The 129060-nt window shown below is 41.5% G+C and overlaps 3 protein-coding genes across 5 annotated transcripts; all 3 read left to right on the top strand.

Moving 5' to 3' along the window:
• The first annotated feature begins 14531 nt into the window (after window positions 1–14531).
• Window positions 14532–31249, top strand: RP2 (RP2 activator of ARL3 GTPase). Its single transcript, XM_066571573.1, has 6 exons — window positions 14532–14613; window positions 14836–14947; window positions 23733–24398; window positions 26026–26140; window positions 27306–27391; window positions 28669–31249. Exons 1-6 carry the CDS (start codon window positions 14564–14566, stop codon window positions 28750–28752), a joined length of 1113 nt encoding a protein of 370 aa, XP_066427670.1. The 5' UTR covers window positions 14532–14563; the 3' UTR covers window positions 28753–31249.
• Window positions 31250–38609: 7360 nt separating this feature from the next.
• On the top strand, window positions 38610–104561 carry JADE3 (jade family PHD finger 3). 2 transcript variants are annotated; one of them, XM_066545180.1, is made up of 12 exons: window positions 38624–38662; window positions 56270–56322; window positions 70359–70418; window positions 71546–71628; window positions 84171–84328; window positions 85753–85943; window positions 88106–88317; window positions 90875–91042; window positions 96797–96913; window positions 97377–97850; window positions 99465–99582; window positions 101092–104561. In XM_066545180.1, exons 3-12 carry the CDS (start codon window positions 70370–70372, stop codon window positions 101982–101984), a joined length of 2463 nt encoding a protein of 820 aa, XP_066401277.1. In that variant the 5' UTR covers window positions 38624–38662; window positions 56270–56322; window positions 70359–70369; the 3' UTR covers window positions 101985–104561. The 2 variants fall into 2 exon arrangements, with proteins under 2 accessions (XP_066401279.1, XP_066401277.1); XM_066545182.1 differs by lacking the exon at window positions 56270–56322 and having other exon boundaries at window positions 38610–38662.
• A 7763-nt stretch (window positions 104562–112324) lies between these two features.
• On the top strand, window positions 112325–124007 carry LOC136571233 (regucalcin). 2 transcript variants are annotated; one of them, XM_066571571.1, is made up of 7 exons: window positions 112325–112401; window positions 112819–112984; window positions 115814–115996; window positions 117279–117494; window positions 118939–119070; window positions 122778–122932; window positions 123666–124007. In XM_066571571.1, exons 2-7 carry the CDS (start codon window positions 112822–112824, stop codon window positions 123714–123716), a joined length of 900 nt encoding a protein of 299 aa, XP_066427668.1. In that variant the 5' UTR covers window positions 112325–112401; window positions 112819–112821; the 3' UTR covers window positions 123717–124007. The 2 variants fall into 2 exon arrangements, with proteins under 2 accessions (XP_066427668.1, XP_066427669.1); XM_066571572.1 differs by lacking the exon at window positions 112325–112401 and adding an exon at window positions 112598–112701.
• Window positions 124008–129060: the final 5053 nt, after the last annotated feature.

The raw sequence follows: 129060 nt of genomic DNA, 5'->3' as shown, positions 1-129060 counted from the left end.
CAGTGTTCCATCTAATAAGTTGTTACCGGGGAACTTGATATGCAGAGCATATTTGATTTGTACAGGCCAGAGCTTGCTGTCTCTTTACACTCATGGATTGGTATCATGGTGCATAAATACTTAAACTGATTCAAACAGCATCATCTAGAGTGTATGCTATCAACTAAGGAAAAAAGGTATCAGGTTGAGCTTCTTTATCCACCTCTGTAAACCAGGCTGCATCCTTGTCAGAGGGTTGTGTTGACACAGCCCAGCTCCTCACAGTGCTGTAACTCCCAGGTCTCCATGCTCTTTTCAGTCCATTAGGAACATCAGTAATCTCACCTCAAGGGGTAGCTCCACCACTGTAATAGCCCTGCAGTTACACTTTTGGTTTCAGACTGTTTTTGGCTGGTCTCCACCAGCCTTGCTAGTCTGTTTTGCACTAAAACTTCATGTACTCTACAGGTGGGACCTCTGCCTGACAGCCACCACATATGTTGCAGAAGTCAGCCTGCCTGCTTAGCAAAACTGTCATTTGATTCTATTCCTGCTTTCTATCCATTTGTTAATTTTGATCTGGAGTCAGGCAGAGATCTTTGATCTGCTTGCTGTTTGAGAGGCCCATCTTGAGGCAGAAACAATGTGGTATGTTTTAGGAGATGGAAGGACAAGTGGACAACAACAGAGGTATAAAAAGATTCAAACTGAACTATAAGATGGCAATGAAATAGGTCAGAGGACAACATATAGCCATTCAACAGAGTTCAGCCATACTTGGATGGATGCAGGAGGATTTTTGTGTTAAATGCTAATAAATATTTACATTTGTACATAGTTGGCAATTGACTGGCAGGATTGAGTCACAGGAGTCTGGCCAGAACACCACAGAGACCAATATGGTTCAGCCTACCCTTCACCTACCAGTTTTGTCTAATTAAAATGTTCATTCTGCCAGAAGCCCCATCAAAGAGTCCATTGAGCATTTTTATAGCTTTGTTTGTCAAGAAAGTCATTGTTATCACATGAACTGATACACACTTTGGGTTTATTCTTATTCCCAGAGCTGAATAATGTCACGTAAGGCAAGTGCAAGATCCTTTTTTCAATCGCTCTCTTTCCAGCTGTTGGTGGCAACATCGTCCACTCCTTGTCAATCACACTGCAGAACTGGGGCTCTATTGAGACCTTTTCTGTATTATGCAAGTGTGTTGAGACTGGCCCTTTGTGCTGCTGGAAGCAGGAGTTTTGAGATTTTCACTGACCTAACATGCTGTTGTAGGACTGATCCTGGTAGAGAAAGGTCTTGCTGTTGCTTGGGCTTATGAAAAATGGAAAATCAAACAAATCCTTATCTTAATTCCTAGCATGTTTATGCAACTGCCTTTGCACACTCACATTTTCTAGCACATTAATCCAGAATGCAGTAGCAAGTTGATTAGCTGTCAGGTCAGCCTTGTAGAGCAGCTGCCATGTCAGCCACACTCCTTTCTCCCCCTTTTTTCTCCTTTCTTCCCTTTTTAGCCAAACCGTCCCATCAGTGTGCTTTAAAATGCCAACCCATTTTGAACCTATAGCTGACTTCTGACACCAGTGGGATCATCTTGTGGGCAACTCCCCTGTGTCTGTGTAAGATATCCACATACCCTAGGAGCTCATAAAACATGCCTTATTGAGATGTGAGGTTAAAGACAACTAAGTGTTCTGCAATTGAATTCTGTCATGTTTTTACTGAAAACCATTTCTTTTCAAATATCCAGCTTGTTGGAAGTGCTAAGAATTGTGACACATCTTTCTGCTTGTACCAGTTCTGTAGAGGTGTCATATAGCTGAGAAAATGTCAGAACTGCCATTTTCCATCAATGCAAGTGCAGAAATCATAATTAGCCTTTCCAGTAGACAAAGTCTAGCTAGAGTAAAAACTGTTTTGTGCTATTTGCAAGACACAGTAGTCACTCATCATGCAGCCACAACTCACAGCTTTTGAGTCATGATAAATTTTCAAGGTGTCTGAGAGGGATATGACTAGAAAATTTATCTATGTAAGAGTGCTCTGTCATCTCCCTTGTACCCAAACAGATTTATTTCCCCTTCTAGCTGTATGTGATATCAGCAAGTGTCATTCTACAAGGAGCAAAGCAAGTTGTCTCTTTTTTCTCAGAAGAAGGCAGTTCATTACCCTTTGCAGGTGCACATCAGGGTTATGACTTTCAAAGTTGTAATCACTCAAAGACTAAGCTAAACAATCATTCTTCTCATCACTCATCACTTCCCACCATGCTCCCCATAAATATTAAAACAAGTGAATATCACAGCTCAAAAAGTCCCACAACACAACCTGTGCCAGAAGAGTCTGAAAAAACATTCTGGAAAAGAGTAAGTGAGCCTCAGTTGAGGCTTGTGATTTATGATATGACCTTGTGCACAAAAGAAGGGTCTATGTAAACATCATTTGAAACTGCAAACATGCACATAGGTGCTCCATTAGTGACAGCTGTCAGTTGACCACTACCAGAAACAGTGTCTGCAAAAGGTTTTCCTGAATGCAGTTCAGAAACAGACAGCAGGAGAGATTGGGAAAAAATGTGGGTACAGTGTGGGCATTCAAATTTGTTGTAAAATATTTCTATTCCATATTTACACAATTATTCAAAACCTTAAGACAAAAACAAAAGCAACACAAAACCAAACCAAAACAACAACAACAACAACAACAACAAAAGCACGAAACGCCCCCCCCCCCCCAAAGCCCCCTGTTCTCTTCTTGATAGAGAAATAGAAAGTCAAAATTATGCTTCATTAAATCTTGACTATGTTCAATATGTATGCCTGTAGGCATTGCACAGGCTAGAAAGTGAATCTTAGTAAAGTATCCTGGCTTCAGCTGAATTAGGCAGCCCAGAGGCATGGTGAGACATTGGACAGAAAAAGGTTCAGTTTGTCCCAAGAAGTTATGTCTGAAGGTGCTTATTTTTGCTCTTGTTATGGAAAGAAGTGATCAAACAGGAAACTTGTAGTCTCTCCTACAGGAAAACAAGTTTTCCTAGAAATATGAGATCCTAAAACACCCATGGATAAATGACTCCCATAATGCTGGACGACAGCTGCTCTGCAGTTTAGAAAGAAGCCTAGAGGTCTGAGGACTAACTAGAGATAAGGAGATATAAATGGCTGGCATAGGCTCTAATTCTGCTGAAAGAGCTGAATTATTAACAGTGTACTAATACAGTCAATTCATATAATCCAAGCAATTTTCTGCACAGATTAAAAATGACTAAGGGAGAGAAAGAATGTCAGATAACTGGCCAGAAAGCATAGGATGGCTGAGGTTGGAAGATATCCCTGTAGTCCATTTTGCCCACCCCCCTGCTTAAGTAGAGACACTTAGAGCTAGTTGGCCAGGACCATGTCCAAACAGCCTCTAAACAATTCCAAGGATGGAGATTCCACAACCTCTCTGGGCAATGTGTCCCAATGGTCAGTCACCTTCAGAGCAAAAACTGTTCTGATGGTCACAGGGAACCTTCTGTGTTTCAGTTTTTGTCCATTTCCTCTGGTCCTGCTACTGAGCACAGCCTGGCTCCAGCTTCTTTACAATTTCCCTTCAGATATTTATAGACATTGATGAAATTATCAATAGATGATAAAATGAGATTAGATTATCAATTATGAGATTGTGAATGTAATATCTATTTTAGCAACAATATTCATCTCCAGAGCTTTCCATACTGGCAAAAGTCTGAGAATGGTGTTTCAAAACCAAACTTAAATTGTATATTTGTATTACTGTGGAAACTAAAAACTTTATTTATGATTGACTGATACTGGCTCATTTTGAGTTCCACACAATTTGGTAGAACTTGAGTCAGGGAAGCAGAAGTGGCTGCCTAGCTGGAAGATGAGGATTAGACATAAGTCCAAAACACGGCCAGATGATGCCAGTACTGAGAGCTGGTTGTTCCTTTCCAAGAATTACCAAATTTGGACTGGTCAGGCAGTGCTGTTGGGTAAGTTTTAGCTTCTGGTGGACTTTGACTAATAGCAATGGGAAGCTGCTAAGGGGAAACATGCAGGCTCCAACAGTAGAAACCTTCCACCACAGATCTGTACCTATTGGAAAAATTATGATAATGGCTCTGGGCCAAGTTGTGACAGAATGAGACATCTAACAGCTCCCATGGACATGGACCTTTCATATGGATGATGCAGATAGGGGTGTTTTTTGTTTGCTTGATTGCTAGGCTCCTGGCCAAAGTCAAAGAGGAGAAAGATACAAAAGACTGAAATCAAAAGACAGAGAGTAGTTGTCAGCTGCTCTGAGGTGCAATCAATACAATTGCAGGCTGTAACCCCAAGATAGGAAATATCCAAGACAGATGTGTTGGTGGAATCAGCATCACAGTAGTCAGGTCAGACATAATTGGTGTTGTAGGAACAGATGCCACCTACAGTGCTGTAAGGAAGTATTTGATGTTATACTGCACTGTCTTTACCTGTTCATTCCTTATTTTAATAAATAGAGTAGTTCATTCTATAAAGAAGGTTTTTCATGTTAATATTATTTACATATTCCCAGTTCCTCGTGCTTCCCCTGTTGTGTGCCAGTTGAGATAAAGTCCAGGTTTGGGCATTAGAGTAGGTGGGGTGATCTGTTGTGGTGCAGTTACTACATGCATACAAAGCTGGGACATCTAGAGGCCACAGCAGTGTCTGCAGATACTGTGAGTACAAATACATCTACGAGATGTGGGTATTAGAGCATTTTCCAAAAGCAGCTTAGATAATAAGTACATCGCATGACCTCTAGTGGCATTAAGCCCAAGGCACTGTCAAAGTCACACGTAGCAGTTCCATGCTGCTGGGAAAAAGCCAAGGTCACAGAGGAACTATCACATACATGACAGTTCTGTGCTGCTGTGCCCCACCTTACTGCCAGGCTTATGCCAGCCCCAGTTTTGGCCCATTGCTAGGGTAAGAATGAGAGAAGTTTTTAATTCAGCAAAAATTCCAAACACTCAGCAGAGTGAATGTTTTGCAGCAATGTTTTCACTGTCAACTAATAACACATTAATTAATCTTAGTCATTAATCTTTCCTGGTGTCATGGTTTAACCCCAGCCAGCAGCTCAGCCTGACCCAGCCACTTGCTCATTCTTTCCACAGAGGAGTGGAGGAGAGAATCAAAAGGGTAAAAGTGAAAAAACTCTTGGGTTGAAACAAAGATAGTTTAATAGGGAAAGGAAAAGCTATGCAAAACAGAACAAGGAGTTAAATCACTGCTTCCCATCGAGAGACAGATGTTCAGTCATTTCCAGGGAAGCTGGTCTTCATCACACATAACAGTGACTTGGGAGAACAAATGCCACCACTCTGAGTGTCCCCCCACCCCCTTTTTTTAGTTCTGCCCAGGTTTACAGCGCAAGCATGAAACCTTATGGTGTGGCACATCCCTGTGGCCAGCTGGGGTCAGCTGTCCCAGCTGTCACCCCTCCCAACACCCTGTGCACCGCAGCCTCCTCCCTGGTGGGGCAAGGAGCAGAAAAGGCCCTGACTGTGCAACCACTGCAGAGCAATAATCCCTGTGCTATCAACACTGTTTCCAGCACAAATGCAAAACACAGCCCCACACGAGCTACCATAAAGAAAATTAACTCTTTCCTGGCCAAAACCAGCCCACCTGCTATTATCTTCATGTAGAGAAATAAGGAACATGGAAGCACCAGTGCAAGAAGGAATGACAATGAGAACCAGAAGGTAAAATTGGCAGTGCTTTCTCTGCAGTGACTCAGAAAGTCAAAGAGGAATAAGGATTCCTGTTAACATCAGCAGAAAAATAATGTTCTGGTACCTGTGGGTTCTATTTCATTGAAGAGGTGCAGCTGTCATTGCTGACATCCTCTCCGAGGGCCTGGAATCCCCACATCTTGAAAAAGAAGGTAAAAATGATCTGCTGCTGCTGCCTGGGAATTTTGGCAGCAGGGAAAGGCAGGACCAGGTCTGCCAGAAAGAAGCTATTGACATGAAGATGAGGTGGAAATGGCAACAAGTGTGGCAACAGAAGACACTGAACACTGAATACCTAATCAGCTGTGTGATTTGGAAGCCAGGCTTTCCCACAGGACTGGTTGGAGAAGACTTCTCTCATGAGTTGCTGATGCAGCCTCTGGGTGCAACAAACAGGAGGTTACTGGACACCTTGGGACAGGCAAGTTAGGTTCTTTAATGCTATAGAGCCTGTTCCTGTGGTTTCCCTTTTCAAACATCATATTCTGTGGCCCCTGAGACATGCAGAGTGTGCAGTGAGTCAGTCCCCAACAAAATTATTTCAGTGCTCTGCTACAACTGAGAGAGATGCACTCACATTTTGATAAAGTGCTCATTATGGAAGGCATATTTTGTTTCATTTGCTCTAACATTTGGTTTCACTCCCATTCTGGTGTTTGGGGTTTTCTCTAGTGCGCTTCTTTTACATTCATGGCACTAGGCTATTTTGATGTTTTCTATTGGAATGTTGGAGGACACAAGACAGATGATGGACTTTGGACCTGGTTAACATAAGAGATTTGATAACAGCATGCCTTGGCAAAAGCAAACAGAACGTTGAAAATTAGACCTAGATTACAAGAAGATTAAATCAAACAGGTTTACCGGAAAAAGAAAATCCCATTAAACTCTGCAAGCAAGAGATGTTGTTATATGCATAGGTTTGTGTATGTGATTTTAACCCAATCATTGTAGTACACATCACTAGTCTCCCTGAAATAGTATATAAGCATTTGTATCCCACAATAAAATCAGATTCTGATCACCAAGTCAGTCTCCCTGTCTCTCCCCATCACCGACAGTTTTCTAATTATATTCCTGTTGCTTTCTATTATTTACTCTTTAGTCCTTTGATGTTTAAATAGAGGGACTTCAAAGTAAATTATTTTTAAAAGAAATAATTATAAATAGGCAATGCAATATTGACCTCAAGCAAGTTTAATCCAGAAAATTAATATTGAGTTTACCATAAGTTATTTAAACTCTAACATCTTTTTGTATGCCTGAATAAGATCTTAAACGGATTTGTTTCAGGGTATGATCCAGCGTTATTTACTTACTATATTTATCTCAATAGATATGTCACCTTTATAAATAACAAGTAAGTAGAATCTAACCAGTTGTTTGAAGCTGAGTTGTTATAGCAGGCACCCCTTTAATGTGTGAATTGATTTGACCTTTTATTGTGTGTGTGTGAGCTGATTTGACTTAACTGCTTTCCAGATGTAAGCCATTTCTGGCATGGACTGTGGTTTCATTTATGTATAGCACCTCTAACTTAGAGAGAACTACTGGAAATAATCAATGACAAACAATTGAACATAAGAAATGTGATTAACATAAAACAGCCTTGCCTAAAGTTTTGGTGTCTATGTCTATGTTCATCACTCTTTGTTTGCTTTACTAAGAAAAAAAAATTGGAAGTTGAGGCAGGTCTGGTAAGCTACCATCCAAATTGTTTATCAGAGATTAATTGCCTCCCCCACATTCTTTTCCACAGCCTACAAAAAGATTGCTTTGGGTGACAAACTCAGAGCCCCATATCTAACTAGTAGACCTACCAAACTATGGCTGAGGAAGTCTACCCAGGACTCTAGTTTGTTTGGCAGCAATGGATTCCAGTGAGCTGTGAACTGAAAAAGAAAAAAAAGCACTTTTTGATCACTTGCCTGTGCTGAAGATGTTCAGCCACTAACAGAAGTACAGGAGAGACAGATTTTTCCTTATATAATTAAAACCAGAGACAACTATTAGATTGTTTTTCTGGGTACATAGGTCCTGCTCAATAGGTCTGAAACAGAGTAAAGTGTGAGTCCCAAACTCAGCTGTCATTATTGGATTTTGGTTCTTTTCTTTTTTTTTTTTATTTGGCTTTGTCTTGATGCCTCTCTGGATAAAAGTTTTTAGAGAGGTTACTGCAGTTTTAATAACCCTGGAGCTCCTAAAAAGAGAAGGATTGAGAATCATCAAAACAGCAGAAGGTTGAATGAGAAATTACTTAATTTTCCTTAAATCAAAGATATTCACCATTTTCACATTGCTCAGTAGCCAGCTCTGCATCAGTTTCTCATGACTTGGCTGTGTTTCCCCTCTTTTGACTTTTAACTCTGGACCAATTTGCCTAACTACATGCAGGTCATGTGTAGGGTACTTAACCCTGTTTATGATCACAGGACTCCTCCGGGATTTCACCGTACAATATTAGAATTTATAGTTTCTAGTGAATTTTGCAAGAGAACTTATCTTTCATTCCACTCCTGTTCCTCTGTGTCTGTACATTTTATTTACTGATTTCTATACTGAACATTTTCACTCCTTCAGTGCAAAACACATTATTTGAAAACCAGTCCTAGTGTGAGTCTTCCTAACAGCCAAGCAAGCTCTAGAGTTTAATCTCTTCCCAATAATAATTACTTCAGTATTTTCTTTCTATCTGCTGTCTCTGCAGTATCCCTTGCTATTTTGTATTATCAACAGTTTAACTAATTTATTCCTCAGAGTCTTACAGTGACATAGCACTATTTCCAAAAACAGCATCTAGAATGTTAATTACACATTCTGCTGAAAGACAGAAAGGGAAGAAAAGGCAAATATAATAGAAAACAAATAGAATCCTGTGTTTCCTTACTTTAACAGCAGGATTTTTTCACAGTTAACACTGAATATTTAAATGTGCAGTTTAGATATGATTCACCGGCTCATTACTATGCTGATGAAATTTTATAAAGTCTCAACCTGTGTGTGAGCTGCTCAGGCTTATAGATTCCTGTGTAATTCCCTAAAGTTAATGTAGGCAGACTACTGCCTTACTGCAGCCCTTCAGTATATTTTGGCAGGATTACAAGGTTCAGATCAGTGATTATTGTCTACATTTTTGTGGAGGATCCCACTTTTTTCCAGTCTCACTGGGAGCATCAGGCAGCCACTGTTCACACCCACAAGAACAATACACATGGCAGGTTGGTGCCATAGATAAAGACATCCCACAAAACTAATGTTAAGAGCTTCAGACTGGAAGAGCATCAATAAACTGCAACAATGTAAAATGGAACTTCAGATAGACAAATTATGATGAATTGTGCAATAGCAAATTAACACATTGACACTTCCAATTACCCATTTTTCTTGGTCTGCTGCACTAGAACTAGGAGGACAGCCTCTACCCCAGGTCTCAGCAATCCTTTTTCCACAGCAGCAGCTGAAACCAACAGTGAAAGAGGATTGGTATTATGTCAGACACTAAGCCAGAAACCCCCTCCAAAGCAACACAATGTACAGTCAAAAAGGTTCTAAAATGCCAAGTGATAAGAGCAAGCCACTTTTACCCAAGTGTTTTATGGACTTTTCTGCATTAGGACTATGACAGAGGGAAACTTTCTATGAGCCTACCTTTGCAACAATGCTCCACTGAGCACCCCGATGTCAGATGCTAGAGACCTGGACAAAGTAGCTGGAGACAGATGCTGCCAGATAATTTTGTCAATTTTAACTCAGATATATGGGGAATCAGAGCACCTCTCACTTTTATGACAAAAAGAAAAATTTAAGGGCTGCTGGGCTATGATGCAGCAAGCTGTTAAAACACATCTTAATTTTAACTACGAGCCCAACTCTTCACACTCCCTCAAATCCCACTGAAATCTGTAGGCTTTAGCACGTGCACACATGCCTTGCTGAATCAGCACTGCAACTTGTTTTCTGAATTGTTGCCCTATTAAGCATGAATTAAAGACTTATAATTCGTAAACTTGGATGCAACTACATTCCATTTTCATTTAACAGTAAACTGAAAGTCTGTCTGCTTCAGCTAGAGTCTCAGATGGAACACAAGGTTTTCTGGCAACCTGAATGTTGGACAATACCCTCATTAAGGCAGCTCTCTTCATATCACAAAACTGGATCTCGGATACAGACTCTTGTGTGAGATCTATCAACCTGTAAGTGTTACATAAGAGTATGCTTTATAGCTGAAAACTTAATTGTGCTCTGTTGGGTAACTGCACCCACTACATTAGCAGCCCTTAAGCCAATTGTGACCTTTCCAGCTGCAGAATTTCTGTCTCAGAGATGGCTTGAAGCAAAATTCAGAATTACTGTGGGGTTTGTATTGTGCATTACGCTATCCTTTATGCTAATATTAGGATATAGTCCTTCATTCCTTTGGACAATGATATTTAATTTTTGTCTTTTAAAAATTATTGACTATTTAGATCTTCAGTAAAAAACACTTCTAAAATTACTTGTAGTTCTATGTGGTGCCTTTTAATAATGATTTCAAATACTATGCTGTCTGTCTGCATCTCATGTGTTGCATAGAACACTGCTCACTTGGGTTTTGAACACCAGCAACAGGAAAACATCTGTAGACAAGCTGTTATTTCTTACAGAGAAGGTAATTTTTGTTGGAAGTATGTGGAAGGTAATTTTTGAACAAGCAGCTTAGCAAACATTAACTATTCAGTTTGGCTGTTTGTGCTTTTCCTTGTCCTATCAGGTTAAGTTCACAGTAACCTGGGGCACAGGCACACCTATCCATTGTTCCCACTTAAAGAACCCCGGCATTAAAGCTCCGTATCACAGATTTTATGCTAGGGACAGCTACCCTAAACAAAGAGTGCATTTCCTTGTTGACCAGCAGTAATGTGATTTAATACAGTAACTGGTGACCAGGGCTAATTTCTGTATGCAAGGAGATGCTGAAAAGCCATATATTGCTCAAAAATGGGGAGGACATTAGTCCAAAAATCACCATTAGCAATGCAAGAATGATTCTAGTACATCTTGTCACAAAATTAGTAATTTTATTTGTTCTACCCTACTTGTTCTCAAGTTGCAGAGTAGCTTCTCTTGGTGTTCAGTCTGGCAAGAATCTCCAGCAGTAGAGAATCTGCTAAAGAGAACAAAGAAGGGTAATATGGTATGTAATGACTCTATGTGAAAATCCTAGTCTGTATATTCATCATCTGCTTCTGAAAAAGGAAAAAAAAGAAAAGAAAGAAAAGGAAAAAAGTATATGAGACTGAAATGCACAGATGTCTGATTGAAATGGTTGTTTTACACTTTCGTCTGTTTCCTAACATAATTTACCAAGTCTGTGCAAATATTTGTGCTGGGCAAGGGATGTTTTCTGTGACAGTTCTGTCTTGAATGTGTATGAAAACATAGCCTCAGACAGTGAACCCAGCAGTAAAATATCCTTCCCTTCCTTTCTGTTGAATACTATGTAATGAATTCAACACTGTGGAATGATTCATCTGTAATTCACAATTTTGTATAAGTATAGGTTAATCTAATCTTAACTAGGAATTCTTTCCAAAGCTTTATATCAATTTTAGATACGTTGCTAGGATCACAAACACAGGATTTATAATCTTTCCTGATAGAAAACACAAAAAGAGCTTTTAGAAAGTATTTAAGCTCTTTTGTTTTCTTCATTTTCATGTCTTAGAAATTATATTTTCAAGGTGTTCTCTATAACCAACATGATTAAAAACCCGCTTTAAACAAAACACATTTCAATTTTGTCATAAAGGTATGATTACAAGAGCTTTAAGAGACACACAAAGAATACAATGAATCTCATGAAGGAGAAGGCAGTGAGAGTTGGCTTTGTGCATTTTGTCAGGCTTCCAACACCACCAAGACAAACAGATTCTAACCCATGACAGGAGAAGTGCAGATGTGCACACTGAGCTCTTGCTTCCCTAAGATACCTGCTCAGGACCTGGGCAGGTTTCCAGGTCCTGATGTTTACTGAGAACTCCCTCTCTGTGCTCTTGGGGCAATGCAGAAGACTGTCAAATGAAAGGAGGAAAGGGAGTTGTTAGAATCTTATCTGTGGGCATGCAAGCACTTCCAGGCAGTGTGGGGATGAGAGCCAGTCCATACAGAGACACAGCCCGTGCAGGTGCTTTGCCCATCTGCCTGAGAATGGCATCACTGCCCACCTGGGAAAGAGAGCAGAGATCTGAAAGGCTCTTTGTGAGCTGTGTGTGCCCAGAAGTTACCAATCCAGCAAGTCTCTTTCACCAAACACCTTAGAATATAACCTTTATAAAGAAAATGTTTCACTTTTCAGTTACCTAGATACCGCTTCTGGAGATCACAAAACTCTGTATTAGACTCTAATTAGATATATTTCACAACACCCCCATGAGGAAAATCACTAATTACAGCAGTTTATTGAAATTAAGGTGAGCATAGTCATGGTTGGTAGTGACTATGATACTATTGCAATCTTGTATTACTACACTTCAGGCTATGATTGTATCAGATCTCAGAAGCCAAGAGGGTTGGGTCTGGCTGGCAGATGTATAGAGAATGAAGAACTGAGCTACGCACTTGGGATTTCTTAAGAAGTTACAAGCTTATAAATCACAAGTCATATTAATTTGATCAGGAATAAGTACTCTGGAGCTTTGGTGTCAGGAAACACCCTAGAGCTTGAGAGGTTGTGCTATGCCAGAGAAATAAAACCTACAGCCTTTCCTGATCAGCTGCTGCCATAAAAAAATCCTGTATTTTTATGGGACAGATAATTTTGCAGGACAAGTATATTGATCATAGCAGCATGGGAAAATCTCAACTCCGAAACTTGCATTTGCCTTGCATCATCTCCTTAGTGATGTAAAAGTAACTTTTTCTTGCTTTTGAATACCTTTTAGAAATGTTACTACAGCAGTGGTGAGATATTTCCATTCGAGAGCACAGTGCATCTCAGCAGGGAAAGAAGTCTCTCTACATACACAGACTATAAAGTTTTCTGTTACAACAGGTAATCCAATAATTGATGTGAGATAACCATGTTCTGGTAACATAATTTTAGGTTTTGTTGGTTTTAGCCTAATTAAATGGTATTTTAGTTTTTAACAAAAAGGTATCAAATGTTGCTTTTTATTCCTTCTAATTTTTTTTAATGGATGCACAGAAAGAGGAGCCTGGTTGCCTAAAGGCTGCAGAACTTTGTTAATCTATATGAAATACAGGTGTCTGGGAGGGCTGTTAGACTTTCAGAGAGTGAGCTAGAAGAGGTGAAGGTGTATCAGACTCCTGCATTAGCAAACACTCTCAAACTGTCTTAGCTGTACACACTGCGTGTCCTGGTTTGAGACAAAATTTGGGAGGAAAGAGCTGGTGCACAGAGAATTAGATGAAGATCAGCAAACCAGTGCCCAAGAAAATGGCACAGAGCAAATCCACTTTTCAGCTGAGATGTAAAGCTGTGCTTAGTGGTGTTGAGGGTAGCTATTGACCTGAACTGTAGCTTCAAAAGCTCAGAGCAGGCTTCACGACTTCCCAGGCACACGGTTTTGAGGTAAAGATGACGCCAAAATGAGTGTCAGTCACACCTCCTCCTTAGCAACCATTTATGAGCAACTGGTTTCACTTCCTCCTTCCTGCTGTCCTTGGGGCCCTGAGCTGGACAAGAATTTCAGCCTGCTCAGCTGGCAGAGCACTGCTCTGCCACGTTTCCTGGCTTCTCATCTCTTCTGCTCCTGCAGCAGCAATGTCATCCTTTGTTTAACACAGATTGTCTCAGAAGTTTTGTTGGTGGGTATGGGCTGGGTGTAGGTGGCCAGGTGCTGGCAGCACGGGTGGTCTCTGTGAGGAAACAGGGCTGTCCCATGCCAGACACAGCCACTTCCAGACAGCTCCGACAGACCCACCATGGGGAATGGCTGAGCCCACTGCTAACACCAGTGGCACCCCTGGGAAAACATATTTAAGGAAGGGCAAAACCACTGTGTACCAGTGAGAGAGAGAGAGAGGAGTGAGGAGAAAAAAGTGGGGAATTCCACTGTGAACAGAAAGGTCAAAAAAGAAAGAGGAGATGGAGGTGGAGCAAGAAGTTCCCTGTAGCCCATGTAAAGAATCACAGTGGGTGCAAATATCTGCAGTGTGGCCCCTGAGGGACCCCACAACAGAGCAGGTGGATACTTTCTGAAGGAACTGAACAAAGCATCAGAGACAACTTTGAAGTATTTCACCTCAATCACAGAAAAAAAATCTGTAAAATCTCGGGAAAAATGTTTTTGACTGGTCAGTCTGATAAAAAAAAAAGTGAGTTTTCACTCTGGGGGAAAAAACCAGCCAAAGAAAACCAAGCCAAACAACAAACTTGCAAACCACAACCCATCATAGGAAGCCCGACCATTTTTTTGCAAAGGGAGCAGAGAGCAGAACGCTGGGGGTCTTATGCCGCCGCTTGCCGCTTCTGCTGCTCTGAAACAGTTGCAAGAAGCCGGGTCTGCTGGGGCAGCGCTTCCAGGGCGGCAAGCACGGCGGTGGCACTGTCCCGAGGGGACCGCGCCGGTATATCCATAGGAAAATGATAAAATTATGTGATGCAGGATTAGTCGGTTTGTATTTACACCCCGTACCGGGCGTTTTGCCTCCGACATGCACAACTGAACCCGCACACGTCTCCGGGCGGGACCCAGGTTTCACCTCGGTGGAGCGCTGGGTTCACGGGCAGCCACAGCCTCTTCCGAGCCGCTCCCGCGGGACGGGCGGGAGGGAACCCTCCCCGGGGCGGGGGAGCGATGGCGATCACGGACAAACCGCTCTGTCCCGCTCGCCCCCCGCCCCGCGGGTGAGCTGCCTCCGGCGGCCGGAGGCGATGGCTGGAGCGGGACGGGGCGGGGAAGGGGAAGGGAAAGGCGGGGGGAAATGTCGCGGTCGCTACGGGAGACGGGAGAAAACCGGAAGCCGGCGGGGCGGGGCGGCGCGGTGCTGGCGAGCGCTTCCCCGCCGCCAGCCTCTCCCCGCCGGGCGGCGGCGGCAGCGCCATGGGGTGCTTCTTCTCCCGCCGCAGGAAGCCGGCCCAGGGCGGCCAGCTGCCGCTGCAGCAGCAAGCGGGAGCCGGGCAGGACGCGGCCACCGGCGAGCAGAAGGCGCCGCAGTACAGCTGGGACCTGCGAGCCAAGGTACCGCCCCGCCGGCGGCGGGATGGGGCTGGGGCTGGGGCTGTCGCTGTCGCTATCGCTATCGCCTCTCTCAGTGGGCAGCGTGTCGCTGTCTCCTGCTGTCCGGGGTGTGTGCTCCGGCAGGGAGCACGCCTTCCCCGGTCCCGCTGTTGTGGCTGGGTCCGCGCAGTTCAGTGCGTTTATTTGAACAATTAAAAAGTGTTTAGCCTAAGGATTTTGCCAGGCAGTCTCAAATTGTGCAAGCGGAGAGGGCGGCGCGCTGGATGCCGCGGCTGCCGGCGGGGCGAGCATCGGTGCCGGTGCGGGGCTGCTCCCGAGGGGCTGGCGCTGCCTCCCGGTGGGACAGGGCCCTGGGGGCAGGCAGCTTGGCTGTGACTGTCCCCAAGGTGTCTGCCTGCCCTCGGGATCCTGATGCAGCGCGGAGTCCCCTGGGTGCGTGCTTCACTCCAGAAAACCGGGATTAATGGCTGGGGAGCTGCTTGTGCCCGGGCGAGTCCCCGCACCTGGCATTGGAGCGGAGGCACAAAACTCGTACCGTGTGTCCTGACTGTCGATATTGATTCTTCCTGCTTGGGTGTTTGCGCTGTTGGTTTGGTTGGTTGTTTGGGTTTGTTTTGTTGGTTTTTTTTTCTTTTTTAAGGTTTTGGGGTTGGGTGTTTTTTTTTCCTTTCCTCTTCTTTTCTTTTTGAGGAAGTAGAACTAGCTTATTAGCCCCTAAAAAGACAGATGAAGTCAAATCCTTTCCCGTGCTGTTTCCAGAGCTCCCGGAGGCAGTCATGAAGACCCAAGCGGGAAAGCATTTAAATGCTGGATAAAATGTATTTCTTCCTAGCATCATTTCAAGTTTCACTTCCTAAACATACAATGACATTGTAGCCCTACTAGGCCTCTCTTCCTCTCCTCTCCTCTCCAGCTGCCTTCGGGTGGGGGAAGCAGGAACTGGGCAGGCGAAAAACGTAATGAATGTGGTTTCCACAAATAAAAATCCTCAAACCTTTAGGTCGTATTTTACAAGTATGGAAAAGAAAATGTGTGAACTTATTTGAATGTTTAGCTTGCTTGTGCCAGGTGCTCTAGGGTGTCCCTTAAGTCTTCCAAGTAGATTAAGGGAAGCTTAGATGGAGATGAGCTAGAGAGTGTGCGCGTGGCCTGGAGGAATTGGTTCCTTGGGGATAAAGATGAGCAATCTGTGCTGGGCTTATTGCTTTGACTGGCTAGCAGATATTTAGGGAGCAGACAGAGAAGGAGAGAAGAACAGCCTGTCACTTGTATGGAGACTACTCTCACAGCCAGAGGGGCTGTACTGAAGCCATATTTTAGTGACAGAACAAAACTTGGTCTAAAAGTAAATTACTAAATCAGCCTTTGGAATAATATTGTTTAATTTTAGAGTAAATTCACCAGCTAAAGCTCAACGGGTATGAGATTTTTTACCCCATCTACTTATATACAGCTAACTTTGAAAACAAAAAGAAGGAAAGTCAGGATATAGAAAGACTTGATTCAGAGAATAGCCGGCCTTGTTGCTAAGGAGATGTTTGTTGTTAACTTGCTGGAAGAAGGCTCAAGCTAACATGAAACTGTTACAGCACCAACAATCTATCTCTGTGGAGTAAAAAACCCGTGATCATGTATTGCATGTAAGACTTCCTCTTTTTCTATAAAAGACTCTTACAAACCAGAAGAATCAGTGAGTTTGGGCTGTGCTAGTGAACTGTGTAAAGCATCAAAATAGCTGCTTAATTTTGTAATGTACAGCCTAAGAATGGCTATTTAATGTCTAAGTTAATTTCTCTTGCTCTTTGCAGCCTTATTTTTCATTGGGCTTTTTGGATGTAAGATTAATACATTAAACTAGGAAAGCACCTGGAGTCACCTTATCTTAGGTGAAGGAGTACTGACCACTTGCTGCACTAAACTTGTTGATCCCAGTTTGTATTAAGTGAGACCCTGTCAGTGTTAATGTAGTAGCTTTAAATGTTGTCTGTGATAGTTTGTCCTGTTGTCTATTGCTTTGTCATTTATGATGCTTCACATATACTTATTTATTTCACAAGTTTGTACACAAAGTTAAATTGAAGTCAGTTGGCATCAAGACTCTTTCTATCCATCCAGTGCATTGAGTTGTATTCTAAACCCTGAAAACCTCAACTCTGTCAACAGATGTGCTAAATTGTCTTTTGATATTTATTTCCACCATTTGGGTTGGGGATGTGTTTCTGATTTTAGGCTCTCCTACTCAGTGGTGCAGCTGTGGTTATACAGTTCCGTTTCACAAGCAGGTTTGGCAATTGTCTGTAGGTTTGGTAAACTATGCTCTGTATGTTCTTACAGGTGAGTATGTCTTGCTTCACTCCAGAAAACCGGGATTACAGCTGTCTTCCTGTAAACTAATGCCATCCTGACATGGCAGAAAAATGTAGGCACACTTGTGTGCATATTTGTGTGATTAGGAATGTGTAGAGGGATGACTGAACCTGAGGGGTTCCTCCAACAAAACTATTTCTTCTGCTTCTGAAGGGCATCATTGCTAGTTGAGCCTATTTTAATGATGTTCTGGTGGCAAAGGACGATTAGTATTGATACTGTCTGCTAGTGTAGCCCTAGACAAAGAGAAGTATGATGATATCCCAGTGACTATATAACTCTTGTGTAATAGTCCCAAAAATGGACCATGTGATAGAAAATTCTAAATAGAAAATATTATAAGATGCTGATAGTTGAATTGAAATTAAGGAAAGTATATGAATTTGAGGAGTCTTTTCAGATTTCTTTGTGACTTTATTAAGTGAGGACAGAAGTTTTAAGATAAGCAAAATTTAATCAAATTTAGATTACATTGTGAATCTGCTGAAGTCTCTATAACGCTTTCTGAACCTTGGGTTCAGAGAACTGTGTGAAGATTACTTGTGGTGCAGTAGAAGAACCAGAGGATCAGATTATTTAGAAAACAGAAAGGAGAAGGATGAGCATTCAGTTTCTTGCTGCTCTGGGATTCTCAGTCCTTGAGTGGAAGTAGAGCACAGTTTATTCCAGAGTCTGTTAGTACTGCATTGCATCCTGAGGACTTATTATGTCTCTTGATGTCTTTGGGCTGTCGCGAGAGTCACTTTCTGACCAAGGGTGGGAGAGGAACTTGATGGTGCTCAGCCCTTCCTGAGGGGGTGAAAGCTAGCTCCTTCAGCTAGCTTTCCACCTGGGTTGGTTTTGTTTCCCACTGTATGACTAACAGCAGCAACTGAATGTGGGTATGCACAGACGGGAACTAGGGCTTTTGTGTCTTGTGATGATACAAGATACACTCATGACCTCCACAGGAGAAGAAACACAAACAGCTGCATCATCTTTTTTGCTGTTGTCTCATGTTCACAGAAGTAGGATTAGATTAATTATGATCATAGTGGCATTTAGAGCTTAGAGGAACTTTCCTTCCCAGATTATTTTTTTAACTTTTAGGAGGAACAAGTAAAATTTTGTTTTATGTCAACTGACTTGCAATTTAACTGGTTTAGTTGATAGAAAACCTGCAGCTATCATTGTTATTGTGCTGTGTAGCTGGATTTAAAAAGTTAAAAAACCTCAAGAGGTTTCACTTTTTGCCTAAATCATAGTCTTTTGTTAGTTACCTTACGTTTGAGGATTCTTCATGAATGGTCTGAGCTCAAGTGGGTATCTTGAATTGTCTAGATCTTGTTTAGGTAGCCATTTTGTACTTCATTTTTGAATATTAATAAAATAACTTTTTTTCTCTAAACATTGGATTTAAGGACAAACTACGTCATTGTATCTCCTTTATGCTTCCTGGTGCACCAGAAGAACTATTGCTGTTTTTCTCAAAATGTGGTCAGATCAACTGAGAAACAGTCAGAAAGTTCATATTAAGCAGTATTTCCAGTTAGATCAAATACAGGCCTGTGGTAGCTTCCTTTCTTCTTTCACTTTTTCTATATGCAGTGTTTAGCAGTGGTTTGCTGAATGTGAATGACTGTTTTATGCTGTTATGGGCATTATGGAAAAGCATGAAGATTCCCAAGAATAGAATGAAATGAGCATTCAAACTGTTGTATTGGCCACTTCTAAAGTCAGGGTGTGCAGGAGGTGCTCCAACATGAAAAACTGTTTGCTAGAGACAGGAATCTTCACTATACTTTGCACCTTTTCTTGTTGTGCAAGAATCTTGAAATCTGCCAGTGGGTGAGTAACTTCAACAAGCAATCTCCAGAGGATGTTGCAACTCATTACTTGAGGGCACCAAACCCATGCAAGTATGAATATGCAGAAGTGTCTAGGCCTGGGAATGCACTTTTTTTTCCTATTTCCCTAATGTTAATTCCCCTGCTGACAAAAATAGTGCTTAAAGCTTCTTAAGTTGATGTGCCTACCCTATAGATGCAGCTTTTAATGTCACTGGGTCAGCAGCCAACTTCTGTATATTATCAGCTGTAAGTTCTTTTCTGCGCTGCCATCTGTAGTGACTTAGAGAGATAGGGGATGATTTTTTGAGAATTATATTTAAAAGAGAAGACCTCAGTGTGAGTGGTTTAGAAATACTTTACAAACTGTTTGCTCAGCAGCCAGAACAAGGGTAACTAGAGGAGAACTGTAACCTGTTAAGAACAGCAGTACTTTCTCATATTTGTAGGGTCTATCACTATTGACTGAAACTCCTTCCCTGATGGATCCTGTGAAAAAATCTTGCAAAGACATGAACTCATACCAGAAACACTTCAAGATGTTGGGATCCTTTATGATTCTAGGTACAGTTACCACTAACAGCTGTGAAGGTCTAGTACTTGCAAGTCTTCTTCCAAATGGGAGCTGCCCAGTTTTGGTGCCAGCAAACAGGATAGTGGTGGCTGAAGAGATGTATGGCATGTGCAGCTTTCACATAGCCTCTGACCTTCTTGCAAGACAAGTGTCTGCAGGAAGGAAAGCTGCTTAATTTACCTTGCACTTGTAACAGGATGCCCTGGAGCTGTAAGGAGCTGTGACAAACTCGTTTGCCTTCACTTCTCTCCTTTTGTTTGTTCTTTAAAATCCTTGCTCCTTACAGTTTATCCTCTAGCCCTTTGTAACAGACTTCTCACCATTGTGTAATTGCTAAGAAACCAAGAATAGGCTTCTGTGCCTGTTATGAGAAGGAAAAATATTAGCCCTGTAAGAAGGGCTGGCTTTTTCATCATCACATCTGGTTATTTTAGGTCATTCCATGGAGTAATTCCTGAACCTGTGCATAGCCACTTCAGTTAGAAGGCTTCAACTCCTGGGCTCTGCCAATATCTATTAATGTGCAACTCCTATCTACTCTAAGAACTGTTTCAATTCAGCTGAAAATATTAAAAGCTACTGCTGTGAATACTGGCACCTTTTGAATTTTATATCAGCCTGGGGAAAAAGATGTTTAAAAAACCTGGTAAGGGCTGGAGAGTAAAGCATCTCTCTGGGCAAAATGGGTGGATTTGGACAAAGGTTTTTGAAACTTTATCCAAACACAAAGGACAAGTAAATAAGTTATCAAATAGTTGAATTTTCCTGACCTGACATGTGCTTAAGATTTTATAGCCAGTGGAGCACCAAATGAAGGGGCAGAGAAATGTATATAGCCCTGGTTATGGTTGTATGAAACTGAATATTTTACTTCTGTTTCTTTTGGCTTTCCTAGCCTGTTTTTTTTTTTTTTTTTGCTATGTTGCCAAGACAGAGCTTAAGAAGCAGTTGGTGTTCACTGTCAGGGGAAGGAAGGTGGTTGCAGTGATTTAATATTAACCTTGAGGATACCTGAAGATTCAGAGATGGTGAATGTGCACCAAGAAGGCTGGTGGCTTGTATAACAAGGACTGTGGTCAGCAGGACTAGGGCCATGACCTGTGCTTGCCACTGTTGAGGTTGTACCTCAAATCCTGTGTTCAGCTCTGGATTCCTCACTTCAAGAAAGACACTGAAGTGCTGGAGCATGTCCAGAGGAGGGCAATGGAGCTGGTGAAGGGTCTGGAGCACAAATCTGATGAGAAGCAGCTGAGGGAGCTGTGGTTGTTGGAAGAAAAGGAGGCTCAGGGAAGACCTTATTGCTCTCTACAACCACCTGAAAGGAGGCTGTAGGAGGTCAAGGTTGCTCTCTTCTCCCAGGTACCAAGTGATAGGATAAGATAAAAGGCCCCAAGTTGCTCCAGTGGAGGCTTAGATGGGTATTAGGAAAAATTTCTTCATAGCAAGAGTTAGAACAGGCATCCCAGAGAAGTGTTTGAGTCACCATCCATGGAGGTATTTAAAATATGTGTAGATGTGGCAGCTGGGGACATGGTTTAGTGGTGGACTTGGCAGTGTCAGGTTGGTGGTTGCCCTTGATGGACTTAGAGCTCTTTTCCAATTTAAACTATTCTATAGTCGTATGGGCATATAAGGTGCTATTGGATGTATCCTCACAGTCATGGTTCTGCCTTCAGGCCTGTTTCTCTGGCATGTTTCTTTAACTCAGGAGAAGTGAAATATTTATATCTGCTACAGTCTTACATCCTGTCCTCGCAGGGGCAATAACCCAGTGGGGAGAGAGAGTATCAAATCTATTCCATGCAGTCTCTCCAGTCTGTACTGCAGTGTTAATCAATAAATACTCTTAGTCTTTAAAAGGATAACTGCAAACAAAATCAGAGGAAATGTACAAATTCCTTGGCATGGTCAACAAACTGAGAAGTAAAAGCTGTGTGAGGGTAGAACTCTTAGTTCTGGAAAATAGGCAAATAAAGAGGAGCTCCTGAATCTGGTAATAAGCTGAACTTTTATCTTTAACTTGACTACTGTTGGTACTCAAAAACTCTCATTTGAAACTGTCTATAAGTTGTAAGTTTGCTGACTAACCAGTATTTTTCACCTAGGCCTAAGTAAAATTGCGAAGTGAAGTTTCACACATCCTTGCAAAGGCCACTGGGTAGGATGAGCTAGTGCTGCTTCACAGGGTTTATAGAGCAGAGCAAATCAGAAAGATGTGCTTGGGTTCCAAGTTTCAAAAATGCTGTGAGTTCTGGAAACACTGAACTCATTCCTAAGAGAAGTAACTGTTCCTCTGTGCCTCTTTTGAAAGCAGTAAGTCTGTGTCCCATGGCCATTAAAAAAAACCCAACACCCAACATACAGATATACACGAAGATACATACATGTTCTAGGAGATGCCTAGGAAGAATATGTCCAAAAGCAATTTTAATATTTGTTTTCTCAAGTAAGGGGGAATATGAGGGTAAGTAACTTGTATATTCAAATATGTAACATTACTTGAGACTAAGGACATTGGAGAGTTAGAATCCAAAGTATGTTGTGTGACTGAGTCTCCATGAGGTGTCCCTTATCTTTTGAGTCTCCCACTTTTACTTGTAACACTTCCAGCTAACTTTCCTGGATGTGTACTAGTGGTATTAAATATGATTGAGGAGACAATTCTAGGAAGCCATCTTCATTGTCTCAACTTGCATTTTATTTGGAAGATTCATCAGCTGCAAAACTCCTTTCCGGTCTGAAGGTCATATATGTTGCATAAAATGAAATACATTTTATCAGCTAGTAGAGATTTTTAGCTTTCTTTGGCTGTTCCAGTCAAAAGCTACCAAGGCTGGTTTAATGAATGTCTGGTGCTAGCCCGTTCTGGTTTATGCCTTTTGCTGGCCTCTAAATATTGTGTCAATGTTGGACATGCTAGGAAGAAGTATTTTTAGGAATTGAAATACACCAAAGCCTTGGTAATGCATGATAACTGATTATGATGCAGCAAATTTTAGGAGCCTCAAGGCTGATAATCAGAGAGCAGGTTGGTGAAGAGGTCTTGTGTTAGTCCTTCACTTACACACTTCTAAGTGCTATTTTAATGAGCTTTCACAAGAGGGCAGAGTAGAATTTGTTCCAGGAACTGTAGATGGCTTGTGACTTAACTTATATTAGAAATAAGCCAGCTCAGATTCCTTTGGTTTTCAGACAGCATGGGCTGTATTATTCATGCTTTCCACCTGTATTGCATCCATCCTAGGTGCTGTGTGGCTTGTGAGTTGCTGTTCCCTAAAGGAGAGTGCCAGGGAAAGCCACAGCCTCCCCCAGGTGTTCTGCCCCAGCCAGAGGGATGGTGGAGTGTGGAGGAGATCTGCAAACATGCCCCCTGTACCACCACTGCCAGTTTTTGCTTCTTGGACATAGCTGAAACAATCTCGTATGTTTTGTTAGCACAAAAGTCTTGTCATTGTTAGCACAAGATAATGCTGTGGCACACATTAATGGGCTCTCTGTAGTTTGCAAACATTATAGAGAAGATACTGTTTGACAGCAACAAGATTTCCTTGCAATGTGTTGAGGTAAAATATGACCAAGAAGATTACTCAAAAAAGAAAATACTGTGTATCTCCAGCTTTATGAATCTGTAAGTATGTTGACAATTTATTTATTACAGTTACTACTCTACCCAAATCATCATCCTTGTTGAAACATTTCAGAGTCTACAGTTAAAACTAGCTCCCCTTGCCCCTTTCTTTATTAAAGGACTAACTGAGTTGCTTTTTTTTATTCCCCTGGAGATCCTCAGAGGTATAGTTTCACTTCTTAGTTGTATCTCAATACTGTGTATTCCAGTAGTTTAGCTGATAGAGTTGCTTCTGATCTTTCATCACTCATTGAAGACCCTTGTGGCATTATATCCTGTACTATTCAGTGGTGCTTCAATCACTGCAAGTCAATGGGCATTTAGCATTTTAATATTCTCTTCATTTGAAGCCTTTAACCTTTTTTTTAAATTATTTTATTCCTCCTTCAGATTGACCCCAAAGAGTACACCTTTTCCGGACTTAAGAACGAAACTGTGGGTCGACTGCCTGGAAAAGTAGCAGGGCAACAATTTGTCATTCAGGACTGTGAGAACTGTCAAATCTACATATTTGACCATTCTGCTACAATCACGATTGACGACTGTGTAAATTGCCAAATCTTTTTAGGACCAATAAAAGGCAGCGTGTTCTTCCGTGACTGCAAAGATTGTAAGTGTGTGGTTGCCTGCCAGCAGTTCCGCACGCGGGACTGCAGGAAGCTGGAGGTGTTCTTGTGCTGTGCCACCCAGCCCATTATCGAGTCCTCCACAGGTATGAAATTTGGATGTTTCCAGTACTATTATCCTGAGCTTGCTTTACAATTTAAAGATGCTGGTCTGAGTATCTTCAATAACACGTGGAGCAACATCCATGACTTTACCCCTGTGTCTGGAGAAAATAACTGGGGCCTTTTGCCTGAAACTGCTGCAGTCCAAGATTATGTTCCTCTGCCCAGCTCTGAAGAGCTGAAAGCTGTCAGGGTTTCTACTGATGCCACAAAGAGTATAATACCCATAACTCGAGGGCGGAGACAGAAAAACAGCGATGAATCGTGTTTGGCCGTGTTTTTTGCCAGTGACTACACAACTGCAAATGCCAGGAAATTAATTGATGAGGTGAGCAACCTTTGTCTTCATTCAGGCTTTTCAATTCCTAATTCAACATTCCTGTGGACAGCCTCTGATTCTCCCTGAAGGGGGACTATAGAGGCTCTGTTTGTCTACTGACCATACTGATCAACTGCATTGTTTAAAACTTCAAAGCAAGGTAAGAGACTGAATTTCATTTGATCAGTCAGTTGCTTTACAGTTGGCATCCTGTGAGAGGCACATCTATCCTCTAACAGTTATGGTGTACTTTTCCATCATTGCACACCAAAGCAATGCTCTGAAGAAAATATGTAGTTGATTTGATGAACTTGGTCAAACATAGAGTAAGTGAGACAATGCTTGTGGGAGGGATATAACTGATTAACTTGTTAGCTTATTGTCCTGAAAGTCTCAGATAACAAAAGTCTATCCTGAAAGATTTTCAGTACTAAAAGAGAGTAAAAAAAAAAGTGTTAAAATGTATCCCCTGTTTCATCCAGTGCTGGAACTTTTTTTCTGAAAGAGGCAGTGAGTGCTTGTCATGGCTGGTCAGCTGTCTAGCTGTCTTCAATGACTTAAATAGCTGTTTTTTAATGGTCTTTCTTTTATTTTTTTTTTCCTGTGAGACAGCAGCTTCCAAGCTTGGCTGAGTTTGTACTTTCCTGGGGCTAAAAGCTGGGAGTGGCTGGCTGCTTTCACCATCCTTAAGTGCCAAGGATGTCACAGAGCAGAGTCAGTAACCATGGACCACAGCATCTGAGATCTGTATCTGCAAAAGATGCTGATCACAATGTTGTATGATCAACTAAACATCTGGTGGAGCTCTTTCCCTTGGGTTTTTGTCTGCAAGGAAAGAAAGCTGTAGGGTGTCTCCTTGCCTCCCCAGTGCCCTGCTGGACTTTTGTGGGACTGAGCTACTGAGTTACTAGAGTGAAAGGAGATAATGATACTTATGGGTGGTTTCTTTTCTGACAAAGGAATAGCTACAGGAGGAGGGTAATAGATGTGTTCTCCTCTGTTAGGAGTTATTTAGATGTTAGAGTTAAGAAGATGCTAAAGGACTAGTTAGTGAGTTTCTGTGGAAATCTAACTGCTCTGCAGATTAATGGATATTTTGGAAGTAAAAATGTATTTGCTCCTTTCCCACATGCTTTTAATTTCATATTAGATTTGGAGTAAAAATGAAGGGGTGGGACGTGTATATGTGTTTTCAAATGTTGTTAACTCTTGTTCCAAAACTGAAAATTAGCAGTGGATAGATGAGAGTTTGAGCTAATGCTTGACTGAACTATCGCAGACTAAAGAGAACTGACTGCTTGTTTCCAGATGCTGAATGCCTTTAAATCCCATTAGTTTCTGCTTGTGAGGGACTGTGGGGAAAAACACATAACCCTGGGCCCTAATATATAAAACAAAAACACTCACATTTATTCCTCTAGGTGCACTAGGGCAGAGGAGAAAATCTGGATGAATGGAATGAAAATAAACAGGAGTGTAGAAAAAGCAAATGATCTCTGAAAAGAGAAAAAAGGGTCCCTTTGCTCTGAGACCTAATGTGTATGGGAAAAATGAGTCTAATACAGTGTAATATGAATACTCAAGTAGAACTCTGTCTTAGAAGCATTTTTAACATGAATTCTTCCTCTGTTAACAGATGACTAGCAAAGGCTTTCAGCTGGTACAGACTAAAGAGGTTTTAATGAAGGCAGAGGATGCTCACCGAGTTTTCCAGCAAAGTGCATTAGAATTCATTCCACTGCTGGAAAAAGGTGAGTTTGTGTTTTCTTTCTCCTCTTGATATAGAAATCTGTCACTAGAGAGTTCTGGAGAAGAAAGAGGAATGAAGGACAAATCTGTATTTCAAGGGCATACTGTAAAACCTGTTGAGATGAGTTTTGGAAGCCTCAGTGAGCCCCTAAACCAGCCAAAACTCCTGAAGGCATCAGAAATGAGTTATTTCACATGTATTTTGTGTTTCTGCTCCCCCTCTAGTGGTCCAGCTGCATAGTTCAGGAGCAGTGGCACATGCAGATCTGCCTGGAGTGGTCAAAAAAAGCTCATGCTTTTAGACTATTTTCTGACTTGTCTCAAGTGCTGCTCAACCACTGAGCTGTTTGGTGTTAAATTATTTAAGCAAATCAATATAGGTTTACATAAAGCAGATAAGTGTTTAAAATTCTTGTTTGTAACTGGTGTGCTGTCTGAGTATTTCAAAAGCCTTTCTATTGATATGATTACAGTTGGGTTTTGTTTCTTCTTTCAGAAGTACTGACATCTTGTTATGTGTTACATGCTAAAGCTCACTGCACATTCCCAAACTTGGTAGCAACATGCAGGTTTTTTCATGGTGACATGAGAGGTCTGTGATGCTCATTGTAAGAATAGGACAAAAGTCATTGCACTTGTAAGATGGTAGTCCAGCTTACGGGCAATATTGCAGTCATGTAGGAAGAAATACCATGTTCAGAATGAAACCAGAGAAAGCAGATCTGCAAATAGTGGGTGAGAACAAGTCTAAAAATCAGGCAATTCACTGTCTTGCGACTTAAGCAAAAATGCTTGAATGAGTCAGTCCCACTCCACATGTCTGTGAAATGGCTCACTATTTGAGCAGTGTAGTCTGACTCACTTCCATGATGACTTGACTCCTTAGCATTTTTGTGCTATTGCTGCCTTTCAAGAAGTAAAACTGGAATCCTGTCCAAAGTTCTGAAAAAAAAAGGCATGAAATTGCAGATGACACTGTGCTTTTTTTTTGTAACATGTTTGTCTTTTTAATTCTTTATCTTCTGCTATGGGGCTGCTCAAGCAAAAAAATAAAATGCTTCTTGCGAGCTTCACAATTCCCTATGGGTTGGGACTATGGCCTGAGAAATCTACTGTTTAATGCCAAGCTTAAAAGTATTATTGATTTTAGATGAACCTATTTTCTAGGTCCAGTGGTTGCTTTGGAATTCAATGGAGATGGTGCTGTGGAACAATGTCGAAGCACAGTAAATGAAGTTTTTAGTGGCACCAAGGTAGGCTGGTGTATTGCTTTATTCACAGGAAATATTACTGAATGTTTGAGCTATTTCATGGTCAAGATGTAGTGTTGACATACTACACAATCTTTTTTGGTTCATGGGTAGTAAAATTGGAATATCCTTTTGTTGTTGTTTTGGTTTTTTGTACTCAAAACATGAGTTACTTTTTGCTGACAAGAAAATTGTCCTAGGAAGAAAGTTCTGAATCCCCATATCCACTGAAGAATACAAGATTTCCACTTAAAACTGTTATTTCACATAACACAAAATCAAGTTCTATAATTGTAGGTCAAAAAAGTTCCACTTAAGCCTTGGATTTAGTCACTTAACTGTGGTGTCCTGTCTGTTAAACCACAACAAAGATAATATGATGGGATTTCAACTTTATTCCATGTTTACTTTTGCTGTGTAGGATACCACAGAATGCCTTCCTTCAAAGACAGCGTTCTTTTTTCTTCTGTCAGTTTCTTTCACTTTAGCTTCCTTACACCACACCTCATCTTTCCTTGCTGTTCCCTTTCTCTAAATGGTGATGGTTTTGAGAAAGTTTATGGAAACATTTAGAGCGCTCCTGATAACAGGAGAGTGACAAACCCTTTGCTTTCAGGCAGTTGTTCAAAGAAGACTTCAATATCTTTAAGACATCTAGCATCCATGCAGCTCCTTGCTGTCTTTCAGTTCCTTTCAAAAGACTTACTTGGAACTAGGCTGCCCAGTTTCTGGAGAACAGTCATCTTGTAGCTAGAGCTTGGACTTTCACATCCATTGATAAATTTTGAAAAATGAAAGTTATTGAAGTTACTTTTTAAAAAATAGTCATCTGCTGGAGAAGCAATGAAGATTTTTTGAGTGTAATGTAGCACAAGGAAGTCTTTCTTACAAACTCTCCCTTTCTGTTAAAGGAAAGTAGTAGTCTAAGGATTTTGTGTATTTATTTTTCCTCTGCTCTCCTGGAGAGAGTTGACTTTACCAATCAATATCCATCTAAATAGATACTAACTGAAGCTGTGACCCCTGAATTATGAAGCCCCAAGCTCCTGATCCTGAAGGGAAGGGTTAATGCAGCCAGAATGTGTGCTAGGAAAGGGTGACAATAACAAATGGTGGAGGCATCAGGGCTGAGAGAATACTAGGATTTGTTCTATCACACAGTGGGAACCCGCAGAGTTGTGTCTCTCATGAAATGCAAAACTAAAAATAAGCATTACTGGTTCCAAATGAGCACGACTGCTTTTACTGATGCATAACTATTTTCTTGTTTAACAAAACAGGTTTTTGTATCAGAAAGCAAAGCATCAGCATCTCAAGATGTAGACAATTTCTACAATTTTGCTGACATGCAGATGGGAATGTGAAGTTTAGCATGAAGGTGCTCACATACGGTTTGTCTTAGACTTGGACGTCACTTGGCTTGAATATCACAGTAGTTTTGTCATTTAGTTTTGTATTTCTCATATATTCCTTTTATAAAGCCACTGGTGGTTTTTAATACAATATTATCTGAACTGGAGTAAACTGCATAGCTAGCCATGTGCATTGTGTTTGAAACTTAAGTTTAACTTCAAAAACAATTGAGCTTTTCTACTAACTTTTTTACAGTGATTTCTAAACATCTATCGACACTTGAATGTTTCTTGACCACATCTAATGATTATACATATTTTAAAAGTGCAATGCTGATCCAAGTTTGATGCAGTAGTAATTGTTATCTTTCACTCAGACACATTGTTTAGAAAGTGTATTTATGTGAAATTTGCCCTTCAAAATTTCCCCACATGCAAATTTGTCTTTACTGGGGGTCCAGGAAGGAAGCTGTAGTCATTTACTTTTTCTGAAAGCTTAGTCTGAAATTAATTGTCCTTGTAGCATGCTTTCAAAAGCAGTTTGTGACTTTGGCTAACTCTCCTTCAGCATGCTTTTTGAATAAAGTTGTTTGCAGCAGCATTTGTGGTGAGAGTTGTCACAACAGCATTCTGGTAAGTGAGCACTTGCCAGGCTTTTCTGCTCTAGGGTGAATCCTGAGCATGAGTGCTCTGCTGAAGTTGCTCTAAGGTCTGCTCAGGTTCTTTGGCAACACAGCTGCCTCTGGCATTGCCAGCTCACACGTGGGATATATTTGAGGTTTCTTTGCACTTGAGCAATAAACCTCTGGCATATTGTTGTTTGCTAGAAGGGACATAGCCAGTAGTCAGAGAAGGACTCTGATGGCATTAAAAACCCCTTCTTCCTTGCTAGACCCCAGGAGAAGGCTTTTACTTGCAGAAGTAATATAGAAAGTGCTGTAAAATGCTACACACTGCCATAGGATTTATTTTGTATTAATTCTAAAGACAGACTGAAGAAGTACTACCAGCATTTTGTGAGATGTATTTGAATAGTGTTCAGTAATAATGCTTATTGTTCAATAATGCATATTAGAATGCAAATCTATATGGATATTAAAAACATGATTGATTTATTTTTGCATATTACATCCTTACTGATTTTTCTACATGAACTTAAAGCTTCAGTCCAGGTTTACAAGCCCTCTGTAATACTTGAACCAATTGTGCATGCAGACACACAAAACCAAATTTCATCATTAAAACATGGCTTGCCAGTTTGCTTAGCCTTTACAATTCATTGAAAGGATTGGGGCTGTGTTGAGGTGCTAAAGCCATTTCCTCATTATGTTCATCCATCAAAAGGGAAGATCTTGCAAATTTTAACTGAAGATGAGTCTTGACTCATCAGTTTCACAGCTCTGCAGCTCCAAAGTGGGTGGTTAAAAACATCTCTAATTTTTTTTGAATTAGCACATGAAAGAATCTCTTCTCCTGAAATTCATAATTCTGTAATGCCCAAGAGAGGTTCTGAACTGTGATTTTGTTGCTACTGGGCAAATGCTTGCCATTAGTTTAAACTCAAGAATATGTCCTTAGGACCTCTTGTTATAGTTATGCATAGATTAAATAAAGAAGAATATGTCCTGAATAAACTAAACCATTGGTGTACTGGAGGTAAGAAAATTGCCACTTCTTTGAAATGTTTTTATTTAACAAAGTCAAGCCACCACCAGAATTAAACTGGTAGCAGAAATTACTACTTGCACTTAGGCAGCCAGGAATTTGTTGTTTTTTGGGGTTTTTTTGGTAAATATGAGGTGAGGCCTGTAAAAAGAGCTAAAAATTTTATCTTGCTCTCCAAAGTACTAGCACAACTCATCAGTCAACATTTACAGGAATTATCTAGACATGTAGAGTTAATATTATTTTGGTATGGACAGTACATTGACATTGTATCATGTACTTCAGAGCTGGCATTGTGTGATTTGTATTAGCAGTACATATACCAGACTATCTTGGTCTCTAAACTTCTACATAAATATTTCCAGAGTTACATGCTGACACATGATTATGTGTATGTTTGTTTATAGCTTATTTTTTGTATCATTAACCTGCCCTGGAAACAAAGTGCTAAATGGACTTTTGTGACTCCTTTTGCTGGAGGACAGGAAGATTAATTGAAAATTAATCTAGGCTTGAAACAGTGGAATACCTTTTCTATGTGCTGGGAAAGAGCAGTGTTGCTTTTTTATTTTTAACAATGATGGTCTGTTTACCGACATAAAGAATTTTTAATAAAAAAAAAACCCTAAATAATGAAGGAGTTTCTCAATCCAATTATTTATCTTTTGATTTCCATTTCTTGCTAACATGTGTTAAGAACACTTCTAGCTTAAGAGTCAGGAATTCTTTGCATTACAGAATGGTACGTGTTTAATGTATTCTTTGTACATTTCTTGTGTAGCTTTTAATGTAATTTGTATTGCACTGTGAATGTGATTCATAATAAACATTTGAAATATTTGAACTCTGGATTCTGAAAACTTCTTAAAATTATGGTAGATTGAAAAACATAATTACATTATATTAGGTATAAAAACTGGGATATTAAACAGGAATATATCTTGAAATAGATACTCATAGCTAATTGAAAATAAGCTTTAACTCTCTAGGCATTCATCTTCTGGAAAAGGTGATTTTTTTGACAGCAGGGATTTTTCCTCAGTCAGAGATTGTGGTGTTTATAGAAGTAAAATTGTTAATTTAGAAAGCAGGTCCATTTAATATATGACAACCAGTAAAATCCTCCTGAAAACAGGCAAACATTTAATACATTTCCAAATGTGGCTTTAAACTCATCAGAAATGTGACTTTTCCAAGAAGAGATGGTCCAGGGTAACTCTCACTAGGCATAAGTGTTTGGAAAGAACATGAAGTACTGTATATATGTCAATACAAATGTCTTTTGAATATATTGAGTAAAATTGTGAAGCTTTAAAGTATCAAAGCTTTTGGTTTACCTGTAGCTATTGTTATACAAGTTTACAGTTTGGAAACCATCTTGTTACCCCAGTTGGATGCAAGTTGCCTAATAATCTTTTCTTTTATGTATCTGAGTCATACCAAAGCTGCCCTTAAGTATTTTCACCATTTTTAACAATCACATCTTCAAATATGAACATGAAGAAGTATCTGTGCCCCAGTTGCTAGAAGATCACCCAATTTCTTTTGTCATATCTAATATACATGCATTCTTTTGCATGATTTTAATCCACATACCAGGCTGCACTTATATAACTTGGACAGATTTTTTTCAATTCCATAAAGCAACCATAACCTTTTATTAGAAAATACTTGCTTAAGTCATTCTGACTAATAAGGGGAAAAAAAGTTTTACTAACTTAAGCATGAGTAAAACTCTGTAGCTGAATATTTTCTTACTTAAATGCTGTTTTTTAAGTATTTAGGTTTTATTAATACAGAATTCAGTGTTCTGCACAAATTTAAATCAGCATTGACAATAGTATCTTCTAAAAGATGTTGACTTCAAAGGCTGTTTTCATAAAAATTTAATGCAGGACATAGTGAAATAAATCTTTTAACACCTAGGAGTAGCCCGGTTGCCTGCCTGATTAGTTCCTAAACTGTAGGTCTTTTACTATTAGTTCCTTGTTGACTCATTGGGACCTTTGTGCCATTTATTTTTGGAATTAATGAGTAAGCCTCCTGAGTCCACAAAGGTGATATAGGTCTTAGGAGGTCTGCAGAAACAGCTCTTCCAAGGCATATTTAAATCTGATCTAAACCATGTAAATTCTACTCCAACAGTTTCAGCAGCTGTGAATAAGTGCCAATTGCAAGTATTGTCTCTAGCATCCATGGATTTGAGTGCGATGGTGCAACTGGCTGTAGCACTTCCTGAAGCTGTGTGCTGTAGTGCTGCATTTTGCTGCAGAATCTGTTGGAAGGCAGCTAGTTCTGGGAGTCCACCCTGTTCCTTGGGCATTGATTGCAGAGTTTGCAGCATGAGCTATAGTTATTTGCTGAGGACAACAATTTCTGAAAAGTAATCATTTACTGTATTGCCATCCTGAAAGTTTTTCTTAAAGCTGTCTATTCTGAGCTCTGTCTCTCAGCACAACCATTTACATATGGCAAAACCTTGCAAACATCAAACCTGCTAGAAACAAGATGTGCAGGAGGATTAACTGAATGCCTGGGAGTTATGGAGCATTAACAGTCCAGACATTAATATCTTGGTGTCCAGTTTGATAGAAAAATGCTTTTTACTGCTTTCATCTCTTCAGAGGGCCCAGTTGCCATAAGAGTGTTGCTGGTAATGTTTGTGGTCAGAGCCTTCCTGAAGCACATCACTGCTTCTATGTAAGAGAGGAGAAAAGGAGGGGGAAGTGAGAGGAGCTTTTAAAAAAGCTCTGAAGTTTTCTGAGTACATAAAGAAAAATGTGCAACTGCTCGTTCTTTTTTTTTTTTTTTTAATGCATTTAGTGATAATCCCCAGCTATGACAATTTAATGGCCAGAGTATCTAAGTATTTTCCCAGAATGTATATTAAGCAATGTGGCCAGCATCTGTCAAGTACAAGTCATCCTCTTTCCAATTGCTCAAGGCTTTAAAATTGCCAGTGCTGCAAGGGCCCAGGAGATCTTTCAAATCTGTGTGGATTTTACTTGTATCCTTTTGCTAAAAGAGATGTAGAAAGTTTGTTTTTCAAACAACAGGTAAAGTTCATAGATAGGAAATTACAGTGATGTTAAAAGACTCTTGAACATTTAAACGAGTGTTTAAACAAGTGTTTGTCTGATGTTCCCAAACTGCAAAGGCTGAAAGCAATGTGCTATTATAAGATCTACCCAAATGATGAGGCTAAATTTAAAGCAAAGCACCTCTGCAGCATTGGGAGCTCAAAGGACTCTGTGTCTAGATGACAGTGGTATGGATCTCTCTGCTTTTTCAACTTCATTTTAGCACAAGTATTGTGGTAGTGAAGTCACAGTTCATAGAGTCATGCGAGAATCTACACTTTAATTTTTAAGATTCTTTTGTCATAGGGAAGAAAACTTGGAAAGCTTGGGTTTGTTCCTTAATTTTGGTTTGTCTTTTTATTTTCCTGTTTAAGCCATTAAACTCGTGTCTCAAAAATAAAAAGAAAAATAATTAAACCTTTTGAGGGATATGGAAAGGTGGGGTGACCACAGAGCTGTGATTTCTGAGCACTGGAGGGAGCAGCAGCCCTACTGTCCCCTACTTACCTGGATGCTGTCTGCTGTGGTGAGATTTCCCCCAAACTGATGTAAATCACCAGAGAGGCAGCTAACTTTGCAGATCTTTTAGGCAATTTACCTTCTTTATTTTTTAGGCAATTTTATTTCCTCACTAATACAAGCATAACATGTATTCTTTGATTTTTTTTTTTTTTAGGTACTTACTTCCATGCATTTAAGGTACAGAACTATAATACTAATTGGTTTTGAAAGCTACTGGCAACCCTCTCCATTCTGTGCTACTGTCTTAGAAGGAGAAAGATAAATCAAAGATCTCCCTAAGCACAGAACTTTGAACTTGTCAGATCCTGAGAAGTGAAGCTGGGACATTTTGCTCTTAAGAGCGTAAATGGTTCATGATTGTGAAAGTACTTTTTTTTTTTTTTTTTTGTCTGAATGTCCTGATCTTTTTATGAAGGGAGATCTTCCCCTCCATTTCTGAAGTCCCTCCACAAAACAAAACAAAACAAAACAAAAACACTTCAGGGGCCTTTTTTATAGAGTCCTGGAGATAAAATGGAAGGGCTGTACTATGACCTGAGGGCATCTTTTGATAGCTGCCCCAACAAGTGCTAAAGGATTGGATTCAGTGTTAAAAGACTATCTTTTGAAGCTCTGAGTGTTCTTTGCTTCTATTTCTGCTAGTGAGTATCAGAAACATTTTTAGTCACAAGGGTTTAGAGATGGCTAGCCATCCTTATTTGAGATTCTGCTTTGCATTTTTTTACACAGAGGAATGAAAGTTTCTCCGCAGTCACAATTAATGCTCTCATTTGCAGGTGCATGTTTGTGCTTTATGGTAACAGTTCAATAATTTTGCTCACTGTGAAAGGAAAATAAAGAAGTTAAGCTTTTCTGTCTCTTGCCAGTAACTGCCAATGCTTGCTCTGGTTTCAAGGACATTGTGTCAAGGTTTCATCAATGGTATCTGCTCTGCTGATGAAGGGAGTTTTATGCAGCATCTATGCATTTCAAAGAAAAGTGGTATTACCAGCCTTTGGTATCTGTGTATTTCTTTTATCAGAGACAACTAGAATCACTGGCCAGGGAGGCTTCTATGTACAGGCTGGGAATGCCACGAAGACTTGGAGGTAAGGGGTTTGATTTAACTTCTCAGGCCTTTCTAATGCTTATTTCCCCCAACTACTCCTCTGTGACATACTTCTCTGGCATCTGATCAGTGATAGCAGATGCAGTATAAAAAAATACTTATTATTCAAATTTACTGGAGTGCTTCTAGGTATTTCAGTTAGAGGTACTTCTTTTGTGGCTCAGGTCCATGTCAAACTCAGCGTGACCATCTTCTCAAATGTTAAATGTTACTTCAGTGTAACTTTCTTAATATCCTAATATACCACAGGCAGCTTTTGTACAGCTGAGTTAGGACTTGGTTCAACTTGGGTATGGTATATGTGCATACATTATTTTACCCTGATCATACCTCTTCTAGTTTCCAGATCATCCTTCCTTTGGGAAGACTTCCTGTTTGTGCTACATTTTATCAACATTTTATTAACATCTGCCTTTTTGAGATCTGTAGTTCATCCTTTTGTGAGCAAATGTAGAAACTGTGTTGCATACGTCTTCAAAAAGAGCAAAAGTGTACAATCTGCTTCCTATTTATTCATCTTGCTTGATGTTCCTATAGAAATACACAATGAATGTAAAGCATTTATTGAAATTTGTAGCCCCACAGACTTTCTGATATGGGTTTTCCTATGTCACTTATCTTTTGGCTATGAGCCCACCACAGTTGTAGATTTACTATAGAATTAGAAGCTTGGATACCATTTTCTCTTGACATGTGACAGCCAGTGTAGGGAGGTGTGTGTGATTCCAGACATGGGAAATGAAGATAGCTGCTAAACACCTTTCCTGGGTTGGGCTGCATCTGCTCCTGATGAGGTCACTCATATATATAGTAATCTGCCAGGAAACTTGTAAGAATGTTTCCTTCACTGATGGGAATATAGATTCTTTATTGTCCTTCAGAATGATGGATACTTTAAACACTATATGTGGGGGTATGTGTGTTGTGAGTATACTCTACTAAGCAGGTTTCATGGACACAGAAAAAATATAAATTGCTCTGAAATCCTAATGAAGATATTAGTACTTGAAAATGGTTTTTGTTCAGTTTAACTCAATCAGACTTTATTTCTTTTATTATAAGAAAACAGGCCTTTAGTACATGAACTTGGTTTTATCACTCTGAATTCCATTCATTTAGGTTTTCAAATCTCTTGTCTTGAATTTAATATTGCTTGCCCTGCTGCCTGCTCCACCTGGTTTGATATAAAGGATTCCACAAGTGGCAGTGGTAGGGGCAGCATTCTTGGTGTTTTACTTGATATTGTGGTTTTCTGAAGCTGCTCAGAGTGCTTTTCTGGCAGGTAAATGAACTGAAGGCAAATGAGGTGATTGCTGGTGTTTGAAGGAAGTCATACGTGTCAGCATTGCTGTTTAGTTGTGGTCTAACTGCATTTGTAGAAACCTATGCCTCATAATACACTCAGGAATATGAACCAGTTATTTCAAAGAAAAAAGACTTTTTTTTTATTTTGAAACAGGTAGTAGATGCATGGAAGTCCTTGCCAGCAGTGATTTACAGTCAGAAGCCTACAAGAATTCAGTGAGAGCTGACTTGGACAAGTATTGGAGAAGTGATTTGTTGAGGGTTACTAAACAATGCTCCACATACTGCTTGGGAAATGTGATTAAGTACTTGGAGAGTACTCAGGGGAAGTATCTTACTGTGGATGCCCACATGGGCCAAGAGGAAGTCAGTGCGAGGTGCCCGTGACTTGGTAGAGCAGGTGGGAGGCTAGGCTGAGCTAGATGGAACATTTGGCTGAAACAGTGCCTCTCTTCTTATGATGTTTCTCTTCATCTTTCAGCTGCTGTCAGAAAACATTGTAGAAATGCAGCTCAGGCATGCAAAACTATCCTTTCCATGCTTGCTGCTTATCTCTTCCTTTTTCTCCTTTGTACTCCTTATTATAATCTTGCTGTTTCTTTTCTGTGCCTGGCCTCAAGAGAAGGCCTGTACCCCAGATCTGAGTCCCCAGGTTCCATTTCTTTCTCTGCCAAGTTTCCATAGCCCTTCCATGCCTCAGTTACTTTGTGCATGGAGAAATGGGGCTGCAAGCAGCTGAAGGATGATCTCCAGCTAAGACCCTTTGCAGCAGTCCTTCTGCTAAGGAAGGCAAAAGGGGTTTCCAGAGGGTTTGACGCAAGCAATACTTGGTAATAGCAGTAAGGGAAATGAGTGTGGGTGTGGGGCGTAACAACGGAGGAGGTTTGCTGAATTTTTGCCACTGTTCCCTTTATTCTGATGCTTCCTACTGTGCTTTCTATCCAATGCTGTTTCAATGCCATAGGCTGAATGATTAACACTGATAACTGGCTAAAAGCTGCCTTAAGGTAAACTTTATGCTCCTTATTTTACAAATTGTGCCACTGAGTTCTCAGTTTAATGCTGGACTGGGCTGAGATGGGTGCATTGTGCACTCAGAAGCTGCTAGAAGGTAAAAGGGATGTGGTGAAGTGCCTGGCTACCTCTACCGCTGCCACCAGCTGCCCAGTCCAAAGCTGAGTCTTGGTAGCCAGCGGCTTCAGGGATGCAGACCAGGCATTGCCCCTTGGCTCATCTTCTGAACTGGCAAAGGGAAAAGCAACACGTGGGAGTGGCAGGACCCAGCTCCTGTCTCTCATCTGCTTTCAGGTATGGTTCTCTCCCCTCAGACCCTGACACCCACTGGAAGGGCTGAGACTGTGACCTGCCCTTCCAGCCCCTTCACAGAACCACAGAATGAATTAGGTTGAAAAGACCCCTGGGAGCATCGAGTCCAACCCATGACCGAACACTGCCGTGTCAACTAGACCATGACACTGAGTGCCACATCCAGTCTTAAACATCTCCAGGGACGGTGACTGCACTATCTCCCTGGGCAGCCCATTCCAATATCTAATCGCCCTTTCTGTGGAAAAAATCTTCCTCATGTCCGACCTAAAACTCCGTCTATAGTTTTATACTATGACCTCTTGTCCTGTCGCTGGTTGCCTAGGAGATGTTGACCCCCACCTGGCTACAGCCTCCTTTCGTGGTTGTAGAAAGTGATAAGGTCACCCCTGAGCCTCCTCTTCTGCAGACTGAACAACCCCAGCTCCCTCAGCCGCTCCTCACAGGACATGCGCTCCACACCTTCACCAGACACCCTGCCCTTCTTCCTTCCCTGCCGTCCGCCTCCCGCTCGCTCTCCGGGCAGGGGGCGGCTCTGCCGGCGCAGCTGGCAGGAAGGCCCGGCGCGGGCAGGGAGGGAAGGGGAAGAGGCGGGGCCTGGAGCCCAGCAGTGTCAATAATACAATAGGGCTCTTGTGCGGCCGCCGCCGCCGGAGGAGGAGCGGGCCGGGCTGCGGGCGCGCCGAGCAGCCGGCACGCAGGGCGGGAGCCGCCGCCGGCCACGGGCCCGGGCGGGCGGGCGGGCGGGGGCGATGCGCGCCGGCGCGGGACGGCACCAGCAGCACCCGCAGCAGGAGCCGCCGCCGCGGCGGGAGCGCCAGCCCTGACGGCCGCGGCCGCCCACGGCAGCGAGCAGGGCAGGAGGAGGAGGAGGAGGAGGAGGCGGCGGCGCGCCGGGCCGGGCCGGCGGCGGGAGGTGAGCGCGGCCCGGGCTGCCCGCATGGAGGCGGGGCGGGGGGCGGGCGCCGGGGCCGCCGCGCCGGGCCTGTGCGGGGGAGGCGCCGGGCCTGCGGCGGCGGCGTTTGGCGCCAAGGCCGGGCAGGAGGGAGGAGGAGGAGGAAGCGGCGGCGAGCGCGGGGAGGCGGCAGGCGCTGCGGGTACGTGGGGCAGCGGCGGAGAGCGCGCGTTGCCGCGCCGGGGGCGGCGGGCGGGCGGCGCGGCGGGCAGCCCGCCCGTCCGGTGTGGGCGCTGCGGCCCCGGCCGCGTCCGGAGGGAAAAGTTACGGCGGCTCCGGAGCCGGGCGGGCGCTGCACCCGCGGGGGGCGGCAAGGGCCGGGCGACCTCCGGCCAAGCGCCCTTTTGTTCGCCGCAGCCCGGAGAGGCGGCGACCCGGCGGTGCCCGAGCCGGCGGGGCCCTGCGGAGCGCGGCTGGGCGTGGCTGGCGGGCAGACAGACAGACAGCCGGGCGCTTGTCCGCCGCCGAGCACCGCTCCGCCGGTATGTCGAGGAACTTGCTAGAACTGAGTTTGACAATGAAGCGCTAGCGCAGCCCTCCCGCCTGCCCGGCCGGGCCGCCAAGGTAAGTTTTTTCCTGAGCGGCGGGGGCGGATGGCCCCCCCAGTGCCCCCTGTGCCTGCAGGCAGAGGAGCGGGAAGGTCCCGACTTCAGTTCTCCAGATCAAACCTTCCTCCCCTGAATGCTGTTCGCTTTAATGCTGTTCATGTTTCTGCAAAGGCATGGCTTCGTTCTACGGATGTACCGCGACCGGTATGGTTAGCGGCTGGGGATGTAGTAAAACTATTTATACTTGCAAATAATAATGGGATGATTAATGGGAGAATTTGGTACAGGACACCCTAAAATGCATGTTACCAGGCAAATAAACACCACTTTTTTCTGTCTTTTAACTGGAGTTATTTTATAAAAAGCACTTGTAGTTACTTGAGGAGTTCAGCTATTGTTTGCAATTGTTATAATGAGCAGCTATGTATTTTTATTAAAATATCACTAAATTTGCACTGTGCTTCAAAGCCCAATGGTTTTTTTCATGTTCAGGAGAAAAGGGATGCTGAAGACAACATCCAAGTATGATTAGAAAACCTTCAATTACTACACACTAGATACTTGAAAGCTGTTGTGCTTCTCTGTTAATATAAAAGAGCCTTTGCACTAAAACTGAAAGATTAAGAGAAATGTATTTTGTCCTGATGCTTGCAAGATGCTTGGTCAGCAGCTGACTTTTTACATCAGGTTGGTGCTTGTTATGGGCTGTTGTGTAGAGCATCTCCAGCATACCTGCTCATCTCTACACAGTGAGACCGCATCTTAGTGATGGTTAGAGAGCTGGCTTGAAAAGTGTGAGAGCCTTAGGCCGGAAAGGTCGACCTGGATGAATGCACGTTTGCATAACATTCCAGCTTGCCACAGAGCTCCTTAAGGAGACATCAGAAAAGTCTTTACCTGCACTTACTAATGGGAGAAAATGCAATTTGATGTCTCTTTGGTTAAGAATGGACCTTTTCAAAGTAAAAGCAAATTAGTACTTTTAGGATCTAAAGTTTGTGTTGTTTTGTTTTTCTTTTTTAACTGAATGTCTGACCTCTTTTCAGACTAGACATGACATGCCCTGGTTTTATTGCAGAGAGGAGGAGAACTCGAAAGGTTTATTTGCAAAAGTTGGACTTTAGATGCAGTAAAAGTAATCAAAATAGCAGAACTGTTTCTGTTACCTGTCCCTCCTTTGATGTTTCCTCTTTCTAGGTTCCTCTTACAGAGCAAGCTGCCCTCCCCCAGTGGCAAAAATTCCTCTGAACTGGGTCTGACTGTAGGTCTTTTTTTGTTATATTTGTGTTATGTACATGTAGCAGATACCCACAAAGGTTTGCTAGAGAACTGATGTAGGAACATATGCAGTGGCATTTATTGGCAAGGATGCGTGTTCATTTGGGATCTCATTAAAACCATGAAAATCCGCTGTGAATATAAGAGCCTGGGATAGATCTCAGTGTAGTGTTAGAATAAACCCAGCTGTTTTCTTCTCTGTGGTTCTGTGCACTTCCTCTCAGCACCAGAAAATCAGGAAGTTTGTGTTTAGGATTTATTGGGATACCTGGGATTGTTGTGGGCTTTAATTTTGATTTTTAAAATATATACATACTTTTAATAGACCTGGATAATTCACTTATGGTGAAGAATTTATATGATGCCTTCTTATCTACAATTGCGTATTATTTTTACCTGTACGTTTCTATATGTATATACACATGGGCAGAGACGTGTGTGTGGTCACTGTAGTAGCTCCCACATGCTGAATGCTGTAGAGCATTTTCCCCAAGAGCTTGCTGCAGCTGGCCTGGGGGATGTCTTGACTGGTGACCTCAGCTCCTGGCTAGTGTGTTGGCAAGTGTCCAAGGCCATGGTGAAAATGGCTGGATTTGGTAGACCTAATGGGGAGAAGTGAAACTAAACCCTGCACAAGCTGACTTGAGTTTGAAACACTCCTGCAGTGTTCCTTGTAGTCTATTTAGGTAGCTTATTTCAATCTTTGTAATTAATTTCTGACTATCATGCCCCAGTGGGTGAGAAGCGGGGCATGGTGCCTGCATATTTTTGGTTAGCTTGGCAAGACATGGGATGCATCTGGAGAAGGAATGTGCACCCATTTCTGTTGTGCATCTTTTATCATCCATGGATGGAAATGTCATGTAAACATCTGTTTCTATGGTTTGTCTTCCTCCTTTAGTCCCTAGAAGTCTCCTTCAAAAGTTAGTATGTGCTTTGGGGGGCTATAACTTGAATGGGTCTGATGGTGTAGTGTTATGACCACTCTTCAGAAAATACCACATAATTTGATAGCAAAGAATGTTGTATTCAACCAAAATGTAAAAGTCAATATTTGGTTAAGTATAGGTATAATTCTCTCAGTGCATTTGTAACCAAAAATTTACTGTTTTGTCTAGATCAGTGGTAGTGTTGTGTTTTAGTTGGTGACTTCTTTCATTATGGACAGAAATGGACTGAGCCAAAACTTGCTATTTGTGCATGTTGCTTAATCTCTCCACTCCCACAATCTTTGTGGGTGCTATAGCTAAGGGAGCTCAGGGGCTTTTGCATTCTACAGAGAGGGGAGCCTCTGACATTGTGTGGTGTTTCTCTTTTCTGAAGACTTGAACTGCCTGTAACGTTCAAGGCTTCATGTAATTGGAGACATAAATACAATTTTTACATTCTTTACTTAAAATGGAAACTAACAAGTTAATAATAGCTCTTATCGGGGGTATTTATGTAATGGAAGCCAACAGATGCTATTTGCATCTTGAAGAGCTGATGTACAAAATGTTATGTCAAGGCCCTGGCAGGTTTTGTGCTGGTGGAGGCTGGGTCAGGTGGGAGTGGGAGATGCTGGAGATCTGGAGGGCTTGATGGCACCTCTGAAAAGTGAGATAACTGTATGAAATTTTACATTTTAACACATAGCTTATTTTAATCTAATGCTGCTAATAAAAAGGATAGTGTTTCGATTTGAGAATTGATTTCTTTTATATTTATTCATGTTAAATGATCAATTACACCTGTCACTTTAAAAGTACTTTTCTTTATGCTATTTTTCAGCTACAGCTGCATGTCTGATGAACCCCTAAAAATTTTGTCTATAGGTACTATTTTTATTGATACTTCAACTTATTTTGACTACAAGAAGGTATCTGGAAAATAAGTTTCAGAAATGTGACAAACCGGGTATTGCTTTCTGTGGAAAGATGATGATGTAATTGCCAAGCACCTCCTTGTTTCCCTGGGCTGTTCACTCTTTCTTATTCATTTGCTTCCAAGTTACCCTGTTCTAGATGACATCTGAACTCTTCCAACATTTAATATCTTACTTCAGTGTGTAGGAGACCAAGAATTTAGGGATGAGAGCAGTCTGGGATGCGTGATCTTGGACCTAAGGAATGCTCCTGCATTTGTAGAGCAATAATGCAGGCTTTACTTGGATTTAAAGGAATGGAAGAGACCCCGAGCTGTGAGCATGACTGCGGAGGCTCCACTGGCACTTGCTTAGTCGCCCTCTTCAGAGAAGCAGGAGAAGGTGGGAGGATAAGCTCGTGACTGCTGATGCTATTTGTTATAACTTTCTCCTGGATTAAATACTGGGATGCTTGCCTTAGCTTGTTAAACTTTGTTTGAAATCTTTGGAGTGCTTTTCTTCTTCAAAGTACACCTGTTACAGCATTAGGTTAAAGAGCTGTGCTTCCTGATTATTGAATTGAATGGTGAACATAACAAATCACGTCGTTAATGTCTTTTTGTGTTTTAATTAGAGCTCTAGGAGATGTTAAAAAACAGGTTTATGCCACATGCCTGACTGGTTGCTAAACTGAATATGCTTGTCACACAGTCTTGGGGGAATTATGTATTATTTTGCTAATCTACTGTTCTGGGCTTCCCCCAGCCCCCTTTCCTTCCTTTTTCCTTTTTTCCTACCTTGCTCTAAAAAGTTACTCTTGAATATTTTCTGAGGGTTTGTCTTACTTGCTTAAAGCTCCTGACTGTTGACAGCCTTATCTGGTGAAAGGCTTAGGCTCTTGCTCATGTCTTAAAGAGCAGTTTCATGCCTGCACAAGTGGTTTGGTGCACAGCAAGTCCAACAGCCTCCGAGAGTTAGCGTAGTGCAGTGGGTGAGTCGAGGTTGGGATGCCTGAGATCCTCCAAAGGGAGGGGTGATACCCCACACAGCAGGAACTGCAAAGTGAAACAACTGACCAGGAATGTTTATTGTAAGTAGGTAATTTTGTTTGACTATGTTTTCCAAGCTGATTTTTATTTTCAGGTAGCTCTTGTTTTGGAATATGTTGATGCTGTTGGGTTGATGACAAAGTAATGAGAGGAGAACTGCATAGGAGAAGTTCTGCCTGGGTGTTGTCTTTTAATTATGCTATATAGTTTATTATGTAATATTGAATGAGAGAAATTCTTTAAATCTGTAGATAAATTATGGATTTACTACAAGTTCTAGACAAGAGCTACAGAAACGTGGCTATTCACAAGCCCTTGAAAACCATAACTAAACTATGAGCTTTCGTTCATAATTAAAAATCTAAGTCTTGATTTAACAGACCAGACAGTTTTTAAATAATGATTCCTCTATAGACTGTGGTGGTATTGAGAAAATTTCTTTTAGTGTGCAAATATTTAAATCTTCCCCTACATATCAAGTATAGCAGAATAAAAAGGTAGTATTTTCTATCTGCTGACAAGTCAGAAAACCTGACATCTTGAGCTGCTGGATACAAAAGTGTATAGGAGAAATGTCTACCCTGTCAAGGGAGGAAACAAATGTCCCTGGTGGGACTCCTTAGGTTTAATTATCTTTATTTGTTCTGCTTTTAACTGCTTGTACTTATTTAATATTTTTTCAGTGTTAATTTGCAAGCTTTGATATGAAAGTGGCTGTAGAGGACTCATCATAGGAAATAGTGTCCGTGTCCTGTACAGGCTTTGGCTTTAATGAAAAAGCAAGCCAACCGAGGACCTTGTGGAGCTGAAATACTCAATGTGTGAGTGCATTAGGGACACACAGGAAGATGTAAGGCTCAGCAATTATCTGGCCAGGAGGAGCCTCAGCAAAGAGGTAGGACTAATACCTCTCCCACTTTTATTAATACTTGGATAGAAAGAGCATAGCAGTAATAAAGTGGTGCTCTTCTTCCTGCTTTCATACTAATAGACTCTTTTCCCAGCAGGAAAATAGTGACTGAAATAGTGATAACGAGTGATTACTCTGCAGTGCAATGTAAACTTGTTAGATGTTGTTTGATAGGAGGGAGGATAAAAATGCTCATTTCAAGCACATAACAGCTTTTTATGGTAGCTTTTTTTTTTTTCAAGAACTGCTGACCAGAGCACTGGAAAAGGAAGGGGTACTGCTTGTCAGCGTTGCTGCTATGCTTTGACATCGTTAACCTTGTTTGGGGGAGTTCCAGCAACTCTTCTGCTTGGGCCTAATTCAAGAGCAGTTCTGTTCTTTTACAAAAATCAAATTGCTTGTCATTTAAGTAACTGAAAGGGAGATACTTAAACCTGATAATGAAGTTGCAGTCTTCCTTATGTTAACAATGTAATCATTTCCATTGTAGCATGAAATGAGCAATCTTAAGAAGTAAGTGAAGCATTTTGCTTGACAAATTTGAGCTTGCAGCTCTGCAACAGAATGTGCTGGGAGTGAGGGAGGAATCAAAAAGTTGATCTTAATGTAAGGTACATGTTTATGAACAACAGTATTGTAATGGCTGTTGGCATACCTAGGAAGTAAAATTCACTTCTTATAGTACTGATTCTTGTATGGAAGATATTTTTTCAAAATACTATGTCTGTATAACAGATACTAATTTTCTTCACTTTCTTTGGTTAGTACTTCTTCACTTTTTTGGGCCAAAGAAGAAAAAGATGAAAAAGCCCGTGGGAAGAAATAATTCCATATTTTTATATAAATAGAAATGATATGAAATAGTTCTGTATGCCCTTTGCAACTGGTATCCATAAATTCAAGTGGTTTCATTTTGATTCTTGTAGTTTTGTACTTTTTAATGATTCATACTATAATTTCCAGTAATACTTTATGAAAATTGTGAAAGCTGTTCTTTATTCAGGTATTTTTCAGATGCCTAAGTTTGCTCCAGTTAGTAGTAAACATATTTTTGATCCAAACACTTACATAGATAGCTAGTGTACAGAGAGTTTACTTAAAATGGCAACTGAATGAGATTTTGCCGGTGACTGACAGGTTACATTCATGTGTGTTTCTGCAGTTTTGATGGAGATCTGACTTGCCTTATTTGGTTGCATACCTATACAGGGACAGAATATCTGTGGTTTAGTACTGTAGAAAATGGGACTCTGCTCTGAGCTCCAAGAAAGACTATGTTAAACTTTGTTTCAGTACTTAGTATTCTCAGTAGTCTTTCCTCTGTTGCTTAAAACTGAATACATATGGGTCTGATGCATGATGCTTTCATTTTTCTTCCTCTGTAAATGCCATAAGACTTCAGAAGGTGGGACATAAGTTATTAGAAAGCTTACACTCCTGCCAATCAGCTCAGTATCAGTCAGAGCCCTGTGACTCCCATTACGTGGATTAAACTGGCTTAAGTGTTGTCTTAGATCCTTTGTTTGGCATCTTCTTGTACTTGTTCTAGATTTGCAGAAGCCTCTATATGTAACAGCAAACAGGGATGTGCATTAATTTAGTGAAATCTAGTAGCTTTTGCAGGTGCCATTTCATTCTCTAAGATTATTGAACTACTTTATTTTCTGTGTTCACTTCTGTGTGCTTGACTTCTACACCTGAATCAGTCTATTTTTGAAGTGTGAATGGGATAAGAATTGGAAAAAAAGTCTGAAGAAACTTAAGGGAAAAAGTAAAGCCTCAATTGCAGATGAGAACTTGAATGTGATTTGTAGTTCTTACTTATCTCTCTCAGCCATCCATGTCTTTGATGCCTTTGTAGTGTCCCTTTGGCCCTCCCCTCTTCTTTTTGACTTAACTTTCCAACTTTTTCCTTATTATTGGAGAAATCAGTGTTTCCAGTGAATGTCTCACAGTCTTCTTGGGACCCTATAAATCATCTAGGTAAAATTAAATCTGTCTCCTCTACTAGACTACAGACTACAAACTTCCAGATTGTTAGCAGTCAACCTGAAAGTATTTTGGCAGTCTTGTTGGTTTGGGGTTTTTTTGGTGTAAGTTTGCTCAGCCTGATAAAGGGGGCCTTTTCCTTCATCAGTGTTTTTTTGTAAGGTTTTTTTTTTTTTTAATCTGGTGCATTTGTGGGAATTTACATATGTGTATGTACAAAAGTGTCATGCATTGCAAATTCAAGTTATATTTTTAAAAATTCATTAAAAGAAGGATTTCTGATATTAAACTTTTTTCCTGGTGAATGCTGATATTGGTGTGATGACTATTTAGCTAGTGTTTAACAAGAAACCCTTCTGTGTTATGCCTGTACATAGGTAAATTTTGCTTGGTTAAGGAGGTTAAGTCTGTATGTTGAACTTAAACACGCATCAACAATTGTATTTAGTTTGGTACAGATAGTGAGAGTGTTTCAAAACAAAGTTGCTTTTATATTGGGAGGAACTGCTTGAAAAAGTGAGACAGTGGCAAAGCATTGGTTTAGTGGAGTAACTTTTAAAACATTTTAATGCATCCTGGTTACTTGTATCAAACCCTTTTTTAACCATTTGCTACCCTAAGATTTTTTTGTCGAAATGCTATTTTTCTTTCCCCCTTTAAATAATTTCAGGGAATCTATCCTAAGCTCATGCTATCAAAGAAGTCAGCTTTCATAACAGCTTGAAGGTGTTACTGTGGTGTAACTCTGTTATAATGATCTGACTGGTCATGTACACCTAATTCTGAAGTGGCATTAGTGTCAGCCTTTGCACAAGGGCTGTACAAGTTGAGCCAACTTCACTCCTGTACCAGATTCCTTTGGCCATAACAAAGCATGTTTAGATCTATCTTTTAGAGGATTTAATGTCACATTAGGGTGCTCTATGCCACCTCTGCCTGTTTGTGGTCTCTTATAGGTTCACAGGGATTTAATCAGTCAGAATTGTGGATTTAACTGCATGATGGCAATTCTCAAAGGAGACAAAGCTCAGCTTCTTTGTTTACTTCTGCTTTTGAGCTTTCCAGGTCTGGCAGGATTATTGACGTTTTTGTGCTTCAGGTAAGCAGAAGTAATGTAAAACTCTTAAGGGAGCAAACCTATGAAAGCAATTTTTCTCTTTTTTTTTTTTTTTTAGTGTCAGTATATTGTGAAGGGCAGTATTACCTGCTGTCCTTCTTGGAACTGGTGGAAGCCCATCCATAATGACGTGGCTGGGAAACTATCCAAATCTAGTTTTATCCCTTGCTAAGCAATATCAGAAGTTTTGCCTCTGTAAAGGCAACAGATTTGTGTAGTGGAAGTCCTACATTAATAAACTACAAGAAAACAGAAAGGTCTAAATATTTTAGACAATTCTGGTAAAGGTTTTTCCTTTTGACAGTAAGTTCTTCTAACAGTGGGTGCTTTAAAAAAGAATAGTTTTCATGCTTTACAACTTAGTCTTGCAATCCCCCACCCTTCCCCAATATATTTGCATCAGAAGATTTTAAGAAGAAGTAAGCTCAGTTTTGTAATTTAGGAATTCTGATCACAAATTTGTCAGATAAATGTTTTGCTAATTTCTGGCTTTGTTTTGGCACTGGCTTTAATTCCCATTGACTCCACTAAGACCAAAGTTTCTCTGCTTGTTTCTCAGAGTTTGTAATGTGTTTTGTCTAACTGAGTAGGAATGACTTTGGAAAAGGATTGACACAAGTTTCTTCTTCATAGCAGTAAAAAAAAAAACAACCCAACACAACCCTTTCCAACCATTTAAGATCATCTTCAATGAAGAAGGCATATTTGGTTGCTGCCATGGGATTTGCAGCCACAGAGGATGAAGGTGATGAAGTCTTGTTTACTGTGTTTTAGTGTCTGCTGCTTCATTAATTGTCATTTGATTGTGCTCCCAGCCTTGTGTTTTTGCGGTCTAAGGGCAAAGCTTGAGTGCTTTATTTATTTATACAGTTTCTTTGCAGGGGAAGGTGACAGTTTAAGTGCTGGTTTGATGTCTGACCATGAAGGAACAGAGAGACTTTCCTTATGAAAAATCACAAATACTGATGTGCCAGGTTTAATAAAGGATGTTAAAAGTACTTTAAATCACTGTGATAATCAAGTGAAGTTAACACTGTTACCTTTTTCTTGCCCCCCCTTTTTTTTTTTCCTCTGGGAGCTGACATTCAGTTAAATACTGGACTAAATGGTTTTATGTGAGGTGAGCTGTTTATGAGGGTTGTTTTTCTGTGGCCACTGAGACCCCCTTAAGGGCCAGGAATATTCAGTATCTACACTGCTCTTTACTCAATTTCTACATAGCTGGGGCATTTGAAGAAACTCAAAAGAGTGTGCTCTGTAGCCTTTCTGAAGCCCTGTGTTGTACACTGGTGAGCATCACAACTTAGTGTATCCAGAAAAGGAGACAGAATCTTTTCTTGCTGTCATCCAGTTGTGAGATAACTTTCCTCCTATAATCCAGGCATAAATTATTCTCAATCTTTTTGCTTGTAGTTTCCTTTTTTTTCCTTCTATTTGCATTGACTAGGATAGGAACAGAGGCTCAGCAGGCTCATTTGTTGTGTAAAAGTGGGTGGTGGTTTGAGCCACGAGCTCTTCTTGACACTCCCCAGAAACTGGTGGTTGGTCATCCTGCAAGTAAATGATTGAAGCAAAATATCACAACATAGATAAGAAATGCTTGTACAGAGTGGTCTTCTGGTGAAGTGATGGGAATGACCATAATGCTTAAGTGCTGTAGGTAGGCAGCAGCAGAGTTGTGCAATGGAAAAAGGTTTGAGGAAAACGCAGAAAGTGCTGGGGCAGACTCTTGGTGGCCCGGAGAGGAGGACTGGGAGGATGGGATGAAAACTAAGGACAGCCTTTGAAGGTATGGCAACTGCTGACACCTTATGTGATGCTGAATTTGATGCCTGAAGAGGCATATGAGGAGAAGAGGAAGAAAGGTTCCAGCATGTGTCTGATTCCTGAAGGTAACATTTACAGGATTGCAAATGAGTAGTTGAATCTGTGAGAAGAGAGAGTTCTGGCATCATTCCCTATTTGGTGTGTGAACTGGCTGTCCTGAACATGCTGGGCACTTTGAATCTCACTGTAAAGACCTTTCCATTTGCTGGGTGGGGAGTTAAAACCTTGTGGTGTTTGCTGTTTCTTGTTCCAGAGCTCTAGCTTGAGTACATTGAAGTGCACATTTTGGTATTACTTTCGTCCAAAGGTTAAATATGTCCCTTCATATTTTATATTGTCATTGTGTGAAGGATCCACATACTGCTTTTAGCATTTGTAACTCTCTTTTGTGTGTGGTGGGGTCATGGAACTTGCTGTGGAGAGTATGGAAGTGGCATAGCTGTGGCATCAGAAACATAACATCTGTTATCTTACCATACTTTGTAAGTTCTCACACTTAAATAGTTTTATTTTTTATTTTAAGATCTCCACTAAAGGTCTGCATACAAATATAGTTGCATTAAATAATAGAATTTGGCTATGGAAAAAGATGCTTCTAGGTCATCTAGATTATTGCTTCTGAAATGTTTGTTTGAACCACCCTTCAGAAAATAGCATGGAACAGTACTGCCATCACTCAGCTACAGGAAATGCACACGAGCACATCTGTTTAGTACAGGAGGTAGAAGTCAAATGAGGTGGGTTGATAGTTGAAATCCAACTGGCCAGCATGTGGCTGTGGCTAACAGCAGGACGTGTAATGATCTCCTTCCTCAAGAACTGCATCCAATTTGTTTTGCTCCAGATCCTCATAAATAGCTTGTTTTTGCTGCTCTGTGGCTCACAGACCTGTTTTCAAGTTTCTGGTATCAGGTAGAGCCAAAATACTTCTGTTGTTTCTGCCTGTACCCCATTCCAGGCTTTGTGGATCAGGAGACCTCCTGCCAGTTTGCTATGTTTTTATCTCAGTTTAGATCTTGTTCTGCAGCCTTCTGCCTCATGCATTTGTATTCTTTCTTCTACATTCCTCTGCCTTGAGGTGCATCCTACTGCAGGGAATACCTCCCCTTCTGAGAGAGATGCATCCTGCACCAGGCTGAAGTAGCACATCGCCTTAACATTTCATCCCAAAAAAAGGAGCAGGGATCTGAGCTGCTGTGTACTAACTGTCCTTGCATGCAGCTGTATACTGTAGCATCTGTCAGGGATATCTATAGATAGACAGATAGATCCCTTAGTCTCTAATATAGGGAAGAGAGATGGAATGGTGGAATAGCTGCCTGGGATTGCTTTGCTCTCACCAGCATGCAGCGATACACGAGTTCTGTGGCTCTCTGATGCACAGTACTTGCTGCTCTGCATGTCTGCATGGTGAGGTGCAGCCCTCAGCACAGACAGTCCCAAGAAACCACTTTGTGCAGAGCTCCTTATACTCAAGTCCCATGAATTGTTGCCTTGCCCTCCGGCTGCGTTGAGAAGAGCTGAGCTCCACGGAGCATGTTGTGTTGGCAGCACAGCAGCCGGGACTCTTGTCCAATCTTTGTTTAAACGTCAAGAGCTGCAGCCTCCAATCCTCCCCCTGGGGATGTGGGTCAGCAGTTCTCACTCTCAGGATGTTTCCTTAATGCTAAGCTTAAACCTTTTGGGTTTTGTCTTAAGTGTATCCCATTTCATTTCATCTCTTACAGACACAGGCTTTTGTTTGACTAATTATAATTTCCAGTCTGTATATGAAGAATGTAAATAACTTTGCATCTTAAAGTAAGCATTTGTTTATGTTGGTGTTAGTAGCTTTTCCCTCTAAGGGCAGTTTTTTCAGCCTGACTCAGTTTTTTGCATGTGTATGTAGCTTATGTTGTGTAACAATGATTTTCAAGTAATCGATAAGATGTTTTGAGTGTTTTGCAGAATGGTTGGCACTACACACAGGCTAAATAACTGCTCTGTTGGATCACCATCTGATTGCCTGGGGCCCAGGACTTCAGAGCATTTCATAAAATGTCTTGATGTTACTTGTTAGTTGCCTTATGAAACCTATCCTTCTAGACATCCTGCTGCATTGTTTGTCTGAAGGTGGGGTAAGCTGTGGGAAATTTTTTTCCCAGCAAGTTTAATTGGTTGCTGGGAATTACTAAATCACTGGCTGTTATTAAGAATAGGCTTGTTGCTGCATAAAGGTGTCACAAAATAGTTTTGTGACAGTGGGAAGAACTGAAGGTGCTAGAAGGTTGCAGGCTTTACTAAATGCTTTCAGCGTCTCTATCTACCTTAAGGTGAGATGGACTGTCTTTAGATTTTTACAATGAAATTGTGAATTTATACTGAATTACTTTGTTGGCTAAGCCAATGTGGAAGAGGGATGAAAATCAAAGAGTACTTACTGTAGTCAGTACTGTTTAGAAGCTTGTGAAGAAGAGGAAGAATAAACAACAAATCAGTTTATTACAAGCAGAAATCCAACACTGTTTGCTTCAAAGACTTTGTAGGGATTTTACAAGACTTTCCTTAAAGCTTACTCACTTTTTCTTTGCTACCTCTAATCACTGTAGGATAAGTGTTGCCTGGAAATAGCTCTTCAGTTAAATATGATGGGTACTGTTTTGGTATTTGGATACTTGTTCTGTTATGATTTTTTCAGAACTATAAGGGAAGGAGTACCATTACCTTAAATACTATGTTTATAATCTTAAAGACTACTGGTTTTATTTCTTTTGCTGTCTTGGTAGTATTAATTTTTTGACCTGCCTTTTGTAAGAGGTCTGTGTGATGTTTATTGGTAGTCTGTGGGGAGCTGTCTGTATGTGCTAGATATCTGAAACAATCTGTAAAAAACCAGGAAATTATAAATTTTTCTAATACCTTTCCCACCTAAGTGGTGTTATATCCCTGGGATTATTTATGGAGGAGATGTGAAGCATCACAAGACCAGCTTTCTAATTCAGTTTTGAAAGTAATTTGTGAGGTAGGAATTGCACAGTAGATGATGCAAGTTATCAGGCAATCCATATTATCAGAAGCTAGCTAAGGAAGCATGGATTAGCTGAAATGCTCACAGGAATGTTTGTAGCTGCTCAGAGAAACTGAGAGGATAATTGCTAATTAGTTTCAAACAAGACAGGTGAATTAATATTTGCAATTAAGGATGTGGGTGAAGGAATGAGGCCTCTGTTCATTCAATACCTGAATCAAGCTGGGTGGAGCTGCATGTCTACTTGAGAAGATGCTTTGAACTCAGAGTTACTTTGATTTGAGATGGAGTCTGGAAGGAGGGGTTGGATGGGGCTGAGCAGGACATGGAGGGGCAGCTCTGTGACATAAAGGTTTGGCTGCATGCCTGCAGGCTGGGGGCAGTGGGCCCCAGCAGCAATAATTGCTCACAGCCAGGACTTGAGACATCAATCGTGCTGCTGCAAAAGCAAATGCACTGGAGTTTATATGTAGGATTATTATCTGCAACTCAGGTGACTGTAAAGGATTTTTTTTCTGTAAAAAGATAATAGCATTTTTTTGTGTAGGGAAGGATTCAGATGGGGAACTTTGTTGAGGATATCACAACTTCATACTGGTTTTGTGTGCCAGCCCAGGAAAGGGTGGTGGACAGCAGCAACTAGAAGAATCAGAAATGTAGAAGACATGTCCTATAAACGGAAGGTGAGAGAACTGGGTTTTATTTAGTCTGGAGAAAAGACAAGGACCTACTGAAAAGAGAGTTAGGTTAGTGTTCAAACTGTGTCAACAAAAAAGAGGTGAGATCATTGGGGTCCAGTGCTAGGAGAGACCTGGTAAAGGCTTGAGCAGCATGGGGAAAGGTGTGCTTAAAGTGCTGGGACAACTTGCTGGCAGTAAGGGTCACACTGCGTGGAAGGAGCTCCCCTGGAGAGGCCCAGGAGCCTCTGTAATGCAGAGTCTGACTTCTCAGTCCTACCTGGCTGTCCTTTTTCAGGACCCTGGCAGATCTTTATTCTGTGACCATCTCTGTTTTTGCAAATGGCAGCACAGTGTGTGGGATGGTTGATGAGAAAAGCACAAAGCTCTATTTTCAACCAGTCCAATTCTTGTTTTGGTGGCTTGGCTGTTGGTAAGCACTGTGGTAAATTACAGAGAGAGAGAGATAGTATAGCAGTAGTGATAACTACAAAAATAGATCTGTGTTCCAAGTGGCCTTCTGTTGTTGTAAGTTGTATTTTAAGAAATAAATCTTGCTGATGCTTTTTTCCCTGGTGACGCTTAGTTTCCAGGCAGTATTTATGAAAAGCTACTGTGCATTTCTAAGTTTGTTTTATGTGTCTACACTGTCCTTTAGCTCCTATAATTTTTTTTTTTTTTGTTTCTTCATGCCACAGTTTCTGTTGCTGGCCCATTGCTTTTTCAAATGCATCTGGAGTGTAGGAGTTAAGTCTGTTGGCAGTCTGTGTGGAAGGGAGGGTGAGCATCTTCTGTGCATTCTTTACCTTGCTCTTGAACTTGCTGCTCACAGGGAGGTTGGTATTCTTCCATTTTTTATAATCTGTTGAGGAAGAACCCCAGATCATTAATTTGAGGTTACTTAATTTAGAGCTTTTCAATTAATATGTTGAGACAGCTTTTAAAGCTTTTAAAACAAGGAGGGGGGAAATAGTATTTTGTGGGGGCAACTGTATTTTTCATCCCATTGTGTATATTTGTTCATGGCTGTGAAATAACTAAAGTTGGGACTGAAGATTATGACTATACTGTGAGGATTAGAGAAAGAAAACAATTTTTAGTTGAACCTTCCAGTATTCCAGAGTTCATCTTGGCATTTGACTGAGCAAATAAATGTGTTTTTAATGAAGAGTTCAAAAATATATTAGTTTTGTGGTTCAGCTGAGAGGCAAAAGCTGTGGTTTTGTTCACACTTAAAAGTTGTAGGCTGTGTTGCATTTTAATGATGCCATTTGAGCTGCCACAACCAGGGCTTTGCTTGTGTTTCTATGGAAAACTTATATTAAATGGGTTCAATCGGGACATTAAAGAATTATCCCATAATGAAATAAGTCAAAAGAAAAATTATTGGAAAATGTTTGGAACCTTAGCCAGCCATTTACTAATTATTTACTTATTTTCTTCCCTTGCCCTCCCTCCTCCAGTGTGTTTTGTGGGTGAGGCTCTTGGCATTTCTTAGCGGGAGGGTAGAGGCAGAGTACCAGGCAAGGTAGCACCAGCAGAGCAGCTGTTTAAGTGAGCCCCTCTGGTCACCCCTACTCCCTGTGTGCCAGGTCTTCCTGCTGCCCCTGAGCTGGGTCCCTCTGGATGGACCCTGTGGATTGCTTCAGGCCACGTGTGTGGTGGTGGTGGTGGCCAAGTGTGTCTCCTTATCTCGAATTAAAAACCCGACCCACATAGTGTGATTCATGTTTCAACAACCTTGGCTCTGGTATTGCTTTGATCTACAGATCTTCTTGTGTTGCTCAAAGTTAATTGCTTAATGTGGGGTATAGCCAGAGAATGTCAGGAAGATGGGAAGAGGAACTTAGGAAGATTTAATAAAAAGAAACAAACCCCCAAATCAAGCACCTCTGCTGCCCACCCCCCCTCCACCTGCAAAAAAACCCCTAAAAATAGTGCAAAACACCAAACACAGCAACACAAAAAAACGCCCAAAAGTGAAACTTTAAATCAAATAGAATTAGTAGAGCCAAAACTTCAAACTTTTGCATAGTCAACATACAGGAGCTGTAATATATTGTGTTCCTCTTCTCTTCCCCACCCCCCTGCCCCCTCACATTGTAAAGAAATGTTTTCTTTTGATGCCACAGCCTAAGTTGAGCAACAATAGTTGTAATAAGTAATGGGATCTGTGCCACTCCTTAGTGGATGGGTGGTTGTATCTTTTTCTTGTACTCCAGATGGGTGGAGGACCGCAGATGTTAGAGCATGGTGCTGACGCTTCGGCCAGAAACTGCCTTATTTCACTTAGAAAAACCATGTCATATCCCCATTTTTAATTATTTTTCTTCTGGCAGGCTATGCAGTTATCGCTTCCTTGGTTTTTACTTGCATTTTTGCTCTGTAATACTTTCTTCCACAGCTTGTAGCTGTCCTGTTTTTGTTAACTTTTTCTCCGAGGCATGGGGCAGACTGCCTGCCAGGACAGCCCTTGGTCGGGCTGCTGACATCTCTGAGGAGTGCTGCAACTCATCTGTTGGGTGTGACAGCTGTAATGCCTTTGCCATGTGCATTACAATAGAGCACAAAACATACATGTGCATGATCCTGCAGGAGGGGAATGTGGGCAGTTGGTAGAGGGAAAAATTCCTTCTATTCCCATATTTAATGTTGCTCAAGGCTCAGGACTAGATTAAAAAGGGCGAGTAAGCAGAATCCCTGCCAGGGAAGCTAAGCTATTTGGGATTGTCAAGGAGAGGTCTGGAGGAATGTCGTGGGGAATTAAATCAGGAGCCACATGGAGTTTTCCCTCTATGCTTATTTTGTTTGCCCTCATGTGAATTTCTAAGAATGCATGGTTTGTGGAAGACCCTCTTGAATGAAGAAAGCATCCGTGTTTGAGGGGAAATCAACACCTTAAGCCAGCTGAATAAGTGTGCATCTATTTGAATGTGTTTGTTGAAGTGGTTTTATTGCCAAAACAGGATAGAGAAAATACTAATCAAAATTTCATTTTGTTGGTATTAGTAAAGTTCATTCATATTAAGAGGATGGGAAAATCAACTTTGAGAATATTCTTATAAATTTGTTTTTAGCTGTAGTACTTATTGCATTTCTATCATGGTATGTGCACATATAGCTGATATATTTCAGTTTCCCTCATATCAAAAGAGAATTGTGGAATTTAAGGCTTTATATTCTGGGCATATATTTTGCTTGGGAAAGCTGCAATAAAAATTTAATACAACCTTCACTTACTTGCCAAAAATTAAATTGTAGCTCAAACATGAAATGCCTGATGTCATTCCTACTACCTAAAAGCACTCCTTTCGTTTTTTTAGGAGCTTGTGATGTCATCAGCTGAAGCGAAAACATCTACCTCATGACCTGGCATGTAAGTGAAGGAGGAACTGATACTTAAAAATAAATAAACAAATGTGTGTGTTGGTGTTTACAATGTGTAAATTGAATCTATATACCTTCAACTTTCAGATATCACCTTTTGAATGAAAGCTTTCTGAATTTTAAAGGAATATAAAGTCTTTTAAAGGGGAGGAAGTCATAAAAGAAGCTGTTAACAGTAACATTTCAGCCTGGGGGACTCCTTAATAATCTCAGTTAAAATCTGTCTTATGTATCCCATAATGTTTGAAATGCTGATAGGCATAGATGGAAAAATTTTATCTTACCTAAGTATTTACATGTGCTGCTTCTACTCCTTTTTATTCTGTGATTCTTTTCTGGATATAAATTCTGATAGTTGTGATGAATGTATACTATACATGGTGATACCCTTCCTAAAATTAAATACTCTGCTTGTGCAGAAGATTTATATTCTTGATATACTCATGATACTTCACTATGAACTTTCTGCAGCTTTGTGACTCTTCTATTTTATTCCCTTAAGTAAGCAAAAATATTCCAATCCTCTGCAGAGGCATTTTTAGATTTTTTTTGTCTGCCCACTCTGCTTTTCTTTTATGTGGCTTAGAGGATTAAAGTGCAGTCAGTGCTTTGAGGGGCCAATGTCAGCAGTGAGCTGAGTGTTCCTAATTGGTGCCAACACCTGTCCCTCATTATGAAGCCTTGTTCAAGCTGTCCGGTGAACCGAGGTAACCGGCCTCCCTTGCATGTCTCTAATGTGATTATAAAGCCCTCTCCTCATGCAAGTTTTATTACTTATTCAACTTTTGGACTGATGTGGAAAGTAAAGCTAAGCTGAGCCATTTGGCTGGCTACCAAAGATCCTAAGGACTGGCAAAGAGAAGGGATTCACTCATCTCAATTTCAAGAATTTTAGATCAAAGCTTGCTTCTGTTATGACCGTTTAATTTTTTTTTTAAATGGGGGGAGGGCAGGACTGTTTCTTGGGGTTTTTTTCCCTAGTTTTCAATGTCAAATACTCTGAATTTAGAGACCAGTTCTACAGATTCCAGCTGAGCTGTGAACATCTGAGTGCAGCTGCTATTGTGCATAACCCATTGATTTTCTGCAAATAGAGCTTTGGCCTTGACTACTCTTGCACCATCGCTTTGTCTTCGAGGGGTCAGGGCTTAGCAATTCTTTTCTACACAATACCAGCGTCAGCCTCTCCTCCCACCTGATTCTGTACTGTTAGCAGGGCTGTGATGCATTGTGCTTTGTCATAGCAGTTGGAAAAGATGACCTCAGATAGATTTCACCAATGAAATTGATGGCTCAGATGAGATGGATCACTATCGTGTTTAGGCTTTGCAGGCAAAAGTTTAAGCAGATTACATTTTTCTAAGTAGTTTAGGTAGGTTTTTAGGCGTTTAGCTTGCAAAATTCAAGTGTGCAGCAGTACAGTGCTGGCTGGAGGTTTTGGGTTATTTCCTTATGAGGGAGGAGAGAGGCAGAATAACTTCAGATGTGTATCTTGGAAAGGTTTGAGATAATAAACCTGTAAGAATCACATGAGAACACTGTTAGTTATCCAGATTTGGAAAAATGTAAGAAAATGAAAGTGTAGTGGATTCTTAAACTTGAGACATGGAATTGGAATTCTAGTTATTATTCTCCTCCTATCTCTAGTTATTAAGGGGATTGAATCTCTGCAGAATAGAAGAGAACCCAAAAGAAAATCCCAAGTGGATAGGGCCCTAAGGTGGATGTAGGCTGTATTTGTACAACTGTTTATTTGATTTCTCCTTAAAAAAGAAAAATGAAAAATCAACAACTCAAGCACACTGGGAATGATCTAATCTTTTACTTAATAATTTTGACCAGAATCGTTCTGTGAACAGCTATCAACAAATTTTAAGGGCAACAGTATGTCAAGTGTCAGAATCTCTGCTGATTGTGCTCATCATAATCAAAATCTTATCTGATAAACAGACTCATTTCAATATTTATCACGGCCTTATAGACACCCCTCTGATCTGTAGTCCACAGAGGTCAGGTTAGGAAGTGATGAATTAAAAACCAATGAAATCCATAGCATAAGAGGATTTAATGGGTTATGAGTATGTGTAGTTTCAGATTATTTACCTTACTCAATTAGGCCAGTTGCTCTCTCTGATAATGATCAGCAGTGGACACCTTGGGAAAGAAAGCTTTATAAAGTTCTATTGACTCTGTTTCTTGTAGAATTTTGATTTTGGGATTTCCAGCAGATTGACATGACATTGTGTTTAATAGCCCTTATTCTCCATTTTGCTTAATTTCCTTCAATCTGTTTGTTTTTCAGCCTCTGCAATATGCTATAGCATGGAGTTTCTCAAAGTAATTTTGTACATAATGATTTTTTTTTTCCTTCATTTAATTACTTTCCCTTGAAGTTTCTTCTGTAACTTTGTTTTCCTTGTCTCCTGGGCCATGAGAAGCTGTGAGTAGTCTCTTCATTCTGTTGCTTCTCTTTGCCACTTAAAATAGATCTCCCCTCTTCGGTATCCTTCTTTCACAGATAGTCTGTTTCATCTCTTACCCTAAAGCCATGGCAAACTTTCCTTAGAGCTGTAGGTGGGGTTCACATTTTACAAATACTTCTCCAATGGTGTTGAGGGAGCTAGAAGATACTGCCTTGCACTTAGCCTGAATGAGTGATCCACTAATGTTGCTCATCCATAAAGCTTTCTCTGTGTCACTGAGTGGGTGTAGCAAATGAAACCAGACAGGTTTGTGTTGGTGCTTGTTGCTGCTGCTCCTGGGCCTTCCCAGAAGGCTGCCTCTCTTGCATCTATGTGCTGTTCTCCTCCTACAGTAGTTTGCTACAGGTGATTTGGGAATGTCCAAGTACTGGATTTTTAAAGACATTCAATTAATGCGTGTGTTTTAATCTTCTTCAGACCTAGAAGTGTCTCACAGGTGCTGTGGTGTGGCTGTGTATGTATTAACTAGAAACCATAGTTAATGTTGGGATAGGCCAACAGCACTCTGCCTCACTGGCAGGATGGCTGAGGGAGTAGCTGCATGTGCCTGATCTGTGATCTGCTGCCATATCACAGCTTCTCTGTGAACAGCCAGTCACTTTTGGTGTTGCAGAGGTGGGGAAGTGGATGGCCAGAGACTGGGGTGGTTTTATTCTGCCCCAGTCCAAGTGCAGGCTTGATTGTGCCTTCTTTCCTTTGCAGAGCCCCTGGTAACTAGTACAGCTGCAGTATGCCCCATGTCCTGCAGCTGGGTGAGGTAAGAGCCTGCAGAGAAGGCAGCTTCTTTACAGGTCTGTGAAAACCTCCTTGACCAGGTGGAGTTGCATGTACAAAAAATATCAGCTGCAGGTTTTGCATTGCATCATGGAGTCTTGAGAGTGATGCTGCTGTAAGGGTGGTTTTGTTTGTTTTGTTCAGTTTCATAGTTGTACTTTCAGTTGGAACCTCTTTTCCTGTTTCTCAGCAGAGATTTTAGTACTGTTCTTCACAGCATGGATTCAATTGCAGCAGCTGCAGCATCTTGTAGCTCTTACCATATGAGTAAACATTTAGTGAAACACCTTCCTACTTCCGTGGCTTGTAAGCATTTCCATTCTTCCCAGTACAGGAGTGCAGACAAGAGACCTGCTTTGGAGGCAGACTCATTTCCTCACACCTTGGCAGCTTTGGAAGGTCAGCTGTGGATAGTTCCTTATCCTCAGGGGATGGAGAGTGTTCTCCTCTACTTTGAGTCCACCTGTTCAAGTCCCCATGTTCTTTGTGATCCACCTTGTGGGTTGGCACCTTTTCTCCTGTGCCAGAAAAGCCACCTGCATCAGCACAGCCTGACAAGGACATGTTTTCTACTAGGAGCAGTATAATAGCGATGATCTAGTCTTAGTTGTTTAAATCTTGTTTATTTCCACAGAATAGAAGAGGAAGGAGGAATTTAGAGGACTGTTAATGGTCAGTCCTGATCAGTGTGTCCCCTCATTAAAAATATGAAAGTACTTTGGCTTCAATTTGGCCATTTGATGAGAAATTGAACCTTACGTGGTTTTCAGGATGCATCTCTTGACTGCTTTCCCAAACAAGATGTGGCATTTTTGAAACCTTGGGCAAATAGAATGGTCCTTTCCTCTCTTCAGGGTAGCATCGGCCCCAGTGAACAATTCTGTTACTTATTTAGTCATTGCTGCAGCTCGTGTTATGGCAGAGAAAAATACTTGTTTCTGCCTCTACTTTGTACATAAAAATGGACAAACATCACTTGGCCACAATACATCATTCATGATGTTTTTTCCCCATGTCAGTTTGGTGATATAGAGAAACCTGGAATAGTATTTATTTTTATAAATCTATTTTTAATCTTTGACTAAAAGACCCTCTGTGTCCTCTGATATGTTGTATATTACAGATTTGTAGTACAATAACATTAATTTAATTAACCAGACATTAAAATTAATTTTAAATCATTAGTTATTAAGACAGATTTTTTTATCTCTTCAAAAGATTTTTAAAAAATACTAACCTAAACTAAAAAGTATTTTAAAAAATCCTTATAGTAAATGATTTCTCATGCTGTGATGTTTTGACATGGAGAACCAAAATAATAATGCAATTGCATATATACATGTTGTGTAAAAGGAAAATGTAGAATGTAAGTATTCAACCAGAGATTTGAAATACTCCAAATACTGTTTAGAGTTCTGGCTGTGACAGTACATTCCCTTTAATTGTTCCTATCCAATGATCCCCTTAGTGCACTCTTTTTACTTGAGGAAAGCTTTAGCATCCAGATTTATTTCAACTTGTAAATGACAGCCATTTCTTGTCAGATAAGGAAAGAAAGTATCAACCTAATGTTTCCTGCAGGAAAATATTTGTGTTCTTACTTTCTTTGTGTAGGGTATAAAGATGCATATTGATGTTTTCTGCCTTTTACAATCTGTCAGGTTTTGTTGGTGATGGAAAATTTTGAAGTGAAGTGGTTAGCCTCTTGAAAGCATTATAAGTAAGAAAAAAATGAGTTGAAACAGATAAAATAGTTAATGCAGGCTGCTGTTCTTGATTCTTTTATTTGATATCTGAAAAGAACAAAGCAAGAACAGTGAAACCTACTTTAATATATTTATTAGCAAGTACAAAAAAATTAAATTATTATTTTAAGCAGGTGTTTTGTAGGATATAAGAACTGTTTCCTATGCTCTTAATAGAAAAGTTGTTTTTCATAATCCCAAATAGCACAAACATTTCTAGATCCTTCCTTCTTTGATAGTATTTTTCCTGCATGTGATCCTAGCTGCAATACTAGTACTGTCATGAAAGCATGCATTAGTACAGCTGAATAAAAGAAAAAGATACTAGTGGGCAACTGCTGGCAGCATCAGGCAGATGGGGCAAACTGGAGCTTCACTTGAACTAGTCTAATACTGGTTATTGCTTAATTTTCAATTAAGTAGGGATACTTCTGTGGGCTTTCTTTTGTCCCCATCTCCCATGTCCCTGCAGCTTCATCATTGTGCAACAGCAGAACAATACTTAGTGTATCACAGGGATTTTTCTTCTGTTTTTTTCCACATGTGCATCAGCACAGGAAGGGCAGTGAGTGACAAGGTCACAGAATATGCCCTTGGGAGACCTGGATGCAGCTGCTTGCTGATGCTGGAGGCTCCAGCGTGATGTATGGCTGCTCTGCGCTGCTGCTCTGAAATGTCAGGGCTTTTAGCGCTTGCTTAATCTGAGCTTATCATGAGGGTAGATATGGTGAAGACTGAAAAACACTTAGAGCCAAGGTAATGTGAATCATACCAGTTCTTAAAATAGAAAGCCCAGCTAAGCGCTTGGAGGTTTTTCTGCTCAGTCATATTGGTGAAGCGTGTGCTGCTCCTGTTTCTCACCAGTGCTTGGCATGCCTGTGGCTGCAGTGTCCTTGCAGACAGACACAGGGCACGTGGCTGTCTTTGGGTGTGGAACCCAAAGGGGCAGCCAGCCCCTTGTTTGCCTGGCTTAGCATAGGGTGTGATGACTCTCCTGGTCCATTTTTAGTAGCAGTGCACCCACATCAGTCTTCAAAGCCAATGTTGTCCTTAGCTTTGTTTAGTAAGTGGACTTTTCTTCTTTTGTCCCTTGGTTCTTGAATGTCTTAGTGTTTAGTCAGGTATGAGTTTTCTTCTGAGGAAGCCCTGCAAAACAGACAGAACATGTTCAATAACTGTGAACCCAGCTGAGGGCTCTTCCAAGTGGATGAGGAACTGGGGTAGGTGCTTTTCCATGGCACTTGGTGCAGGTGCAGTTTTAGGGCCGTATGTGAGCTGGCCTTGCCTCCTGGGCATTTCCTTCAGGGATCAGTTCACTGCTGTGTTGTTTCCAACAGCCTGACAAGAGACAGTTTATGTGATGCTGAGCAGAGGAAGTGAGAGCTGTAGTGGCATCCTTCTGTTGACAGTGTCCTGCTGGTCACCTCAGCAGGTGGTGGTGCTTGTTTGTTCAGTATCAAACAAGCACCATCACTTCCCATTGTGACTTTCCCGGTGGGAACTTGTTGCTCATTTCATCGTGCTGGAGACCTCCTTGCTCCCCCAGGGAGGGACCTACGGCACCGAGATGGACCTGGCTGGGATGGGCAGGCACAGTACCCTGCTGAGGGCTGTGACTCCCTTTTCTGAGGGATGTATCCTCCTTTTTGCCTTTTCTCTGCCTGGTAGTGATGCCAGGAGGAGGGTGAGAGGAGCTGGGAGGTGGATGTGAGGAGTGTTCATGGGGCTGCAGCCACACAGACACACTTCAGGCGTGTAAGCGTGACGATGCCAGGCAGCACCAGACTGGTTGTGGTTCTAGGGAAGGAAGGGATTTGGGGTTTTTTTCTTTTATATTAAAAGCAGACTTGCATTCAAATGCAGTATGGTGTTTTGAAGGAAATAATTTTGTGTGTCCAAATCTCTGATGCTGTTTTAGGAAAATGATAGTCCTGTTAATAAACAGCTGGTATAAAACCAGTGTGGTGTTCAGGAGTAGGAAACTGATAATGAGGTCTGAAGCAGAGAGTTGCTCAGAACCACATACAGAGTAGTGTATTTGATTGAATTAATGACAGTCTGATGTGGTTTATTTTTGTTTTAATGAACTGTCCAGATCAGTATTGTCTTCAGGATGCTAATGCTAGAACTGCGTGATTAATGGACAGAAATATTTCCATGTCAGCCTGGCCCACCTGGCTGTTCTGTGTACAGGCCAACACGTGTAGCTTGTCTCAAAGATGAAAATAAGTCTGCTCAGTCAGTGCTGGGTGTCAGGAAATCACTGGGAAGACAGTGCAGTGTAATATCTTTATAGCCTCTTGGAGAGTTTCTGCTGAGGTAATGGTGGCACTGCACGTGTTGCTGGTGATTTGTTCTTCTGAGGATTTCTGGCTTTTAACAAGCTGCTTGGTGTGAGGCAATTTAGAAGGCCTCTGGTGTAAATCTTCTCCCCTGCCCTTGCAGTGGGTCAATGCATGGATGTGGTACCAGAAATTAAAACCTGTACTTCTGTTTTCAAGGTAGGAAAGGTACTTGGGGCTGTATGTTATCGTGTCATCAAAGCACATTATTAATCTGAAGTAGCATCACTTACCCTCTTTTTATACTTGGAAGGCAAAGTGATGGTCGTTAAGTACTTTGCACTAGGCTGAATGATGGATCATCACGGTAGAAGGGCACATGAAAGGATGTCAGGGTTCCCTTTTGGCCTATAATCCACAAGGAATGTGTGATTATATTTGGGGTTTCTTCATCCTAGTTTTATGATCTATCAGATTACTTCAGTCCAGTTCAGAATTTAACAATTTCAGGGGATAAGTCATGTTGGAATACGATATTTTGGACTTCTTTTCTTCTCCTTTTTAAACCTTCAGTACCTTTGAGGCAGCTGCTGAATTGCTTTATATAAAGATGCAACATCCAAGGAAGACAGAGTTTGAGACTGCCTTGTTGCTACTGCATTTCATATAGACCCACGTTATTAGCCAGATTCCTGTAATGTGCACTTCCTTGCTTGCTACAATTACTTACTGCCTAATGACAAAGGAATTGGCTGTTGCTGGTACTGCTGCTTCTAAAAACTGGTGCATTCCTCCTTTGTTGAATTACAGATTATTATGTTAATCAAGACTTAGTATGGAATAGTAGCAAGACAAATTTTATTTTGTGGTGGGCCCAGAACAATCTTCACAAAATAATTCCTTATTTTATTTTGGGAGTTAGGGGAGACTAGGATTGATGTGGTCACTCTATTATGGACTTCTTGAGTACAGTAGGAGTATACTACAAATTTTTAAGACTTTTCTGCTTAGAGTGAAATAAAAAAGCAATCACAGACTTGTTAAGGTTGTTACTTTGTTTGCTTATCATCCTCTTTTGTGAATTGTTTAACCTTTCAAACCTTTTCAGTGTAGCAAATATTGCTACACCAGGTTCTAAGTGAGTATTTTTTCCAGTTTATATAGCCTTTTTGTGAGATTGGATAGGATATTTAAAAATAATAATAAAAAACCCAAACACGGGTGATCTCTCTTCCTCTAGTTATTTGAAAGGTTGCATTAACTCTATTCATATTTCGTAATTTCCCTGGCAGTTGACTATGAAATCTGACCTATTTAAATGGTTTTACTGTACTACATTTCCTGGAGACCTTTCAAGATAATTTGCTTCCTAATCTAAATTTAACAGTTACATAAACCACATTTTGGAGACTTGGAAATTGCTACCTACTGCCTCTGCCTTTTTTTTTTTTTTTTTGTAGACAAGCCATATTGTAAAAATGTAAGTACAGAATTTTAATCTGAAATTTGCATTGTAGCCTGTCATTTGGTTTTCATACATAGATGCTGTTTTTCTTTTTAATAAAATAAAGTAGGTTACTTTTTGTCCCACTTGAAAATTTCCATAGTGTTGTGGCCAATTCCATTTTTGTCAGGCTATTTTAAGATGTGAAGAAGTAAAATCTCACAGGTCTAGGATATATTTGCTTAACAGTTTCTTGAATTTTCTGGTTCTGTCTTTTCCATCTTTATAGGTCCTAACAGGTACTGAGTAGTGTATGGATGTGTTTAACCTTTGTCTGCAACAAACTGAAGCCAGGCAGCACGGCTATTCCTTGGAGATACTGTTTTGTTCAGAAATCTTGGCTGGCTGTAAGGATTCATTTTGTGTGCTTGTCACTGATGTCTTGCCTAATATGCTGTACAAATTCAGACTGTGATATCTCATCCCTGTGTCTGCTGTTACTGATGAACTATGCAGAGGAATGCATTAGAAAAAGTAGCTAAATGTAGTAGTTTATTTGGTAAATTTATTTGTTTACTCTGATGCAAATTGAAAATGAAAAAATATTTGTTTGTCTTGTTTCTGCAGGTATTTGAGATGGGTTTTTGTTTTGGATAAGGCTCTGAAATTTTGTTACCTGTCTGCTACTTACATGTGCTACTGGAGTGATTTTTTTTTTTTTTTGAGTAATCCATGGTAACTAGCTTTTGAAAAGTGGGAAGTGCCTTAAGTCAGTGCTACATTGATTTTCCTCAGGGGTAGAAGAGAATTGTGGTAGAGGCAAGTGGCTGCTTCTTCTTCACTTTAGCAGTGCAAGTACTTGTGAATAAGCAAAAAGGAGCAAACATAACTTAGAAATCATTAATTACAAAACATATCCCTTAGATTTTTGGAAATATCAGTGTTACTATCTTAAGATTCTTGCATGTGCTGGCTGAGGTGTTGATTCCTCTTAGCTTGGGATTCATGTTTTGATTTCAGCCAGGCATGTGCAGGGTGGCTTTTTCCTGGCTTTCCTTGAAAGTGCAGTGATGTGTTGGATACAAGCATCGATTCTGTCTCCGGGGCAAAATTCCCAATATGTACAGCAGCCTTGTGGAAGCCAGGAAAAGCTGGCAGTGTAGTGTTGCTGTCTGTGGCTGAGGTTTTCCTGGGATTGTTTTCTGCTTAAACACACAGAAAGGTTTAGGGCATCTTGACCTGTGTTCAGTTGTTAAGGTGACAGCAGGCAGTGATGCTGATTTCTCTTTTTTAAAGTTGCAGTTCATGTATTAAGCTGTTTCAAACAGATTGGGCATAAATGTGCAGCCATGGCTTGGCAAGTTAGAAGTGCAACAGGTGTAGAATATGGTTCAAGTTTAGGAATAACTCTACTAATTCATATTAAAAATGATGCCAGCAAGTGTTTCATTGCAGTAATTGCCTGCAGAGTTGAACATCTTTTTCCTTGTGACATGACGATTTCTTACTGCTGCTTCTGTTTTTCAGTTTTCATTTAGAAGATCCCTGAAGGTGGGCATCTTTAGAATTTGTATGTGTTGTCATACAAGTGATTAATAAGATGTTAGTCCCTCTGTGGATTAAAAAATTTTTAAAAAAAGGGGGCAAAAGCACTTAATATATGGTGTTTGTATTTTTAATGATCGTTTTTGAGGTAGTCTGTGCTTGCCTATAATGCCTGTGCGCTCTTGAAGTCCATAGCCAAAGCACCCTACCTACTTTCTAAGGTAGTGAGAATCATGATCTAGTGACTGAGAAACGAGGATTTTCTCCAGGCATTTTGGGGGGGGAGGGGGACAGAGCCCCGTCTCTTCTATTCTGCAACAACGTTTCAGTCTTGAGTTGCTTTACTCTCCCTTAGCTTGTACATTGAAACTGCTAGAAAGTGTCAATGTTAAAACTTAAGTCGGCTGAATCGAGAAGTTCATCATGTCCATTTGCAAAATGCCTGGACAAACTGAAGGATGCCAGTCTGCTTTGGGGCGTTTGGACTGAAGCTGGGAAAGGTTGGCATCAATTTTCATGGTGGGGGGAGGAAGGGGTGTCCCCTGAATTTCTGAATTGAGCTGCTTCTGATTCTTCTCCATTCTTCAAAGGCAGGTGAAGTGAGGCAGGAGCTTTCCCACTGAATGGATGTTTTGGGAACCCTCTCTAGTGTCTAGGGAATGGAAGCATCATTATCAGGGAGCCTTTCTGATGAGTCCTCATGCCTTGAAGTGGAAGTGAGCTGGAAGTTGTGTGGCAGTCCCAGTTTACACAAGGGAACAGCAAAGCAGTTCTCTGTTAAAAAGAAAGTGAAGTCCCCTGTAGAGGTGTTCTCTGCTGAATGGTGCTCAGGCTCTGGGTCCTCCCGCATTGTGTGGGGACATTAGGGTGAACTTGTAGCCCGTTAGACACTTAAATAACCTGACTTACCAAACACGCCACACCTGTAATTTGTTGGAACTGTGGATTTTTATACACTGTTGATGTGGTTAATATTGCTGAAAAAGTCAGGCAGGAATCCAGTACTATTACTATTCAGGGCTTTTTGCCCTCAGTGACTACTTTTTCTGTTTCTGTCTGCTATCATGGAGGTGTAAATCTCTTCCCTGAGCTGCTACAAACCCAGTTCTCAAATAACAGCTTGTTACTTTTATTTAGTGTGTGTTTGTTTGTTTTTTTACTCTCATGGAGTTTTTGGCAGAGGTGAGCTTTTTGTTCTAAAGGTTTTGTTACACTTGCCATTTCTATGTAAGCTGTTTTTGAAGCTTAGGCATCTCTGCTCTTCTTTCCTAGCTGCCCAGGCAGAAGTCCAGGCTTCCTGGGTGTTCTATCCTGTAGTTGTCTCTCTCAGCCTCATGTTTGACCCTACTTTAATTGAATGCTCATGTTACACTTTGCAGATAGTTGTCCTTAGTACAGAGTGAAAAAGTTTTATTGCTGCATGTTTATATAGGCTCTAAGAGATGGGAATCACCTGCCATAGGCTTGCAGCACCTTTTAACAATTGCTGAAAAATTCACCTGGACATAAAACCAAAGCAAGTAGCAAGCACTTCCATTTCTTGCTAAGAAATGGAAGTGCTTACTACTTGCTAAGAAGTGGAAGTGGGGAATATTGCTCAGCTCACTTAGATGCTTCTTTTTGTTGTTTCCCAGGTCTTCTAACGTACCTGATGGTCTTTAAGGCAGGAAATAAAACCTGTCAGCAGATAAGTTGTCATGGGCAGAACCTATGTTTTTTAGGGAGACTTGCATGCTGGAAGGGGCTGGGTTTGGCCTGGAGTGCAAACTCTCAAAAGGGGAGTAAGTTTTATTTGCTTGTGATTAAAATCCGTGCCTTTTAATTTCACAAGTTGGCAGTATGAAAGTAGTCTTGTAGACCTGCCTTCAGTTCCCTGCAGCAAACTTCAAGTCTGGTGTCCCCAGAACATGTACAAAGACAAGTCCTTCTGACCCAAGTGCCTGCTACATGTCAAACAGCTTTTGTCCAAGAGCTTCATGGAAGTTTCTTCATCTGTACCAGCTACCTTCCATTGCTTGCTGGAAGCAAAGCGCTGTGGTGTTTTGACTATTTAATATTTGCTGTTGCTCTTTTCTTGGACACTGGTCTGCGCATGTAGCATGGCTGCCTTGTCTCCCCTATGTTGCTTGAGCTGTGAGAAGGTGAATTAATGTGAAATTATTTGTTATGTAATGGAATTTTGTACCTTGCTTAAGTGATGATGCAAATGACCTTTATCTTGTGTCTTTCTGTCTTCCCCCCAGGTTAAATACCCAACTCAGAAATTCTGTATCTGCTTTCTTGATAACTGGAAGCATTGCTTCCTTTGTCAGCTTTCAGGAGTGCAGACAATGTCTTTTTGTATAAGAGGTTGAAAGGATTGATTTTAAACTTGGAGTGATCACTGCATTTAGATTCAGTAAACTCACTCTCTTAAATACAAAGACTGCTGAAATTTTCCACTAAATTGAACACTTGTGCTGCAAACAATTCAATTTCAATCTCTTCAAAGCCTTTGGGCAGGCTTCTCTTATCTGGAGATCTTGTTTATCCCGTGGTATTTGGATAATCTCAAGACCCATTGTACAGTAACTAATGTGGAGTGCTTATCAAATGGATTATTCAGCTATGTTGCTTTTTTTAATGGCATGTGGTTATGTTTAAGCAATGAAGCTGTTTACACTTCAGGTGTAGCCAAGCTGGCACTTAGAGTACTGCAGACATTTCAGGTTCAGCTATCTGTAACCTACTTGAGCATATCTTCTGCTTAAAAAAGAAACAACAAAAAAATAGAGTGTTCCTGCAGAATTACTTTTTACTTCTTTTCTTTATTGATTTTCTCATTCGATCCATTACAAACATAGGGGTGATTTTTATTTACTGCTATTAATTGTAAACTGTTATTGAACCTTAGTTAACAAACGTAACATTGAATGTTATAGAGTGGCAGGACTAATAAGAATATATATGGATTTTTCTTGGCACTTGTTTAGAGTATGTAGCTGATAACTGTTTTGATTTTTCTTTTATTAAGTAGAAGTGCAGAAAGTTCTTCTTCCCCTCTCTGTAGCATTACATGTTCAAAATTGAATTTCAAAAAGTTCAAAACCTTTTTTTAATGCAGCTGGTGCAGTGCCACTGAAGTATTTCTCAGTGATACTCTTGATCACTTCTCAAACTTCTGAAAACCATGTTGCTTGTGAAATAAAGGGTGATCAAGTGACTTAAATGGCATCAGTCACTGCTTTCTATGATTGCTGCTATTTAAAATCAGCCTTTTGCTTTGCATCGATGCCTTAAGGTTTCTTTGTGTTTTGTTTGTTTGTTTAGGTTTTTTTAGGGTGTGTTATATTTCTAAATCCTTGCCTTGCTGTGCATCCACCTTATTTCCTGGCCTCCACCCGTCTCTCAGCTAGCTACTGCCGCCATGGCAACTCTTACTCCAGCTGAACAGATGGGACATTGAGTGGAGCAGTGCACGCTCATGCCCTGCCGGGAATCAGCTGGCGGGTTGCACTTCTTTCTGCAAAATTAAAAGCAGGCTCTGCCCAGCAGAGGCATGCTGGTTTTGAGGGTGCTCAGTTTCACAAATAGTACTGTGATCTATTAGTTGCTTGCAGAAATAAAACATAATGACTGGACTGGGATTGTTTCTGTGCCCAAGACCTCTTCAGAGGAGCTTTGCCTTTAGTTAGAAGAACTTGGCATCAGCCAGCAGCCAAGTGATTTTCTGGTAGAACTGTTGCCATCAACTTGTTTTTTTTTCTCTTTAGGATGCGTCAGGATGAAACGCCACAGGCATCTAAGCACCAGTGACAGTTCAGACAATGAGAGTAAGTAATACCTGCTAGTTTTTTTTTTGGTCTATCACCCCCTTGTGGTTTCCCTCTATGGTTTGAGGGCGAAGTGTTTAACCTCTTAAAATTTCAAAAAAAATGTTTCTTGATTGGTTTCTTTTTGCATTTATGGTCTTTGGTGTTCTGAATCATGTTATAGGAGGAGAATAAGGCAAAGGATCTTATGAGGGGAGTTTTGAGTATACTTAGAATTTCAAGAGAAACTTGTATATCTTTCTCATTTATAGTTGGCAAGAAGAAATCTGTAAATCAAGAGAAATTTTGCTGCCCAGGGTTCTATTCTGTGATTATTTTTCTAAAAATAATCCCATTGTCTCATGGTATGCAGAGCTTCAACGTTAAAATAGTTGGGGGTGGCAAGCTTCTTGAGCATTAATGTGTTAGAATTATAATCAGTGTATCGATTGCTGTGTTATCTCATACTGGTTCTTGATCTACTCCACTTCTCTCTGTTCAACAATTTAGTAAAGTTACACTTTAAGTGTTCCTTGGCAGACATCTACCTGAATATCTTCCCATTTTATCTGCAAGAAACCCAAAACAGAACAAGCCTGTGTGACAGGGTCTTGTTTGTTTCTTACAAACCTGTGCCTATCTAGTAGCTCTGTACATAATAATGATTCATTGTCATATTCACTGCAAGTCATTGATGTATCCTCTGCTAAAATAACATTTTGTCAGAAACATCTCAGATATCACACTATGGGTTTTTTGCATCTCATGTTGGCACATTTTAGTATCATTGCTTTTTTCTTTAGGGTTTTTTTTTGAGCATTTTCAAGCTCTGTTTTACTCTTCCTTCCACTTTGTTTGAAGGGAACTAAATGAAAGAAAGCAGTCTGTCTGCTTGTTTCTGTTTACTCATGCTTGTGTTGGGCAGAGCAGAGTGTACCCATAAACTTGGTGTGCTGTGGTTTTATAAAGAACGAGTGGAACAGGAAGAGCTGAAATTAAGCCTACAGACTGCCTAACAGGTTTTTTTTGCCCACATCTTGTCAAAAATTATAATTCAAGAGATTGGAGTGCCTTGTGTTTCACTGGAAAATAAATGAATTGAGCCGAGCTATAATGATCCTTTTTTATTTCTTCTTTTTTTTTAACAGGTCCTTCCACTTCCTTTTCTTCTTGTTCAAAATATAGGAGCAAGTCAAAAACACCAGCAAATGAACAAAAGAAGCCTGCTGAGGTAAGAACTGGGTTGGTCACTGGTAGCTTTCTTTCATGCAGTTTTCATGTTTCTAAGCCTTGAAGAAGTGAGCTATGAATCTATTGCTGGTGAGTCCTTTTGTCACCTGTCAAATTCTTTGTGAACCCTCATTTTCCTCACTGTGTGAGTATTACAGGAACTCTGATGTTTGATGGTCCAAAATGACTTATGGCATTTGCAGATGGTAATATGTAGTTTGTTCTTTCCCTGGAATTTTAATATCATTTTGAAATTGGGAAAAGCTGATATGGTCTTATGAGTAGAAAAGTGGCTAATAGGTATGTGTTTGGGAAGGATGATGTCTGCTTCAGGATGAAACAGTGGGAGGCTTAAGTGGGTAGGATATGTATATGCAGTGTTTGCTACTTTGTTACTCTTGGCTTTTTACTGTCAATGTAGCTTTTTTGTGTACTCTGCCATCTCCACCTGTTAGAACCTCAACACTTAGCACTGTCACTGGACCTGTACTGACCTATTTATTAAATTGACTTTTTTGCACAATCCAGTGCCCAAAGTCATCCTGTCGACCATTCCATTGGTAGACCCTCCTAGTGGAAGATTTGTTGGCTGCCTTCTCCAGATTTTATGCTTGCTTTCTTAAGGGCTGAAGTCAGATGCCAACTACAAATTTGAGAAATATTTCTTGTAGCTAATTCCCCTTACTTGTTATCATATTGCCTCTGAATGAGTCCTTCAGAATTTTAGTATGGGTGCTGAAAAAAGACTGACAAACCCCACTTTATTGCTATAGAATTTAAGGTTATTTACTGTACCAGCAGCTTTTTACCTGAGTGGTTACTGCTGTGCAAGGTTGTGTGAAATATGTAGATTATGCTCCTATAGCTTAAGCTATTCAGCAAATATGCTTTGTGCTTCTTTTCTATGTGCTGCTAACTAGGTGGGTTTGGTGTGTGGTAAGAACAAGGTAAATGATACAGGATGTGTTATTTCTTTGGAAGCTTAATTCTTATTGCAGGTCAATTCAAGAAAACTCAATTCTAAAAGAAAATGCAAAAATGTTAAAAAAATAATTTGGCTTGAACTAGCTAGCTACATAGTGTTTTATTTGCAGCCACCAAGGTTAAGAAAAACCCACTAAGCTTTTTGCCTTTAACATATTATGAGGATTATGGTTCTGTAAGAATTTAAATCTTAAAGCAGCTTGTGGCTTCTGAGGTCTTGTAAGTGTTGCTCATGTGTGCCTAGGCAGTAGCTTTGTTACCAGTCAAGCTGTGCAAATGGGAGCTGAAGCACATATATTGCCAGGCTGCTTGCTGTTTCAGATACAATAGGTGCTAGTCCCTTACCAGTCCCTTCTTTCTGCCCAGCCATGCAGTTTTATTCTTATATCTATTCATCACAGGGATTGCCCTATTACAGCCTTCTTTAAGTTTGCTCCATTTTTTCTCTATGTGCATATGTACATTAAAACAATAATTATGAAGATGTGGTCCAGCTATGTAGCATACAAGTTTTCTGTTTACATAACCTCTAGGAGTTAAAACTAGCAGTATTTTCAGTTCATCCTTTTCAGATCAGCTTTGCTGCCTTTTACCAGTTCCGAGGCAAAATCTTGATTCCTTTAATGCTTGAAATTTGAAACTTTAAAGAATAAAACCTGGAATATACACTTGAAATTTCCAAGTCTATTTCATAATATAATCCTTCTAGTAATACTGGAATCGCTTTGTCATATTTGACTTAAGATTCTCCTCCTGGGGGGGAAAAAAGAAGGGAAAAAAAAGGAAAGAAATCCCAAACTTTAGAACATATCCACTTTGGAAGGAGTGTCTTGAGTACCATATTTAAAAGATCCCTGAAATGAATTAAGTCTCCTGGAGAGGGAATGGAAGGGAAGGTGACAGAGTACTGAACATAAGACTTTTAGCTATTGCTTATGTTTTGCTTTTGTTCTGCTAAAAGCAAGTGCTCCCTCCAGCCCCTTGAAAAGCATATGCTGGGAAGTGTAGTATACGAAATGCTTTTGTCAGCAGAGCATTGAAATTGATTATTTATGCATCAAGCGATGACAGGGGAGCAAAGCAAATACTGAAAAGGGACCCCACTATACATCTAATATCTATTAGATAGAAATTTAAATTTTCAGGCTGACAGCATCTCTTTAGCAAGACCTCTCTGTAACAAGTTGGCATTGCTCTCCTTTCATTCACCTCTGCTTGCCAGGCAGCAGGCTGCTTCTTGAGTTAGTGATGCAGAAAATCTAGAAGGTCAAAGCTATAAATAGTTGTTTGGAATATTTTTGTTCATGGTCTTCATACATTAAATTTTTTTTCATGCCAGTAAGTCTTGGTTTTTCAAATATATTGCATGTGAGTATATATGCTTTCTTCCCCTTCCTGTACCATCAGCAGCCCAACCTGAGTACCTGGGTTCTCTCCAATCAAAAGCTTAGGTTTGGTGCTCCAATAAGCAAGTTGTGAGTATATGTCCAGTGCAGGACTTAGCTAATTATGCTGGTGTCCTCTGAGGTTACCTGTAAAAATTGATGAGTGGCTGCATCTGAGGACTGCTTGAATTGCCTTCCAGGTGCTTTAGAATCCGGGTGGGTTTGGGAATGGCCTCAGTGGAGCGAGGTCTCTGGTGTTACTGCCAGGCCAAGCGGTGTCGTGTTACACTGCAAGTGTCAAAGCCCATTTCCAGAGTGTGTATCAATCCAGAAGGGATTGATTGATGTTAGTGGGTTGGACCTGGTTTCAGCTTACTCCTGTCTCCTCCTTGGAGAAGAAGGTGAGAACAAGGGAAGCCTGTAGTGATGCTTCTTCAGACTGTGGTGCTTCTGTAGGTAATGTCAAAAGCAGGGCCGTGTCTCTCTTACTGCTCACCTTCTGGATTACAGTCTATCACTGTGTAATCCAGAAGGTGAGCTGTACTACTGAAATGGTGACTTCAAAGTTCTGTTATCCAATTAGCTTTAGCATTTACTGTGAATAAATAAGCTGTGTTGAGGTTAGAGGCACACCAGTATTTCAAAGTCATAGCTGGTTTGGAGACTTTTATGATGATGTTGGCCACATACCATTTGTGGTGTTGCCCCTCAGTGGATTTAAATGTAGACAGGAGGGACTCACAGCCTTCTGCAGTAGGCTGTGTGGGAGCTGCAGGGTAGGAGACATTTGGATGTCTGGCTCAGCATGAAGCCTGTACTTGGCAGTTTCCTGTCTCCATGAAAACTGAGGCAGAAAATGATAGCAGAGTAGTGGGAATAATTTTTGCAGGGAAAATGCATTAGCTGGACTGGCCTGTATGACTGACCATGTCTTTTCCCTTGTGCTTGTGGGGTCACAAAAGAGCCTAAGAGATCTTTATGACACTCAAATTTATGTATATCTTTTTTCAATCCTGGCTCCTCCTTGAAAGTGCAAAGAAGTTAAGTTAGTGTTGTGTTTTTTTTAAACCCTTTCCATATAACATGGCAATATTTTACTTCTCTTTGCAAATAGGGTTTCAAATCTCACAGCAGGAGTAATTTTTAATCCCTCATTGCTGATTGTGACAGCTGTATTATCATGTGAAATGCAGCTTATTTTCCAAAAGTAAATGGTCTGCATTCATTACTTGGGTACGTGAAACTCTTTTTAGTGGCATTTAACTGCCACATAAATTGTAGGTCTTGATCCTGAGAGGCACCCTGTAAGACTAAACTCTTGGCAGCAAATGGACTCTTTTTGCAGCTTGAAAGTGCTTTATTTTGTTCTGTGAGTGAATGGGCAACATGGTTAAACTATATTGCTTTGCATGCGCCATGTGTAATAAGAGACTGCCACTTTTATGTGCATGCTCACTTTAAAAAATTCTGAATTATCTGGGATGTGTACAGGCTTCTCAAGACCTCTGGCAAGCATGTGTTATCCATGAGCTACTTTTAGCCTGCTTGGGTTAGTTGGTTTTTTTTAAAAATACATAAGGCTGGAGATGGAAACTCATCAGTTACTTCTATGATTTTTTTTTTCCTTTGAGATACTGTCTCAGGCTATTTGAACTATTTAGGAAGAGGTGACCCAAATGCAGAAAGATGTGGAAGAGCTTGCTTGTGAAAAAGCTGAGCTATTTTACCTTTGAAGTGAATGAGCAGGCATAACAGTAAAGTGTGAATGGGTTGGAAACAGCAGAGCTAGAGTGCTTCAGCCCTGCCTGTCCTTGTGATGGAAGAACTGGACAGAAAAGGCAGCCATGAGCATTGAAAAATGAGCCCCAAACTTAAAAAATCTGTAGCAATTAAAAGGATATCCTTTTCATGCAATTAGGCTGGGAAGCTCATCTGCTACAGGAAGTGGTTGAGACTGAGAAGTAAACAAGATTAAAAAAGGAATTGGACAGATGATAGCAAGTACAGATATTTTAAAATATCTGTATAAATTAATACCACTTTAAAAATTGATTGTTAGGATTAACCCCAAAATCCAAAGCTTATGTCTGATTAGCAACCAGAAGGAAACTTGACATGTTCTTGCACGTTCTTCTGGCTCATGAGATACTGTCAGAGACATGATGTTAGGTAGCATTGATTTAGTATTCAAATTCCTGGCTTTTTCTATACATGCTTGTAAACAGAGGCTAGGAGGAATCATGGCTACTTAAATGAAAAGTACAATATTTCATTTAGTTAAGTCCTGGATAACTAAGATAGTTTTAGGGAGTAAGGGGTTTTAACATTAGGATTTACCCTCTTGCTTGTCCAAATTGTGTGGATGTTTGAGAACTACAAATTTAATTCTACACATATTCCTGACTATCAGCATTTTTAACATTTTAAGTTTCTCAGTCTCGTTGGTATATGTGCCTGGAACTGTAGCTTTATTTCCATTTGAAATTTATGTTGCCTTTTATTTACTTTGCTGCCAAAAATTGCTCAACCAACCAAAACCCAAAGCAAACCTGCCTTAAGTTTCTACACTTCTCTATAAGGTAATCTTCTTAGTTCAGAGACTTCCTGCCCAGGTTGCAATATATTAACAGGAAAAATTCTACCTTTCCAGAAAAAGCTCACCAAGTTCTGTTCTTGGAGTAAATGGGCATTCTTTTGCACATACTGTCAAACATCCATACAAAGATAAAGTATGCTCAGATACTATGTGGCTGTATTACACTTGTAATAAGTCATATGAGAATTTAAATTTTGTTTTATTATTTTTGAGGTGATTTTAGGTGAAAACCTGCTCCTTCGTAAGTGTGTTTGCTGAGGGCCTGTACTTGAGAGCTACAATAGTAGAGTAAGCCTTAATGCTTGGGGGTGCTTATGGGAATAAAAGTTACTAGATCCTTTCAAAGGAGAATAAGGAAAGATTATTTTACCCTCAACATGATGGAAAAACTCTTGTGTAATTTGCATTTCACATAAACTGAAGTGTTTGACAGTAGAATTTCAAACTTAGCCTTCAAGATGGGTTGGGAGGGACACCAAAAATCTAGGAAAATGCTAGCTGTTGTCTGGTTAGAGAGGATGCTGGCCCTCATTCCATGAAGCGGTCCAGCTGGGGAAAGATCGATTGTCCTTCTTGGATGTCCCGGCTAGCTTTCCAGCACCGCTAGCAGTATGGGGGCACTATCCCAGTCTCCATGGTTCGGGACAGCACCTAAGGCAAACGCTCTGTGCTATGACAGCAGCGCTTCCTTGTGGTAGGACGTGGCTTGGCTTATGGCTGCAGTCAGCAGAAATAAGAGAGCGCTCTCCAGCTGTGGTGAATCCAGGTTTATTGAGTCCCAGGGGAAACCGACAACCAAAGAGAGCAAGGGAGGAGTTGCAACAGCTTATAAGGAGGGAGGGAGACAGGGGAGGAGTCAGTCCTTGGACAAATAGGGTTCCAGGGGAAGTGGGAGACAAAAGATTGCTCCCAGGGGAAGGGAGTGGGATACAAAAGATTGACTTAGGGAGAACACCAGTGGGGATAACTTGAGGGTGTGGCCCCAGCCCCTGAGCCAGTCACTTGACACTGTAGCTGTAAGTTTCTAGAGAGTTCTAGGAGAAGAGTGACGGACAGGGCACCGGGGAGGGATTTGAGAAAGGGTACATTGATCTCCAAGGCAAGTGGGGAAGAGTTGGGATAACTGGCAGCACAAGGGAGGGAAGGGAGAACCAGGGCAGAACCATTGCATGATAGGGGGAACAGAACAGTCCAACTTATACAGACACAACACAACAATTCCATGCTGTTGGCTGTAAAAGACCTAATATACTTTTGCAGGGAAGACAGGACATAGTAGTTCCTGCCTGCTTTTTAAAAAATCATAGCTCTGTGTTTCTGAGCAGTGCATCTCCTGACTCCCTTGTGAGATGAGAACTGAATGATGGATGATGGATGAGAACTGAAAAGCCTGAGTTGCTGAGTTCTGCTGGTTGCAGGGGAAGCCTCATGACTGAAGCAGTTTCATGCAATCCAGCATAAAGTGGGCTTTGATTGTAACAAGAGCATGACCCATAATGTACTTAGGCCTTGGAGGTGTGGTTCCCAGTCATGGCCCAGATGCCTGTGACAAGTGACTTACCCATGTTGGGAGGCTGTAAGCAGTTGATCAAAGTACCTGAAAGCATGGAGAGTGTCACAAGAAGTACTGGCTTACATTGAGTTTTTAAGAGATGACACAATCCATTTATTTTTCCTCACATGTGCATTTGGGCAAGACATGGTGAATGAGCAGTGGCATCAGTCAGCTTCGGTAGTAGCTTACAGAGGGGTATTGGAAAAGGGATTTGTGGTGGTTTGACAGGAAATGTGTTTTTTGAGATGCTGTGTTTTTGGCCAATGGATATTCAGACTTTAATATTGGCATTTAACCTGACCATTGAGACATGGGCACGCCTCTGAAAACACGGAGTTAAAAGCAGAGCTCTCCCCTGGGAGGGTCCTCTTGGGTTTCTGGCGGGAAAGAGTTCGGGCCTCTCCCCCGGCCCAGCTGCTGGCTGGGCAGGGGGAGGGGAAAGTCATGTGGCTGAGAGAGGTAGGCCTGAGCCCCGGGGTGGAAGGGTGGAAGAGAGACACAGAGAGAGAGAGAGACACCGGGAGCCATCAGGCAGCCTCCCCAGAGAGAGACACAGAGAGAGAGAGAAAGAGAGCCGCTGCTTGGGACTGTAACCTTGAGACTTGATAAACATGGGCCTGTGCCGGCAGCACGGCTGGGACGGAGAAGAGGGGGGGGTTCAGCCAGCCGCTTGTAGGAACTTTTAACTCCTTTTTAGAGAATGAGAACTTTACAGAACATTGACCTTTTCTAGAAGATAGAGTGGAAGATGAGGAAGGAAATGGGCCAGTGTGAGAGAGGTCTGGGCGAGTGAGAGATAGTAGAAGAATAGAGAAGAATCTTAGTGGGAAGAGATGATGGAGTGGCTTTTGCTAGACTCTTTTTGTATAGCTATGGACAGAACTATGTTCTTTGTGATACAGAGACTGCATTCTAGGGGGAGGCAAGGGCCTCAGAACCAAGAGAGTTCAGTGTTGATGCCCCTTGGCTCCAGGGGGTGAAAATATGGGGGGGACAGGTGTCCCAAAGGAGAGATTGTGGGGACAGGTGTCCCAAAGGAGAGACTGTGCCTTTTTTGGATCGGGACAGAGCATCCTTAAAAGACAACCCTAGAAGCAGTTCTGGTCCGTGTTCAGTGGTGAGAGCACTGGACATGAAAAGGAAGAAGTCACGACGGCAGATGTACTCCGGGCGGTGCCACGAGTGACACAGAAACACACGAGGCTTCAGCTGTGTTTCCAGGGGAAGCCCATGGCACAAGAAAGACTCCTCTCCTCTTGATGAACTGAAGATTGATTGTCTAAAAGGTAGTGCTGGACCGAGAGTTGGTGATTTGAAGAACAAAATGTATTGTGTTGGAAATTTGGTGGGGGGGAGGAGGAAATGCACTTGTGAAGTTTTCATTTTCCCTGTGTGTGTGTTCCTTTTTATCTGTAGTTGTAGAGTAGTTAATAAAGTTCTGGTTCTTTTTCCCTAAGTAAGAGCCTGCTTTGCTTATTCCTGGTCACATCTCACAGCAGAAACCAGGAAGAAGGTATCTTCATGGGGGCACTGGCATTGTGCCAGTGTCAAACCATGACAGGATTTCAATCATTTTTTTCTTTTCTTAATGTCGTTTTAAGTTTGCAGTGGTCATGAACAGAAGGTGCCTGGCAGTCTGTGCAGATCTGATATTTGAGTTGTTCATCAAAGATGGGGTTTGTAGAAGGCCATTTTATTGTCAAGACCATTCTCTGTTTTCAGTGCTAGTATTTTACTGTAATTCTCTATAGCATTGCTTGTATTCTCTGTGATATCTTTAATGGATAAGGATACTTAATGCAAAATCGTATTCTTTGTTTCAGGGCCTGATATATTCAGAGAAAGCACAACAAGGGTCCAGTGAGGAAGATTATATATTGCATTTCCATAGAGTGCTTCCAGAAGGAGTTTGGGTTCAAATCATAGATGGCTTTCGGTGAAGCATTTTAAAATAAATTCTGAGAAGTTAATTTTTCTTGGACATACTCTTCTAACATAATTTCCAAATAGGACTCAGAAGTCTGAAAAACAAATATAATGTGCAAACTACATCTTTGATATCGTTGTTTCTTGGTGTATTAGTGCTTTGGAGGAGCAGAGCATCCATATTTCTCAAGACTTTTTGTAGAATTTAGCTTTTAAAGGCTTTATAGATGGCAATGTGTCTGCAGAGCTGACTGGGAGGTTCTCATTTCCTCAGCAAAAGCAGGCAGACTTCTACTGCAGAACAAGCCACTAATGCTGACCTGTCCTGGTTTCAGTGAGGGTAAAGCTAATTTCTTCTCAGTAGCTGTTGCAGTGCTGTGTTTTGTATTTGGAATTAATACGGTGTTGATAACATAGTGATGCTTTGGTTATTTGGTAATTCGTCTTTATCCCAATTCAAGGACTTTTCTTTTTTTATGTGTCTCATGCTCTGTCAGGGAGGAGGTATGCAATAAAAATAAACCATGAAACCAAAAAGACTGGGAGGGAGCATAACTGGGACAGGTGACCCAAATTGACCAAAGGGATATTCCCACCACAGAATTGTTATATAAACTGTGGGGGAGTTACCCAGAAGGGGAGCTGATCTGGCTTTGGGAAGTGGGGTCTGGCATTGGTAGTGGGTGGTGAGCAACTGTATTGTGCATCACTTGTTTGAGTTTTTCCTTTTTATTATCATTATTGTTACTATTATTTAACATCATTATTTTTGTGTTTTACTTTATTTTCAATTATTGAACTGTTCTTATCTCAACATATAAGTTTACTTTGATTCTACTCCGCATTCCACCGGATTTTAGGTGGGAAGACAGGGGAGCAAGTGGCTGAGTAGTTAATTTCCAGCTGGGCTTAAAACCACAACATGACTAAAGAACAAGGTCTTTTGTTCCAGATTTAAGCCCCAGTTCTAAAGCATGAAATATGTAATAGAAGTTCTCAATGAAATGGTAACGATTAGATTATGAGACAATGATGACATAAGCAGACACATTTCACTGATGTAATTTACTCCAAGTGCTATACTGCTTGTGGTTGAAGCTAAAAATTCCTGGCAGCAAAATTAAATTTTAAGTTCAGACCATGCAGTCTTGCATGGTAAGGCTAAAACTCATATGTACTTTCACGCTCTCTTTGCTAAAAATTATTTTTAATAAATCCCACTGTCACACAGTAACTACTGTGGAATGCTCTGAGTGCTGGGGAGTTTCCCACTTCTGTGTGGCTCTGGGAGCTGCACTTGGTTATAGCTCAGCTCTGCAGGGCCTTGTTCTGTTGTGTGCTAAAGACACTTGGCACCAGCTGAATCTGGTTGTGATGTTTCTGGATGGGAATATCTTATAAGCTTAGCCTTGGCATGCTCACTTTTCAGGTATTTTCAATATATATGATACTACCGGTGATGTTAAAATAAAATTGAGGGGTTGTGCTTTATATAAGGTAAGAAGTAGAACTACTTTGGGGTGATTGAAAGGTGAGCTGAGCTTCATGGGCTAACTGGAAATGCAGGTGGTTCTTGCCAAGAGGGGAGACTGTGTGCTGTAGAGCAGACTAGCTGTTGTTCTATGGACACAGTTAGTAAAGGAGCAGCATTTTTGTTTTTCAAATAAATGTTGGAAAGAAACAGCTGTGAGGAGAAGCTGACTATCTAAATCCTGGAGGCATGTGTGCTGCTCTTTGTGTAGATGGCTTAGTTCATAGCCTTGAGGCTGACTGCTGAAGTAGAATTTACTTCATTTGTCAGAAAACTCTCTTTGGGTTCCCTGAGTGTTTTGGTTTACTTCCACAATGAAAGAAATACAGACTGAGTATTCTCATACGTTGCCCTCTAAGAGTATTTTACTGTTGGAAGATCCTGCTTTGCCACACGTGAAGAAATGAAGAATGACTAGAGCTAAAGATTGAGGATTTCTCGCAGACACTTGGAATCATTACAATTGCACTGTTAATCACAAGTGTGAACAGGCATTTCTTAGGAGGTCTTAACTGAGTTTTGGAGTCCCTTAAGATTTCAGCAGTTATTTTTTTATTGATTAAATTATTGACCTTCACTGGTACCTATACAGTAAACTGTAGAAATCTGTAGCAGAGAACTTAATGTTGTAGCATGGTGATGGTGTGGTCGGTACTTACAATAGTCAAAAGAAACCCAGAAAAAGTTCATGCTCCAGGGGGTTTGTGCTCTAAAAATAGAGGTACAGTTTGCATACATAATGGATGATCAGAAGATTTGCTGCTAAGCAATGTAGTTAGAATACAGATGCCTTTAATATAATTTTTCATCTAGTGGTTAAGAAATAGTGAGTTTGATAGGAAATACTTCACTTTTATATTCTGTCACTGGCTTAAAAGGTAGTATGTAAAGCACTTACCTCAGATAAGATTTGAGAAATATATTTTCTGGTAATTAAAGCAGTCATTGCACTTCTCCTGTATCATACTTTTCCATTCTGGTGTTCTTTGGAATTGTACCCTGTTAGTGTTACTAATAATTCTGGCTCTGTACCTGTAGCACAGAAAACTAAAATGCCTTTTAAGCAGTATAAATAATTTTACATTTTATTTTCGTGTGTACATATAGTGCTTGAAAAAAAAAAAAAGATGCTTGCAGTCTCAGTGCTTTCACTCTTGACATTCAGATTTTAATATGAGCCTGTTATGTACCTGAGGAGTTTTATACAGAAAGCAGCAGTGAACAGTCTGTTCTGAACCAAGGCAGGTAACACATTAATAGCAAATATAAGACCCTTGAGTCTGTGGGTTTGAGTACCCTCGGTCAGCTTGCTCTCCTGGCCACCCATATGAGATGCAGTTGTAGAACATAATGAAGTAACGCTGATGTTCCAGGTCACCAGCAGCTATTTCAAGACCTGTTTAGCACAGAGACTTTTAAAGTAATATTTACTGGATGATTTCCAAGAACAGCTGAGAATTTTTGCAGTAGGCATAACTAGTCTGGTACTGTCAAATTGAAAAGGGTACATGAAGATATTGGGCTCTGAGGTTGTTTATTACTCTCTGGTTATAAAACTGAATTGGTAAGTAGAGAATTTAACCTGTCACAACTTACTGCAGGGATATTTTCCATTTCGTTTTATGGCCCTTTGAGGATTTGATTTCTTATTACAATAATACAGTTAATTAGTTGCAATGTCTCCCTAAAACCAAGTCACAGTAACTGTTTTGCTTTACTGAACATTAAGCTGGTGCAGTGTAGCAGTGGAGGAAAAAGCCCACAGAGGATAAATGTGCTCTTTATTTAAATTGTACACACCTGTAGTTGACAGATACTGACATTAAGTAAGCTTTGAGATGACTGATAATCATGTTTACATGCTTGTAAAAACGTAACTCTCTGGAGCCAAGTGTTATGGCTGAAGATCTGCTGCTATGGTTTGCTTTGTATGAGGGTGGTGTTTCATGGTACAGGTTTGTTGAAAGATGCTGAGGCTGGATTTTGACCATCACTGCTTACACACAGAGCAATGCAGGTCTTATGTTCCAGCAAAGGCTGCTGTTCATCTTCAATCTCAGAGATCCCAACTAATAAAACTTCAAGTGGTTTTAATAAATGAGCAAGTGCCTATCCATCAGTTTTGCCATGGCAACTGTTTGTAGCCCATGATGAATATGACAGTTTAAAGTAGCTGAACTGAGTGAAAGAAAAGTGTATCCTACCTTGGGTCTAAGTGAGGGTACAACCTACAGGCTGACAATAAGCTGATTGAAAATATGGTGAGGAGTCTGAATCAGATGCAGGCTTCTTTTCTCCTCTTTCTGGTTACCTGTAAAAACCTTCTTCCTTCTGTTTAGCCTTTATGCAGCAGCATGGTTTTGAATTAGTGTAAACCTCTTATCATACTATACCTAATGCACTAAAATTAATAATCTAGGTAGTTTCAAATTGATTTGTGTTGATACTCTTTAAAAAATTATCAATGCATGTGCACTGTTTCAGTGTAGATAAGAAAAGTACCTGCCACATTCTTTAACACAATGCTCTCTCTCAAATCCATGTTTGTGCTCTGTGTTTCCTGCAGGTGTTCCGCAAGGATCTCATTAGTGCCATGAAACTCCCAGACTCTCACCATGTCAACCCTGATGAGTATTACGTCTTTGCAGACACATGGAAACAAGAATGGGAGAAAGGGGTTCAGGTTCCAGCCAGTCCAGAAACTATTCCGCAGCCTTCTCTCAGGTATTGCTGATCAGATGTGAATCATGTTTACAAAATGGCAACTCAGAGAAGATGGTCTCTCAAAACCGAGTTGTCTAAGTGCAGTCAGATTTTTCTTTGTTGGTATGTTTAAATCTTCAGTGTAGCAGCCTTCAGACATGTTCTTAAACCACACAAGTGCCAATTTGGAAAACATTTCTGTGGTGATTCAGTCCAGATCTCATTCTGTCTGCATGCTGTTACAGTATCTACATTGTGATACTTGAATAAAGAGATCTTTTTTCCTCAGTCGCATGGTGCTATGGATTAAAAGCTGTTTTTTATTTCAGCATGGGGAGTTGAATAAATTAAAAATAAACTCATATCTTATGCATATTACTTGAAAGGTTTCCCTACACTGCATGGTGATATAGAGCACTAGGCATGCAGTAATCACTGATACCTGATAAAACGACTCATTTGTTTATATAATCTAATTTTGGTTATTCTCAATGTTTTAACCTTTTCTACCTTCTCTCACCACAGTTGGCTATTTAACATTATAGAAGTTCAGTCATCTCAGATTCTGGAGATAGATAAAGAATCTTCAGTTCTCTCACATTTTGTTTAGGTTAAGGAAGCATAGCACTGTAGTCCTGCAGCCCTTCCTGGTGGAAACAAAACATGTTTCAACAAAGAAAGGTTAATGCCAGTGTACTCTTCAAGATGAAGATACATGAATTGTCTGGTGAAAGTGCTGAGTCAGCATAATTTAATTTCCGCTGATGCTATTGTCACTACCAAGTTATTAAAAATAAGTAATTGCAGCTCATACCAGCAGCATTATATTGGAGGAAGAAAATGGACCAGAAAAAAGAAAAGCTCACAAGGGAATTAGAGGAAAAAATGAGCAGGGTAAGGGAGATGAAGAATGGCAGAAGGACATTGTGCTAACACTGATAATCCACATTGTCCAGTTAGAATTATGTGGGATACAGCTTGACAGCTGTCTCCTCCTTCTTTGCTGCCTTATTTTCCTGAGTTTTTATCTTTTCCTTGTCCTGTGGAGGGTGAGCTCCAGAAAGCATGCAGAGCTGCTCATGCATGGCACTGTTCTGTATCTCTCTGGCTTCCTTCCACATGTAGGGCTTTTTGCATTGAATTCAGGGAAAGATTGAACTTTATCTAGTTCAGATTATTCTTTCCATTCCAAAATAAAACTAATTAAACACAGAGTTTTATCTCTGAAAATACTTGAAAGAAACAACAGAAAGAAACAACAGAAGGAACACAAATCTTTTTCTCCGTTGACATTTCAAGAATCCTGTCTCCCTAGGCTGACTGTACTTACTGGCTGGTTTAAAATCTGTGAAACCCCAGCTTTCTTTGCATTTACAGCAAATATTTTATGTCTTTCAAGGATGGGTCTTAAAAAGCTGTAAGTATTTTTTTTTTTTCACTCACAGGGTTGTAGCAGAAAAGGTTAAAGAAGTACTGTATACACGACCCAGGAAATACATCCACTGTTCCAGCCAAGAACCCACAGAACCAGGTTACATCAACATTTTGGAACTAGCAGAGTCTATGTGTCGCTATGACTTGGATGACATGGACATCTTTTGGCTCCAGGAGCTAAATGAAGAGCTTACAGAAATGGGTAATTCCACAACATGTTCTCATTTTAAAAGCTGCACTTAATTTTTGCTGTTTAAGTTTTTTACTGTTGACTAGTCTTTCTGTGTAAGGTCTCTGAAAGATTGCTGAATGAGAATTGAATGGAAATGCTAAGAGAAATAGGAACTAAAAAAGTAATTACTTTCTTGATCTGTTAATGTTTTATCTTTTATCTCTTGTACCTAAAAATTTCTTGATGTCCAAAATCGGCAACTTCTGCAGACTGAGGCAGGAGAGAAAAAGCCTACACCAGGTGGAATTAATTCTAGGACTTCAAAAGTTAAAGACTTTATGTAGGGAAAGCAGATGTTTCCATTTCTTGAACTTGGAACATATCTTCAAATTCAGAGTTCTGAGGAACTTGCATGCTGGGTTCTCAACAGAGTAATTAAGTTTCACACATGTTAGCCCATTCAAAATCAGCTAAGTAAACTTTCTTTTGCCATGCAAGTTGTGGGTATAGAGGTCTATGAGCAGGAGTGAGCTATGGAAAATAATACTGGAATCATTGGAATAACTGAATTGTGGTGGAATAGCCTGTGTGGCTGGTATTCTTCCATGGGTGATTGTAGGTCCTTTAGGAAGGACAGGTTGGCATCTCCTGCATTTGCTGCTAATAAAATAAGAAGTACCTATAGAGAAGTGATAATCAATGGCAGCATTGTCTGTAACAGCAATGAAATAGTGGTGACTGAGATCCAGAGGGGAGTGAGGAGGGGGAGTAGTTTTTCTGGTCCTGGCTTCAGGACAGCATGTTTCTACTTAGGTAACTGGATGGGATCTGGGGGGCAGCTCTGAAGGGTGGAATTACTGAAGAGAGCTAGCAGGACTTCAAGAGCACTGTCCTCTAAGCACAAGAAAGTTCCAATTATGCATTCAAGAAAATAAGTAGATGTGTTGGGAGACTGCTTTGGTGAAGTCGGGAGCTCATGACTGAGCTCCAGTGCCAAAGGATGCATATAAGTAGAAGCAAGGACAAAAACTTCTCAGGCATACAGGAATGCTGTGAGCAAAAGCTGTTAGCTTTTCAAGGGGGCAGATCTCCTCCATCCATGGAGATTTTCAAGATATGACTACATGTATCTCTTAAGCCACAGCCTTTTTGGATTTCCTATTGATTCTGCTTGGAGCCCAGGCAGAGGCTGAAGCCCTCTGTAGGACCATTCCTACCTGAATGATTTGGTAATTCATTTAATTCAGGCAATGACAAAGTATTAGAGCATGGGAGAGAACACTTTAACTCTCCCTGTTTATTGTTTGTAACAAGGAATCACAGTATTTTAACTAAGTAGCCTTAGTTAAAATATTAGCCTCTGCAATTAATGTTATGTGAATATCCCAACATTTGAAGGCCTGAGTAAATCACAAGCTGTGAACATTATGATCATTTTTGAGCAAGGGTTTTGATGAGATGCAATTTGGAGATGTCTTGTAGCTGTGAGCGTCATGGGGTTTCTAATGCAGTGTATGTCCTGAAGCTGCAAGCTGAGGGCCAATCTCATAGCAAATACTTTTAAAGGGGTCCTGCTTATGCTAAGTTTGATTAGTGGTGAGTACATATAGCGTGTGTAGTGTTCACGTGAACAGATAGTATGGATTGCAACAGTATATTTATCTACTATTTTATTTTTTTTTTTAAAAACATCAGAAAAATAAAACCATTTTTCATAATCATCATACTTTGATCACATCATCACAATGGACTTAAAGGTACTGGGTGGTGCAATTTTCATTATAAGATATGAAGTATTCTTGATAAGTTTTGTTTCCTAGGGCATTAGTCTTCAAAAGAACACAGTGTGTGATTTTTGGATTTCATTAGTGTTTAGTAAAATTATGGAGGTGTAGGAAGGGTTGTGTGAGAGCAGCCAGCAGTTACAGCAACTGTTGTCTTTTATGCTGCAGTGTTTTCTTCCAGGTGCAGACTTGTGGTTTGTGTAAAATTTTTACTCAGGTGGTAGTTCTGCTTGTATTTATAAAACGTTATAATCAGTCTGTGAGTGAAAAATCTTGTCTTTTTTATTTTATTTTTAGATGCTGTGTCTACTGCATTAGTTGCTAGAAGTTGTCTTTTTCCTCTTCCTGCGTCTCTGACTCAGAGGCATCTGACTGTCCTCTAATTGCCCTTCCCTTTCTGTGTTGTAGGCTGTGGGCTCCTGGATGAGAACACGATGGAGAAGACAATTGAAGTGCTGGAGCGGCACTGCCATGAGAACATGAATCACGCCATCGAGACCGAAGAGGGGCTGGGCATCGAGTACGATGAGGACGTCATCTGTGACGTGTGCCGGTCCCCGGACAGCGAGGATGGCAATGACATGGTGTTCTGTGACAAGTGTAACATTTGTGTCCATCAGGTTAGTGCCTGCAGAAATGGTGACACTCTCCTGTGGTTTGTTTACCCAGGCAAATGTGGAATTTGAATGAATGTTAAATGCTAAGTGGAGGACTGAGTGGTTTTCTACATATGAAGAATGGTGCAATACTGAGGTGAAATTTTGGACTATAACAATTACAGTAGATTAAGTGGCCTAGCAAAGTTAATAAGTGGACAGCTACAGTCTAGCAGGAATGCAAAGTGTGTTTTTGGGACATGCAAGTATTTCCTCTGCAACTGTAAATAATTGTTCCCCCTATTACTATATCTGCTTTTGAAGATAAACAGGACAGGAAATACTGGCTTGCCTGTTTGTGAGAAATCTAAAGATCATTTGTTTCAGAGCTTTTTTTTTCTTTTACTGACTACTTATGTAGTCAGACATAGACTGTCCAAATTTAGCCATCTGGAACCATATGTAGGTACTTAATAGAGTGATCTTTTTCAGCAGCCATCACCTGCAAAAACCATGGTCTCAGTCTGAATGGTGCTCATGTTTATAGTGGTTCAGATGTAGTCAAGACTTTATACTGCCTGAGCGCAGTATAGTCAGGTAAAGGTATTCAGAAAAGGGGTATGAATCCTGTGGTTCTGTGCATCCTGTTCTGGAAGGGAGTTTTGCTACAAATTGAAAAGAGACCAAGAAAGTTCTTTTTTTCTTTTTAATGCATTTTTGTACTGACTGCAAGTAATATTTGGAAAATGTATCTGTCTGAAAAAAGACCTGTCACCTCCCTGCTCACAGTGGGCTGGCTTCCAGCCTGGCTGCTTTCCTGACCTGAGTCCCCGTGTGAAGCAGCCTGTGAGCCTGAGCTTGGCAGTAAGGTGGCAGTCACAGGAATATAGCTGGCAGCTGGGGGCTGCCTGTTCAGTCCTTGCTTGTGCCTGTTAAGGAGTAATGATGGATTTGCAGTCAAGGGTTCATGGTTGTCTCCTGACAGCTGAGCTTGAGTTGATGGTCTGCTGCCTTCTTACCCCTCACTCTTCCCTGTGCTGGATCTGCCTGAAACAAACTGGAGAGTGTGTCTGGGCTAGAGTGAATCCTAACTATAACAGGGCTAGAGCAAATCCTAACTATAGCAACAACTTGTTTCATTTTTAATCTGGATCAGCTTTGGTTCAACAAGTAGACTCAGGTCTGTTTGTCGTCACAAGTTTGGAGGTGGAGGGGAGGAGGAGTGTGAGAAAATTCTTCTTCGTGGTACCCCGTTGTGCTGGCTCAAACATGTTGTGAAATTACTGTTTTAGTAGTCTAGGCATCCTTTGCTGATCAGTTAAAATTAGAAAATAGTTTCAGTCCATTTCCAACACCCTAGATATGATCCTAGATTTAATGCCACTTCTGCTCTAGTAACAGAAAGAATTCAGGTGGGAATATGCCACAGAGGAGGAAAAGAACACTTGTAAAATTTGGATTGCAGCTCCCCCTGTTGGGCTTTTACAGGAGTTGTAACATCAAAAAAAACCATTTAGGTTAGTCAGTCTTGCTGCATTTAATTCAAGGAGGTCCCCCTCCCTACAAGCTTGACATAAATGGGCAGTATTTTGTGATACTGTTTAATATTAAATACTGAAATCTTACAAGCAAAAGTCTGGGAAAGCAAGTATGGGAATTTTATACTAGATTTAGTCTGAAAGAATAGTTACAACTACTGATCCTGTTCTTTTGAGTCTTTTAATTTTATCATTACTAGAGATAGTCTTAGAAATTATGAGATTTCCTGTGATATCCACCCTTTTGATAAAACTTTTATTTGGAGTGGTTGAGTGAAATTAGACCTTGGTGGCAGCCAGTGATTTCAGATAGCTCAGCTTCATGGAGGTAGGGGGGGTTGTGTATGTACATCAGGATCCACCATTGCCTCTATTAAGAACCACGAGGAATTTGAATTGGAAACTAAACTATTTATTTTCCCTTTTTATTTTAATTCTCAAACCTAGCAAAACTTAAGAAATTTTTAATTGTCCATGTGGTTAAGTGCAATACTTGGGAAATAAGTGTAAAAGCCAGCATCTTACACTTCCAGTGTATGCTGTAATTTTTGTTGCAATATTATATAAATATTTAAAGAAAAAAAGTTCACAGAACCACAAACATTGCAGGAAATGCAATGCTCATATCCCTATCCCTAAATAGAATTAGGGTTAGAGTATGACATTTTTAGCAGTAGGAAATGGTGATTTTAGAAAGTATTAGATACAGAAGCTAATTTAAAGGAATATCCATGTTGTTTACTTCAGGAGTAAAGTGTTTAAAAGTAAGTAAGTGTTTAAAAGTCACTAAAGGCAAAGGTAAAGGTTTGTAACACCAGTGCTGTTGTGCAATCCCAGTGGATATGTTTTATAAACAGATGTAAAAACTTGCTTTTGAGGCTGTTTCTCTCTTGGATTAGTTGACTCATTTTAAGGTAAAGAAATCACAGATTAAGTGAAGGCCGGTAGTGCCTTTACTTTTTGAAAGCTTTGCTCTCTGAATATGAATGCTTGTGTGTGAAATAATGTCAGCACAATGATTCCAATATCTGTTTTTCTCCAAGGCTTGCTATGGAATCTTAAAAGTACCTGAAGGGAGCTGGCTGTGTCGTACCTGTGTCCTGGGAATACATCCTCAGTGCCTCCTCTGTCCTAAAAGAGGAGGTGCCATGAAAGCTACCAGGACAGGGACCAAGTGGGCACATGTGAGCTGTGCTCTTTGGATTCCAGAGGTAAAACCCTAAGTTCTCTCCTGTCTTCCTCTTCCTGTTCCATCCTCTGCCTTCTTGCATTCTCATGATTTAAGGTCTCTGACATAATACTGGGCTTTATTTTGATAGGGCTGCTCAGTCTGTGAAGTCTGGGAGAGTCCAGATTGTGTTTTACTAATGAGTCACTTTGTTACCTCCATTTACTCAGCAATCACTTCTTGGTGTCATTATGGTATCTGTGCCCTGCTAGAAAGGTCCATTGATATAAGCTGTATCTTACAACTGCAGCTTCATTGTCTCATATTTTTTATGAATTTGTGTGCTTGGATACATGTGTAATTTGCATGAGTACCTCCACTTTTTTCAGAGTTATGTTTGTTTGTTTGCTTAAAGGTTGCCTGCACTGCATTATTTCTATAGGATGTATGCTGCAATCTGTACTTAAAGTTTCTTTGAATTAGAATTTTTCTGAATGGTGGGGAGATGAAAATTTTTATCTTCATGTTATATACACTTTATAAGTAAATGTTTTTTTGATATATCTGTGCATAACATATATGGAGAGTTTCATAATGAAGTTTTACACTTCCTCCTCCCTTTTGAATCAAGTTTAGCATCACAGTGTAGTTCTGTAAAACAGAAAGTTCACTTAGGTATAGATGGAGTTTGTGTTTAATTTTGCGCTTGGGATATTTTTGTTTTATTTCTGGTAAGATTCACAATTCCATTATGGTAGGTGGTTTAATGTGAGACAGTAGCCAGATCTGTCAGCACCATAAAATCAAGGATACAGTATTTTCTGAATTTTCTGCTCCCAAGTGCAGACAGGTCTGATGTGTGCACAACTTTGAAGAAGATGTTAAGATTTTGGTTTGGTTTATTTTGACTTAGCAACCGGATATAATGTGTAATTCTTAGTTGTCTCAGGCACATATATCTGCTTCTTAATGAGATTGTCTTTGCAGTTGCACTTTTCCTTTCAGGCCTACTTGTAGTTTCTATCATCACTTTTACCTTCAAGGAGAGAGGAGTTGAGAAAAAAACCAAGAATATTTATTTTTTTTTAAAAATTACTTCTCCTCTTGTGCTTATGAAGTGTCTTGCCTGGAAGCTTTCCTGGCTCTGAGCTGACTGGTTTTTCTAAGAGGTCCATTCTGCATGTGGTTGCCTTGCTTTTATCAGCAGGAAAGGAACAGTGAGGTATGGGAAGGTGGTGATGGCTGGGCAGGAAGCACACCCTGGCTTTTTGCCTGCCCAGGCTCTGCTCCTCTGGCTGAGGAAGAGAAGCTACTCCCAGGGTGGGAGAGCTTGAATCCAGCTGTTTCCACAGCCCATTCAGTGATTCCGGGTTTTGGACACCTCCTCTCCACATCAATGCCAAGTGTGTCAGGCATAGTGAAGAGGTGGCGTGTGCCTGCAGGCATGGGAAATGCCTCTTGGATCCATTCTCTTGGGCTTGTGTGTAGTCACTTGTAAAACAATTCAGTTACCAGAGAAGCCAGGAAAACCCTTTGTAAATCTCTACTAAAATGGCAGGTCAGTTCCTGTTTGGAGTGGCCTTGTGTGCTGCAGGGGGCAAGAAAGACAGAGTTTGGAGACCCAGGGATGGATGCTTCAGGGGAGAATGTGTATTCTCATGTATCTATTTTTTTTTTTCTCCCAAGGTACTAGCATGCTGGAACTCCCTAAAAGAAACATTAAAGTCACTGGTATTTCCTCTTGAGACCTTAAAAAAGTGAAGCAAGGCAGAAAGCAGGGAGGAAGGGGCTATAAAACATCTGTGTCTTGTGACAAGAGGTTCAGAGAGGCTTCATGAGTCACCAAGTGTAGTCTAGCATTGTTGAAGTCAATTGTGCCAGGTATTCTCCTGCATTAATTCATTCAGCACTGTCTTAAAATCTTTTTTCTTCCCTGCCTTCCTTGGGAGCTAATGCTGTTTAAAAGTTTTCTTTTCGCTCCCTTGACTGATTGGGATGATTGAAGGTTTTTACTTTCCAAAGAGTACTCATTGGTTTATATCCTCTTTTTCTTCTGCCTTTACTTTGCTCTAGTGTAAATACATGGTCTATTTCATGTCTTTTTAAAAGGTGTTCTTCTAAATTGAAAAAAAAAAAATCAAAAAAGGAAACATTGATACCAGAAAACCTGTATTGAGTGTTTTGAAAGTCAAGGTATTTCTCTGCCTTAGATAACCTATTATAGGTATGTTCTCTGCCAGTCAATGTGGTGTTAACTGAAGCAGAAAGTGCTAACACTCCCCTGGCTATAGAGCAAAGATAAAATTTACTGTCCTGAGCAGCTGTTGTGAGTGGCTGTGCTCAAGCCACTGGGCTGCCCTTCCCAAGCACTGATGCAGATCCTTGTGTACTGGTGCAGCTGCTGGTGGCACAGTTAGCAGGGAAGAATAGGACAGCAGGGTGATTGATCATGTGCATAACACGATAATAGGCTTCAACAACCCACTGTCTTCACTCTCTCCCACTCCTAGAACTTCTTCAGAGTATAGCAGTCAAGATGTAACCTGATGCAAAGTGAAGAAATGGAGAAAATGACTACATGTTATGGCAGATGGATCATTTCTGCCTTGGAATGGGAGTTCTTGGGGGATGAGAAGGTTGGCTTCTGCTCTCTGGATCCCTTGTGAGCAGCAAAGTTCAAACGGACTTTGCCTTGACTCCTCTCTGCAGAAACATGCAGGTGGCACAAGGCCAGTGTAAATAAATTGCACCTGACTCTGTAAGTGCCTCTTTGTGCTTTTACAAAGTGGGGTAATGTCACAGTCAGCATTACAAGGTGAATGAACAGTATTTCCAATATAAATGCTTCCTGACCTTATGAGTCTCCTCTGGGGAAAGAGCAGGGAGAATATTTAAGGGGACAGAAAGGGACAGGGAAAAGGTCTGTGTCAATTCCCAGCTCCTGCTGAAAAGCCCAGTGAAAAGCTGATATTACTCAGTCTCCAGAAAAAAGTCGTTGTAGATTCTGATTTCTTTTTGAAAAGAATATAGACAACCTGGCACATTGATGAAATCCCTTGATTCTTAAGGGAAGTCTTGTCTCTCAGTGCGGTGGTAACAATCAATCTTTTTACAATATTGTTTCAGAAATACCTGTGCAACTTGTTCTGAGCATGGTCAAGTCAGGTTCTTTCATTTTGGAAGCAAAAGAGTTTCTTTTGCTTCCAAGCAACTCCAAAAGAGTTTCTTGAAAGTTTCTTTCATTTTGGAAGCAAAAGAGCTACATTTGATGATACTGAAGAGCACTGACCATGATTTTGTTGAGCTACTCAGGCATTCCAGGGACAGTCTTGTCACTATTCCACCAATTTATAGGAAGGCCACAAGAGGTTAAATTGTTAGCCACGTCTGTCTCATGAGTACATCATGTATTGCCTGACTTATCTTCTTTAAAACCTGAGCCTTCTGAAGCATCTTGGTGTCTTCGTAATGAAGACTTTGGGAAATGCCATGCACTCAGTATATTCCAGAAGATGTGGGCTTGCACTTGGCAGATCAGAGAGGGAAGTACTGTAACAAACATTATCTTATTTGAGTCCATTTATGTAATTAATTCATGAACTATTGGTCATCTTTTTTTTTCTAATGTGGAAATGATGAACTGAGTAATCTCTTGCAAAGCTGTTCTTTCCACCTAGTTAAATGATCCTTAAAGCAATGCATGATAAGGAGAGAGCAGCAAAAATATTTTGAGCATAGCAACTGTGACTTAGCACTGCTATCTTTGGCTAAGTCTACCTCACTGAGGAGGTCTGCTGAAGGAAAGCTTTTCATCCATAGGGATTAAACAGGTTTTAAAATGAATATGTGCATCAAGTGATTGATGATGTACCTCCAAAGGGAAGCTAAAAAATTCAGCTTTGTCTACCAGCTCTTGTAAAGTTGCCAGTTTAATTATTACATGTTAAACTAATTCATCCAACCCAGATTTTCCTGGGTGTCTCTTACTGTAGATTTAATCTATGAAAATTACTATAATGTAGTAATTTTCTAGAAAAAGAAAGTAATTGTTGTTCAAATCTCACCCTTAACTGCTTTTTATAGCCATCAGCTTTCTTCTGACCTCACATTGCCACAGAGCATGACCTAGGAACATCCTTTCTTTGAATTCTTAGGCTTGACCCCTTTGAGAAGAAGCCCATACTCCCACCACAGGAAATACAGGTCTGCTCTATTCAGATGAATTGCTTTTAGAAAGTGTGGTGTATCAGCACAGTATCAGCATTGTGGTTTTGGTTCAGCCAGGTAGCCCTCCAAGGCACACAACTGCTGAATTCAAAAAGTGTTGTCAAAATCTAAGCTTTTGGAGGCTGGTGTTTTTGGGACAGTTACCCACTGAAATATTCTGCCGTGTGCCATTCTCATACTGGCCCAGTTCTGCATGTTAGTCATTCAGAGCTGGCCAAGTTTTTGTTTTCTGTGCTTGGATAAATCCTGTCAGGAGTGGCTTAGGGATGTCTACAGATATAGATGTATCTGTTTTGGTTTCCAGATCATAGAGGAAAGTCTTCATTTCCCTGTATAGACAACAGGCAACTGAGAAACTTCTATCACAATGGATATGTGGAAGTTAATATCACAAAGAATAGGAAAAACGATTCTGTCTATATATAGGTGTTTTTTTTCTTTTCTTTTAGTAATATCTATCATCTGGTCTACCAGTGATAAATTGATCATCCAGACTCAGTCTGTGAAAACTAGCACAAGACAATATATCCTGCTTTGTAATAAGAGAAGTTTGTTGGGTTTTTTTCTCAAATTATATTTGATACAGTCCATAGTTAGGAAAGTGTGTTAGGATTATCTCTTGTGGTGAGAGTGCTCAGTGGAGAGGCAGAGCTGGGAAGCAAGGCTTTTCCTGGCTGCTGACTGATAGATCTGGTTCTGTCCCAAATATTGAGTTGACAGAAGTAGATACCGTAGCAGATCTAGGGATTTTACAGAAGGAACTTCTCAGGAAAGTGGTCCTGTTTTGTTCTGAGGGGCTTGTATTATGACATTTTTTAAAGTTAGACCTGTAAAAGCAACACAGAGGGGAAAAAAAACCCCAAAAACAAAACCACAAGGGAATGGAAATAAACTTAGAGTGACACTTGCAGCAGTCTCTCAACTGCTAGTGGTTTAAGAATGGTATTCCCCAATTTAGTGTTCCCACTGAAGCACTTCAAACCATGCACCACTCCCCCCTTCCTTGCACCAGGCTGGAGAGGGGATTTGGAGGCACAAATGGTAAGGATCATGGGTCAAGAAAAGAAGAATTTACTGGAAGCAGCAAATGCAATAAAAAAAAACAAAGAAAAATGGACTGTAAGAGCTACAATATCAGTAACAGAGCCAGTGCTACCCAACCACTGGCTTCACACCACACTTACCTGACCAGAAGAGAGCCCTTCCCCCCACTCTCAGAAAATGATGTGAGAATAACCTCTGGGTCCTAGCCATGCTCCCTCTTGGCTACTGCAAAAATTAACCCTGTCCTGGCTCAAATCAGGATGTTGGTTCATTTGAGGTGCTGTAGGTGCCTCACATGTTTTGAATAATTGCAACTTTGAGTCATCAGGTTAAACTGATAGTATTCCACACTATTGTCTGCGTGTGGAATCTTTTGGGGTCCATTTCTGAGAAGTATGAGTACATGGAGATCTTGCTGCAAGAGAAATGAATGGATGGCTTTCTTCTTCTGATATATATGGAGAGCTTGTTTTTTTTTTTTTTTCCCTTTGATAACTGTATTCTGCACTGCTTTTTTTCTTTACAGGTTAGTATTGCTTGCCCAGAAAGGATGGAGCCAATCACAAAGGTGTCTCACATTCCACCAAGTCGATGGGCTCTAGTGTGTAGTTTATGCAAACTGAAAACTGGTGCTTGCATTCAGGTATGTCCTTGTCCCATAGTGACTCTGCAGGGGTGAATTTGTCAGAAGGGCAATTTTGGTTTTGCATTTTCTTCTTCCTGTGTTCAGAGATGCTTTACAAGGGAGATGACTGTTGGATAGATGTCTGCTTCATAGCCATTTGTTATCAAATTAGTTGACTAGACAGAAGAATTAGTCTGGGTTGCCATCTTTTGAATAAGGCTGAGGTGTTTAAGAGCCACTGTTATGTGTATCAAAGATGAACAGAAAACTTCCACTGAACACTCTGCAAACAAGAAAATACTATATTGGGTAATACCAATTTCAAAGGGATCAATATTTTTAAGGAAGTGTAGGAAATTGGTTTTGGTAGGGATGGCTTTTCATGTAGTTGAGGTAGTTATGTCCTTTTTTTCTAGTTTGGTGCTACTGTTAGTAATTGAGTAATTAGTAACTGAGGCTTTTTGTTTGATTTTGTCTGCAGTGCTCTGTGAAAAGCTGCATCACTGCCTTTCATGTCACCTGTGCCTTTGAGCATAGCTTAGAGATGAAGACTATCCTGGATGATGGGGATGAAGTCAAGTTCAAGTCGTACTGTCTAAAGCACAGCAAGAACAAACAGAATTCGCTGCCTGATGTTGAGGAGCACCCCAAGAGTGTGCCAGAGCAGAAGCAAACAGAGAGTGAGAAAACGAGCCTGCGAGCCCAAAAACTCCGAGAGCTGGAAGAAGAGTTTTACTCACTAGTAAAAGTGGAGGATGTTGCAGCAGAGCTGGGCCTTCCTAAATTTGCTGTAGACTTTATCTACAATTACTGGAAATTAAAGCGAAAAAGTAACTTTAACAAACCATTGTTTCCTCCCAAGGAGGATGAAGAAAATGGCTTGGTGCAGCCAAAAGAAGATAGCATTCATACTCGCATGAGGATGTTCATGCACTTAAGGCAGGACCTAGAGAGGGTAAGAATTAACTTGTAAAGTTTTGAAAAACTATTTGCAGGTGAGCAAGGTCTTTCTTTGTGGATGAAAGTGAGAATGGGGGATGCAAAGTGAGATGATTTTGAAAATGATAATTTAAAAAAATAATAAAAGTAAGGCCTTGAACTCTAATCTTTTGATATGCTGCACTGCCTGCTGCAGAGACTTTCAGGAGCTGCCTCTCTCAGTCCAGTGAAAGATCCAAGGTGAAAGCAGGGCTTCCTGACTTGCTTAAAGGTTATTCCTTTATGTGTTTTAAGATGCATATTTCTATGCACAATGGACATATTTGGTAATTGATTCTGTGATTTCAGCTTCAGTTGAGTAAATGTTTAAAAAAATGAAGAAATTTATTTGACCCGCTGTAGTAGTATTTAGTGATACAGATGAAATGAGAAAAAATGTTACTTTTATTAAACAAAAAATAAGAATAAGGCTTGTTACCACTTGGAGGCTGCCTGTTAGTGTTGTATAAAAGGGGAAACAATACTGGGGAGAGAACAATGTGAAGATACAGGAAGATTGTTGGAGCCAAGATTTGTACTTATCATTGTAACTGTTGTCTTTAATCTATCATAATCAATCTCAGATCTTTTCCAGGACTGCTTTAGATATATAAGCGTACTTTAAGAAAAAATATAAAACCCATAACATGCCTCAGATGGCGGGTTGGTATTTGGGGGTGTTTTTTTTTATTTCAAGAGACCGTGTCAAGCTTTTTGTTTGATAAATGTTTGGTTTGCACCAAATATTGTTGAAATTTATGTGCTTTTTCTGAGTGGAGGGAATTCATAATTTGAAATGCCTGTTTCCAAGTTTCTGAACTTCTTGTGCCACAAGATTTTCTATTCTATTGTATCTGGGGATATATATAAATTTGGCGATCTTGGAATTTTGTTTCTAGGTAAAGAGATTCCAGTTCTGAACTGATGGAACTGAGTGCTAGGGAAAGTTTATTTGGCAGATACCTTTCAACCAGCCCCTATGCTGTTTCTGTGTTTTGCACTTTTAGGTGTTTATCAAGAACTTCCAGTGTCTCTTCTTACTCTTTCGCCTTAGGTGGAAATGTTGCTATTAACTCAAACAAATAAAATTATGTGGAACTGAATCAGAATGGTTTGGTTTGGAAGGGACCTTAAGACCTTCTAGTTCCAACACTCCTGCCATGGACAGGGACACCTTTCATGAGACCTTGTTACTAAAAGCCCCATCCACACTTCAGGGATGGGGCCTCCACAACTTCTCTGGGCAACCTGTTGCAGTGTCTCACTGTAAACAATGTCTTCCTTACACCCAGTGTAAACTTACCCTCCTTCAGTTCAAAAACATTACCTCTTTTTCTGTCTCTAGAGGCTCTGGTCTCTCTTTCTTACAATCCCTTTTCATATAAGGAAAAACTGCAGTGAGGTCTCTCCAGAGCCTTCTCTTTTCCAGGCTGAACATTTTTTTAATAGTTAGGTACATTCAGTAATATTCACAGTAATTCACAAGAACTTTACCAAGGGATTTTGCAAGTAACGTTGTTGATACAATTTGTAAACTATGTCTGGATTTATTTTCTTATTGCCTTTTAAGTCTCCTGTTATTCCTCCATAGGTAAGAAATCTCTGCTACATGGTAAGCAGGAGAGAGAAACTGAAGTTGTCCCACAGTAAAGTACATGAACAGGTCTTCAACTTGCAAGTCCAACTCATTAATCAGGAAATTGCTGCAGGTAATCATATAAATGTAGAATACTTATAAATCCTGCCTGTATTTAAACCAAAGCAGTGTATTCTCTTTATGTTCCTGGTTAGTGCTTTCAACATGTAAAAATGCCTTTAAGAATTTTCTTCAAGTACATAGTCAATCAAAGTAGCAACACAGAGAACTCTATAATCACTTAAAATATTTACTTGAATATTTCTTTATTTTATAGCTGTTTCTGGTATATGCCTATTGCTTACCACTGTGGCATCCAGATAGCAGAAATGAGCTGCTGGTGATCTCTAGGTTTTTGCACTGGTGGGCTGCTGGTGTGTGGCACTGGTTCTCCACAGCAAGCTCCACCCTGCTGGTTGGTTCACCCAGCTGAGAAGGCTTTTTTGCTGGCTGTCACCAGTTGATTCCTTCAGGCAAGAGAAAGAGTGACTGATGGGAATTGCTGCTGTTCTCGTGTGCCTTGTGCACGTCATGAGCAGTGCAGATTTCTTAGCTTGCCATCTGCATTTGTTCTCCTTCCTCCCAAAAGAGTTTAAGTACTCTGGGTATTAATAGGGACTAGTAACTCTTTGGGAATGCTGAGGTGCCAAACCCCACTCTGCCCTTAGCATTTACAGCAAGTTTTTAAAATAAGGAACACAGCATTTGGAAAGAGGAAGAGCATATGCATACCAGTGTAGTTACTGGGATTTTTTTAATAGGAAAGGCAGCTAATTTTTTGTGTGAAATTAAGATCTCGCTGGTCTTTCAAGATACATACTTCACCAGTTTAGGGTGAAATCTTCCTGCATTTTTCTCTACCCTTGAAACATGGGTAGGTTTCATTAGTACTGATAAGGGTTTTTTTTTTTAACTGTTTTAGATCAGACTAGTACTTCATGGAAGCAGTGGCACTCTGAAGCTCCTTGCTTTTGTGTAAATGCATTTTATTAAAAATGTCTACTAAGTTTATTTAATATCTTTACAAATACAAGTGGTTTTTAAATACTTATTATAATAGCTTGATACTTGCAGTGGGTGCTGTATGCATGTATTACCACAAACAACTCGTATATTGAGGTAAAAAGACTTTTAAAGCTTAGAGAATTTTGTAATACGAAGCAGAGAGTTGAACTAAGTCCAAATTGAAACTCAGTTTGAAGCATTGTTTTTTCTTCATCCAAAACTGAATATGAACCTTTTTTACAGCTTTGTTGGAACAACTTCAGTCATATCTCAAAACTGGTTCAATTCACTGGCTTAGAGCCCTGTAAAAAGGGCACATTGTTGTTTTTAATGGAAATATTTAAATGCTTACCTAAATTCCAAAGTGGTGGATAATTTGGAACAGTTTGGTTATCCCAACTTCTCCTTAGTGTCCTAAAATAATTTCACACTAATTATTTGCAAATGCTTCTTACTGTTGCATGACCGTATAATGGACTATAAAACTTGTTACGATGGCAAAAGAAGTTACACTTTTTTAAAAAGCCTTTTTTCTTTTTCTTTTTCTTCTGCTTCCTCACCTCTTTCTCTCCTGTAGGCCATACCCTGACAAGTGCACTAGAGAACACACTGTTCTACCCACCTCCCAGGATCACCCTGAAGTTAAAAATGCCCAAATCAGCATTGGGAGACTGCAGAAATAACTCGCTGAAGCCTGGCAACAGACCGCTTTCTCCTGACAACAACAGCACTGTTTACAGCAAACGGAGTGTGCCAATGTCAAAGGAATCGTTTGAAATTAAAGCAAAATCTTATGCCAGGTATCAGCACGACAGCAGAAGTAATGGGCTGCTGGCAGGGATCGGCAAGCCTCGGAGCGAGGCAAAGGATTCTGGCCCCACGCAGCTGATGGAGTTTCACCGGGGCCAGCCTTCCGGGAAGCCTTTAGCACTCCAGGCTGCTCTGCATGGACAGTCTTCCATCGGGAACGGGCGGCTGCAGCAGGAGAACTCAAGGCTGGTGTCCAAATCCAATGGTCTGATGGGCAGGGCTGGAGATGTGAGCCAGAGAGACAGCTCCAGCCAGACGTCCTACGAACAAGAGTCCGTGCTCACGGCTCACTTGGCCAGCCAGAGTGGATTCCGCAAATCCACCATAGAACATTTCAGCCGGTCCTTTAAAGAGGCTACCAACAGTCTGGTGAGGACCACGGAAGATCTCCGGTGCTGTGAAAAGCCAACGAGAAGATTTGCAACTAAAGATCGCTTGTGGAGCAAGCAGGCACTTGAAGGTGCTCCATACCAGGACAACGATGGGTACTGTCCTGACTTAGAGCTGAGTGACTCTGAAGCAGAAAGTGATGAAAACAAAGAACAAGTGAGGTTAAGACGAAGTAGCTCAGAGAGAGAAAGCCCAAGTAAGGACTTTGGAAGAGACTGTCACAATAGAAACAAAAAGAATATGATATCTCACAGTTCGGTACAAAGGTGATTAGAAGCCCCCACGGGGTAATTCTGCCTTTATGTATTCCGGTGTACCAGTGCAAAGCTCAGCATCAGAAGGTTCCAGAAAATAGTCTAGGACCTATTTAGGAAGAGCTGCAGTAGGGGATGGGGGAGGGAGAGAAATCAGAGTAGTTTTGTTCAACTGTGAATTGGTTTGCAGTCTTTGCAGGGTTAGCTCAGTTATCCACAAAGTTGTGGAAATTGTGTGTTTTGTCAGAGGGTAACATCTGGGAGAGCACAAAGCAGTTAATTGTGCAAAAATTCAGGAAACTGCTTCCCCCTTGCCAACTTAAGTGCAAGGCACCGTGTTCATGTGGAGGCAGTCTGGTGGTGGTGGACAGGTTTAGAAGAAGTCCTTGCATTGCTCTAAGGTGTTGCAAGAGACTGCAAACGGAGACACTGAAACTGTGTTGTTATGGCACCTGCAGTGTGGCTTTGATCCAGCAATGCGCTTGCGGATGTGTTAGGAAGTTAAGCACATGGAAAGTCCTGCTGGTTTCCCCCCGCGAACGTTTGTGCTCAGCTATCCGAGCACATGCCGCTGTGCTCTGCTGGATCAGGCCCAAAGTGACTACTAAGTGCTGATCCCCTTCTGCAGGAGGCTTTGGACTGCAGTGCCGTTTGCAGGCTCCCTGCAGAGGGCGGAAGCAGGCGTCGCTGGCGCTGCCAAACTCGCTGACCTCTAGACATGCCCCCCATTCCCTGCTTTTGCTGAAGGTTGTGTTTCTCTTCACAATAATTCGCTTATTTTGTAAATATACAACTTCTAGTACTTCAGTTTTTTTAATCTCTGTACATAGATGCTTGTTGTGGGATGCACTTGTAAATATTTTACCCAGCTAACAAGTACAGATGGCTAATTTTGTGGATAGTGTTTACAAAAGTAGATGTACTACTTCAAAGAAAAATGCTATTTGACACTTACATTTAGGCAATCACCGGTGATGCCAGGTTCCTCTTGAAATTGAAATTTCATATCCAGAGGTGTTTTTACCTGGTATTTTTAAAGTCAGCTGAATTAGAAATAATTTTAGCTGAATTTTTTTTTTCAGGTGCAGATTTTCAACCCTAGTTGCCTGAACACAGGCATAGGAGTCTTCTGGCATCTAGGTCTGTAAAATTTTAGCCAGTCATCATTTAGAGTATGATGGTTTAATTAAAGATGGTTTATTTTAATTCCTGAAAATCTACTATTTTATTACGCTGCTTTTCAACCTCTGGATCGGTTGCTGTTTCCCAGTCTAACACATTTTTTGTATGTCCTTTAAAATCAGCAGTTGTTAAATAGTGATTACATTTCAGCCAGTACTGACTGAGGAGTCGAGAAGGGAAGGGAATTAATCCCTTTCTGTTTGTTTCAAAGACAGGGGATTTCTGTTTGAATACAAACTAACTTGTTTTACAGATGGTGTTGTGTTGATCAACAAAGCTACTGCACTATTTTTGTCTGAAATGCTGTACATTTCATAAACACCAACATCCTCTGTCCCCACATCACTGGCTGAAACGACCCACAGGTTGTGTAGGGCACGTTGTACAGCTCTGTTGAGGGCTCAGTTTTGTCTACAGACAAAAAGATGTTCCCCCCCACAGCGTGAAGATGACTATGCAGAATCTGAACAGCAGCTTAGTTTCGCTTCATAGTTTTAATTTATTGCTTTTAGGTTGGGAAATGGCAATGACATTTTCAGATTTGTTTTAAACTTTGAAATCTCCCTAGTTGCAATAGGACTAGCAGGTCAGGGGCTGGAGGACTCTTCAGAAGTGAAATCATTTTTAAAAAAGTATACTTGGCCAATCTGCTCTGTTTGCTTCATGCATCTTAATTTTTTTTAATTTTTTTTTTTTTTTTTACTTCTTGATTTTATGTATATTTGTGTAATTGATCTTTCTAGAGCTGTATCTTCAAAATTATTTCTTTTGGTGTAAATATGCAGTAGCAATTTAGGTTTCCATATATTTTATTTTTATGGGAAATGCTTTGTGTTCTAAGCCATGGGTCATTCAGAATAAGTAAACAAATGTCTGTTCATTTGTATTCTGGTTCTGATTCTCTTAGTTCTCCTTCAATATTTATTAGTAATCCTCTCTCACTGGCCATGAAATTTTATGAAGCTTTTATTGGGAACACTTATCTGGGAGGTCAGCAAAGTGTTCATGTTATTTTGTGGCTGGAAGCATATGACAGAAGAGAGGGAAAATGGTGCTTCAGCAAAACTCAGCGTTTCTGCTCTTCTGGGGTTATCAATTCAGTTGTTTCCAGTCTGGGCAATGGTTTTGCTAATTTTACATGATTTTAATAGACATATGAAGGAGCCCTTGGTGATGTAGTTCTCAAGTATTGTCCCCAAAGTGCATTTGCTAGTTTTTATTGTGCGTTCGGTGGCTAACTGTTTGAAGTATTACCTCTTAACCTTATTTGTCAATTTTTTGTTGTGTTTTTGCATTTTGTTTTATATATATAAATATATATATATTCAATTTTCCAAGATGGACTCGGTCTTTTTCAGATGTCCCCTTTTTACAAGTACTTTTTCATTAAATTATGAAACTGCTAACAATATTTTCATTTGTTGTGATTTATTCAGGGCTTTACCCTCTGTGTCTGGCAGGTTGTAAAACTCATCAGTTCTGTGTCCATCAGGAGTAAATTATTTCTGCCGATTTGGCAACACTTTAACAAGTTAAGTATCCAGGAAAACCCTTCCCCTTCAGCCTCCCAAAAAAGAGTCGCTGAGCACTAATTTGCTGTGTATAGGAAATAGTGCAAGCCTGGCTTTTGTTTCTGCCTAGCTGAGCAAATGTAACAGACCATTTGCTGCCCTGGCCTCCCTTTTCAATGTATTTGCTTATGCTGTAATATGGCTGGTTTTCCCTGGTCGGACAAAGTGAGTTACAGAGGAAGGGCCGTAGCCAGGCCTTCTGTCTGATCCCTGTTCTTGTACCCACAGACGTGTGCAGCTGAGCTTCCACCAGCCTGCGTGCAAAGGACAGAGCGGGGCCAGCACTGCGTTCCTGGGCTCATGTCGGCTTCACGTGGGTTTTACCTTCTGCTGTAGTTCCCCCTGCTCCCACAGGCCGGTGCTGTGAGGTACCTCGCGGGCACGGAGGAGCTGCTCCCTGGGCTAGAGCAGGGGAAGAAGGAAGAAGGAGAAGGTGGAGGGAGAGGTGCTGGGCTAGCTGCACAGCTGATCCCATAGCATCCCTCCTGCTCTGACTGGCTCTGCAGCTGGCAGCCTTTAAGAAGGATGGGATTTGCAGTGTGGGTGTTGCAGGCAGCTGTGACCCTCCTGCCTGCAATGGCTCCAGCAGCAGCAGTGAGTCAAAGCTGAGCAGCCAACAACATGCTTGTGGGCTGGCTTAAGGACTGGAGTGACTGAGCAGGTGGCCCCAGGCAGGCTGGAGCTGTAGCTAAAGAAAGCTTGGGTGAAATGGAGCCCAAATCCCTCAGCTGAAAAGCAAGCAGGAGGTAAAAAAGGGGGAAAAGGCAGTAAAGGTGCAGACAGAAGGGAAGAAAAGCCAGCACTAGGAAGAAGCAGTAAGTGTTGGACTGTTTGTTGTTATTCAGGACCAGGATTTCTTCTTCCCTAAAGGCATCTTGCAACAGATACCAGCAATAGACTTCCTTGTGACTTTCTGATTGGTGGCTTCTAATTCCCTCTCCACGTACAGTCTGCTTGTGGCTGGGATGTGGGAAAGACAGGGCCAAGGAAGGAGATTGGTGTCCCCATTAATTTAGAAACAGCTACTATTTGTAGAGTCTTATCAAATAATTAAGTGTGCTTACTTGTTGATGGTAACATGGTCCAAAGGCTAAAGGGGCTGCACAGTGGTTCTGAGCACCATCATCTCTGCATTTATGTTTCTGCCCTAAAAGAAATGTTTCTCAGTTATAACTTGTGTATATTACTTGTGGAATGTTTTCTTTGCACCATGAATCCCAAACGATTGAAGTAGAAATTGACAAATGTTTGGCTATTAAATGTAAGCCTGAAACAGTCCCTTGATTTTGATGTGGTTGCTCTGATGACCTGGCCTGGATGTGCAGGCTGTACTGCAGACTCATGGTGTGGATGTGATACCTGGGAGGGAACCAAAGCCTGCCTCTGCGAGCTGCCAAGATAATCCAGTGAAACCACTCATTCTCATCTTGGGAATTTGGATGATCCCAGAAATTGTGAAGGTTTAGCACTGCAGAGAATTGACACATCTATTAAGAGAATAAGCTTTTGATGTGAATTAAGGAACAAAAGCTGCTTGCACAACCTGGGAGCTTGGCATGCAAGGGAAAAATACCAGGGAAGGGCAGAGATGGAAAACAATGGAGTGCTTCAATGTGGCTTCCTTAGGAAGAAGTGAAGACACACAGACTTCTGGGCTCTGGTTTCATGAGGGATGCCTTGCTATGGCTGCTTCTGAACCTTTCTTTTACACCAGCTTCATGGCTGAACACTTTTCCCACTCCTGAGGTGAAACTCTGTGGTATTTACCTCTTGTAGAGATGATCCTGGGATAACTGCTGTCAGGCTCTGCTCCTAACCAAGTGAGTGCATCTAGTGGGATGTGGCAGGTGGATTAAAATGACTGCAAGCACAGACTTCTGAAAGAAAATGTTATGTAGCAGTTGGGTAAGTTGTTTGAAAATAGTGGATGTACATGACTGTTTCTGTTCCGCAAGTTCACCCCTCTGCAGAGAGCTTGGATAAATTTCTGTGACCACGTGGTTGTAGGAGAAGCAGCCTCTCATATATTCTCATTAATTTCCCTGCCTCTGTGTATGCAGCTTCCAGATAAACTTTCTTTTTCCAGTAGACTTCTTCTGTCTGGGGCAGTCTCCTCAATCCACCTTGCCCTGACCTTTCTCTGGGATTCTTCTTTTGTTTTAGGTTGGGGAGACCCTCCCTGCCTTCCATTGCTTTCTCATCAGACTTGGGGCTGGGTATCTGCCTCACCTTGGCTGCTTTATCTGATATACATTGTTTTAAATCTCTGGGTAGGTTCCATGATGACACCTGCATGGTTTCTTTTGGCTTAAACATCCTGAAGACATTTTTTCCGGTTTCTGTTGTTTTTCCTCAGGTGCTGCCCCACCCACCCTATCCCAAGGAAAGAACACTGGGGAGCAGGACAAAAGTTGTATTTTGACAGTTCCATAACAGTTCCAGAGTTGTTCTGCTCATAAAATTGGTGGGCCAGTGTCCTGAGGAAGGATTTGAAACTTAGCTCAACAGCAACATAAAAGAAGGTGCCATCGAGAAATCTCCTGGTCGTCTGAGAGCTCTTGAGCCTTGTGACAGACTTCAAGAGTAGTACCTATAGAAAGAAAAAGTGTTATATGCCACTTGAGAAAATGGCTCTGGTTATACCTTGGGGAATGCAGGCTCTGGTGAGGGAATGAGTCATCTGAGGGGGAAAAACACCTCTGAACTAGCCCACCCACTTCACCTGAAACCAGTGTCTGGCTGCATTCCTTTATAGTTCCTTATCTCAGAAGGGTGGTGCTGGGTAGTTTGGGAACCCCTGTCACTGGCATTTTATGCTCCATTTTCATCTGGTTGAATGGAACCTGACCAAAGTGCTTTCCCTCCTTAAAACTGGCTCAGCTATTGTTCTCTTGTTTCCTCTAAAATGCAGTAGGGGCATTGTTTCATCTTTTTCCTGATTAATCATTATACAACAAGCCACACATTTCTCCTGGTTAAAGGAAGGACAGAGGCTGAAAAGCTGGATGAGCCAGGTGATGCAGATATTAAGAAGCAAGTTGTAGTTTACACTCGTTACAAATGGCTGGTACATAAACCAGGCTCCTCAAACTGTCTGGCTGAACATCTTAAATTAAAGCACTGTGAAGTCACCCTAAATCTGCAGTTAATTTGAAATTTAATTTTGATTTGGCCAGAAGAAGGATTTGCATGCCTGTAAGCTGCAAACACTGAAAGCACTGTTGCTAGATCAGTTATTTGAATGAAAGATGCTGCCTTTCCCTCAAGTCCTGGCTCTGTTGCATGACCTCTGTTGTGACTATAATTTTGCAGCTGCTGTAGCACATATCAATGCTCTTTTTTTTTATCCTGAAGCAAGCAAAATGCAAATCCAGGTCACATGGGATACAAAGACCAGAAAAGTAAGGCATTAATGAAAAATGTCTTGGCTGTGCTCCACTGAAGAGTGCTTTCTGAAGCACCCTGTTGCCCAACTGCTCCCAGTACAGAGCAGAGGAGCACAGGCTGGGAGCTCCAGATTTGTGAGGCAGCTTCAGGCAGCAGAAACCTGCACTGGTTGGTGCTCCCATGACAAAGAAGTTGGAGGTCTGAGAGTGTGAGGGTTTTCATGAAGCACTGGGGAGATTGGCTGCAGTGGGAAGGGTCACACATTTGCTTAAGCATTGTAATCTTAAGTGAGAGATGCTTTTTCATGAGCATGTGGCCTGTACAGAAGGAATTGTGCTGAAAGAAGTCTGTGTAATAAACTGTAATAAGTAAAGGGTACGACTGTCATTTTTGTGAAAACTGGTTTTTAAAGGCTAAATACTTCAATATGACTTCATGGTGATTTGGTGCAATCCTTTGTAGAAAAGATTCCCTGTCTGAGCTTCTTAATCCATTCTGCATTAACTTGTGTGACAGTGGTGTTAGACACATAAATTAGTCAATGGGCACAAATCTGCTGGTGCCACCTTCTCCCAAGCAGACGTTTGCAAACAGGAAAATGGAGTACTTTGGCAAATGTTTTATTATGTTTAAATACGCAACTGTGATCATCCAGACTAGTAAACAATTGAAACTTCTCAGCAGTTTGATCTCTCCTGGAGTTACTTGTTACTTGCTAACAAATAAAACTTGATCTGGATACACAAGCCAATTCCAAGAATTATACTTGGCTGCAAACAAGTGCATGGCAGTGCCAACTCTTCCTTTCCAGTGAACTGATGGCAGTGACTGATTTCATGTTTCTACCTCTGCTCTTGCTCAGGTTTTTTTGCTTGTCCCTCCATCTGTGCACCCCCAAATGCAGTACTATCTGCTAGTGCAGAATTCCCACATGCCCACTCTGGTTGCCCTAATGGATTTAACAGGCTTGCACTGAGGTAGTGGCTCTTTGGGCTCTACAGCCCTTGGCACAATCCCTGGTCTCGGTTGTACCTTGCCCATCTGCTGAGGTGGCCTGAGAGAGGCAGCTTTTGGGATACAGATAGCTGATACACAGCATTTGCACTTCATACCAGCCATGGATCCAGCCTAGAGCTCTCCCACCTTCAAGCAGGAAGGAGGACTCACAGTAGTAAGGAAGGAAAAAAGACAAGGATTGCTCTAAAAATGAAGAAATGGCAGGATCAGGCTCATAAAAAAAGACAAGAACAACTGCAACTTTCCAGGAACGAGCAGAAGTAAAACCCAGTCTCTATAGCGCCTGAAATAGTCCAGCACCTCTTCTTGCCTGCAGTCATTGAGAGTGGGGGATTTTTCCATCTCTGTGGTGCTCTGGGCTGTTCTCCAGAGCTGCTGAGTGTTTCCTGACCGGCAAGAAGGGTAATGGCTTCTGGCAGGCTGAGGGAACCTGCAGGCTGGGGGAGAGCTGTGACTTCACCCTACAAGGCCTCCCACATCACAGATCTCCTCTTTGTGTTCTTCATGGTTGTAGAGAAGTAAGAATTCCACTTCCCTGCTCCCTCCCACCATGTGGAATAAATGCTAAGCTAGCAGCGTGGAAGCCACAGAGGTGCTGAGTTAGCTCCCCATCAGTCAGATTTGGCCACACAGTAGCCTGTGGCTGCAGTGCCACAGTGGGAAGTTCCCAGTGGGAAGGCACAAGGCAGTACAATCTTTGGCAGCCACCTCTTCTGTGCTCTTCTCTCCCACGGTGAACTTGTACTGGCAGAAGACTTTATCTGCTGCTCTCTGTGAAGGCACCCCACCACGGATTCCTCCCTGCTCTACCTTTCAACAAGCTTGGATTAGCCAATACAGAGAAGACAAAGCAGGGGTGCTGTCCCATGTAACTAGAGATCCAAGCTCCAAGCACATGGCACAGAGTTTGTGTTGTAACCCAGTGCTTACAGAGGCTGTTAATTTTCTCCCAGGGTGTGTGCCAGCACAGAGCTTGTTTTGATGCCTCCAAACCATGCTGGCAAATGCTTAAGTCAGCAAGGAACAGAGACTGCTGAGGTGGGTTGAGGGTGTATCTCCTGTTGCTGCTGGATTCAGTAAGCTCTTGCATTGTATCCCAAATGGCCTTGCAGTGTGCAAAAACAATGGGAGAGCAGTAAATGTGGCTAAGCTTTGTAAAAAGCAATGATTGTTCTTCATTATACTTACGGAATTATTTGATTCTTTGCTCATGGGTTTGTTTGGTTGTTGTTTTTTTTTTTTTTTTAAATTTCTGAATCTTCTTTCCATGTTGTGAAGTGTATGGAAAAAAGCAGAGATGTAGCAGACTTTTTCTGAATGTTTCTCTGTGTTGGCTGTTGCTAATAATTTGTTTGTCTCAGGTCTGAGATGAAATCCTTCTATTTGTTGGACATTCAGCAGTAGGACAGAAAAAGAAATTAATTCAATGCTAAGCACTGAAGGAATACCATGGAACCTATAAAATAGAAGTCTGACTGCTCAAATAAGGTGACAATAAGTTAAGGAATATAAGTTAATGAATATCACATCACTACTCCATCAGAAGAAGCCTACATGAAACACATGTTGGTAAGGTCATGTAGCCCATGAACTTTCTGAAGATACCACTAATAGAAATAAATGTTAGCAAGTGAAGCCTGAGCTGTGACCACCTGCTTTATGAATAAAGGCAACCAAATAAAATTATTCAATAGGAGATAATTGCTGCAAGGAGGGTGTATGATTCTCAGGATCTTTTGGGTTGCTGTGACCCCAAGAAAGTTTTAAGTCTCTTTTCCCAGCCTGAGCGCTTGAAGAAGGAGTCAGAGTTCTTCAGTTCTCGGTCTCAAGGTTGTTTATTGTGTCTTATCTATAAAAAATTTTCTCCTACCCTGCCGAGGTCCATCCAGCAGGACAGTTCCAGGCACTCTCTGCCTGCCCCTGGGGCACTGTTAGGAGTTTATACTAAAAACTACGTATACAATATTTACAATTACTTTCCAATATCTATCACCCATGTTAGACAGTGAGCTTCTACTCTAAACCAATCTGTAAGTGCCAACATCACAGCAGAAGATGGAGGCCAAGAAGAAGAAGAAGGAGAAAGGCTGGACACACCCAGATCCCTCCATCTTGCCTCCTGAACCCCCATACCAGAAAACCCAAAACCTACTTTTTCACCCTGTGATAACTTCACTATTATTCTACCTAAACTGTTGTGGCTTGCTGATCTTCATATAAGGTTGGTAATTTGCTCCACGGGTCATTATCAAAACCACAGGTGTTTTGGGCTCCATGCCAGGGCTTCTGAGCCCCCTGGCAGGGGTCTTGGCCGTCCTGGACAGCCAGAGGAATGTTCTGGGTTCTCACAGATAATAAGGAACAGATAAAATATCTAAGAGGAGCTGTGTGGGGACTACCTCCTAAAAGACCTGTTGGGTGCTATGGGATCACTGGTGTGCAGTGCTCCTTGAATAATGGGGCTGCTACATAAGCCAGCTGGAAACCAGAGTCTAGATGGGGAAGAGGCGAGCTTTGCAGCAGCTGAGTTAATTCTGGTTTGTGGGGATACAGCAGCAAGCCAGTGCCTGCCTTGTACTCCTGAGTTTCCAGGCGGAGACACACAAGGCCACTGAAGCCACTTGATGTCACTGATCCCTGTGGGTATCACCAGCTCCAAGCAAAAGGCAGTATGTCATGGGATGCTGAAGGGGAGACCTGGGATAAAGACCTGCTTTGAGACTTGAGGCCTGGGAGCTATAGTGGCCATAGCACAGAGATAAGCAGGCGCAACAGACAACTCTATCTGCACATTTTGTTGCGAGCTATTTGCCTCCTGCCTTTGGAAGTTTTTTGAGACTAATCAGCAAGGGGAGTAAAAGAGGACAGGGCACACTGAAGGCCCGGGATATCTGGATAACCAAGGTGCTGCTGCAGGAGCTGTGAAGGATCTCTGGTGCTGAAGTCAGGGCCAAGTCTCTGTGGCCACCTCCACCAGAGCAAGAAGGCAGGGAGAAACCAGGCATGAGGGAATCAGCCTCTCCGGGGGCTGAGAAACTTGGCCACCGTAGTGGGAAAGAAAGCTCTTCTCCCTCTTCTCCCTATCTGCAGCTCTTGGAAGAGGGGTGCCGAGCCGCTGCTGCTCGGACAGCCGCCACCGCCGGCTCCTGGGCTGGCCGTGTCGGGAGAGGAGGATCCCGAAGGGCCCGGCCGCGCAGCCCGCCCCTGCCGGGGGTACCCAAGGAGCGCTATAAGAGCGGCGGGAGCGGGAGCGCTCCTGCTGCCCGCTGCGAACAGGTACGGCCGGGGCGGCTGGGGGCGCTTCCTTGCTGTCGTGAGTTATTGATGTTTGTTATTGCTGCGCTTCTCTCCCGCGGTCACCGGCAGGCGGGTAGGCAGGGTCCCGCACACGCCGTGTGAACATGACACGGCGGCTCACACACCCACACCTACACACACCCACACCTACACACACCCCACGCACACACACGCTGCGCCCCAGCAGCCGGGCATGCGGGGGCGGGCCCGCCGCGGAGCGGCCTTGGCCTCTCTGCGCCCGCCTGCGCCCCGACTCAATTAATTTCCCCCCTCCTTGTGGTTTGTTTCTTTTTTTTGGGGTGTTTTTTTTCCCCCCCCCTCCCCGTTCCCGCTGGTGGCTGGCTCCCCGCAGGCCCGGCGGGGCCGGGCTGTAACGCGGTGTCGCTTCCCCCGCAGGCCATGTCATCTGTCAGCATCGAGTGCGTGGCCAGGGAGGGCTGCAGGATCGGCGAGTCGCCCGTGTGGGACGAGAGGGAGGGCGCGCTGCTCTACGTGGACATCACGGGCAGGAAGGTGTGCCGCTGGAGCCCCGTCACCAGGCAAGCACAGGCCATTGCCCTGGGTAAGGAGCCCTGGAAAACCCTCCCGGTGTGCGGGAGCCGCTGGAAAACCCTCCCGGTGTGCGGGAGCTGAGTGCTGGGACTCGGGCTCTGTCCCTCGGCTGCTGCACTGGCTCAGATCTGGAGACCCTTCCCTACAGCCTGGGTTTCCTCGGTTGCCAGCACACTAGGAGACACTAGATACAGACCAGACCTAGTCCTGGGAACTTTCCTTATGATTTTTTTTAGTACTGGGTTAAGTTTGATCTATTTCCTTTCCCTGTAAGTTGTCCTCAGCTCGCTCTCTTTTATTCATACTTTGTCCCAGAGGTAAAGTTCTTCTGTTGGTGTCTGTAGTAGTTCTGATGTGAATCAGTGCTCATAACATTTTCTGTATTGTGAAACATTTTCTATATTATGAAAGATGATTTCCAATAATGCTTTAAGAAGGTGATACTTTTTCAAGGTAGTGGTGTCACCAGCTAGAGTCTCAATGGCTCAAGTATTTTTTCCAGAAAGGAAGAGATATGCTAACTCACATTACAAAAGGATTCCAGATTTACTGCTGGATGTGATAGAGTAAATATTTGTGTTGGGAGACAGCTCCTTAAGTGGTTTCAGTGCAATTTATTATTTTCCCATGTTCAATAGCACTCAGTGAAAATCAATTTTGCCTACCTATAAGCTGTTCACATTATTCACTAGAAACTGATCTGGGCTTATCTGCCTTCCAAATCACTGTAGTTGCCAATTTCAAGATGAGAGAAGGCCTGATGGTGATTTTGGAAGTGTTGCTTCCCAAACTTTTTTCCTCTTAGCTTAGCTAAGGGAGTGTGCATCTCCTTTCCCTCAGATTGATATACTCTCAAAGGTGTAGTCTTTTGCTTGTAGCCTCTCTGGAGATGTGGAAAGGAGAGCAGCCGAAGTAGCTCCTGTTTTTCTTTTATTTTTTTTTAATTGTTTCCTCTCTTTAGTAATAGAACAGTTATGATTAATAGCTGTGCCTTTGGGAATGCCACAATTAAAAGAAAAAAAACAACCCCCAAACAACCAAAGAATGCCATGTGATTATAGTAGCAGGCTTCCAAAGTGGAAACTAAGAGAAATTATTCATTATTAAAGGTTTTAATTAGAGAATTGCAACAATGCCATGCTTAGAAACAACTTCAAATGCCCTTTATAACTTTACAGAGGGAACACCATAGCTGCATAACTGGGCTGGAGGGGAGGCCTTATGGTCAGTTTTCTCTTGGGTGCAGAATGGTGCTGCAAATCAATCAATTCCTGCAGATGCTGCTTCGACAAAGCCCTCTGGGGTCACAGCAGCCTGAGCTGGGTGCATGGGCTGAGGCACTCCTTGTGCTGGGTTTGTGCAGTGAGCAGTAGGGTGGCTGTGTCCTCATGCACCCCTTTCTTCTGGGGTGATTTGTCAGGAAGGTGTGGAGCTGTTCTTGTGGCTGCAGGGGCACCTGGGTGTCCAACACCTCCAGTGGACAGCTGTGCTTGGGGGCTGCTGCCCCCAGGGTGGGAGGAACGCCTGGGTGCTGCCCAGGAGGAAGGACTCCTCCAAGCCATGGCCCCAGGCCTTTTCCCGGGAGAGTAAAAGTAGACTTGCAATCTCATGCTCTGCTAGGAAACCCCTCCTGCTGCTAGAGGCAGAAAACCACTGCTATTAGTGTGGTTACTGGCAATCCAAAGAGCAGCAAAATTACTACATGTGGCAGGTGCCACACACGGCTGAGGGGACACTGCTGCCCTCTGTGCTGCCATGGGAAGGAGGGGTGGCACCCCAGTGTGAGTGAGCCCAGAGCTCCAGCAGCCTCAGCTGCTGGAGCTGAGCTTGCAGTCAGGTGTTCATCTCCAGTGCTGGGGACAAATAGCATTTGGATTTCTGTCACGGTGGTACTGCTGCCAAGGCACCAAAGGGAAGGGGCATCCTGAGCCATGAGCAAACAGCTGGAAAGGAGCAGTTCCTCTTGTCACCCAGTGGTGGCTGGTGGTGGTTATAAGTGTTTGTGAAAGTACTACCTAATTACACCCCTGCAAAGTCATAAATACAAGAAATGTTTCGGTTTTAAATTAGAAAATTAGTGATTAGTCCCATTCATAGAAAATACTATGTCAGACTTGGTTGCCCTGCCTAAAGTTATTATTCCTTAGATTGCATCTGATTGTAGGCTTCTACAGAAATGTTGTCTTTGCTCTCACTGTTTTCTTTTACTTATTCCTTTATAATAACATGTAATTGAGGTTTTATGCATAATAGCTCAAGTGAAATCATGGAAAGTGAATGTGAACTAATTTTCTCTTTTGTTTTAGCTCTTGGGGGGCTCTGCCACTCCTTGGTGTGTTTTTGGTGCTGCTGGAGGTTGAGTGGCACAGCAGTGTGGTCTGCGGGGTGTCTCTCTGCCCCGTGTGACCTGTCCCAGTGCAGAGATACTCTGCCTCCATCACTTCACGGCTCATTTACACAGGAGCTGTGCTAAATAAACACCGTTGCTCTAGAGCTCTTGTGGCAATTGATTTTTCCCTTGGAGAGAGGAGAACCCACAGAGTAAGCTATTGTGAAAAGCATATGTTCCTGTCCCCCCTTTTATACCTTTTTTTTTTTCATAAAGCACCTAGCAGAACTAGGTGCTGTTAATGATTATAGCTCCTGGTAGCAGTGGTAATACTCAAGTTCATGTGACATAATCTGTTTCTATGTATTTAAACATCTGTTTTGTTGTTAAAAAAGTAGGTTTTTTCTCTTGCCTGTGGTTTTGCTGAGTTCAATTGGCATGTCTAAGGAGGGCAGGAAAGAAATGTCTCTTCATAGCACATCTCACTTTTCAATTTCACCCCCTTTCCAGATGCTCCTGTGAGCTCCGTGGCTCTCCGTCAGTCTGGGGATTATGTCATCACCCTGGGAACCAGGTTTGCTGCTTTGAAATGGAAAGAGGAGCTGGTAACCACCATTACTCAAGTGGACAAGGATAAAGCAAACACCCGGTTCAATGATGGGAAGGTGGATCCTGCAGGGAGGTATTTTGCAGGTATGCTGCAGTCTCTTTCTTCCCTCTGGTGCTTGCTGGGTTTTGGTGATAAGAGGCGGTGATCAGTTGTAGATGCAGCAAGTTTTCCTTCACAGTTAAATGGTGGCGATTTTTTTTTTGTTTTCTTCAAACAGAGTTTAAATCCATTTACAGATTTGTTTATATCACCTGGGCACTATCTAATCTGGACTATTTTGTTAAAAAGAGGCTGACTACACCAAGCCTGCCTAGTTTAAGATACTGGCCTTGCCTCTTTCCTGTCAGCTGCTTGTTTTGAATACTGGAAGGGTGCCAATAGAAAATACTTTTTAAGTGAGAAATTTATTATATTGTGTGGTTTGTTCTCTGTGGCTCAGAATATTATTTCTAAAAACTAAGGGACTATTCATCCTGGAGATGAGAAGGCTCAGGGGATCCCACCTGTATGTGAAGTACCTGACTGTGGTGGGAGTAAAAGAGATGGAGGCCAGGCTCTGCTCAGTGGTGCACACTGAAAGACCAGAAGGTGTGGGCACAAACTGAAACTCAGCCAATTCTGTATGAGTGTAAGGAAACTCTTTTACTGAGGGTGACCAGACAGTGGAACAGGTTGTCCAGAGAGAGTATGGAGTCTTCATCCATGGAGATCTTCAATGCCCAACACTGCTGGGGGGAACCTGTGGTGTCTGACCCTGCTCTGAGCAGGGGGTGATCCTGGATGATGTCCAGAGGTGCCCTCCAGCCTCAGCTGTGATGCTGTCCTCCTGAATTTTAAACCACTATTCTGTGCTTTGCTGTGTCATTCAGTCCCAAGACTTGACTTAACCTGCATTTACCCAGCCTCTCAAGAGCTGGTCTTATCTGCCAACTTCAACGTGTAAAGATGAGATTTACTTTAAAAGAGGCTTTAGTGTGAGACTCATTCTGAGGAGGAGGTAATTTTTTTCCACTCTCTCAGCTCTACAAGGCATTAAGATTTATTGTAAGTTAAATGCTGGCCACACCTGTCTTAATACATGAGTGACTGAATAAAACATTTTGCAGGAATCATGCTGCACACCATTTCTGCTGCAGAAATGTTCAACAAAAGAACAAAGGCTGTGTTTTGCCACCTTCTGCTAAAAGCAATCACTTTGGAAGTCTGCCTTTTTCTTTTGCTTTTAACTCAGTTTCTTCCTCAAATTTCAGAAGCCCCCCCTTTCTACGCTGGCAGTGTGATGGCCATCGTAGCGAGAGGCTGTCCCAAACCTGGAGAAGAGTCTGTTTGCTCTGAACCTGCTTCTTCCCCTTTGGCTGTGCACAGGTACAATGGCAGAGGAGATCCGTCCTGCCGTGCTGGAGAGACGCCAGGGCTCTCTGTACACGCTCTTCCCCGACCTCTCCGTGGTGAAGCACTTTGACCAGGTGGACATTTCCAATGGGCTGGACTGGTCGCTGGATCACAGAACCTTCTTTTACATTGACAGCTTGTCCTACTCCGTGGATGCCTTTGATTATGACCTCCAAACTGGAAAAATTGGTATGAATGGTTGTATTCTAAAGCAATTGCTTGTGCCTAAAGGTTGTGATGTTTGTTTCTGCTCTGGTTATTACACAGAGCTTTGGAGGATGAACAGAAGCCATATTAACCTCTGTCTGCGTAGGCTCCTGGCTCAAACCAGTCAGGGTCGTTTGGTAGTACTATAAAGTATTTAAATTGGCACTTTGAGTAACAATCTGTACTACTGTTACTAAACACAAGGCATATCTGATCTTGCAGTAAAAAGGACAAAGTGTATCTCATCTGTCTCTTCCTGTGGCAGCGTGTTTCTTGTTACTGGCAGCACAGGCAAACTGACAGCAAGCTTGTAGTCTTGCACAAAACCTCTGCCAGCTTCTCTTTTTCGCTCTTCACCCTGTTTTGTTTTTTAAAATACAAGCTACTAAAGGAAGATTCTGCAGAAAGAACAAGGCAACAACGGTAGCAGTAACTCAAAGCTTCCTTCATTAATTTAAAACAAAACAAAGCCTTGAGGGCTTCTACAAGCTTGGGCAAAAGAAAAATTCCGGTGATTTGGACTAGTAATTTGCTTTTGAGTATACATGGGCTGCAGTATTTTGCTTTAAAAGAACCCAGCCAATTTGATGTTTAGTTTTAAAACTCTGAATTTAAAGTAATTTTGGATGTAGCACCTTGTCCTAATATCTCTCTGCTATGGCTTATAACTGAATTTTTCCCTAGGAAATAGGGTACTTCTCTCTCTCACTCATCCTTGCTTGCTCTTTCTGTGGGCAGTCTGACAATCCCCAGCAGCAAAAAGGAAACTTATTAAAAATACTGCTGCATATGAGGAACATTGAAGTTGTCAGAGCATAAAATAAACAATGTTGGAAAGTTGGGTTTAATTTTCTTTACTAACAGTGGATAAAAGTCCAGATAGAGTTGTTTGTTTTCTGGTCCATAGTATGCCTTTGAAATTGATTCTTTATCCCCAAACTCTGTGTTTATGTAACCTCTCAGTTTATAGATCTGAAGGTCAGTTTTATGTTGAAACAGTGATTGTTGGCACTTTCCAGCAAACTGTTTGGAAAGTCTCCAGCTGGAGCAACCCATACTTGAAATTATTCAAACTGCTTTTAAAACAAGTAGTTAGTTTTATGAATATATCTAACATTAATTTATTCAGTTATTCATTTAATATTGTAAGTTGGGAACACGAGTGATGCACTAGAAATGAATGCCAGAAAGAAGGATTATACTTCCAATGGATAGAAACTGATCCACAGGCTTTCATGCTGAGAAACAACTGTCTCAGGAAACAAACAGGGCAGCAGACACAATCTATTTCTTTCACAGGGAAAAAATACTCAGGGCCTCAGCACAGCTTTTGAAAATAATAGTACAAATAACTCTGCTGGGCTGTGACTGATAAAAATTTTAACAACTGTCTCACTCAGTTCTGTGGTTTTTTTTTATGCTGCAGGCAACCGTAGGAGTATATACAAACTGGAAAAGGAGGAGAGCATTCCTGATGGGATGTGCATTGACACACAAGGCAAACTCTGGGTGGCTTGTTATGATGGTGGGAGAGTGATTCGCCTTGACCCCGAGACAGGTAAGTCCTTGCAAAAGATGGACTGGAATTTTGTGTTAAAAAAACAAAACAAAAAACCCAAAAGAAGAAATAAAAACAAAGAGTGAGGGGTGGGGTTTTTTCACCTCATAGAAATAGTGTATCTGCTCCTTTTTAAAAACTGTGCTTTTTTTCTTTTTTTTCTTTTTCTTATAATTTCAAACAATTTTATGTCCCTGCTCTCAAAAATTACCTTTGTAAATATGTCTCCTTTGTTCCCAGCATCTGTTGTGTTGGAAAAGATAAAGTCACTAAGGAGACCATCATTGTGCTTGTGAATTGTTTGTGTTAGCATCCTCTTGCATCCTCCAAAATTAAGACCAATGTTTATCTCATTGATAAATGGGAAAGATGACTTAAAACCATTTTTCAGTCTTATTTCTTCAGCTTAGTGTATTATTTTGGGCAGCCTGCTGGATTTTATTACAAGTCCCATGGGACAATGATGTCAGCAACATCTTTTTTATTGTTGGAAGTTACTTGCACGATCAATTTTGCAATGAAACAATTAAAAAATGTTTAATGAATTCCACAGCATTTTATCATTCCCACAGTAATGTCTTGGGTGTGCCCATTGTCTGAGTCTGTTGCTCATTGCTGCTCTCATTTGGACTCTAGTGATGTGCCAGGGATGATTTACTCTGGGTAGAAAATAGATGTAAAGCACTTAAGGGGAACTGAACCACATTCATTGCAAAGGGCTGTTGGGTGGGAATGGGAGTATGATTTTGTCAGATCCCAGACAGCACAAGTTTGCATCATGCAGCAGAAGAGCAACTGCACTGGGATGCCTCTGGAGCCTAACAGAAGGCTTGGGGTTGTGTGGGACTGTGGATTCAGGGATGCCAGTACCTTGTGTGCAGTGTGCAGCAGACCCTGGTGCACGTGCACCAGCCTTGCTTCTGACTCTGCTGGAAACTTCTACCATTTTTGAGTCTTGTTTCTTCAGCTTAGTGTATTACTTTGGGCAGCCTACTGGCTTTTATTACAAGTCCCATGGGACACTGTTGCTTTCCCCCTCACCTTTTGATATGTACCCATCCAAAGTCTTGCCAACCTGAGGGACTTCTCCAGTTGTGCAGAATCTGCACCCCAGCTCAGGGAGAAGGAAGCTCCAGTTGGGAGATGCCAGCAATGCTGGGACTTGTCTCTGGACCCACATCCTCTCGCTCTGGTGGGCAGAGCATTCCTTGGTGACATCCACCAGCCCTCTGAATACTCTCCTGATGTAGTAGATTCAGTAATTTTTCCTCTCTTGTTCACTGTTTCTGCCTTTTTCCTGCCTTTTATTTTCCTTCCTTTTTTTCACTTTTTCACTTATTTTCCTTTTCCTTCTCCCTTTTGGAGGTGTTTTCATATGGGAAAGCTAGGAGTAATGTCCATAAGCAGATGTGTAGGGATAGCAGGAATATTGATGGCAGAGTACATATCCCTAATGCACTCCCAGTCTCTAACTCTGCTCACAGATGGATGAGGTACTGATGTGCTGGTAGTGCATTTCTCAGTGTACTTCTCTTCCATGAACCTGTTCTGTCTCCCCCTCACCCATGTCATAGCACCTGCAGACAGCAGTGTTGTGAAGTTTCAAAGGGTAAATGGCCATGTCAAAAAGAGCCACCTTTTTTTGTGAATATCTCATCTTACCTGCCCTCTCATGCTATCATTTTGAAGTAATATCTAAAATCTGCAATTTCCTGAATTCTGAATGAATTGTAATTATTTAGGGAGACAACCCAGTCAGGTTTGAAGAGAATTCTATGAGAGCCTCTTTTAATGCACAATAGCCATTAAGTGTGGCTTGAATGGCTGTCAGCCAGTTGCAGATATATCCACCAATAAAGAGCTCATCTAAAGCACGTGAGGGATTTTCAGGTTTCAATGATAGCAAAGCCTGGACTTTGTTTTTAGGGCAATGGGACCAGGAAACTTGTTTGTTTGGCATCTTTCCTAAGTGAAGGTTTTGAGGATCAGGGTGAAGCAGCTTTTCAGGTCTAGGCTTCTTTAGCAGAGATGGCTGCTGCCTTTAGATTGAGGATGTGCTACAGGGAAAGGCTGATGGCTGATCCCACAGGGTTTGCAAAGGACTCAAGGGGTGTCTAATGTACAGGTTACCAAGTCTTGTCATAGCTTCTGGTCACTCAGTGACCTGCTAGTTTTATTCTTTAAATTGGAATCCTACAATCATTAAAGCTGGAAAAGACCTCCAAGATCATGGAGTCAAACCATCAACCAGCAATGCCAACTCCACCCCTAAACCATGTCTTTAAGTACCACATCTACATAGTTTTTAAATACTTTCAGGGATGATGATCCCACAGCTTCCCTGGACAGCCTATTCCAATGCTTGACAACCTTTTCAGTGAAGAATTTTTTCCTAATGTTCAATCTAAACTGCAATTAAATATTTTATAGTTCTTCCTAATGATTGTTTTCAAGATCATTTGACATTTATAGTGTCAGAAAGATCTGCTATATTTGTCTCTTCAATAGAGACCAAGCACAGAGTAATACTCCAGATAGATTGTAAAGCATCCAGGTGCAGATTTTCTTGAAACTCCAGGGAGACACCTCAGAGCTTTGTAAATGATATCATCCAGGCTGTGATCCACTGAAAGCACTCTACACCTGCAACCAGATTTTATCTCCTTGTCTCTGGAGCTCATGCCCCTTTTCCTGCAGTCCATGTTTTTTCCTTTTGAATGCCCTTCATACTTACTTTCTCCCAGACTTGGTGTTAGTCACTTTCTAGGGTTCCCAACATCCTGCTATTTGAACACATCACTAAAGTTGGTTGCTGTAAGGGGACCAAGCCCTTTGCACATGGAATTGGGAGGACAGAGAAGTTACACATATGTTAAGGAAATCCATGTGCATATTTTTAGAAAGAGAAATTAATTCACTTGTAGGTACATAAAATAGGGATAATGGGAATAGGCTGTTATTGCCCAGAATTAGCAGAAATTTTGGAAAAATCTGCTGCAAGATGTCTCAACAGCCTTCTGGCTAGGGCTGGAGGCAATGTGTTCACTACTCTCATTAAAACCATCATTATTTGTTGGCATAATAAATGTGTGGTATTATTTATCGTAGCACTAGTTTTCTATAAACATCTCACATGTCCCGTGATCCCTGTTTTATGCAAGCTTGATTTGGAAGACTGTTGAAATTTCAGGAAAAACTTCTAGGAATTAATCTTCCTTAACTGCAGGCAGTAGAGGTGTAGCAGGAGGTACGCCTCCGTAGTGCTGCACGAGGTCTGCTCGCTCCAGGCTGCTTTTGTAGTTAAAAGTAGAAAAGTCAGCAGGTCTAGGGCGTGATTCATGTGACCTGTTTTAGAGAGGAATTCTCTCCCATTTCCATTGACTCCATGGACTGCCTAGATGATGAGCTCAGATACGTGTTTGTGCTGTGGATGTTAGCATTTAATTAGAGGACAAGCTGGGATTGAAGTGGGATTTGTTGGTGATACCTGAACCTGAAACTTGTCAAATGATACATCATCATCAACAGGGTTCACAGAAGTCTGGTTTCTCCCTGTCATGGTGCTCATCAGTCAGGGTGGGACCTCGTCCAGCCCTGGTTCCCACTTTTGCAGAACATCTGGCTCTACAAAGGTTATTTGCGATAATTTGTTTAAATTTCTTGTTCTAAGTCGACAAACAGGAAACACCATGCATGTTTTCCTGCAGGTAAAAGACTCCAGACTGTGAAACTTCCCGTAGACAAAACAACTTCCTGCTGTTTTGGAGGAAAGGATTATTCAGAAATGTTTGTGACTTCTGCCAGTGATGGGATGGATAAAGAGTGGCTTTCACGGCAACCACAGGCTGGTGGGATTTTCAAGGTGAATAATACTTTCTCCTTTCATTTTAGAAGGCTGTTGTTTCACTCTTGATTTTTTAAGGTAGCAGAACTCCAGTTGGCAGTGGTGGGAAGCTGGAAAAAGGCAGTTGTTAGAACATTGGTCATATATGTTAAGCTGTTGTTTGTATTTTTTTGTTCGTCTTGCAGAAAGTTAAACACATTTAGAGGTTTGAAGATACTTTGGGGCTTAAACTTTGTACCAATGCTGATAGTGCAAATTTTCTATGGCATCATCTCTTTATACTTCTCCCTCTCCCAACACTGTTTGCATTTTCTATTTATGGAAAGGATGGGTAAATACTTACATATCTTAATCAGAGGCAGATAAAAGCATCTGCTTTTATTTACTTTCTAGTTAATTATCAGGAAATTATCTCTTTTAAAAATCGTTCCACTGGGATTTGTTTTAAAGCCCTGCTCTTTGTGTGTGCATGCCGAAGGTTACATTGTGAACTGCAGAATTAAGGCTTAGCAGTATCTAAGAGAAGAGGCTTTTGGGGAATGGACTCTGGCCTGTGATTACTGAGCTTTAGAGAAAGAGCATGCATTGAAATTCCAGTCTGTGATGAGCTGATGTGTGCAAAATATAGTAGGATGTCAAGTTGGAGGACACAGTCCTTTTCTAAATTAAAGCATGTCTAGTTTTGTAAGGAAACCAAGGTCTAACAATGGTGAATTATCACTCTATTTTTTTTTTCTCTGTGTTTTAACAGATAACAGGACTGGGGGTGAAAGGAGTTCCACCGTATCCTTTTGCAGGTTAAATACACTCTTCAGAATGGATTACAGAGGGCTGGTGTAAGCAAGACAAGTCTGAAGGTCTAATTCTGGTGTTCAGCATCTTTTGCTTGGAAACCATAACACCATTATAATATTTCATCAGGAAAGGATGAAAAACTGCTGAAATACATGGAATATTTTAAAACTGATCTTTTTTCTCCCTTTAAACTTACTTTAAATATATGATGGTACTTTTTCTGCTGTGCTAAAAAGATTCTCACCCTAATAAGCTACTGTTGTAATTCTATTTTGTGATTAAATAATATTTTAATGTATTGAGTAGTCTTCTGTCTCATTTGCAACTTACCATATATTGTTTTACTGATTAAACTAGTTGTACTGTATCTTTTACATATTTTTGAAGTTCCTCATAAAATGCCTTTTGGTGGTCCTACCACTGTTTTAACTGTAACTTCATTTGTCTTATGATGTTCCCAACAATTGAAACATTAATACCTCTCACTGCATCTGCAACTTCCTTCTAACAGGCCTCAGCTGTGGCTGTGCTTAAATTAACTCTGGCTGGAATTTATCACTCTCTCTCCCCAGTGCCTGTTACCATGTTGCTCATTTTATTATATATAAACCCAAAATTTTGGAGTCAAGAACCATACGCTTTTCTATCCTTTGAAGACCTTGGCCTGTTCTGGGGACATCCATGATCACAGGAAAACATTGGGCATTCTTGGCTGTTTGGGCATACAGCACAACCTGCACATACCTCCTCCAGAACCAACCTCCCCCAGAGTACAGAGAGGCAAGGCAGGCCTACATGCCCAAAAAGCCACTGCTTGTACAAGTGTGAAGGAAAGGGAAGATCTATTGCAATTTCTTCACACCACCTGTTGTGAATGAAAACTTACTCACTGGATTGCATTTTTGCCTTTAACTTCAGGCCTGTATGTGCTGCAGACACTGTGATGTATCTCAGTTGGATTTCATACTGCAGAATTTTGCTCTTGGAATGTTACATGTTCCCATGTTAGTGCACCTCCATCTGCAGGTGGAATAGCTGTGTGTCCCCATCCTGCTGTGTGAGGGTAACCCACAAAGTGACTGCCAAGTGAGCCTGTGGCAGTGCATTTTCTCTCTAGGTAGCTCCAAGAATCTGCACATAATGGTTTGCCATTTCTGCAGGCTTGTTGCAGTTAGTTTCTGATGGATCATCTTGTGTTGGCTGTGCCCTCGAGTGTGTAGTGGGTGAATCAGTTGCCCACCAAGGCCCTGATGCTGCTTTGATCCAAGGGTTCAAAGAATATTTTGTGCACATTACTGTTTCCCCTCTTTAAATCATGCAGGGATCTGTCCTGGCAGCTGGAAAAAAAAAAGATTTGAGCAGCTGCACTTCAGTGTGGATGAGCATGAGGCAGTGAAGGAAGCTGGGCCTTGTTCTTTGGAGTGTCTGTGTCCTTAATTTATTTTGTGCTACAAGGCAATCTAAAGGCACAGTCTAAAATCTACTCAAGGCACAGTACTGAGAAAGCTTGAGTTGAGGGAGATGGTGAATGTAGCAAATTTAGGGCTCTGATCTCACTAAAGTCACAAATCTGGTGATACCTGTAGCTCTGGAACCATGCTATTGGGCTGTTGTGGTTGATCACTAGTGGAGATCCAGAGATGCAGCAGAAAATAAGTGGGCAGAAACACAGATAAGCTCCCTCTGCCATTGCTGTTGAAGTTTTGTACCTGTGCACACCCTCACACCACCTGGCAGCAAGGTGATTGCCAGCACAACACAAAAAAACAAGCCAATCTTTTTTATGTTGTTGCTGCATTAGAAAAGAAAGAGCAATATCTTGTGCAGGCATGAAAAATTGGGTCAAAGACTGGTTTATCAGAGTTGGCGCGGAGGCACCCATGAGCCACAGGGAGGAGGACATGGCTGCTGGAGCCCCTCTTCCTCCATGCTGTGCATGGGTGGCACTGGGCAAACGTCGGAGTAACATGTTTCTTTGTGCTTTGCGAGTGTGAGAGCAATAATAAGCTGCTGCAGACATTTTACAAATGAATGCCACCTCCCCCTTCAGTAAAAGCACCTACTCTTCTTTGCTGCACAGGTTTTGTGGGCTTCTCATGAGCAGGAAGTGCCAACTCTGCCAGGAGAGTTGCATTTTTAATGCTGCCGAAATGCCCTGGGAGCGTGTCTCAGTGCAGCCTGCAGTGCAGAGGCTGGAGCTGCTTCCTGCACCCCAGCCCTGAGGAGCCCAAACTGGTGCTGCTGGCATATTTTCACTCAGGTCCCATGACTGGGTGCTGGATCTGGCAAACTGGAGCTGAGCCGTTGCTGGTTCCCTCAATTAGGAAGGCTTCCTGACTTTTGTTTAATCCCTCGCTTATTAATGGCGCTCACCTCTTTGATCAAAGATCAGCACTGATTTCAATTAGGGTTGAGCAAGAACCCAGTGACAGGAAAGGCTGTATCAGGAGGAGCAGCTGCTGAGCCCTCAAGGGTTTCTTCCCTCATGACCAAAATCTATAGTCATAGGTGAAACGTAGTTGTTCCCAACCAAGCTGGAGAAAGCTCTTGTAATCCTTTGCTGGCAAAATAGCTCTGCTGGAATAAAAGCAGGCGGCACTGACTGCCTGGGGAGCTCCAGTTCTTCCCATCTTGAGCACAAGGGAGGGACCAGGCCCTTCCTACAAAAGGGTGAAGCCAGGAAAAGATAAGCTTTGGCTTCACTTTTGGACCACGCTGTCAGGTGGGATATCGCTGGGGTGAGTAGCTATACCTGTATCTGCCCGGGGTTTTTAAGGCCTGTGTCTTTGTTAGATCTGCCTGTTGGAGGGAGGGCTCTTCCTCCAAGAGCTGCAAAGGTGCATAAAAACTTTAAGAGATCAGGACAACCAAATAACAAGCAGTGTTGAGTTTCTAGAGCAATGAGTGATGGGATGGACCCTCAAGGGGAACAAGTAACACAAGTATATTTTTGAGAGCTATGGGGGAAAAAAAGGGAAGCGATGGATTTACTAAATATTTGCAAAGCCACAAGAACAAATTCCAAGCTATTGTCTGAGCACATGCCTGTGGGGAACAGAAGACAAGTGCAATTATTTAAGTACCACAATATGTGGTGTGATAATGCCTTGGTATTCTCCTGACTATTCTGTGTTGATAAAAACTAGGGACTACAAAAAGCAGAGGGTAAGAGTTGCATCAGAGGACACCAAAGCAGTGGGAAAGGAGAGAGGAAGCCACACCAGGAGGAGACAAGTGGTTGAGTGTCATCCAGGGGTACAGGGGTGCGTGGCTGCCTTTGGCCAACTTCACTAGAAAGTTCTGCTTTGCATCCCAGCAACATTAGAAACAAACAAAGTGCATGGCAGGGCCAGGCTCTTTATGTTGTGGAAACAATTAATAGAAAAGCTGCTGGCTAGCAAATACATGCACCTGCTACTGCAGAGCTGCACCACTCATCAGCAACACCTACAAAACCTTTGAGATATGTCTCTTCCTAAAGTGACTGGCTTCTGGAAAGGCAGACATGTGGGATGTTGAAATGGCAGAGTGGGAGATGTGGTAATTGTGTTGGTAGCCTAGAAGTGGTCAGGGTCGGAATAAGAGATGGTGCAAAATGTGTCAGGGGCATCCCCAGAGCATTTGCAGCCACATGAATAAATTAGAGAGATGTGTTCTGGTATAATTTTCCCAGCTGCTGTCCTTTCTGTGCCACTGATGATGCAGCATCCAAGCTGCTCACCCAGCAAGCTGCATGTTTGGTGTTTTCATTTACAGCAAGGTGAATTCTTTGTCCCTCTGCCTCACTTGGTTTTACGTAGCTGCAGCCTATGATGGGGAAGCCAAGTCACCAGAAGTGAAAAGCTGTGTGGAAAATGTCGTTTTCTCCTCCAAAATCCATTTAGAGAAAATGCGTTGTGAAATATTTTGCAGAAAACAAGATAACTTATATTTCTCAGGGTTTTTTTTTCCAGATGAAAATTAATTTTCAGTGAAAATTATCATAAGCCAGAATTTTCCTTTTGAATGTGTCTTCCAGCTGAAAATGCTGTGAAAAACATGCATATTGTTCTACTTGAACCTCCCCTTGAAGTTCTCATCTAGGTTATGAAAAAGAAAGCAGAGTACCATAATATTTTTTCTGAGAGCAATCAGGGACTAAGGGTTTGTGCAGAGATGAGATGGAGCCATTGGAGGCCAAGGATATCTCAGAAGGGTCCTCAAGGCACCCAGAATCACGTTGTTGTAATACAGTGATTTTGGAAGGAGTTTCACTTGGAAATGTATCTGGCTTTTTCCCTAGAAATGTTTGAATTTGTTTATGTCTTAGGACTGTAATTTTTTAATCTCTGAATGTGGATTGATGGTGACTATTGATGGTAGGATAATACATCTATCTTGTCTACTTGCTTATCAGGGAAACATGTTCATCCTGTGAATCATTTGAACATCAAATCACAAAGTTCATTAAAGTCTTTCATGAATAAAGAAATGCATTGTTCCTGCATGCTGGACTGGGGCTGATTTCTCCCAAGTGGCTTCTGCCCTTGCAGAGTGTGGCCCTGTTACCAAAACTCTGGTGGTCTCTCTGGCTCACTGCCCATCTTGGTCCCTGTCCCCATGGCAAGCCTGCCTTGTCCCCACCTTGCTGGCCCTGCCATCACCTCCCTCTGCTGAGCAGGGCTGGGTGACAGAAGGCACTTGGCATCTTCCACCTTGGCCTCCCACAGACAAAAAAAGAAGGCAAATGCCAAAGAAGGAGGAAAATAAAAGCCAGGCAAGACATCACCATCCTGCAGCATCCATGGCAGTTGCTGAGACTGCCTGGTAAAAGTCCTGCCCTGTGTGTGCTACAGGCAGCAGCTTGGAGCTTTTTGCCAGAGTGGGATCAGGCTTTGCATGCTAGAGGTGAGGAGCCTGGTGACTTCACACACAAGAAGCTTGTGGCATAGCTGGGAGTAGGAGCCAAGTCTTAAAGATGATAATAGGCCTTATTGTTGTGATTAATCACAACAATATTTTTTTCTTTATCAGAATACTACAAAACCCTCCCTCGCATCTTTCACTAACCTTCCTCTTTCAGCACCCTAAATTTTGGAAGACTGAGCTAGCCCTTGGGGCAACTGAATGGTGCAACGCCTCAGTTTCCCTCTCACACTCTCCTGACATGAGAAAAATACTGAGCAAGGATTTTTCTCTATCACATGTCCTGCTGCTGGCACTGCAAACCAGACCATTCAGAAAGGCTTTGGTCCCTGCCTCATCATTCATGTGACTGCTGACTGAATACAAAATGTAAAGGGTTACCTGCTCCATGCAGATAACATCAACTGGTGCACATTTTTAACCGTCGCTGGAAACAGCAGCCAGTT

This window comes from Molothrus aeneus, chromosome 2 (assembly GCF_037042795.1).
Source record: "Molothrus aeneus isolate 106 chromosome 2, BPBGC_Maene_1.0, whole genome shotgun sequence".
Classification (NCBI taxonomy): Eukaryota; Metazoa; Chordata; class Aves; order Passeriformes; family Icteridae; genus Molothrus; species Molothrus aeneus.
This window is presented reverse-complemented; position numbering and strand designations above follow the sequence as displayed.

Bases quoted from the DNA above. Each gene is read 5' to 3' on its own strand.
- RP2 (XM_066571573.1), top strand. From the start codon at position 14,564: ATGGCGATCACGGACAAACCGCTCTGTCCCGCTCGCCCCCCGCCCCGC. The intron at 14,614-14,835 runs GTGAGCTGCCTC...CTCCCGCCGCAG, and splicing joins GCTCGCCCCCCGCCCCGCGG to GAAGCCGGCCCAGGGCGGCC. The intron at 27,392-28,668 runs GTAGGCTGGTGT...TTAACAAAACAG, and splicing joins AAGTTTTTAGTGGCACCAAG to GTTTTTGTATCAGAAAGCAA.
- JADE3 (XM_066545182.1), top strand. From the start codon at position 70,370: ATGAAACGCCACAGGCATCTAAGCACCAGTGACAGTTCAGACAATGAG. The intron at 71,629-84,170 runs GTAAGAACTGGG...TGTTTCCTGCAG, and splicing joins AACAAAAGAAGCCTGCTGAG to GTGTTCCGCAAGGATCTCAT. The intron at 96,914-97,376 runs GTATGTCCTTGT...TTTTGTCTGCAG, and splicing joins AAACTGGTGCTTGCATTCAG to TGCTCTGTGAAAAGCTGCAT.
- LOC136571233 (XM_066571571.1), top strand. From the start codon at position 112,822: ATGTCATCTGTCAGCATCGAGTGCGTGGCCAGGGAGGGCTGCAGGATC. The intron at 119,071-122,777 runs GTAAGTCCTTGC...GTTTTCCTGCAG, and splicing joins TCGCCTTGACCCCGAGACAG to GTAAAAGACTCCAGACTGTG. The intron at 122,933-123,665 runs GTGAATAATACT...GTGTTTTAACAG, and splicing joins AGGCTGGTGGGATTTTCAAG to ATAACAGGACTGGGGGTGAA.